This window comes from Ahaetulla prasina, chromosome 4 (genome assembly GCF_028640845.1).
Source record: "Ahaetulla prasina isolate Xishuangbanna chromosome 4, ASM2864084v1, whole genome shotgun sequence".
Taxonomy (NCBI): Eukaryota; Metazoa; Chordata; class Lepidosauria; order Squamata; family Colubridae; genus Ahaetulla; species Ahaetulla prasina.
This window is the reverse complement of record NC_080542.1, coordinates 45,722,888-45,867,066: the sequence shown is the minus strand read 5'-3', so window position 1 is coordinate 45,867,066 and position 144,179 is coordinate 45,722,888. Positions and strand designations below refer to the sequence as shown.

The 144,179-nt window shown below is 39.8% G+C and overlaps 2 protein-coding genes across 27 annotated transcripts; one reads left to right on the top strand and one right to left on the bottom strand.

Annotated features, from left to right (window-relative positions):
* The first annotated feature begins 40,840 nt into the window (after nucleotides 1-40,840).
* Nucleotides 40,841-63,699, top strand: LOC131197730 (transcription factor CP2-like protein 1). Its single transcript, XM_058182167.1, has 15 exons — nucleotides 40,841-40,923; nucleotides 43,636-43,787; nucleotides 45,651-45,724; nucleotides 46,269-46,374; nucleotides 48,708-48,814; nucleotides 50,033-50,185; nucleotides 50,751-50,861; nucleotides 51,525-51,622; nucleotides 51,718-51,772; nucleotides 53,753-53,846; nucleotides 54,335-54,425; nucleotides 56,827-56,909; nucleotides 57,737-57,882; nucleotides 61,844-61,895; nucleotides 63,174-63,699. The coding sequence occupies exons 1-15, from the start codon at nucleotides 40,841-40,843 to the stop codon at nucleotides 63,209-63,211; spliced, it is 1,443 nt and encodes a 480-aa protein (XP_058038150.1). The 3' UTR covers nucleotides 63,212-63,699.
* On the bottom strand, nucleotides 61,907-143,884 carry FBXL20 (F-box and leucine rich repeat protein 20). Of its 26 annotated transcripts, XM_058182145.1 has the most exons (19): nucleotides 143,461-143,485; nucleotides 141,118-141,232; nucleotides 138,541-138,602; nucleotides 134,486-134,675; nucleotides 131,571-131,697; nucleotides 119,116-119,177; nucleotides 106,962-107,016; nucleotides 104,237-104,311; nucleotides 102,838-102,932; nucleotides 101,045-101,113; nucleotides 100,166-100,261; nucleotides 99,391-99,517; nucleotides 96,482-96,556; nucleotides 94,336-94,466; nucleotides 80,561-80,621; nucleotides 78,434-78,478; nucleotides 77,003-77,059; nucleotides 75,957-76,169; nucleotides 73,716-74,864 (listed from the first exon to the last, which is right to left on the bottom strand). In XM_058182145.1, exons 6-19 carry the CDS (start codon nucleotides 119,175-119,177, stop codon nucleotides 74,757-74,759), a joined length of 1,269 nt encoding a protein of 422 aa, XP_058038128.1. In that variant the 5' UTR covers nucleotides 131,571-131,697; nucleotides 134,486-134,675; nucleotides 138,541-138,602; nucleotides 141,118-141,232; nucleotides 143,461-143,485; the 3' UTR covers nucleotides 73,716-74,756. The 26 variants fall into 26 exon arrangements, 25 of the variants coding, with proteins under 25 accessions (XP_058038122.1, XP_058038121.1, XP_058038128.1 ...); XR_009155018.1 differs by lacking the exons at nucleotides 131,571-131,697; nucleotides 134,486-134,675; nucleotides 138,541-138,602 and adding exons at nucleotides 61,907-61,960; nucleotides 73,484-73,548 and having other exon boundaries at nucleotides 74,756-74,864; nucleotides 143,461-143,884; XM_058182154.1 differs by lacking the exon at nucleotides 134,486-134,675 and having other exon boundaries at nucleotides 106,936-107,016.
* Nucleotides 143,885-144,179: the final 295 nt, after the last annotated feature.

Here is a 144,179-nt window from a genome sequence, read left to right as displayed (position 1 = left end):
AGCTCTTCCAGTTTACGGCAATGTCGCACGCAAAAAGGCCAGCTGATTGTCATGTGCGTATGCGTGCCAGAAATTGAGAAGAGGAATGGCGATGCCCCGTGTGCCAGGTGACGCGTGCTGTAGGTTCGCCATCACGGCCCTAGTTTATTGAGATACGAATGAAGAGAATCCCACACAGCACCACAGTGGATGTAGTAGGGTAATTTTCATGTGCAAATAACAAAATAACAGAGTTGGAAGGGACCTTGGAGGTCTTCTAGTCCAGGGGTGTCAAACTCATGTCATCCTGTGATGTATTGCGACTTTTTCCCCCTTCGCTAAAACGGGGGGGTGGGCGTGGCCAGTACGTGACCCATTTGGACTGCGGGCTACGAGTTTGATACCCCTGTCCTAGTCCAACCACCCACTCAAGCAGGAGACCTTATACCAGACAAGTGGCTGCCTAGTCTCTTCTTAAAAACCTCTAATCATCTTTGTTGCTCTGTTCTGCACTGTTTCCAGAGTCTAAACGTCTTTTTTATAATGTGGTGACTAAAACTGGATATAGTATTCCAGGTGTGGTCTTACTAAGACTTTATAAAGCGGGTACTAGTACTTCTCATAATCTTGATTCTGTCCCTCTGTTTATGCAGCCTAGGATTGTATTGGCTATTTTGGCAGCTGCCACACACTGCTGGCTGATATTTAAGTGAACGAATAGATGAAAAGCTAAACGATGTTTCCTTGTGTAGGTGGGTAAAAGCAAGCGAGCTTTTAAGAAATTAATGCTGCTTTGGCTCCCATTGTCCTCCCGTCCCCACTGCTTTTGGTCCCTTTGCTCACTCCCCCTGCTCAGTTCTGGAAGTGACTTTCATAGAGAAATGTAGGCTTAAAGGCCACAAAAGTTTTCGCCCCATGAGACCGGTCAGCTCTTCAGTACTATTCAGACTTCTGGATCTTTTTGCTACAAGTGGCTGAAACAATTATTCACTCAGAATGCAGAGCTAAGTGAAGCTGGCTGAGCATGAAAAATGGCTGTTTTGGCTTGGGGTATACCTTTTGTTATTTTCATAAGTACCTAACATTAAATCTCTTAATTGGGCAACTACCCAAGATCAGAGGCAACTTTGGCAGCGTTTTTCCCTCCTCTCAGACGGTATGGCCTTTACATTGAAGATTTCTACGCAAATGATTTATAGTGTCAATGAGCCACAGCAGTGGTAATAAATCATAAATGCAGACACTGTTTATATTGCCACAGCCATGGCAGGGTGAGGCTCTGAACTGCTAGTGCAGAAATTCTCACACCCCAGCAGTGGCTCTCTCAGGATTTAAACAAAAGACTTTCCTGTTTTATCTAGAGATGAGCCTTAGGGGAACTAAACTCTGGACGGATCCCACACTCCTCCCAGTATCCCAGACGACCTTATTCAGGGCCTAGGATGGCAGAAACATCACCAGAGCATTCCATGTATTTTTTTTTTCGTAAGGGCTGCCAATCCCCACACTTAGAAGCAAGAATATTCAGAGAGTTCCAAAAGTCAAGAGGGCACCTGCAACATGCAACCGAAACCCCAGTCCTTTTCTTATGGGATGCATGTAAAAAGAGAGTGGGGCCTCAACCATCTCTAAGTTTGAAGAGAAGCTGCTCCGCCCCTTCTAATTTCTTTTGTTCCAGCCAATTGCTCTCTCAGTTTGAATTTAATCCTATTTATTAGATCTAGTAGATTTATATCCTCCCAAATGTTCAGACAACGTGTATCTCCCCACTCCCATTCCAAAATGCTTTCATACACCCCACTAGTCCAAAAAGCTATTGAACTTATTTTGCAACAATGAAAAAAAAAAGATACTATTAGAACCTGCCTGACTTTAGATTAAGCAAAAAGCGCAATACCTTTTGAAATAGTTGAATGAATGAATGAATGAATGAAAAATAAATACAGAATTGTTATTTTAAAAAGTTTAAATTATTGCAACCTGATCCACTAAGGAATGTCTCTCTCTCTTTTTTATGGAGCATAGGAATGAAAGATGAAGATTTAACAGTTTTAAAATTTGATACACCTGGGGGACTGAGTTCAAATTTGAGTACATTTAGAGAAGATTTTGAAAATAATAGGACTGAAGTTATTCAAGACAAGCAGTGTTAATTGTTTCAGTGGGTGTAAGCTGTTACAAATTTTGAATTCATCCTAATATATTTAGGAACATAGTCTAAAAATAAAAAAAGCATTTCAGTATATACACATCTTTTTTCTATGTTATCATTAGCAGAGTAGCTTAATAAACAAAGCTTGACATATTTTGGTTTTTTAATAATAGCAACATTATAGATGCAGCAAATAAAAATATGAATGATGTCCTTGTTCTAAAAATAAATAGGGGAAGACTTGGTCATGGAATCATTATGCACTGAGGACATCAGATCTGTTAGGGTCAAACATTTTAAGTATTTCTCTCCAAATTGGCACCCTCCAGAATGGATTTCATGTAATATCCAGGCCATGTAACATAACAGTGACATTTGCCCTTGTTGATGAAGAAAAATGGATTTTAAAAGTCCGATGCTTCTTGGACCCAGGTGGAAAAAAATGGCTTCAATAAGATTTGTTGGTCTATGTGAACTGTGCCCCGCCCATTATCTGAAACAACCTGCGCTTATTTGCTTCGTGGTACGGCTGACTTCGGCTGCAATAAGGTACTTTCTATAATTCGCTTTTGCTAACAATCAAGCTACCAGCTTCCTAAGAATTAATTTCTAGTTTTGGATGGTCTTTAAAAAACTTTTCTGTTCCTACCCCCAGCAACATTTCTATCATAGCAGATCTAGCCATTTGCTATGAGCTTTAGCATGTTCACCCTCATCTGTTCTATCTTTGACCTGAGCAAAGAAAAGGAATATGCAGAGTACAGTAAACAGATAGCCAGTCTTGTCTACCTGCATTACTACAGACTGGAAGAAACTGGAATATATATCTTATTTTAGCCCTGGCAACCAACCAAGTAATTATTTACCTTTTTTGGAAAATAGAGTGCAAGGTAGCCCTTGACTTATAATTATTGGTTTAGTGACCATTCACAGTTACAAAAAACTTGATTAACAACCATTGCAGTATCCTGGTTGCTGCACGTGATCAAAATTTGGTCATTTGGTAATCGTATCCCAGGGTCAAGTGGTCATTATTTGCGACTTTCCCAGTCAGCTTCTGAAAAGCAAAGTCAGTGGAGGAAATGGTACTTGCTTAATGACTGAGTGATTCAGTTGGCAACTATAGTGATTTGCTTAACAAATGTGGCAAAAAATGTGGTAAAATCAGGACCAAGTCACTTAGCAATCACTTTGCTTAGCAACAGAAATCCTGATCCCAGCTATGGTTGTACGCTGAGGGCTACCTATAATACCACTTGCCTATCTCAAAGAGTTGTTGTAAAACTGACTGAATATCAGTCAGTTTTACAAAGTCAAATCATGTAAGTATAGGTTGCTATTGTTCCACAGTGCCACTCAGAAAATCATTCTTTTCTCCCATGTCTGTCAGAGTGAATTAACATTTCGGTTAAATAATCTCTCTCTGTGTGTGTTTTCAATTAGGAAGCTGAGGAAAAGGGGCTGTCATCAGATTTTGTTCCTCGGGCTGGTTTAAAAAGATCTCTGACCTCTTATCCCAGAAGGAAATCCAACTGGATTAGTCTTGTTTTGCTTTTCAAAGAATGCTGTTTCATTTAATATGAATGAGGTTGTTCTCTGCCTGTGTGTGGTAGTTTAACTGACAGATAGGCAAGGCTGAGACTCAAGAAGGATGGAGAGATAAAGGCGTGGAGGAGACAAGGGGGATGAAGTGTGACAGAAAGAGATAACACAACCACACAGGAAATAGATACATCTGGATTGACACCAAAAGAAAGGAACAGACAGGCAAAAAGAGAAAAAACGAGAAGAGATGAGGTAATCAGAGAAATACTGAGGGGAGCAAGGAACCTGAAGGTCATAAACTGAGACAGCTTACTCCCTATTTAGCTAAAGGGCCACTTTTTGACAATGGTCTTAAAATGAGGACAGCCTTCTCTGACCCTACACCATTCAATTATCTTAGATAACGATAGAATGACAGAAGATGATGGGAGAACATAGTCCGGGGTACCAGTTCAAGATATTTCACAAGAAGAGTCCTCCACTCCTCTTCTCACAATAAAATATCTTAAGCCACCAGACTCCAAATTTGGGGCTTAGACAACTTAGAACTATGCAGCCTTCAATCTGACCTAAGCATAGTACATAAAATTATCTGCCACAATGTACTACCTGTCAATGACTACTTCAGCTTCAACCACAACAGTTTAGAAGCAAATAATAGATACAAACTCAAGGTAAACCATTCCAGGCTTGATTGCAGAAAATATAACTTAAGTAACAGAGTGGCTCACGCCTGAAATGTACTACCTGACTCTGTAGTTTCTTCCCCAAACCTCCAAAACTTTAAACTTAAATGTCTACTGTTGACCTCACCCCATTCCTAAGAGGCATGTAAGGGGCGTGCATAAGTACACCAGAGTGCCTACCATCCTTGTCCTAATATTTCTTTTTTACTTACTCTTTTCATGTATCCAAATTATGTTTATACTTTTACCTGTTATCTTATATATGATTGATAAATAAATAAATAAAATAAAGGAAGGATAAACTATGTCAAATGACAATATCAGAAGACAATAGCTACAAAGGAACTACAACTGCTCATCCCTAGTGAATGGCTGTTCCTAACACTGAAGCATTTGGAGGGAAGGAGGATGTTTCTGGGTCCCAAAATTCAGTGGATAAGTTGGTTTCTGTTCTGGCCTACATCTTTTTATACATTCAGTAGTACAAAGAGCTTAAGAATGTACAAAATCAAAAGATGCTTAGATAAAAAAATGTATGTGAGCTATAGAAGAAAATTCATTGGGAATTCATTTTTTATCAGAGTATTTACAAGTGGGCTGCATGTTGCCCATTTTCTTGGCAATTTGCCCCCTTGAAGTCAGTAAGGCTTATTTTCATATAAGTATGAGAATAACTGACTGCCAGCCCATGTGGTGACAGAGAACTAAATTGCAGCTTTGGATGAAAACCAAGCATAGTCATTAATTCAAAATGCATCCATCAGTTTGCTTTTGAGCACATATCAGCCTGGCTGGTGATTATTTTATTTTTTTTGAGGAACACACAAAGAAATAATAGCAGTAGGAATAATAACAATAACTATTAGGACATGAAGTCCAAGTAATTGCTGAAGAAGCATCCCAAACATCTTTCAAATCTCCTAGCCCCTCCTCTTTTCTCAGCTAAGTCAGGTATGCTCGGTATAAAAAGCTTCCAGCATTGGCTATATTTAGCAGTTGATTACCATGCATGGATTTATTACCCACTGCTAAGAAGCTGCAATGCAGCTAGTTTCAGAATGGAGGGTTAGGAAAATATGTATGCAAAAATGCTGCTGAGATGGAAATGATGATGATGGAAGTTTAAGAGGGAGAAGGAATGAGGAGCCCCACCTTCCACCCTGCTGAGCCATCTGATACAGAAGGATTACGTATTACTTAAGACAAGTATAACCACGTTGCTTAAGACAGGTGTAAGCACAAGTGTAACCACCAAGGAGAGGTATCCCTCTCCTTGGTAGAGAACCATTTGAATAAGGGCCATATCTGCATAGCTGTGACATGGTGTGTGCCCCACGGAAGTGACTTTCCGCTTGGAAGACCAATGAGATTTCCAGGAATGGCAAAAATCTGGAGATAAAAGGAAAAGTGCAAAACTTTTCATCAGTTGATGGCTGATGAAATTACAACTCTTCTATTATCTTTAACCAGCAAGGCAAGTGCCTGATTGGGGAAAGGCTGGAACATATTAACAAAAATTGAAAATATGTCAGATTATGCTATAGACTTGGTGAAACCTTCAAAGCAGTGGTAGGTTTCACAAATTTTTACTACCAGTTCTGTGGGTGTGACTTAGTGGCCGTGGCATGGCTTGGTGGGCACGGCAGGGGAAGGATACTGTAAAATCTCCATTCCCTCCCCAATCCAGGGGAAGGTTACTGCAAAATCCCCATTTTCTCCCAATCAGCTGGGACTTGGGAGGCAAAGAATAGATGGGGGCGGGGCCCAGTCAGAATTTTTACTACCGGTTCTACAAACTACTCAAAATTTCCACTACCAGTTCTCCAGAACTGGTCAGAACCTGCTGAAACCCACCTCTGCTTCAAAGCCAAAATAATGGTGGACAACAGCAAAAACTAATTTAAAGTTTTGCTTAGATTAATCTCTTAGGCCAGGGCTGGATGGTTCGAGTCCTTTCAGATACAAAGTGCATTGTGGCTACCATTATTTCTCATCCATCATGCTGGCTGTAGCTGCTTAGAATTAGAAATAAAAACAAACAGAAGGGGAGGACCCTGTGTAGCCTATCCCTGACTGTGAAGAATGACCCATTTCTCTGAAACTCAAGGCTGCATCCATCCGAAATATCTAACCTAGTTACTGAATTAATCCATTTTCTCAATTTGCCTAATTCACTGTAACACAGGCTCACCAAATGATCTTTATTCATACCACATGTTAAGCCCCCCAAAAATGTCCAAAGTTAACATTAACTACACGTAGGATGTTGTATAAATGTAGTTGCTGATTTTTTTAAATGACCTAGTCAAACATGAATACAGCAATACTCACTAGTGCTGTAAATTTAATTTAATTTACATATTTAATTCATTCTATCTTTCTCCATAGTGATTTGAGACCTGGTTGTACTACACGGAGTGTTTCCCAATTTTTTTCTTTTACCAAAAAAATTATCCTCTACAAAATTTGCAGACCCATCATGCAGGTAAACATTTTAAAACACAATGGTGTTTTTAAAACACATCACAATGATGTTTTGAAAATGCTACATAAAAGCCACAGGTCTATTCTTGGATTTGCTGACTATGTATAGAAAGCATTAGTTCACACTGATATCATGCCAAATCAATTCAGAGAATGTCATCTTACCCAAGAATATTTTCAAATTATAACACTAAGAATATAATCTATGGTTGAATATGATACAGAGAGTTATAAATTATAATTCTTGGATCTTCTTTTGAATTCCCAGTCTAGCCTTCAACCCTGGAACTGCCTAGTTACTCTCCTGCTAAGAACTAACAAGGCCTTTGTTTAGTTTTTCAGAAGTAGCCAAATTTGGCTAAGAACAGCTACCTGCTATGGCTACATAAATGGTACATGGGATTATACTATTGCTACATTTTCTCCCTTATTACTACTCAGTGGCCTCCTGCAGCGGCCTTCTCTGCAGGCCAGATCAGAAGCAATGAAGTATTGGAATTAGGGTATCTATAGAGGAGATAAAACAAAAATCAATGTAGGGTTTTGGCCACCTGACTGAAGCTGCCAATTGACATCTTGCAGATACCTTTAATTGGCAGAGAATGTTTCCCAACCTCACCAACTTTAAGATGGGTGGACTTCGACTCCCATAATTCCTCATCCAGCATTTTCCCACAATCTGGGTCTGCAATAGGTCTCACTTTGGTATAGATTATAATATTACAGTAACATATACTTTCAGTTTGAAATAATTCAATGTCAGTCACATTAAAAGTAAGCCTATTTGTCACATACTTTATCATCTAATTTGCAGAATTTGGCTGCAGGATTATTTTGATACCTTTTGAACGAAGCAGGTTCTCTCACTGACTTCTTTCAGAATTCAGAGGATCACAAATCCAATCATTCCTGGCTAGAAAAACTAATGTTGAATATACTGGGACCTCACCCTAACAGGGCTTTTAAGAGTCACTAGCAAAGCAAGGAAGCATTGAGAAGCATTAATTTTTTGAGGTACCAAAACGCCAGCAGACACAAGCCAATCCCTCTGTATAACTTGCCTCATTATAGAAGATATAGGCAGCTCAGCTGGGCCCAGCCATTTCTTATTATCCACCTGTCTGTATTCTAAGCCTTCAATGCAAGGTGCTAATGGTGTGAAATAACAAACCTGTTTGTGGGTCTCTCTTGGCTGATTCTCTTCATTTCCTGATTGGAAGGATGGCAGAAAGAGCTTTCCAGAGCTTGTAATTGGGCGAGTTGGCAAAAAAGATAAAGCATGGTTTATGCCTTGAAATATTTGCTATTAAAAACAAAATGGGAACCTTATATTAAGGAATGCAGGGACATTAATTTAGTTCATGGTTGAAAGAAGTTTCATTTAATGTCATGTTTTTATTCCAAAATGCATGAACTAAAACACAAATACCTTTCAAAATTCATGCTTTCATGGATATGTAGAACAATTCAATAATTTAAAAAACTGAATTAAATCAATGTTAAATCATATAAAGATGCTCATGCTTACACATCACATACATTCATGAAAATGAAGTAAATATTCTTTATATTAGTAGGTATATGTGTGTAAGCATGTATGTATGTTTTTAAAAAATCTCAAACTGCTGAGTAAATGAGATGAGACATATGCGCAAATGGAAAAAGTAAGAGAAACTCAAGCTGTCAAATTTGCCCATCACTACCCAGAATCACGCCAAGGTATGTTATTACTTGACAAGAACAATGACAAGACGCCCTGCTCCTCATTTCACATAGCAAGATTGACAGCAAGACTCTTTAATGCTTTCATGGCCAGCCACCCTGCCAGCAAATGTGTGTGTGTGTGTGTGTGTGTGTGTGTGCTTATTCTTTTTATTTAAAAATGTTCAAATTATGCTTCATTTGGTGTGATAGTTGGATTCCGAAAGATCTCCTGTATGGAGAATTAGTGCAGGGAAAACGCCTCAGAGGGAGACCACAGCTGCGATATAAGGATATCTGCAAGAGGGATCTAAAGGCCCTGGGAATGGACATTAACAACTGGGAAACCTTGACCTCTGATCGTTCAGCTTGGAGGCTAAAGACGCAGCAATTTGAAGAGACACTTGTTTGGCAGGCTGAGGCAAAGAGGCAGTCCCGGAACCAGAGAAATCTGGGGGCTGGGCAGGGAACAGAACATATCTGCCCTCAGTTTGGAAGGGATTGCCACTCTCGAATTGGTCTTTTTAGCCACACTAGATGCTGTTTTAGGATCTCTTTCCAGAGCATGATACCATAGTCTTTTGAGACTGAAGGATGCCAATGTGGTGTATGTATCTTTATTATAGTGTTTCTCACTGTAGATGGGTGGACTTACAAAATTCCTCAGCCAGTGTATTGGCTAGAGAATTCTAGAAGTCCATTCAACTTCAGCCTTGCCAAGATTGAGATACACTGCTTTATTAGATTTCCACATATTGTCATTTTAATTGTTTATTAGCTACAATTTTTCAAAGCCAAATCCCTCTGGATGCCCATTACAATCCTAAATATCTGGACAATGGTTGTTTAAAGAAACTATTGCTGCTATATGACGATTTATCCCACACAATAGATGCTGAATACTTCAGCTTCCATAGTCGCCAGTCACCATGGCCAAGGCGAGAACTGTGCTTAGTTATAGATTTTGGGGGACAATGTTCTGGGCATGCATCAGGTAGGTACCTTTTGCTTTTTGTGAAAAAAATTGGGATTGTTGCCCGTAGTGACAGGCATGGAATGCTCTGGGAGCCAGAGGGCAGGTTGTTACAAGGAAGATGCCCATGATGTGTTGTAGTATTAGTGTTCCAGCTCCCTGAGATCCTTCTCAGTTTGTAAACAGGATACCTTCAAGTCCAGAGCTTCAGCTGCTGCTGTTGTTTGCCAGATTGGTCAATAATAAGGCCCCTCTTATTCAAGAACTTATTGAAGAGAAGTGAGCCAACCTGGTATACATCACTGAGATCTGGCTGACTCTGGAAGGGAGGGTTCCCCTCTCAAAGATGTGTCCAAATGGGTTTAGTGTTGGCACCAGCTGACACCTCTGGGCAGGGCAGACGGGGTGGCAGTGCTCATCAGAGAGTCTCTTTTGGCCTTCAGGGGCCTTGTTCCTCAAATCTCTGCCTATGGGACTCCATTTCTGAAGCTAAACTCCCAAGATCAATGGGGATTGTTGCTAGTGTACCGGCCCCCCTGTCTGTTGGTGGCCATCTCAGAGTTGGCAGTGGAGTTCCCCAGACTTGGGGGGACTTCAATCTGGCATCCCTGGGTTTAGCTTCATAGGCAGCCCAAGAATTTGTGAATTTTTGGGCTGCCTATGAAGCTAAATCCAGGGATGCAGCCATGGGTCTGACTCAGGACAGTGGTTACATACTAGATTTGATTTTCTTGTTGGAGCAATGGCAAAATGATCTAGTGGGAGATCTAACATTATTCCCTCTCTCATGGTTCTTTGAGACCCTCTTATGTTTCCTCTCTAAGTGAGGGGGGAATCATCCAAGCAGCCCGCTGATGAACCCAAATGGTTCCAGAGGGAATTGGGGGATAACTTGAGGGGTTTGCTGCATGGCTCAGCTGAAGCCTTGGTAATACCCTGGAATCAAAGGTCAGCCGAGAATCTGGTCAGAATTGTGCCTGGGCAGCCTATTCCAACCCCTCATGCCAGATTCTCCCCATGGTTCATGGAGGAACTCCTCTAGGCATCTCTTAAGGTGAAAAGGCCTACAGCACCATTGGAGGAAAATGAAGGATGACTCCAACTGCAAACAAAGTAGAGCTGCTATTAAGGCCTGCCTTGTGGTGGTAAGAATGATGAAACAATATTATTTCTCTACTCTTATTGTGTCCAAAGAGTGTTGCTCAGCAGCCCAGTTAGAACAGCAGAAAAAACAATTGCTACCAACCTACCTTCCATTGAGGACCTGTATATTCCACGAGTCAAAAAGAGGGCTGTGAAAATATTTACAAACCCCTCGCGTTCTGGACATAAACTGTTTCAACTCCTACCCTCAAAACGATGCTACAGAGCATTGCACACCAGAACAACTAGACACAAGAACAGTTTCTTCCTGAACGCCATCACTCTGCTAAACAAATAATTCCCTCAACACTGTCAAACTATTTACTAAATCTGCACTACTATTAATCTTCTCATTGTTCCCACCACCCATCTCCTTCCACTTATGACTGTATGAGTGTAACTTTGTTGCTTACATATTCTTACAATTTATATTGAGATTGTTTCCTGATTGCTTATTTGTACCCTATGATTATCATTAAGTGGTGTATCTTAGAATTCTTGATGATCTTTTCCCTTATGTTCACTGAGAGTGTATGCACCAAGACAAATTCCTTGTGTGTCCAATCACACTTGGCCAATAAAAAATTCTATTCCATTCTATTCTATTCTATTCTATTCTATTCTATTCTATTCTATTCTATTCTATTCTATTCTGGATTGCCTGGTACCACCTGGGACAGGAAGGCTCTGGTGATCATCCAAAAGTCAAAACAGTCCTAGACTGCATTAACAGAGGGATAGAATTAAGATCACGTGAAGTGTTAGTATCATTTTATAATGCCTTGGTTAAAACCATGTTTGGAATACTGCATCCAGTTTTGGTTGCCACGATGGAAAAAAGATGTTGGGACTCTAGAAAGAGTGCAGAAAAGAGGTAATAAAAATGATTAGGAGGCTAAAACACATGAAGAATGGTTGCAGGACCTGGGTATGTCTATTTTAATGAAAACAAGGACTTGAATGACACAATAGCAGTGTTCTAATATCTAAGAAGAAGAGGGGGAGTCATTTATTCTTTAAAGCACCTGAAGGTAGAACTAGGAGCAATGGATGGAAATTAATCAAGGAGAGGACCAATTAAAAATAATGAGAAATTTCCTGACAGTGAAAACAATTAATCAGTGGAACAACTTGCCTCCAGAAGTTGTGGGTGCTTCAACACTGGAGGTTTTAAAGAAGAGACTGGATAACCATGTCTCTGAAATGGTAAAGGATTTCCTGCTTGAACAGGGGGTTGGACTAGAAGACCTCCAATATCGCTTCCAACTTTGTTATTCTGTTATCTTCTGGGCCTCTCAGCAGAGTTTGTTCAAACCTGATGGACAAAGTCACTCAGATTTGTTCCCAGTTGGAACCCGTGAGTGGTACAAATCCATGTGAGATGCCTGGGGAAAGGTCTTGTTCTTATCCTGTTGGTCCTGAGAAAGTGGACAAAACCACTTATAAAATTAGATCCTTGCCCTTTCTGGTTGGATTCAGGCGATGATAAATTCTTCACTGAAGAATAGAATAGAATAGAATAGAATAGAATAGAATAGAATAGAATAGAATAGAATAGAATAGAATTTTTTATTGGCCAAGTGTGATTGGACACACAAGGAATTTGTCTTGGTGCATAGGCTCTCAGTGTACATAAAAGAAAAGATACTTTCATCAAGGTTCAACATTTACAACACTTAATGATAGTCATAGGATACAAATTTAACACTTAATGATACAACACTTAAAGATAATCATAGGGTACAAATAAGCAATCAGGAAACAATCAATATCAATATAAATCATAAGGATTACCAGCAACAAAGTTACAGTCATACAGTCATAATTGGAAGAAGATGGGTGATGGGAACGATGAGAAGATTAATAGTAGTGCAGATTTAGTAAATAGTTTGACAGTGTTGAGGGAATATTTGTTTAGCAGAGTGATGGCCTTCAGGAAAAAACTGTTCTTGTGTCTAGTTGTTCTGGTGTGCAGTGCTCTATAGCATCGTTTTGAGGGTAGGAGTTGAAACCATTTATGTCCAGGATGTGAGGGATGTGTAAATATTTTCATGGCCCTCTTCTTGATTCGTGCAGTACACAGGTCCTCAATGGAAGGCAGGTTGGTAACAATTATTTTTTCTGCAGTTCTAATGATACTCTGAAGTCTGTGTCTGTCTTGTTGGGTTGCAGAACCAAACCAGACAGTTATAGAGGTGCAAATGACAGACTCAATAATTCCTTTGTAGAACTGGATCAGCAGCTCCTTGGGCAGTTTGAGCTTTCTGAGTTGGCGCAGAAAGAACATTCTTGGTTGTCCTTTTTTGATGATATTTTTGATGTTAGCTGTCCATTTTAGATCTTGCAATATGGTAGAACCTAGAAATTTGAAGGTTTCTACTGTTGATACTGTGTTGTCAAGTATTGTGAGAGGTGGAAGTATGGAAGGGTTTCTCCTAAAATCTACCACCATTTCTATGGTTTTGAGAGTGTTCAGTTCCAGATTGTTTCGGTCGCACCACAAGGCTAGTCGTTCGATCTCCCGTCTATATGCGGATTCATCATTGTCTCGAATGAGACCAATCACTGTTGTGTCATCTGCGAACTTCAGTAGTTTAACAGATGGATCGTTGGAGATGCAGTCACTGGTATACAGAGAGAGGAGAAGTGGGGAGAGCACACAGCCTTGGGGGGCCCCTGTGCTAATTGTACAGGTATCTGATGTGATCCTGCTTAGTTTCACTTGCTGCTTCCTGTTTGTTAGGAAGCTTGTGATCCACTTACAAGTCTGTTCAGATACCCGTAGCTGGTTTAGCTTAGTTAGAAGAGTGTCTGGAATGATGGTATTGAATGCTGAACTAAAATTTACAAAGAGGACCCTTGCATAGGTCTTTGGAGATTCAAGATGTTGTAGGATGTAGTGCAGAGCCATATTAACAGCATCATCTGTTGATCTATTTGCTCGGTATGCAAATTTCAAGGGGTCTAACAGCGGATCCGTGATGGTTTTCAAGTGGGAAAGCACTAGCCTTTCAAAGGTTTTCATGACTACAGATGTTAAAGCAACTGGTCTGTAGTCATTCAGTTCCTTGATAGTGGGCTTCTTCGGCACTGGGCTGATGGTAGAGCGTTTGAAGCAAGAAGGAACCTAGCACATCTCTAGTGATTTATTGAAGATATGGGTGAAGATGGGGGCCAATTGGTCAGCACAGACTTTTAAGCAAGGAGTTATCTTGTCTGGGCCTGGAGCTTTTCCTGGCTTTTGTCTGTGAAATAGGTCCTGCACTTCCTTTTCTGTGATCACTAGGGGTTGTGAACCCAGTGGGATGGGATCAGTTGTAGGAGACTTGGCTGTTGTTGGTGTATCTGAGATGGGGGTTGTGGAAATAGGTGGCTGCAGTTTCCTTTCAAACCTGCAGTAAAACTCATTCAGGTCATCTGTAAGTTGTTGATTTCCTTCAGCCTGGGAAGGAGGCTTGCCATAGCCGGTGATATTTTTAAGAATTTTCCACATTTGCTGGTTCATTTGTTGAGAACTGATTCTTTAGCTTTTCAGAGTACCTTCTTTTTGCTGCTCTGATCTCCCTTGTTAGTACATTTCTGGCCTGATTGTACAGCATTTTATCACCTTTTCTGTAGGCTTCCTCTTTGGAATGACATAGCTGCTTAAGAATGGGATAGTCCCAGGGCCTTTTAAGGAGGAAAGAAAAAAGAAAAAAAAAAAGCACTTGATTCCGCCTGCCTGGACAATTTCCATCCAGTTTCCCATCTTCCTGTTTTAGGGAAGGTGATAGAAAAGGTGGCTGCTTGGCAGTTTCAGAGGGTCCTGAATTCAAAACGATTATCTGGGCCCCTTCCAGTCAGGATTCAGGCTCTGTTATGGGACAGAGATAGCATGATCTCTTATGCGATCTCTGGCAAGAGCAGGATGGTGCAGTCATCGTTGCTCTCCTTGACTTCTCAGCCACCTTCTTTTGGGCTGGTTACAAGATTTGGGGCTGGGCAGCACTGTCTTGCACTGGTTCAGTTCCTTTCTCCAAGGCTGGGCCCCATCGGTGTTAATAGGGACTGAGACGTCCAGCCTGTGGCTGCTCTTTTGTGCTGTGCCACAGGGCACTAATATTCTCTCCATTATTTTTAAATTAATTTTAAAATTAAATTAATTTTAAAATTAATTAAATGGATTAATTAATCCATTTAAATAATTGATTAATTTAAATTAAAATAATTAATTTAAATTAATTAAATGGACATTACCTTGTAGATGGCCCCCACTCGGTTAAAGACCCTGGAGTTTTCATATCAAATGATCTAAGTGCCAAAGCCCACTGCAACTAATTACAAAAAAGGCTTTTAAGAGTTGTAAACTTAATCTTGTATAGCTTCTTCTCCAGAAACACTACACTACTAACCAGAGCATATAAAACATTTGCTAGACCAATTCTTGAATACAGCTCGCCTGTCTGGAACCCACACCTCATTTTGGACATTAATTCAATTCAGCGTGTCCAGAAATATTTTACAAGAAGAGTTCTCCACTCCTCTGATTACAACAAAATACCTTATGCCACCAGACTTGAAATCCTGGGTTTAGATAATTTAGAACTCTGTTGCCTTCGACATGACCTGAGTTTAACTCATAGAATCATCTGTTACAATGTCTTCCTGTCAAAGTCTACTTCAGCTTCAATCACAACAATACAAGAGCACACAATAGATTTAAGCTTAATGGGAACCGCTCCAATCTTGATTGCAGAAAATATGACTTCAGTAACAGAGTTGTTAATGCCTGCAATGCACTACTAGACTCTGTGGTCTCTTCCCACAATCCCTAAAGCTTTAACCAAAGACTATCTACTATTGACTTCACCCCATTCCTAAGAGGTCTGTAAGGGGTGTGCATAAGAGCACAAACGTGCCTACCGTTCCTGTCCTAATGTTCCCTTTGATTGTGTCCAATTTCATATAGTTATTACATACTAATGCTTATATATATGCTTATATATCGTATAGTTATTTCATGCTTATGCTTCTATATACTGTTGTGACAAATAAAATAAATAAATAAAAATAAATAAATAAATAAAATCTATCTGAAGACGCTGGGTGAGATCATCTGTCATCATTGGTTGAAACGCCTTTAGTATGCTGATGATAGTCAACTTTATATCTCCATCCTTGGTGATCCAAGTGTACTGTTGCTGGCCTCTCATGGTGCCTGGAGAATGTGGGGGCCTGGATGGGGGAACCACAGGTTTTGGCTGAATCCTGGCAAGATTGAGTGATTTTGGGTGCATAGAGCTACAAGATTTGGGACATTTAATATCCTTAGATCTGGATGGGTTTGCACTAGCCTAGACAGATCTGGCCCGCAACTTGGGAGTTATCCTGGGCTCACAACTCCTGCTTGAAAAGCAGATGACAGTCATGGCTGGGAGAGTCTTTGCACAACTTTGCATTGAGCACTAATTGCTCCCTTTCCTGGATCAAGAGTTTTGCACTTAGTCATTCTGGGCATCTCATGCCTAGACTAGTTCTATGTGCTCTACACGGAGCTACCCTTGAACAGCAATCAGAAGCTATAACTGATGCGGTCTTTGAGGCACCTAGAGTATGGGCATCTAGAGTAGCCCATGTTATACTACTCTTCTGAGCTGCACTGATTGCTGGTTTGCCTCCGGGTTCAGTACATGATGTTGATGTACTGATCACCTTGAAAACCCTACACAACATGGGTCCAGGTTGCCTAAGGAACCGTCTCACCGTGCCCCACCTTGCTCTCACAGAAGGCACGCTGCAGACCCTGTTGGTCAACGAATTCCAGCCGGTGGAGACAGGAGTAGAGCCTACTCTCTGGTGATTCCTCCCCTTTGGAACATCTTGCTTCCTGAAGTGAGATCTGCTCCCAATCTCCTGGCTTTTCTCAAGAGATTGAACAATTGGCTCTGCCAATTGAGTTGGGGTACCTACACTGGAGGTGTTTTATTGACCAGTAGAAGATCTTATTCCCCCACACACATGTATCCTACTCCCTCCCCCATCTTTTAATTATAATTTTTATTTTTATTGTTATTATTAGACTTGTCTATTTTTATGGTTTTATTGCTTTTAAAGTTGTCAGTTGCCCAGAATCACATATGCTAAGATGAGCTGCAAACAGCAGTGATATGAACTTACCTTTGCTACTAGTTCGGGAGTGTGAGCGCACGCACCTCTTCTGCACATGTGCAGAGCAGGGGCGGGTTTCAAAACCTGCCGTTACCAGTTCTCTTGTGGGTGCATGCACGCAACACTTCTGCGCATGTGCAGAAACGACTGGGCAGGTGGGTGGAGCCTCCTACCGCCGCCAATAGTTCGCCCAATCTGGGGCGAACCAGTTGCAACTCACCACTGGCGCAGAGTCTTCTGCGCATGCGCAGAGGGTCAAAAACAGTAAAAAATGGGACATAATGACATTCTGGAGGGTGGGTTCATATGAGTCAGATAGATCCGGCCAGATTTCACAGCTGGCTGCAAATAATTTTAAGAAATAAAGAAATAAAATTTGAGAGATGTGATGTACTTGAAATAGTGCTGTTTTGTTTTCTTTTCTTTTTGGGCTGCAGGGGGCACTATAATTCTTTGAAGGTTCTTGCAACCTGGAACTTTTCTGAGAAACCCCTATCTTCCCAGTGACATAGGGCAAATAATGAATTTAAAATGCAGGTATCAAAATGAGAAGTCATATTCAGTTAATACAATAACTGATACAGGATTGGGGTAGCAGATGATACCAGCCACAACAAAAGATATGGCATTACATTGCAGATTGTGACCTATTGAGCTAACCCTGATAGTCTCTACTTGTTTCTTCTTACAGTTAAAAAAATATATGGGTTCCTTATATTATTTTTAATATTTAATGTTTTTATTTACGTTTTACCCTAGGCTCCATATGTTCATTTTTTCAACAAAATGGCCTTATTTCTAACCAAATGTACTTGGCATGAAGCTGACAAAAGAAGATGTTATGCTGTTTCTTATTTCTGCAGAAGCTGCCATTTACATGAGTGGTACATTCAGAATTAACTACTTCTACATCAGTTGGCCAGCACCCAGGATTTGTGCTTGGGAAAGTCAGCTTTAATTTAGATTATGACTAATTCTCCCCCCCACTTACAAATTGCTATTTTATAGGGTGTTTTTTTTAAAAAAAAGGAAGATGGAGTACTATGCATTCTGCCTTGAACTCTTAGAAGAAAGGCAAGATTTAAATTCCTCAAATAAATCACAGTGCAGAACTTGTTGTAAAGCTGGGGTAGCCATGGTGGTAGTAGGAAAAAAGAGAAAATAATCTGCTTCACAGTTGAAATAGTAACAGGGCAGGCAGCAACAGGCCATCACGATCTATCTGCAGAACAGAGGTGTGAAAAACCTTATTTGGTCTTGCATGTGAAAATGCCTAAGCATCATCCAAAGGAGGAAGCATTTCAGCTTCAGACCAAAATAAATGGCTGTAAAGGGTTACCTGTTAAAGCTAAAACAGCCTTTCTTTTGTTCCATAAAATTCTCCTCCTCCCTGACAGAAAGGCAGGACTTTGCAGTTTTACTAGCATTGTACGTGAAACACTATTTACTGAAAACAGGTAGGAAAACTTGGGCATGTGTATATAGAAAACATCCAAAGTACAGAATTACCTACCCCACACCCAAGGCCTGTAATTGTTGCCTCACCTTTCTTCTACTAACAGTGAGTTGATAGTTTTTCAGCATTTGGGAATCTGGAGAGAGGCAGGAGGTGGACTGGGTGAAGTCTGTACCTGGAGAATGCATGCTTGGCCCACTAGCAGAACTGGGTTCACACAATTCACGAAGCTAAAGTGTGATTGGTGTTATGTTGGCTAGTTTATCATTCAGCATCTGCCCAGCTTGTGTGGCTTCTTTACAATTTGTACTTGTGAACTGAGGCAATTAGATGAAAATCACTTAACCGTGGAGTTGGTATGTAGTGCAAATATAACCACATTTCAGTCTGCAAGAAAAACACAGATGGAGACTCAATAGCCTGCTGGAAGCCACAGAGTTACAACTCATTACTAGTGCACTTTAGCTTGTGGGAATTAATATATGGAGTTCCACAGGGTTCTGTTGAATATTTTTATCAGTGACTTGGATGGAAAAGGTTGAGGGAATACCTATTTTTTAATTCAAACTGAAAATTTCACTGCAAATTTGGTGAAGGAGTACCAAAGTTATGAAGGGTTTGGAAATCAAGACCGATGAGGAGCAAAGAAAGGATCTGGTTATGGTTAGCCAAGAGAAGAGATGATCAAATGAAAATTTGATAACAATATTCAGATAATTGGAAGGTTCTTACATAGAAGAAGCTGAAATGGCAAGACTTTCAGCAGAGGTTTAGAATTACAAGGAAGGAGATCAGAATAAATGTCAGGAGGAACGTCCTGCCTGTATGAGCTATCTGCTGGTGGAACTGACTGCCACATGAAACAACTTTTTCCTTCATTGGAGGCTCTGAAACATTTGTAAAGTCATTTGCCCAAGATCTAGGGTTGTGTTTCTCAATTCAAGTGTTTTCAAGATGTGTAGACTTTAATTCCCAGAATTCCAGGGGTGAAATTCAGCAGGTTCTGACAGGTTCTGAAGAACTGGTAGCGGAAATTTTGAGTAGTTCAGAGAACCAGCAAATACCACTTCTGGCTGGCCCCAGAGTGGGGTGGGAATGGAGATTTTGCAATATCCTTCCCCCAGGAGTGGGGAGGGAATGGGGATTTTGCAGTATCCTTCCCCTGCCATGCCCACCAAGCCACGCGCACCAAGCCACACCATGCCCACTAAGCCACGCCCACAGAACTGGTAGTAAAAAAATTTGAATTCCACCACTGCAGAATTACCCAGCCACCATTTCTAAGAATTCTAGGAATGCAAGTCCACACATAGTTGACCAGCTTGGGAAATGTTCTTGTAATGGATCCTAAATGGAAAAAGGGATTCGGCTAGATTTCCAAGATTCTATGAACTCTCAGCATTCCTTGCCACAGCTTCTGAAGGTTTTGGGGATTATAGTTTAGCAATATTAGGACGAACACAAATTCTTCAACTTCAGCTCAAAAGAAACCATATCTTACATGCAGCAGCGTGCAAAGTAATATTTGCACTTGCCTACACAACTGAATGCATACTGCTCAGAAACACTGAGGGTAAAAATGAAATTTTATTTTATTTATTTATTTTTTTGGAAGGAATTGTCTACTAGACTAGATTGCTATGTTGCAGTTTTTAGAAAGGTCAGGGGTAACAGCGACTGATTGCGTGTGTGTGTGTGTGTGTGTGTGTGTGTGTGTGTGTGTGTGTGTGTGAAAGAGAGAGAGAGAGAGAGAGGGAGAGGGAGAGGGAGAGAGGGGGAGGGAGAGAGGAGGTTGACAAAGTTGTCTTAAAAGAACTAGTACATATTACAAAACGATTACCAAGAAAGTATATCAAAACTAGCAACTTAGAATGGTGAATTCTTCAATTGCCTATAAAATTAAGTGCATTTATCATATTTATTTGAAATGTCACATTCTTGCAGAAGCAAAGAGTATCCATAACAGCATCTCTAAAGAAATATGAATGGGCTATAATGGTATCGTTAAAGAAATTTCCTTTAAAAAGGCTTGTGCAATGAGAATGATTTTCTCCTGTTTGTCTGAAGAAAGGCAGCAGCAAAATGTCAGTCCATTTCATTTATTTGGATAGGAAAAAGGGAAATCTTAGGTAGCAGGCAACTCATTGTGCCCTAATGTTGGAAGCAGAGGGGAAAAAAGCATGAAAAGTAAATGCAAACTTAGTTGGGAGGGGGGTGAGTCCAAAATAAACTTATCTCTGGGTGCACTTTTGGTCCGCATCTGCAGAAATACACATTAAAAGGACCTGTCTGCTTCTCCCAGAGATTGTCCATATAGACTTCTTTAATAGAATAGAATAGAATAGAATTTTTTATTGGCCAAGTGTGATTGGACACACAAGGAATTTGTCTTGGTGCATATGCTCTCAGTGTACATAAAAGAAAAGATACGTTCATCAAGGTACAACATTTACAACACAATTGATGGTCAATATATCAATATAAATGATAAGGATTACCAGCAACAAAGTTACAGTCATAAGTGGAAAGAGTGGTGATGGGAACTATGAAACGATTAATAGTAGTGCAGATTCAGTAAATAGTCTGACAGTGTTGAGGGAATTATTTGTTTAGCAGAGTGATGGCCTTCGGGAAAAAACTGTTCTTGTGTCTAGTTGTTCTGGTGTGCAGTGCTCTATAGCGTCGTTTTGAGGGTAGGAGTTGAAACAGTTTATGTCCAGGATGCGAGGGATCTGCAAATATTTTCACGGCCCTCTTCTTGATTCGTGCAGTATACAGGTCCTCAATGGAAGGCAAGTTGGTAGCAATTATTTTTTCTGCAGTTCTAATTATCCTCTGAAGTCTGTGTTTTTCTTGTTGGGTGAGAACCTTTGTGAAAACATTTCCACCACAAGTCCTGTTTAAAGATTTAAAAAAAAAAAAAACTTCAAAAGAGAGAGTAGTGGCATCAGCCAAGAAGTTGACCCTAATCTGTGAACACTTAGAATGCAGGCATATTTATTTATTTATTTATTTTAATTTAGTTAAAAGATTTGAATGGCTACCCATCCTAAAGCACCTTTCTGGGCAGCTTAGACTGAAGATTGAGCAGAAGTACAGATGATTATAGTGAGATTTTTTTTACTGAAATTAGTAACGATTCCTACCGTTGCATCCACCTCATACCAAACTGTTACTCCACTCTGTACCTGTTTATTTTCCTTTGACTGTGATATGTACTCTTCCTCTCTTTGCAACATACAAGCAACAATATTAATAGGGAGTTACAGCTGAAATCCAGGCATCTCGACTCTGGATGTGAATTCTTCTCTCTGCTGTTCTCCTTCAGGCCTTTGATCTTCATATGTTTTGACATCAAACACATGCCCAGTTTCTAGGACAGTGTGAGAGCCTCTGGGATGTATATTGTATAAACAAAGGAAATAGGGGCTGGGGGTTTAAAGGTAAGGGGAGAGATGCAACTTATGTCAGGCACCCTTTGTTTATTTGTTTACAAATAAACTTCAATATAGACAAATGAGAAAGTGCCACAAATTCCCTGGGGAGAAAAAGGCACAGATCTATACCTAGGCTATAGGGTGGGCTCTTTCACTCAAAGAGGCTAATTCCTAAAGCAGTAGAGGGTGGGGCGATCAGCTCTGGGTAAAATAGTTACAAGGCCCAAAAACATCTTTAAAAATACATTTTGTTCACATGTTCAAGCTGAACACTTCCATTATGTTATTTATTTAAATAAGATAATTTATGACACACCTTCCAGTATAAAATTTCCAAAGCAGATTTTTAACCTATAAATCAGCAACATTTCAGAACACAAGGTGCTGGACAAGCTAGAAGAAAAGTGCTGTTGGAAAAGACACATTTTAGATTTTAAATAAGTCGGAGATGTGTTGAATACAGGTAGTCCTTGACTTACAACATTTCATTTAGTGACCATTCGAAGTTACAATGTCACTGAAAAAAAAGAACTTGTGACCATTTTTCATGCTTATGAACCTTGCAGTATCCCCATGCTCATGTGATTTACGTTCGGATTCTTGACAACTGGTTCATATTTATGACGGTCGCCGTCACAGGATCATGTGATCACTTTTTGTGACTTTCTGACAAGCAAAGTCAATGGGGAAGCTAGATTCACTTAACAACCATGTTACTAATTTAACAACGGCAGGGATTCACTTAACAAATGTGGCAAGAAAAGTTGTAAAACGGGGCAAACTCACTTAACAAATTTCTCACTTAGCAATATAAACTCTGGGCTCAATTGTGGTCATAAATTGAGGACTACCTGTATATCTTCACAGGAGCTACTAATCTAGTTCTGGTCCCTGCATTCTAGCTGGGCCAAAGCTAAGACAGCCATCTTGCTTTCTCGTGAATCCTTATTTTCCTAGAATCATTGAATCAGAATAACAATAAGACTGGAAAGGTCCTTGGAGGTCTAGTCCAAACTCTTGTCATTATAGATAAGAATGGTTGAAACTTTATAGACCCATGTGCCCCTTGTGTCATTTGCCAAGGTGTGTATGCAGTGAGACCATATATATTGCAAGGGTTTGGTATCATGTTCAAGTGTTCACTGAGCCATATTGTTTCTCCTTATGAATTGACATTCAGCTCACGTGTGTATCTAGAACCTAATTTTTTTTCCTTATGGCTTTGCACTTTGTGGGTGGGAAGGAAGATATTTGTAGTGCTGACAAAGTTTTCTTTCTAGAATGGTCATTTGTCACCATTAAATTGATAAAAGATGCTTGATTTAAGGCCCAGGGCTACTTCCATTCTCTGAAAGTATTAGATGTAGCTTTCAAACTCTTCCAAAAGTTAATACTGAACAATAGTTTCTAATTTGATAGGGAAAAAAACATTATTAAATACAGAGGGAGAATCATGAATTAAATAAGAAGCTTTAATTACATTTCAGTTAGTTTTTTGGCTGGTTCTCCCCATTTTGTAACACTATCTCCCTACTTCTTGGAATGTGGTCCCCATAGACATCTACACAGAATCTACTTTATTGTACAGCAGTTATTGAAAGGAGAGAACACATAAAGTAGTCCTTGTCTTACAGCCATTTGTTTAGTGACCTTAAGTTACAGTACCCCTTAAAAAGGGTCTTACAACTGGTCCTTGAACTCAATGACCATCGTAGTATCCCCGTGATCAATTAAGTCAATGGGAAAGCCGGATTCACTTAATGTCTACATGATTCACTTAACAACTGCAATGTTACTTTGGTGCACTGAACAGACTTGCCTTTATCCCAAAGGCCCCTCTGGCCCCTCTTAAATTACTAGAGCTACCTGGGTACAGTAAAAACAATGGCATCTATGTGAAAATTAGCTATAACATCCTGTTTTGAATCATTCAAGCTATGGTATTTCCTGTGACATTCTATGGAAGCAAAAGTTGGACTATTTTAGTAGCACAGGAAGAATATTGATGCCTTTGAACTTTGGTATTGGAGAAGCAGAGATGCAATGGCTCAGTGGCTAAGACGCTGAATTTGTTGATCGAAAGGTCAGCAGTTCAGCGTTTGAATCCCTAGTGCCGCGTAATGGGGTGAGCTCCTGTTACTTGTCCCAGCTTCTGCCAATCTATCAGTTCGAAAGCACATAAAAAATGCAAGTAGAAAAATAGGGTCCATCTTTAGTGGGAAGATAACAGCATTCCATGCACCTTTGGCGTTTAGTCATGCCGGCCTCATAACCATGGAGACATCTTCAGACAGTGCTGGCTCTTCAGCTTTGAAACAGAGATGAGCACTGCCCCCTAGAGTCAGGAATGACTAGCACATATGTACGAGGGGAATCTTTACCTTTACCTTTATTGGTGAAGACTCCTGAGAATATAATGGATAGTCAAAAAAACAAACCAATGGTTCATGAAAAAAAACAAGAAGTTCTTTAGCCTCAAATGATCAGGCTTAAATTATTCTATCATGAACAAATTATGTGTCAGGATTCCAAGTAACACCCCTAATGAAAGAAAACTCCCAGGCTAGAAGTTCCTCAAAGTTCCATTTTATTAGAGATGTCATATTGGCACATCTGGGAAAACCTGAATCTGAAAGCTTCCAGGTTTTCCCCCACCTAAAAGAAAGTCCAAGTCCTTTCCCCTGCACCCACATGTCCATCATCTGGTCCAAACAATGCACCATCCCAACTGGAGATGCCTCCCAGTCACACCACTCTAGGTGCAGGCAGAATGTCCTTGACTCAGAGAAAAGAATGTTATTAAGGCTAGATTACTATACTATTCTATGCAAATTATTTCACTAATCTGTCTGCCTTTATATCCCAGCTTTTAACCCAAAAGACTAAATTCTGTAATTGACCTCTATACAATCTTGTCCAGCATTTTCTTAACTTCCTAATGGGTCTCCCCTTGCACCACTATAGGTTTGTGTGCCAGTCGGGTCTCTGGCCTCAATCTCGACCCGACTGCCGGCTTTAGCAAACTGTAGTGAAAGACAGGATGCATTTCCCCTAGAATGCATTGGAGGTTAAACTGAACTCTTACTAGGTTAATTACTTTCACTATTGGGAAAAGTCCTAAAAACTTGGATTCCAGCTTTTTACTGGACAACTTCAATTTGATGTATTTGGTCGATAGGTAAACATGATTTCCCACACAGAAGAGGGGCTGGAGAGATCAGTGTTTGTCCGCTTGTTTCTCATACACCTCAGTGGCTTCTGCCAGCACTTTTTTGGTGTCTTCCCATCCCTTCTTTAACAACTCCATCCATTCGGTCAGAGTCATGGAGGAAGGTGGTTCTCTGGGCAGCTCGGGCATGGGGACAAAGTCCATGCTGCTGGTGACCTGAAAAGGGGTCAATCCAGTGCTGCTGGGTATGGTGTTGTTGTAAGCCACTTCTGCAAATGGCAGCAGGTCTGCCCAGTTCTCTTGCTGGTAATCCATATAACATCTTGCTCCACCACTGCGTTTGCTCATTTCACAGCTCCATTCGTACTCAGATGGAAAGCTGAGCTGAGTCCCTCAGTAGACCCAACCAATTTCAGGAACTCCCACCAGAATTTCATGGTGAATTGGATGCCTTGGTCTGAGATTATCTAGTGGGGCATTCCGTGTAGCTGGTAAATCTGTCTGATGAACATTTTTGCCAGTTTCTTGGCTGAGGGTAATCCTGAGCAAGCAGTGAAGTGAGCTTGCTTGGAAAACAAGTTGATCACCATCCAAATAACTGTATTTCCCCCACTCTTTGGGAGCTCAACTATAAAGTCCATTGCGATTTCGTCCTAAGGCCGGCTGGGGTTGGAGGAACTCAGGAGGTTTCCCCGGTCTCATTTTCATAGTTGCGCAAGTGGTACACCTCTTTACATAATCCTCTACGTCGGCCTTCAGCTTTGGCCCCCAAAACTATCTTCTAGCCAGGTGCAGAGTTTTCAAGAAACCAAAATGGCCTGCCAGTCATGAGTCATTGCTGCATTGTAAGACTTCCAGCCTCAAGCTGATAGAGACATACAGTTTGGACCCCTTCCAAGCCAGCCCATTTTTCATGGTCCAGATGGTCTTTGTTATCTGGGAGCCATTGGTTGGCTAGGAGTGCTGCTTTCAGTGCGGCTGTCAGTTTGTCCCATACAAGGTCGGGTTGGCATCTGATTTGGCTTCTAGTGGTGACTTGTGCTGCTTGTTGTGAGGAGGGGATGATAACATGGACAACTTCTTCTCTCTGACTATCGAACTGCAGTTTTCTCGATAATGCATCGGCCAGCAGATTCTTCCCCTTCGGGATGTATTTTAACTCAAAGTTAAACCACCTGAAGTATTGTGCCCAGTGGACTTGTTTGGGAGAGAATTTCCTTGAGTTTTCTAGGGCTTCAAGGTTTAACCATGGTAAAGTCATCAGTGGTTCTCAGCCTGGAAAATTTTAAGATAGGTGGACATCAGCTCCCAGAATTCTCCAGCCACAATGGATATTATTCAAACCCTTTTAAAATTTGATATTGTTGTGTTAGTTCTCAACTCTAGCAAAAATCAGATAGTGGTATTAAGAGCAAGCTACAGTGAGGGCTACAGGAGAGGAATGAAAAGAAGTGATATAGGCTACACAATGCGCTTATATTCTAAAACTGCCTAGGCAGAAGAAAAGATGCCCAGTTTTGGGTTGCTCTCTCTTGTAATACCTGCAAGTACATTTAATACAATAGGCCAATTCAATAACAATAACAGTAACAGAGTTGGAAGGGACCTTGGAGGTCATCTAATCCAACACTGCTCATGCAGGAGACCTGTACTAGGGATTCGAACCGCTGAATTGCCGACCTTTCTGATTGACAAACTCAGTATCTTAGCCACTGAGCCACCTAGTCTGGCTAATTCCTTGAGGTTTAACCTCATTAAACTTAAAAGCTTAGTTCAGCAGGTTTATTTATGCACCATGATACTAGTTCTGGTTTCTTAAATTAAGATTATCACAATAATATTAAAAATTATTTCATATTTACGAGCACATCAGAGATTATTTAATAATGACTGTTAATGAACTCCCACCTGTGATTTGGGAGCGTACTGCAGTCAAACTTATAGTTTTTCAATGCTTCATTTGGTATTAAGAATTGTTAAGGAAAATTATTGCTGTTCATTTGTACATCAGATCTCTTAAAAGTGTTCCCTAAGGTAGAGAATCTATGTCACATTAAGGATTGTCAACCCCTAAGTGGGAGAACCAGCTAAACAAATTATTACATGGCATCTCAACAGAAGTTGATCTCTGACAGTGAATAGCTGATATGTAATCTTTCTTGATACAGGAATTGGCAACAGACGATGGTGAAGCAGCATGACTTTTAAGCAAATCTATAATTTTTGTGTACTGTAAGAAGAACAAATAGCAGGAGATAATTTTAAACATTCCCCATTGCTTTGTTAGGTACTCAATTTGAGGATGTTTTCTTTGATGTCGTTTTTCATTTACCGTTTGTAACTAACTGAAATTTGCATCTGCATGCACATTTTCTTTCCTTTTACAAGTGTAATAAAGAAAAATACGAGATGGATTCATGGTGTTCTCTGTGCTTAGCTCTGCAATGGAGATAAATAGGTCAGGAGTGCTGGAAGACTGCTGCTCCTGAGTTTCTCTCCTCTTTGTTTGGAAGGGAGGAAAACTGAAAGCTAAGGTTTCCTGAAGAAAAAGGCCTCTGGTCAGGATCCTATTCATGGGAGAGATGTGCATGGATAAGTGGTGAAATCCAGCCGGATCTATCTGGCTCGCATGATCTGGTAGAGCCGGTGGTGTGAGGCTCCGCCCACCCACCTGGACATCATCACGTCCCATTTTTGACCCTCTGTGCATGCGCGGAAGGCTCTGAGCATGTGTGGAGGAGGCGCGCGCGCTCACATTTGTGATCACATTTGATACCCCTGGCATGGATACTGGAGAACACAGTATGGGGGAGGTGCTGTATTGCCCCGAGAGGAAAATTAAAGCTGAATTTGAGAACACGGTGTTTGCATAAGAGTAGCAAAAATATGGATGGCCACCAGAACAGTATTTCTCAACCTCAGCAACATTAAGACATGTTGTTAATGAAGATTCCCAGTCACCCTGGTAGAGTGTCTTGACACTGAATCATGACAGTTGGACTTCTTTTTCTTCTGGTTTAAAACATTTTGTTTTTTACCCATATAGTTTCAATCAAGAAGGAAAAGAGTCCAGTTGCCATTAAGATGTGTTGAACTTCAGCTCCCAGAATTCCACGCTGGTTGGGTATGTGTGAATTCTTGGAGTTGTGGTGTGTGCCTCTTAACATTGGTGCAGTTGAGAAACACTGCGCTGCAAGGAAGCAGAAGGATACTTATTGTAATATGACGGCCATCCAGATATTTGCAGTTATACTCTGGTAGCACTAGTTCAGGCAGTTGTTACTGTTGGCCCAAATCTGATTTCAGGGACAATAGTCTAGAAAATGATCTCACTCGGTTTTTCCTGCCTAGAAAGCACAGTCAGTATCACTTTATCTCCTTTTCACTCACCCCACTTTTTTTGACTTGGTTTCCTTAACCATGATGTAATGAATATAGCCATACTCAGTTGGGTCTGTTCGTGGTAATAATTTACATCCCATAGTGACTGCCAAGCCAGCATGCTAAATGAAGCAATCGACACTGAAACAGCATATTGTGTGAACCCCAAGCTCATTCTCCCTCACACACCCCAAGCTCAGCATGAAATGTAAAGACAGATTGTAAGATTTCCTTCCCTCCACCCTTTCCTTCTCCTTTTCTTTTTGAAATTCAGCACTGCCTTTTTGCAACTTTATTGTTCGCAATTAAGAACACAATGTCCCTGTTGCATACACACACATACACACACACACACACACACACACACACACACACACCTCCCTCCTCTTCCTTTTTCCTCCACTCTCAAAAATATTAAATGGGGAAAAAATTCAAGATAGGTTTCTTGCAATTTGCAACTCTAAATTGCAAAGTGAAATAACTAAAAAAGGCTTTAGCCACTTTGGCAGAGAGCACTATGCCCTGCAATGAAGTATTTTGAGCAGAAGGAAGCTGCTTCTTCCACAGAACTGAAAACCAAAAGAAAAGCAGAATTCCCTAGTAGTTACCTTAGCCAAAGCCATTCTAACAACTCTAGTAGGACCTATTAACCAAAGAAGGATGCACCTGTACCAGCGCTTTTTCTGCAACCCTGATAACTGGTGACCAGTGGTTTCCATCATTGCTCCTTTTGATGCAGCCTTCTGTTTTCCATTGTTGTTCCTGTTGCTCTGTGTCTGCTTTGTGAGCTAAAAGTACCACTGTCCTTCTAGTTACTTTCCAAGGAAGGGAATAAAAAAAAAACAACAGTCTTTGGGCTGCAACTCTGTAAGGAAGGATTTGCCTCCTGAACTTCACACAGAGAAAGTCGAGAGGTTGAGGTTAAGGAGGGTCTGACCACTATGCCACACATAGATGTTATGAAGAAAGAGACCAAGAAGTGGGACATAGCTTAATTGTTCTCAGGATGAACTTTCCTGAAAGGGGCCAGGAGGTCTTAAAACAAAACAGCAGCTCTGCCTTTTGACCACCAAACTCTTTTGTGTGGCTGTAGATGATCGAAAACCTGAAGCTTTATTTTAAATTCTGCTGTATCTAGCTGTCACCAGAATAATATATGTCATATGCGCAGTCATAGGAAGTGAAATCATCTGTCCTCTTCATCTAGAGTCCAAGATCATCCTTTTTGTCCAAACAAAATAATAGGACAGTTGTAGGCTGCCAAAGCTACGTACGGCAGCATTTATGACTCACACATCTTAGAGCTCTCCTATCTTTGTGGCCTTTGCTAAACCTTCTTAGTCAGAAAGCTGCGTAGGAAGAAGTGCTACAAAACAACTTCTTAGCACTCTGTCCGCCTTGGCAAATTAGGAGGACCCTTGGTGTCCTGAATCCCTGCCCCAACACCTCTTCCTCTTCTCAAGGACCTTCATCCCCAACCAAAGTGTCACTCCTTGACTTACTTATTTCCTTCATTTTCTCCTGACTGCAGACAGCCTATTTCAGAAGAGGATAAATCTGCTGCAAGATACCGTCAGCAAAGAAAATAAATTCTTCTCGTGGCAGTTGCCAGCTAATAATCACTGCAGTCCATTGTGATTAAATAAAAAGAACTGGAATCTTTTTCCTGTGGGAACTGGATAGTTGTTGGTCAATTAATATTTAGGGAAAGGGAAACGAAGAACATTTAAATAAATTTATCTTAATCCAACTAAGAAGAAAAGCAATCCAATTTATTTTAATTTTACATTCCAATTACTAACGTAATTTAGCCATTGCTGAAGACAATGATATCAAATTATTAAAGCATTTATACCTAATATATACATCAAGGTTCTATTTTTATTTTAAAATAAAGATTAAAAGCAAAACTAAGATATCAAAACTATTACAATAAATATATTTTGAACTTGTCCCAAATATGTTCTTGATTAAAATAGATTACTAAGGTTATTCAGTAACTTAAAAGATTACTTAGGTTACTAAGCAAATGCACTGTTTGTCTTTAAATCACTGACAGCCATCCTAGCTTAGGAATCTGTATAGTTTTATTATGCAGCTGAGCTAATTCAATGAGACCCTGGAGTGAAAGTTTGTTTTGGACATAACTATAATAGGTGATGCTGAACAAGTCACATTTTCCCCAAATCTTTGCAGAATTAAATTATAATACCTGTTGGGAACTGGGAGTTGTTTAAAAGTATTGCCTTACTTTTCAGGTATGACTTCCCGCCCCCACTCTAACACCCACTTGTAGGGAATCTGAAAAGTTTGTCTTAGGAGCAAATATTTCTGTAATTAAAACAGCTAAGGAACTTCCTCATAGTATTCATACTATACATGCATGAACATTAAGACAAATTGTTTATGTGTATTTATTGTCTAAATACACATAAACACATGTACCCAAAATCTGAAACTTATCTAAAAATGTTCCACCAAGCTAGGGATTAATAAACCAGCAAAATTAAGAATACCTATCAGTCATGGCTTACTGACTTTTAATAGTAGATCATATGTTGTTATGCAGAAATTACAAAACTCCTTTACAGGTGAGAGACACCCACTTGCCTATCTAAGTCTAGAACAGACAGAAGGCAAAATATATATAAGATATAGAAGTGGATTTCTTCTTCCTCCTCCTCCTCCTCAAGGAAAAAAACAGTCCAGTTGTCTTTTGAAAAAGCGATTTTGAGATAACTATGACCTGGATGAGTAAAAATATCCACAAAGTGAATATACCAATCATCTGCTGACTGATCAGCAAAGATTTCTGACTCCTCATAGTTTGACAAGAGCAGGAACTTAATCCCCTCCTTCTTCTACAATATAGAAGCTTACCGATTTTTAACAGAATAACAAAATAACAGAGTTGGAAGGAACCTTGGAGGTCTTCTAGTCCAACCCCTGCTCAAGCAAGAAACCCAATACCATTTCAGACAAACGGTTGTCCAATCTCTTCTTAAAAACCTCCTGTGTTGAAGCATGCACCATTTCTGGAGGCAAGTCATTCTATTGAATAATTGTGCTGTCAGGAGATTTCTCCATAGTTCTAGGTTGTTTCTCTCGTTGATTAGTTTCCATCCATTGCTTCTTGCCTTCGCCTTCAGGTGCTTTGGAGAATAGGCTGACCCGCTCTTTTTTGTGACAGCTCCTTAGATATTACTGCTATGATGTCACTCCTAGTTCTTCTTTTCATTAAAGTAGACATTCCCAATTCCTGCACCATTCTTTACATGGGGCTCCCCTTTAAGAGCACCCGGAGGCTCCAACTGGTTCAGAATGCGGCCGCGCGGATAATAGTGGGAACAACCCAAGTCTCCTATGTAACACCTGTCCTGCACAAGCTGCACTGGCTTCCGGTAGTCTTCCGGGTGCAATTCAAGATGTTGGTTATCACCTTTAAAGCGCTCCATGGCATAGGACCGGGTTATTTACGAGACTGCCTGCTGCTACCAATAGCCTCCCATCGACCTGTGCGCTCCCATAGAGACGGTCTCCTCAGGGTGCCGTTGGTCAAACAATGTAGACTGGAGACCCCCAGGGGGCGAGCCTTCTCTGTGGGGGCTCCTGCCCTCTGGAATGAGCTGCCTCCGAGGATACATCAACTTCCTGACCTCCGGACCTTCCACCGCGAGCTAAAGACTTTTCTATTTCATCGTGCAGGCTTAATGAAGTTTTTATTGGGGTTTTATTATAGTCTTATATTCCTTCAGCCTTTAAGTGGTTTTAAAATGTTTTTTAACTTTTCTGAGTTGTGCTTTTACCCTGGCTGTAAACCGCCCTGAGTTCTTCGGGAGAAGGGCGGTATATAAATTAAATAAAATAAATAAATAAATTCTTCATCATATTTTGGCCTCCAGTCCGCTAATCATCTTTGTTGCTTTTCTCTGCACTCTTTCCAGAATCTCAGCATCTTTTTTATATCGTGGCAACCAGAATTGGATGAATATTTCAAGTGTAGTCTTACCAAGGCATTATAAAGTGGTATTAACACTTCATATGATCTTAATTATTGTTTTGATTTTTGTTTCAAATTTCTAAGAACTCTTCCAGATGGAGATGCAGATTGAGACAAGACTTCTACTGAACATGCAGCACTACGACTAGTTGGTTACCATCCTGAAATGTCCTGGCATATCTTTAGAGCGCTCATGATCTATTTTCCAAAGAAATCATGTGAGGGAGGGATGTTCCTGTAGAAATGGTAATATTTCACCATCTAGTGTTTAAAGAAATGGGATATTCTGACATTGGAAGGGATGGTCAATATGTTCTCTCTCTCTCACCCCCCACAGTTAGTTCTTGGCAAATCAATATGCCTACACCATGGGTACCATCAATGTAGGATAAGGAGCTTTGGAGCAACATGTTTCACTTTTTTAAGGAGGGAAGAAAGATGTTTTAGTGGAAAGTTGAATGGGCAGGAAAAGGCAACAACCACCATCTATAACTCATTGACAGTCACTTCTTTGTGAGCGTCGCAAGTTTACAAATAATCAAAATTGCAAGTGGTATCAGATGAGATCAATGAAAAAATAGTCACTGAAGTCTAGAAGTATACTAACTACGGTAAATGTTCTTTGCACGATTATTGGGGACTTGAGGTTCTGTGAAGAATGAATGTATTGCTTCAGGTCTGTCCACTATTAATCAGACTGGCAAAGATTTCCCAAGAGTTCAGGGAAAGGACTTTTCCAGGCCTATTACCCAAGTTCCTTTGAAGTCGGAGAGAATTGAAACTGGGACTTTATGCATGCAAAGAATGCGCTCTACCACCAAGCTATTTCCCCTCCCGATATTTCCCCTACCTCCTGCAGATCTGGGGTAGAAAATACAGGTGCAATTAGGCTTCCCTAAATATGACACCTGGACCATCATGCGCTGGAACTTAATTTTTATGATGCTGAAAGTGACGCTACTGAACTGTAGCACAATTGGAAATGATCTGGCAACAGGTAAGAAAGCAACAATTTCCCCCTCCCTCCCCGGGGTCTGATTTCATTCCAGTAGTGATTGTCAAACCATGTGGCTTTACATAATGAAACATTTATAACACTTCTCTGTAAAATGGAAAAGTTTCCAGCAGTGTTATGCAAGAACAGAAAGAATGCATCCTCTCTTATTGCGTCAGATCTCTTTCTTTTCTTCCTTGACCTCCTAGATACTCCAGGCAACTGTATGTTTTACTATGCAACAATAATTAATATCAGTGTTGCCTCTTAAGTTAACCCATTATTAGATCAGTTCTCATTAGAGCAGGGAGGTGGAATTTAAGCATGAAAACAAAAGCTATGGAATTGTAGTTTATTGAAATATGGAAGGCCATAGATTTCCCTCCCTCCTCTCCATATATGAACCATATTTCCTATTATCCCCCAGTCATCTGCCCTCCTCTGATATGGAAGGATAGATTTAATTGTGACAAGCACTTTTGGCAGCCATGATCAATCAGTTCTAGCTAGCTTTCCAATTCTCCATAATCTTGCAAGATGTTGTATCAGAATATGATCAGGAAATAAATGCATGTCTTGATCCAGCCGTACAGTAGTGCTTGACATGCTGGGATTTTAAAAGAAGTTGTAATGTAAACCCTTATACTATTAGCCTCAGATATGAAAACTGACAGGGTATAGCGGCTAAAGCCTTGAGCTAGGAACCAAGAGACCAGGATCTAGATCACGCACATCCATGGAAGTTACTGGGTGGTTCTAGAACAATCTCTTTCGGCCCTAAGTTTCTTACACAACCGTTGTTGTGGGGAGAAACAAAAGGAGGAAGCCAATGCATTGTGTACTAAAAAAGAAAGCCAGGAAATAAATCTAATAAATAAATATAATGTGCCATTTTAATGTGCTATTGTTCTAAAAACTATGTGTATGAAATGCTCAGTGTTTCTTTTACATCGCATGTTATTCATTACTGTTTACTAGAAACACATTTGTCATTGTGATATTTGCATGTTTATGTATCTCTGAGGAAGGGATCTTTTTACAGATCTACTGCCAGATTTGCAGGCTCTCTTGACAGTTGTTTCCAAAAGTTACACTTTCAGTTTTGGGAACAGAGAGGGCAAATTTTACCTTTACTTTTGAAGGCAAATTATGTGTAGCGTTTGCCAGGTTTTTGAAGATAAAGTTGCTCTCCTCCACCTATAATTGAAGGCTATGGTTTTTATTGGTTGGCAAAGTCAAAGATCACATCCAGGATACTCAGTGGTGGGATTCAGCCAGTTCGCACCACTTCAGGAGAACCGGTTGTTAATTTTCTGAGCAGTTTGGTGAACTGGTTATTGGAAGAAATAATTAGGGTAGAGAACTGGTTGTTAAATTATTTGAATCCCACTACTGAGGATACTGGTTGGGCCTGTGTTGGTGGTACCAGTTTAATTTTCTGGCAAAAGAAGAACTAGGGAGTCTGGTTTTCTGATGTCTATTATTTCATCTTAGCTTGAAGCCCTAAGCCCGTCCCTTCTCAATCTGGTGTTCTTCAAATCCATTGGGATCTCAGCTCCCACAGCAGCTGGTTGGCCATGGGATTTGAAAACATGAGGGAAGGCTGAGCTCCCATTCCTAGGAGAAATATATTTTTTACTAGGAGAACAGATGTTTTAGTTGCTATGAATTACACAACTGAGAAACCTTTTCTGAAGCTGTATCCTCTGAACCTCAAGGACTATCATTAAGCCTTAACCAGTTGAAATTGTTATTTCTTTTCTGGCAAAATTATTGAGTCGATGGTTATCATGGAAACACTGTGGACAGCAGCTAATTATCTGGCCCTACTTCAATTGAGTTTTAGGCTTAGTCTTGCTATAGAAATGGCTATGAATCACTCAGATTGATGACCAATGTGAGCAAACTGAAGAAATCTAATTCTGGAAATCTCCCATTGGCTTTAAGTATCATAGACCACACTATTTTAATGAATAGGTTCTCTAATTTGAAAATGGTCTGTGCAATATTTTGATATATTGATTGACATATCCACATACATTCTTCTAAGTATTATGACCATCTGAAATTACTCAGATCTTATCTATTCTTGTGTCCATTTTCTGGGTCTCTCACTATGCTTGATACTAGTCAAAGATTAAACAATTGAGGATGAGATCTTAGATGTTAAGGCCCCTTGATTCAATCAGCAAGATTACTAATAGGACAATACTGGAAGAAAAAAGAAGTACCTACAATAGAAGAATGGATATTGAAGGTTGCCAATTTGGCTGAGATGGCGAAGATATCAGCCTTTTTGAAAGACAATATGCAAGAAAGATACTTAAAGGAATGGAAAAAATGGATTGACTATATTCAACGTAGATATCAGACTAAGAGTTATCAGACTGTTTTTGAATGATTATGATGTATTATTTTTGATTGTTTTCGGGGGAAGTTAGTAATTGATGATTGTAGGGGTATAATTAAGTTGGGATGAAAATTTTTTAGCATATGTTTGTTTTATTTTTAACTATACCTTGTGTTCGTTCCAGGAAGTCGGGGGGGGGGAGGGGGGTTGTGAAGGGAGGGGGGGGGAAGGGGGAAAAATTTTGTAAAACTTTTTGAATTAAAAAAGATTAAACAATTGAGGATGAGATCTTAGATGTTAAGGCCCCTTGATTCAATCTTTGATTCTACTTACTAGAGAGAGAGATTTTATAGTTGAGGCAACTATTTCCAGAAAAATCAGCCTCTCATCCTTATAATAGTGGTTTGCCCAGTAGGCTTCTTATCCCATTCAATTATCTAATTGACATTGTGTGAAATGAATTTGATATGCACATTTTAAAGACTGAATAGAACAAAGAATCCCCCATTCTGTATGAATAATGTGCAGCAGTCTTAATGTCTGTTATCACAAATTTCAATAGAACTTACACTATGACTTATTCAGCAAAAAACAGCATATCAGACTTATTGGATCCAATTGCATTTGTACAGAAAAGGAATAAGAAATGGATAATTCATCATGTTCTGAAAATGCAATACTTTTGTGTTGTCTTGAAATTGTTACACACTGGTAAGTTGTTGCTATATATATATTAATTTAACAAACTACAAATGTATTAATGGCTAGGCCAGGGATCTGCAACCTGTGGTTCCAGAGCTGCATGTGGCTCTTTGGGCCCTCTGCTGTGATCCCACCATTGGCTGGTCCCACCCCTTCCTCGCCTGGCCTGAGAAGGTAAGAGTGACAGCAGGAGATGAAGAAGCACCAAGGCAGAGACAGAGAGATACAGAGAGAGAGAGCGGGGGAGAGAGAGGGAGACATAGAGAGATACAGAGGGGAGGAGGGAGGGACGGAGGGGAGAGAGAAATATGTCAAAAGGGTTTTGTGGTTCCTGGTGTTTTTAAACAACTGGTTCTCTGCCCTAATGACCAGCTGGGTAGGCGTGGTGGGTGGGTGGGTCATGTGACTGGTGGAAGTGAGTGACATCGAGTTGGCCATGCCCACCCTGGTTTTGTGGCTCCCGGTGTTTTCTTTTCTGTGGTAAACGGGTCCAAATGGCTCTTTGAGTATTTAAGGTTGCAGACTCCTGGGCTAGGCAGTGGAAATGGATTTTATTCGCTCTTCCTATTGCTAAAAAATGTGTTCTTCAACATTGGAAAGGTAACTGTAAGGCCCCAATAAACACCTGCTATTATTTGCAATTTATGAATGAATTGCTTAAAGATTATGCGGATGATTTACAATGAAATATGCTCATCCACTGTAACTTCTGTATAAATTTTTACATACTCATATACACATGTAAAAAGCCTTTATATACTCATACTCACACAAACACACATACAAAACACTTTTTGTTATTGCTGTTGCTTTTCCCCCCACTTTTTTTTCCCCTACTGTTTTGATTCTTTTTAAATAAGTAATGGGCAAAAGGACTTGACCCATTATGTGTGTGCCACAGTGGAGATCTTCCTCTTTAGCAATTGCTGGAGCATATACAATTCCTAAAGGCTAAAGCACAGCAGAATCCACAGCAAAGCATTTTGAAGCCAAAGTGACGACATGTGTCTGGTGATGTCATCAGACAAATGCCACTTGATACAAGTGGACTGAGTCATTCATAGCAGTAGTATGATGATGCATGCGTATCCTCTATTTTTCAAAGAAATGGACAATCAGTTTCCAAACCAGCTTTCCGTTTTCCTGAGCCACTTACATCATAATTGTGTGCCTGTTTTGTCTTGTTTGATGCATTAATTTAATAATACTTTTGCTATCTAACTGTCTAGTAAATCATATTGGAAAACATACTTCCCGAATCATCTCTTAAAATAGGAAAGAATGGCTAAGTCTTGTTCTACAGGTGCTCCTTGACTTATGACCACACTTAAGCCCAAAATTTATATTGCTAAGCAAAGCACTTCAGTGAGTTTTGCCCCATTGTAGGATTTTTTTTTGCCAAAGTTACTAAGTGAATCATGTGGTCATTAAATATGTCTGGCTTCCCCCACTGACTTTGCTTATCAGAACCCAGCTGGGAAGATTACAAATGGAGGTCACATGATCCCAGGACAGTGCAGCTGTCATAAACTGCAGTTTATGCAGTTTATAAATGCCAGTTGTCAAGTGACCATGAGGATACAGAACAGAACAACAGAGTTGGAAGGGACCTTGTAGGTCATCTAGTCCAACCCCCGGGCCAAGCAGGAGACCCAATACCATTTCTAATAGATGGCAGCCCAGTCTCTTCTTGAAAGCTTCCAGTGATGAAGCTCCACAACTTCTGGAGGCAAGCTGTTCCATTGGTTGATCTGTCAGAAAAATTCTCATTTCTAGGTTGAATCTCTCCTTCATCAGTTTCCATCCATTATTCCCTGCCTGGCCTTCAGGTGCTTGATCCCCTCCTCTCTTTGAGACCCCTCAAGTATTGGAACACTGTTATCATGTCTCCACGGGTGCTTCTCTTCATTTAAGACTATCCATGCCCAGTTCCTGTAACCATTCTTCGTATATTTTAGCTCTAGTCCCCTAATTGTCTTTGTTGTTCTTCTCTGCACTCTTTCTAGTGTCTCAACATCTTTTTTATAGTGTGGTGACCAAAACTGGATGCAGTATTCTACCTGTGGTCTTACTAAGGCTTTATAGAATGGTATTAGTACCTCATGTGATCTTGCAGCTTAGGATAATGTTAATGCAATTTAGGATTGCATTGGCTTTTTTGGCTGCCGCTGCACACTGTTGGCTCATATTTAATTGGTTGTCCACTAAGAGTCCAAGATCCCTCTTAGAGTTACTGCTATTAAGTCTGGTTCCTCTCAATCTATATGTATACTTTTGGTTTTTCTTATCCAAGTGTAAGACTTTACTTTTCTCTACATTGAATTTCATTTTGTGAAATGAAATTCAAGTGTTCAAGTGTGTTAAGATCCATCTGGATCTTGAGCCTATCATCTAGGGTGTTGGCTATTCCTGCCAAGTTAGTATCATCTGATAAGTTCCCCTTCTATTCCCTCATCTAAGATATTTATGAAGATATTGCAGAGTATTGGGCCTAGGACAGAACCTAGGACAGTAACCCCACTGCTTACTTCCCTCCATGTAGTACTGGAATGGTGTGTATAAAAGTATGAAAATCGATTATTTTGATACAGCTTTACACTGAGATGCAGTAGAAATAAATAAATAATGTGTCCTTGTATTTCACAGAATGGAATAATTAATTTACTGTACTGTTTGAATAATTTTAGAGTCTTTTCATCTTTCTCCACTGTTTTCAATTGTGTATAATACATAACAAACAAGTGACCTATGATTATAAATACATTTTCGTACTTATTATTGGGTTTTTCTTCCAAGGAAGGCTCACCTGCTTTCTAACATAGTATATTTGCCAACGCAAATTCCTTTTAAAATTGGCAACGCTTTCAATATACAGTATGTATTCTTCATGCCACAATCCTCTCCCTTGTTTTACAATGTTGTCATTTTGTTTTGTATTTTCACTGTGTTTTGTTTTGTCAACTGATCAGGTAATTGTTTATTGGAGGCAGATTTTTTTTAACTATCTTATAAATAAATGTTCAAAAAGTGTTGCATCATTTACATACAGGGAAGAAATAGTGGGTCTACTTAGGGACATCTTTGAAGTGAGGCTTACAGTTATTTCCTATCCCAGGAGATAGCAGCCCTTGCAAATGACCCTGCCTTACTGCCTAGCCTCATTGTTGGTACCATTAAAGTTGACACAACATTGGAAAGAACATAATTTGGAAAACTTTTTGAAGTTTCCACCGAACAACCCCTCCTGCCCCATAGCAAGAAGTTCAAGAGTCCAAGTTAGCCAGAAAGACCAGTTACCTGCCCTGGAAATGCACTCAGGTGCAGATGAGCTGATTGATAATTCAATACTCAAGGAAAAGCATTCTGCACATCCTCAAAATGATTCACTCTTTTTTTTTTTGCTTTTTTTTTTTAAGAGAGAAAGATAAGAGATCATGGAGCCACTTCAGAGAAGAAGAGAAATTAGATTATATCTCCAGTGTGGTTGATAGATAGTTGCCCTGGCTTTTCTCCACTGCGGTACTAACAACCAGATACTACTCTTCCCTCTGCAGTTCCTTTCCCCTTGCAAGCTGGGCAGGCTGGGCCCTGTCTTAATAGTGATACATTGGAAGTTCTCCTGAAAGCCTTTCCTGCTAAACTGAAAGGTAAAAAACATTTGAAACAAACATAAAGTTTTGGAATGCATGTGTGAACTGGAAGATACAAGGATTCCAGAACCATTCTATCAAGACAACACACCTGAACAATGGCTTGCTTTTTATGTTCGGCTGTCACCTTGGCTTTTTTAACTGACCTGCACCTGAAAAAATAAAACACTTAATAGGCAAACAAATTCCAATTCATGTTTCCTCTGTCATTCAGTTTGCTATAGCACCTTGATAATGATGATGTAGTGTAATGCTTCTCAACTTTAAGATATGTAGACTTCAACTCCTAGAATACTTTAGCCAGATGGCTGTTCTTAAAGTTGCTAAGGTAGAGAAATATTGATCTAGTGTTTAAAAAAGCTATTTTGCATATCTTCTTTATTTACAAGAGGGTTTTTAAAAATCCCACACCTTTATATTTCATTTAACAGGGAATTTTTCAGAATATATAGACAAAAATTAAGATTTACTCAACAATTTGGTGAATCTTTATCTGCTGTTGGAAGCACTTACTATCCTTACCTGCCTGTCATTTCTTTGCTTTTCCTTCCTCCTTCCTCCCTCCCCATAAATCCCATACCTTCCTTATGCAGAGGCAAGAAGATATATTTTAGCTCTTGGCAATGACTAAAAGACATTTGATGGTAAAAATTATCTAAACACAGGTCTGGTCTACCTGAGACGAAATGGTGTAAAAAAAAAAAGAGTTGCACCTCAGCCAATCAGACAACACTTTTCTCTGACCACACCTACCTGGCCGGCAGGTGCATAAAAAGAAAAAAGAAGCAACACTCCAGAGCACTAAGTAACTGCTGAAGAGCTGGGACTTCACTTCTCCCCTTCCCTGAACTCTTGCCACTTCTCCAATCTACCTTTGGAAATCCATCAGTCATGCTTTTTTGGCATACCCAACCTGATCATTACTGGCCAAGTCCGGGAGAAATGTATCCTTGCCCTGGAAACAATCTCATAAGGTGAGCAGCTTCTTTTTTTACCCCTCCCTTTCAGCTATGCCAACAGCCGAGATCTGGAAGAAGAAGAAGAAGAAGAAGAAGAAGAAGAAGAAGAAGAAGAAGAAGAAGAAGAAGAAGAAGAAGAAGAAGAAGAAGAAGAAGAAGAAGAAGAAGAAGAAGAAGCATGCAAGTAAATATACCTGTTCGTGCTGGGATTCATGAAATAGTTGTAGTGATTCAGCTTCCAGAATTTTGCTTATTTCAAGAGAATGGAAAGCTCACAGTCAGACTATCAGAAAGGATGAAGACTTTGCTATATTTTGCTCCCTCTCTCTTCCCAGTACTTTGCATGCCGAGCTGTCATTCTACTCACATAGGATTTGCATGGTGCTATCCTGGATAGTCGCTATAAAAAGATTTCTCATCCATAAGTTGGTCTCTTCCAAATTTAAAGCCACTTAAACCTGAGTATCACTGTTTTTCCCATTCTGTGGTTAAATGAGGGGAATGAAGTGTTGGCATCAGAGATCAAAAAAAAAGAATAATAGCACACCTTGTCCATTTCTTTGGTATAAACTGACATGAGTGACAGATCTCGTTTAGACCATATTTGCATTTAACTTCTGGAGACAGGTAGGACCTTAAGAATGGCACAGCAGGGAGTGTGGGGTCCATCTTTGCTCTGCTACTGCTTGAGAAGATCATATTCAACATCCAGCAGGATCTGGATCTTGCTCAGAGGCTAACAGGAACACTTTTCTTAATTCCATTAGAATTCCTTCACTGCCATCCTGATTAGTATGCAGAGGGGGGGATAGCATCCCCCCCCTCTGCATACTAATGAAGAGGGGGGGAATTGCTATCCTCCACCTCCACCCTTTCTTTCTTCCCTCATCTGCTTTGGATTGCATTTAAGGGCTGTTTAATTGGGAAAAATAGGGGCTAAATGTTAAAGTATCCTCTTCTACACAAATATTAATGATGCACAAGCCCTTGCAGCCTTTTTAATTTTGGCACTCTTACTGTTCATCACAGTACTACTCTTCTCTCTTATTAGACCTCCAGCTTCTTTAGCCAAACCTTCTTTCACTAGCTCATTTTAATGGCATCTCAAGAGGAAGAGGTGATAGTTGAAGTCCAGAATTGCAGCCATACACCAAAACATTTGTATATATATATATTAAAAAAAAACATTTCACTTTTGAGAGCTCAAGGTCAGAAATCCAATTCCAGAAAGCATGAAATGTTTCTGTGAAGTACATTAGGTAGATAGTCAGCCATTGGCCCAAGGCCACCCTATTATTAGTAATTTGGCTAGAGACATTTACAAAAGCCTTTTTGTGATGCAGCCTTTTTATATGTCATGGAAAACTGGGCTTCTTGTATAACTTATCTGTGGGAACAGACAGAGAATGTTCTCTTTTTACTCCCCCCCCTTCAAAAATTTTGCTTGCTACTAATGACTAATACTGGCATATATTGTGATAAAGACTAATTACATATTTTACAGTCAAACAACGTGCAGTTGTAAAATTGACATTAACAATGTCAATGCAGAACAGAATGTGAAAGAACTAATTTTAAAGTAAACAAGCCAATGTAGACTTAGCATTCAAATTATGGTTAGTTTAAGACATTATCATTGCACAGTATTACAGGTAGACTTAAAAAATTTCTCTGGGGTTTTAGTAAAAGTGCTGATCCAAAGTGGATACCAAATAAAGACCGCACGGGCATTTGTGATGTGCTAAAAATTAAGTGCCTCTGAGCATGTCCTCAACTGAGGAATTTACAACCAGTGCAGGATTCAGAAGGGAAGATTGCTAACGTGAACCAACCAAGGATTAAAAAGCTGCAGTGATCTACTACCTCCTGCTTATTTGCAAAAGAAAAAAGAAAAAAAGATGCAAAAATAACAAGTAATCTTAGAGAAAATGCACTTTGTAACTCTTCCTTTCATCCTGCCGTTTAGTTACTACACAGATATTTAGACCAAGTGGCTAAGATGCTGAGCTTGTTGATCAGAAAAGTCGGTAGTTCAGCGGTTCAAATCCCTAGTATAGGTCTCCTGCATAAGCAGGGGGTTGGACTAGATAACCTCCAAGGTCCCTTCCAACTCTGTTACTGTTACCTTACCTTTTGTCACAAAAATGACTTTTAAAAGATTCTGAAGACATGGTGTTGGGAATCCAGCGGTGATGTGAAGTCTGTAAGATGGTTGTGTTGATTGACACATGACCTGTAACTTCCTGCTGATTATCTTTTTTTGTTTTAATGGTGTTATTTATTGTGTTTTGTAATTTGTTTATTATTTTATAGTCATTTTAATTACGTGAACTATCCAGAATCACAAATCGAGATGGGTGGCTACATAAATTGAACAAGTACAGTACACTTTTGCAGTAATTTCTTGGCTTCTGAATGTATTATCATGTAGAACTTTCCTTGAAAAAATCTCTCTCTCTCTCTCTCTCTCTCTCTCTCACACACACACACACACATACACCTTCCTTTTGGCAAATCCTACTTCCTGAAGTTTTTGTTGGCAAAATTTTGGAATTCTTTGCCATTGCTTGCTTCCTAGAGCTGAGAGAGAGTGACCGGCCCCCAGCTGGCTTTGTGCCTAAGTCAGGATTATAACTCACAATTTCACAGGTTGTAGTCTGATGCATTAACCACTACACCAAAGTGATATTCTTATGTCTCTTATCCATACTTTTTTCGCTATTGCAGAGAGCCACTGGCGCTGCCGTTCCTAAAGCAGGAAGAACCAAACATCTCAACATCAGTTGAGCAGCACTGCCCATCTTTCCAGTATATTCTGTGTGCCGTTACCTCTCCAGCTGTCAAACAGCATGAGGAAACTCTTACCTATCTCAACCAAGGTAAGATTTTATAAATGAAGGGAGGTGGTGCAGGAGAGAGAGGGGAAATGACCAAGTTCTACTTAAAAGCTGCCTCCTAGTGGTAAACATAACGCATTACAGGCAGGTTCCACTGCCTAAATAACATTGTGACACAAAAATGACTGAATTCACACACACACACACAAACCCCACCCAAAGCCTCTACTGTTGGAAGAGAAAGGTAAATTACAGACCTTCCGTGAACTGACAGCTGAACCAGGTAACAATAAGGCTTTCAACCATTTAAATCCTAACACACTGCAAGATTGATTGCCTTTCTAATTAAAAGCTAAAGGTTGCATTTTATCCAGCAGAAGATCTTTTGTTAGAACTATATACTGTGTTTACACAATATGCTTAATCTGATTATTGAATTAACTCATTGTCAAGGCTTGCACAATATATTTTACCAAAAACTAGCCACATGGGTTGGGTCTGCACAATGTGTTATTTCTTTTTGGCTGCCTTAACACTAACATAGCATAACATTGGTGTAAGAATGCATGGTGCGGTTTAGCAACTGAATTTAGACTTACAGAAGTAGATTCTACTGAAACATATTTTCACAAATGGTTTTTTTTTAAATTTTGTTGCTTTGTTGTGAATATCTTCATATAAATCAGTGATTCTCAACCTGACCAACTTTAAGATGTGTGAATTTCAACACCCAGAATTCCTTGCTGACTTTGAAGTCCACATCCTAAAGTTGCTTAGCTTGAGAAACATTGATATGGGGGTGGAGAGGGCAAGATCATTTTAAAAGCAAAATTATAGATGATCTGTGGAGGTGCAGTTATGGATTGTTATTGGTTGGATTAAGACTATGATCAATTTACATTTAAAATTAACAGTAAAATAACTGGAATATTTTTGCTTATATGTGATGTGAACTATGCCATCATGCTTGGTGAATGTATGCCTTAGCACAATCATGGGTTATTGGAGTATGATTAAGCAAATCATAGTTTAGCACCATTTTACAGGCCTGTCAAATTGGCGGCCTGCGGCCTGGATGCGTCACGCGAGGCCACACCCATCCCAGCTCCACTAAGGCAAAAAATTTCATGATATGTCATGATATGTCATGTGATGTGATTGAGTTTGATATCTGTAGTCTAAGAACTCAACCCTTAAGAGCTCCTCTACTTCAAAACATACACAACAGTTTTAAATTTATAGACATTCAAATGTCTTGGTACATCGGTCATAATAAAATGAAGAGAAAATTATAAACTAATAATGTTTTTAATAGTTCTTTTTGTATTTTTAAAGGAGTGGAAATTTGGGAATTATTAAAATAATTTCATATACTTTGCATGTTACTTTTAATTTCTTAATGATATACTGACCGGTGGTGGGTTTCGAATTTTTTTACTACTGGTTCTATGGGTGTGGCTTGGTGGGCATGGCATGCCTTGGTGGGCGTGCCTTAGTGGGCATGGCAGGGGAAGATTACTATAAAATCTCCATTCCCACCCCACTCCAGGGAAAGGTTATTGCAAAATCCCAATTTCCTCCTGATCAGCTGGGACTTGGGAGGCAGAGAATAGATGGGGGCGGGGCCAGTCAGAATTTTTACTACCAGTTCTCCAAACTACTCTAAATTTCCACTACCGGTTCTCCAGAACTGGTCAGAACCTGCTGAAACCCACCTCTGATATTGAGCAGTAATTTAGATTCTCAGTACTCCTTCATTGACTTACTTACGTATTTCTCTTCTTCATTTGAAAATGTATTAGAAAACAAACATGGAACATTAAAGGATGATATTTTGGATTTTGAGGCAATGTTTGGCATATTTGGCCAATTTCACATTCCACATGCTGTATTATTATTTTCCAGGGCAATCATATGAAATCCGGATGCTGTGTAATCCCAAAATAGGTGAATTTGCTGAGGGACGGAAGCTGCTGAAGGTAAAGCATAGGATAGGAGAACAGATTGGCATTTTTGAAAATCGAGTCCTCCTGAAGCTTTATCTTATAACAAACCATGGAACTCACTCACGCAACATATTACAATTTTTCTAAAATTCACTGCCTATGGAATAGTAGAACCCATAATTAATCATTAATTCCCAGAGAAACGATTTTCTTCAGAAACTCTCAAATCCTGGATATTCCCATCATGGTTTGCTTGCAGAGTTTGTCTGAAGAAAATCTTATTCAACAGAAAGTGGGCTGAAAATTAATTAGAACAGAACTTTATACAGTTCAACCAATTCAGTGTCTTTGAGACAAAAATCACAGAGTCCAAAAATTCATTCCCACCAACATCTCTTTGGTCTGATGAGTGGTGCAACCATTAAATCTCAACAGTATTTCTCCTATGAGCAGCCAAAAGAACAACCAGTTGTCTATGACTCAATGCAGCACTCTGATGGTAAAACTGGATTAAAAAAATATTGGCTCTCTCCCTACCCCCCCTACCCCCTTCCCTCTCTCTCTCTCTCTTGATTAGAGTGTAATCAGGGTGGTCTTCCATGACCGAAGACTGCAATACACAGAACACCAACAATTAGAGGGATGGAGATGGAACAGGCCAGGTGACCGCATCCTGGATATTGGTAAGGTGTATTTTCAAAGGGGGAGGAGCGGTATTATTTACCGAAGCCCAGTGGTGGGTTTCAAAATTTTTTACTACCAGTTCTGTGGGTGTGGCTTGTTGGGCGTGGCATGACTTGGTGGGCATGGCAGGTGAAGGATACTGTAAAATCTCCATTCCCTCCCCACTCCAGGGGAAGGTTATTGGAAAATCCCCATTTCCTCCCGATCAGCTGTGACTTGCAAGGCAGAGAATAGATGGGGGCGGGGCCAGTCAGAATTTTTACTACCGGTTCTTGTTCTCCAAACTATATAAAATTTTTCACTACCAGTTCTCCAGAACTGGTCAGAACCTGCTGAAACCCACCTCTGCCTACGCCCCTAACTTGGAATGTGCTTTCATAATAATCTTCCAAAGAGATTGTAATTGTGAGAATGCCTGCTATGAACACAGAGAAATGGATCGATCATTTCAGGTCTGCTGTACAGGTAGCACTTGACTTATGATTACAGTTGGTACCAGAATTTCCACTGCTAAGTGAGGTGGATGTTAAATGAATCATGCTCAATTTTACATCTTTTTTTTAAACCAATGTTTTGTGAATCACAGCAGTTGTTAAGTGAATCATGGAGTTATTAAGCAAATCCAGTTTCTCCTATTTTCTTTTCTGGTTGGAAAATACCCATACGATATTTCAGACATTCAGAACCCATACCACATTTCAGATATCAATACAACTGAACGTGTCCAGAAATATTTTACAAGAAGAGTTCTCCACTCCTCTGAATACAACAAAATACCTTATGCCACCAGACTTGAAATCTTGGGTTTAGAAAACTTAGAACTCCACCGCCTTCGACAGGACCTGTGTTTAACTCATAGAATCCTCTATTGCAATGTCCTTCCTGTTGAAGACTACTTCAGCTTCAATCACAACAATAAAAGAGCAAACAATAGATTTAAACTTAATGTTAACCTCTTCAATCTTGATTGCAGAAAATATGACTTCTGTAACAGAGTTATTAATACTTGGAACACACTACCTGACTCTGTGGTCTCTTCCCAAAATCCCCAAAGCTTTAACCAAAGACTATCTACTATTGACCTCACCCCATTCCTAAGAGGTCTGTAAGGGGCGTGCATAAGAGCACAAACGTGCCTACCGTTCCTGTCCTTTCGTTATATCCAATTAATATCGTTATTACATACTTATGCTTATATATATGCTTATATATTATATAGTTATTTTCATGCTTATGCTTATATATACTGTTGTGACAAAATAAATAAATAAATAAAAATAAATAAAATGGCTGGCAGGGTTGCAAATGTTGATCATAGGACCCCAAATATTTACTGTAAATACATGCTGGTTGCCAAGTACCAAATTTTGATCCCAAGACTGTGGGGCACCCTGCAAAGGTCATCCGTGAAAGGATTTCATCCTAAGTCATTTTTTCCAGTGCCTTTATAACTTCAAAAGGCCATTAAGTGATCATTTATGTCAAGGGCTATGGGTAAAGAAATTGCGGATGTTCACTTAGCAGTATATCGTCTCCATTTAGAAGGGCTGCTCCATGGTCCTTTTTTGTTCCTGAAGCCTTAGTTTCTACCGCAATACCATTACAAGCTTTTGTGACACAATTCTTGGCTTATCTGCTGTTTCACCAGCATCTAATGTTTTGTCTTTCCCTGTTTCCATACCTGGGCTGGAAGAACCTTTCTATTTTAATCTATACTTGCCATCCTCTGCATCCATCACACAGTACAATAAGAGCATTCTAATTAAAGCGCACGCTTGCTGCCCTTACAAACACTTAGGTACCCTAAGTGTACCTAAGTCAAAAAAGCAAGTCAAAAAAGTCAAGATGCAGAAATCTGTCCTTTAGTTTTATTTATTGTCTTGGTTTTACCCTTGAAGCTTTATTTGTAAAACAAGATTTATAAACGTATTTTTTTAAATGAACCTCTTTCAGATTTGCTCTTTTTTCAGGTTTGTCCTTTATTTTTTTTCAAGAAAATATGGTCCCTGTTGCATTTTTTTTTTTTTTTGAAACAAGAGGCAAAATCTTCAGGGCAAAGTTGTGGCTGCCCCGGTGGACTTTATCGACCCTGCAGATGCCCTCCCCCACCCTTCCTTGGAAAGAGGACTGCAGGATTGTCAAGCCAGCCATCCCCATGAAAAAATTGAGAATACATTTGGGGGGGTGGGGGGAAGGGAAGGGAAAGAGTAAAGGAAACATTCTTGATCAAATTGGGATTTCCGTGGGTGATTCCATGCAGCTTCTTCTCCCCGCCCTGCTCCCTTTTCACGAAAGGGTTCTGATAGGTTTTTCCTTTTCTGGCCTGTTGTAGATATCCCCATGTCTGTGGGCATTCTGGAACCCCACATGCCCTCCACTTTGCTCAACACTGTGGAATTCCTGTGGGACCCAACTAAGCGCACTTCAGTCTTTGTGCAGGTGGGTAGCAACCTGCTGGTCAGTAGGCTGGTCTTCGTCCCCTTGCCCTTTCATTTCCTTTTATGAAAACAGTAGTGCAAATTTTACAACAGGCTTAAAAGCAATGAAAGCTCCCTTTCTGCCCCCCTCCCATCCAATAATCAGGAAAAAAGAAAGAGCCAGTTTGGTGTAGTGGTTAAGGTGCTGGCCCAGAAACCAGGGGACTGAGTTCTAGTCCTGCCATAAGCACAGAAGCTGGCTGGGTGAGGAATGGGACAGCCGAACTCACCTCACAGGCAGGTTTCCCACAGGACCACACCAATATTGTGATTCGGCTCATCCTAGTTTTGCTTCCTGCATAATTTTGAAATGGTCACCGTTTTACACAACAAATAAGCCCAAATCCTGTGCCTAGAGCAAGTATCTACTAGGTGGATATTGGTACGACGATAGAAAATTTCAGAATATATATGAAAAAGATATGGAGGGGAATCTGCAACAATATAGGTCAGCATGGATTCTTCCTCATTCAGGATTTCAGCCATCAATTCTTCTTTGTTCTTCCTCACTAAGTTAGCGAACATTTCACGGTCAATGGGCACACAGTAGATTATATTAGGGGATCCTCCACCAATTATCCCCCTCCCAATTTTTATTATATTTTGATAACCCTGTGACTACCCTGCAAATTTCACTCCCTTGTGTTCAAATGACGTTCTTGCTTCTTAAACAATGACCTTCAAATTGCAAGAATTGATTTGTATAACCCCAGCTTTTATGTACAGGGGAAGCAAAATTGGCTTCGAAAAGAAAGGCTGTAGATCAATACCAAAGTACCTGCTTTCCACACAAAAGGAATCAGGGCGATACATTAAAAAAATGTTCTGCCCCAAAACTGTGTAGAACCAGTCCAGGTCAACAATACCAGCTACAACAAAGCATCAATACTCTCATTCTAGCTGATCAGAGGAAATTTCCCAAGATGAGAGAGTAGTTATGAATTTCAAGGCTGCAGAAAATCGATTAGTTATGGTGATTGTATGTTACTTCCAGAAAGTTAATTGCCCCTCCACACTAATTATGGGGAACCAATGGTGTGTGAAGGAAAGCATGGTACTCAGGTCCTTCAGTGGCCACTTGGGGATCATCTGCTGGCTAGATATGCTTGTGGTCTGATCCAGCAGCATTTCTTCCAACTGAGAGAGGCATGTCAGCTTCCTCTTTCTTTCTTTGAAACAGGTCCACTGCATTAGCACTGAGTTCACACTTCGTAAGAATGGTGGGGAAAAAGGGGTCCCCTTTCGCATCCAGGTTGACACCTTCAAGCCCAATGAGAAGGGTGAGCACATGGAACACTTGCATTCCGCCAGCTGTCTCATCAAAGTCTTCAAGGTAATGTTGCCTGACTCAGTAGGGGCAAACAGAGTTGTTGAAAAAAAGGATTCCTACTACAAGGATACTACAATTCCTATCCCCTGCCCTGGGTACAGTATAATGAAAGCAGGACGGAGTAAAAGAATCATTGCCAAGTTAAGGTGGAGGGTGTCAAAGCTTAGGAGATGCCAATGTCATCCCTCCTTCCAAATCATTCTAAAAATGGAAACCTTCACATTGGCCTAAGGGGACCACGTATTCTTCAGCAAGCACTGCTGCCGAGCAGGCTTTTCTTTTTGGAAATGGAATGAGAGCTGAGTTAAAGGCTGATTCATATGCAGTTTTGTTGGGTGGTGACAGTCTTGGGCAATGCCATTCTTGTGTGAACATTAAGGATCTAAGTAGCAGAAAGAATGTTCAGAAGACAGAATAATCAGCAGAGGTTGGTCATAGGTTCCACTGCCCAGTTATTCAACATACATTACTATATGCAGAGAAGTTTCATGAGATGCATGATTAGTTGACATGAATCAAATATTGTTGAATATCTGCTATATTTTAAGTGAGGCTGTTTTTCCCCCAGCCCAAAGGAGCAGACAGGAAACAGAAAACAGATAGGGAGAAGATTGAAAAACAGTCCCTCCAGGAGCGGGAGAAGTACCAGCCTTCATATGACACCACAGTATTGACAGAGGTACTTGTGCTTCTTCTTGCATCCTTTTTTTGCTGCCTAAGAGCTCCGTCTGATTTAAAATTTTACTTTCATTAGCAACATAAGAAGTCAGTCCAAGAAGGATAACTTCTAGAATTTATGGGGTTGAAACAAAAGACAAAAGTAACATTTCACAACATTATCTATGTTTATTTCTTAAAACAAAATGGATCAACGACATCAGCAAGTATTGTGGGACCAATTGGCAAAAGAAAATTTAGGACAGTATAGGTTGGAAACATGCGGAAGAGGCCTTCATCCTGCAAGGGATACATAATGGCTAAAATGATGACACACACACAGACACACACACACACACATCGTAGTTTATTTTTAACAATGATTTGAATAAGATACAATGGCCAAATTCACACATTTCAGTAAACCATTCATTTACACGCTAGCCAGACTATAATAGCTGGGATTATATGAAACGAATCTGATGCACCTTTGCTAATGAAACATGCAGTAAAATGTCACATGGGATAGTCAATTCCAACACACCAACCACCCATGATCTCTCCCACAATATCCTGCTTCATTTCAGAATGATAAACTTGCTTTAAATTCAGAAATTGCAGAGTGCAAATTCCAGGATATAACATTTATCTCCTCCCATCTATTTCTTCCTATGCTTTTCCTTAGTGCGCCCCTTGGCCTGAAGTTTCCAGCAATCTCAATAGTCCTTCACCAACTCCTGGTCTTGTCTCTCCACATCCCTTCAAGCTTCAGACGCCTGAAAGGTACACTAGGCTGAGACATCTATAACAGCATTCCTTCTCTATTTCGGTCTTCGGATATCTGTAAGATAAACTGCCTTTGTTGCTCTTTTTGGCAGGGTCTGCTCCTCACCCAGTTATGCCTTGGACAGCTCATCAGAGAGCATGGCAGAGGTAACAAATAGCATCTGTAGGCGGGTGGAACTATTTATGAAGGCCATATTATTAAAATAAAATAAATGAAGCTTAAATAAAATCTAGATGGCTCTTTTGATATTTTGAATTTGTCCAGATCCTGTTCTCCATTAAACTAAAGCAAACGCTTTCAGGAAAAGTCCATTTTGTGAACCATTCTACTAGTTAACTATGAGGTGACTATCCTGTCTTCCCTGCTTTAGCGTAGAATATAGTAAGCTACCAGCAGTAGACTAATATGACCAGCAGAAATGGCTATCTTTACAGAGGCACTAGATCAGGGGTCTCCAACCTTGGTCCCTTTAAGACTTGTGGACTTCAACTCCCAGAGTTCCTCAGCCAGCTCTGCTGGCTGAGGGACTCTGGGAGTTGAAGTCCACAAGTCTTAAAGGGACCAAGGTTGGAGACCCCTGCACTAGACTGATGAAGCCACACAATCTACCAACAGGTGATGTCAGCTGGGATTGACAAATTTTATTCAGTCTGTGCTTAAGTTTGCAGTAAATACAATGTAAGGGTGCCCCCTGGTGGTAAAGTTTAATTTCCAGTTAATTTTTTAAAAACAAATGAAATTCAGTTTATGAAAGAACACCTAATATACCCAAAGTTGGCAGCTAACTGATGTTTGGCTCATCACCATTTAATTAAAATGTTAAGCTAAATGGTGCTGCTGTTTCTAACATTCATTTATTGGGGAGAGAAACAAACTCATAGGATATCTCATCCACTATCTACAATATATCGTCTTAAATTGGTGCTCCAGATGGCTTATTGCTCCAGGCTTATTGCTCCAGATGTGGCTGAACCACAACTTCCAGCATCATTAAGAAGCCTAGCCTAATTGTAAGTTATACCCAGAATTTCATGTCAGCACACCAGGCAGACCACAGGTTCACTATTTCTGCTTTACATGATACACCACTGTCTTAGCCAGCTTTTCCTACTGCAATAGCCTCCACATGTGTAAGGGTAACCAGGGAATGTCAGAAGCTGTAATCCAATGCATCTGCAGGTTGGTGGTGGCTGCCCACTATTTTGCCTACAGCACTGAATTTATTGTAGATGAAGCTGCTAAAGCACAGATTTTGAGAATTCCTTTTCATTATTTCTGACTTTTCCAATTGTTGCAATGAATGCAGAAAAGTTCTGAATATTTACCCATGTAATCTGGAGCCATAATAGTGGAGCAAGATATTAGCAAAATATCTAGCGGGCAAAATATTTCAAATATGAACTATTCTATATTTGGAAATGCCTATTTTGAGCTTGAAACAGCTGCCGACTGCAAATGAAAGTATTTTTACTGCTTTGGAGGTGTTTTAAGCTAGAAAAAACAACATGGTTTCTTTGGCACTCAAAATAACTGTTTCACATTTGAAAGGAATTGAAACATTTGGCAAATCCCTCAAAATGTGAATTACTTATCTGCCTAGCGGATGTTGAAGTGAAATACTTTCTACAATTCATGTGACAGAAACATTTACTCTTAATACATGAAACATAATAAAAATGCATGTTTCCAGCATGCGTTGAAGAATTTCCTAATCCCTGTAAATCAGTAACCAACTACAGTCATCTGGATTAAGGAGAGGTTTTTAATCAGAGAATACGACTTCTTGGCTAATTTGGGGGACAAAAATTAAAGATGCATTAGAGTTCTGACATATATATTTATGTAGAAAGCATTTATTTAAAATTATTGCATTTGTCAGAGGTTTTTAGAATGAGTTGGTTTCTAATCCATTATATGAACATCATGAAATATGGCTACAGGATTCATAAGGACTAATTCAGTTCCAGAATAAATTTTCTGTGATCCAGTCTGGCCCTGAAAAGAAAGCAATAGTCTAAAGAAGAGCTTCTAGCCTTCCAAAGGATCTGTTATCAGAGAGAGTTTCTTCTAACCTGTTTTGGTGGACTTGATTAAAGATGCCTGTTAAATTTTCTGCCTCTTTTCAGACCCTGAACCCAAGTGCTTCCATTTTGGAAACTCAACAGTGGTTACTCAAAAACAGGTTTTCCAATTATTCCAGGGTTTTTGCCAGCTACACAGGTGAGACTTCTTTTCTCATCCAAGACTGTGTAACCTTGCAAATTTGCATTTTTTTCCAGGCCACTGCCTTTTATGGCCTCCTAAATCAAACCATTAAAATAAACCCCACACACATCTTAAATGCGGGAGAATGGCCCAGTTTTCTCCAGCATTCCTTAAATTAGAATATACCTACTATTCTGAATAGAGGATAAAGGAAACACCAAAGCTGAATTTAAATTACAACTTTCTTATGATAGATGTTTTTGCTTCTTTTTTCTTAAGTTACTGTGCAAGACACCATATATATTGATTATGCAATAAAAAAATAATGAAAAATGGGCTCTGCCAATCTCTGATATTGCGAATATGAAAAAAAGAATTCTAACTACATTATGGATTGTGATGGGTCAGAATAAATATAGTAAAATAAACCTTTATCCAATTCTGCCTTGCTCTCTGAAAATGATCTATTATCAGCAAATTCTAAATTCTTTTCTTCCCTCCAGGAACCGATTTGCTCAAACTGTCTCGCAATGATCTTGTACAGATCTGTGGAATGGCAGATGGCATTAGACTTTCAAATGCTCTAAAAGCGAGGTATGGAGTTATGAACAAAGGTAGCGACTTTATGGATTTTTTTTAAAAAAAACCTCTATTAAACATTATTAAAAAGAGAAATAAACATTGGGAAAGAATGAAACTATTGTCTCAGGAGACCAAAGAAAGTTCACAGACCAGTCCATGAAGTCACCAAAGATCAAGCTTGAATTTTTAATATAAATATATGCTGAAATGTAAAATCAAGTCTAACCCACTCTCAAAATTTTTTTTTTAATTTACATTTATATCCCGCCCTTCTCCAAAGACTCAGGGCGGCTTACAGTGTATAAGGCAATAGTCTCATTCTATTTGTATATTTACAAAGTCAACTTATTCCCCCCCCCAGCAATCTGGGTCCTCATTTTACCTACCTTATAAAGGATGGAAGGCTGAGTCAACCTTGGGCCGGGCTTGAACCTGCAGTAATTGCAGGCTGCTGTGTTCTAATAACAGGCTTCTTACAGCCTGAGCTATTACGGCCCTTTTTTAAGTAAGTAAAAGTATTGTGATTCAATGATTACATGAGAACCAGAGCCAGGAGATTAACTATTAGGAAGGACTTCAGATTAGATACACAAGAAGCTTCCTGACTGTTTGAGCTGCCAGCTAGTGGGAGAGGCTACTGTATTTTTCAGTGTATAAGACGTACTCCCCCCCCCAAAGTGAGTGGAAATGTCTGTACATCTTATAGAGCAAATGTTGCCAAAGCCCCACCCACCCACCACCACCCTTTCGCTTCTGCCTCCCAGCAATTTGCCTCATTGCAGCAAACAGCCGGTTCAACTTCAGCACAGCCTGATTTAGCATGAGCAGCTGATTAGCGGTTGGATCTGCCTCCTGGAATACCACCTATTAGCTGTTCCAGGCTGTGGGGTTGCTACTGCCCATAGCCGCCCATTGCCACTGCTGCCTATCGCCGTCTCCGCACATCCCATTTTCAACCTTTGTGCATCCCATTTTTGGCCCATTCCAGGCGGTGGGAATAGGTAGCTGCGGCAGCAATCCCTGCCACTTGGAACAGGCCAAAAATGGGGTGCACGGAGGCCAAAAATGGGGCACACTGAGGCAGCAACAGGCAGCAGCAGCGGTGATCCTCACAGCCTGGAAAATCTGATAAGCAGTATCCCGGGAGGCAGATCCAATTGCCAATCAGCTGCTCATGCTAACTCAGGCTGTGCTGATGCTGACCAGGCTCTTTGCTGCAAGGAGGCAAATTGCTGGGAGGCAGATTTTTTCCCCTCCCCAAAAGCTAGGTGCGTCTTATAGTCCAGTGAGTCTTATAGTCTGAATAATACGGTATATATTTTGGTGAGTTTTTATGCACTAACGGTCTTCAATGGCAGGATGGCCTCTAGGAGACATGTGCTAGTCTGGGCATCCTGCACTGAGCAATTGGTCTAGATAACCTCCAAGATATTTTCCTATTCTGACTTTCTTAATTATTGTTGTTTTAAATATCTCTTCCCATACTGTTTTACATCCTATTAGCAGTATTGAGTGCTTGTCAGAGTCTAACAATTGAATTTGAATTAAATTAATTCCATTCCCCCTTCTCCCCAAAGTAATACTTTTAACATAATTTTCTTTTTGGAATTTTTAAAAAACAGCTTAGGGAGAATAGCTAAATACAAAAGAGGATGGGCTCCTTAATCTGAGAACTGAAAAGAGGTTCAAAATTCCTTTTTCTATCAGGCTGTTAAACTTCCTTTTTTGTATCTGGGCATCCCAAGCTTGCAGTGAAAATATGTGATAGTTGTGGACTTGAAAGTCTAGCTCACCCATACCATTCAGCAACCATGTCACTGATATGTGTGTGTGTGTGTGTGTGTGTGTGTGTGTGTGTGTGTGTGTGTGTGTGTGTGTCTGTGGGATCTAAAAAAGTCAAGAAAATAGCCACAACTATGCAACTGAAGCCCCACCCCTTTTATGATTTAGGTGAAAGGGGCAGGACCTCAGGCACAAATAACACTTACTGTGTTCTACATCAGGGGTCTCCAATCTTGGTCCCTTTAAGACTTGTGGACTTCAACTCCCAGAGTACCTGGCTGAGGGACTCTGGGAGTTGAAGTCCACAAGTCCCTCCCAGCTTTGCTGGCTGAGGGACTCTGGGAGTTGAAGTCCACAAGTCTTAAAGGGACCAAGGTTGGAGACCCCTGTTCTGCATGATTGAGGCCCTTCCCGTTTTACCTGAATCATAAAAAGGAACAGGGCTTCAGTTGCACAGTTGTGGCTGTTTTCTTGATTTTATTTAGGCCACTCCTCCCACAAGGCCCCTATCATCACTACCACTATCAAGTGAATTTATAGCTGGTGAGAACTTTGTAGCTAATTCTTGAAATCATTTCATCCTGCCAGATCTTGGTACATCAGAGAAAGTGACTGACTTCTCTTTTTCTAGGACTGTGCGCCCTCGTCTCATTCTTTATGTGTCCAAGGAACTGGAAGCAAGTGGAAACAATGCTCCTCCAAACCCAGCATCTGGTAAGTCAGAATTATTCCATAAACATGATTTCAGGGCCCCTGTGTGCACCTCCCAGCAAGCAATCCAAACACATCTCCATTGATTGAGGAGGCCTTTTAGCCGCACAGTCAGTTGTGGTGCTGCTTTGCATTTTTTAAAAGATGCAATATTCCATACTATGTTTATGTTCTGCTTAATATCAGCAACTTTAAATAGTGGGACCTCTGTAAATTTAAGCACAACAACAAACCGATCTGGCAAAGCACTGAAACAAGAGGCCCTGGAATTTTCTAGCAAGTTACAGCTGTCTTGGAAGACATTTTCCCTGGTCACAAAATGGTTCCCAGGCAGGTGTAGCTGGTTGCAAAAACATTAATTTACCCAAAGCAAAACTGATCAAAGTCAGTACTCATTGTCCCTTCTAAGTTCTCAGCTTTTCTTGCCAGATGGGGATAGCTCTAAACAAAGCACCAAACCATTTTCTAAGAATGCCCAAGGGAGTCATTTAAGGCTTTGAGGCATTCTCGGAAGTAATGAAGATGATGGAGGCTGGTGTTTACATTGCAGCATGCCAGGTGGTTGGGTTTCTTTTTTCTAGTTTTGATGAAAGAGTCTAAAAAATAAATTAAGATGAGGTAGAGTGTGGCAAGCAGCAGGGGAGGAATTTGCAGGCACAATGATGCCCCAGGGAGCTACATTGCTCATTTGGGAGATTACAGTCTCTCCTTCACAACTTTTAAGCACCGATAGCATAATTTTGTTGTATAAATTGTTGTAAATCTTTTTTTTTAATTGTATTTCTTAAAACTGCACAATATTTCACATATTGATGTTCCTTCCCCAAAAGTTATATACCAGGAGTTATATCTGGAGGAACTGACTGCCACGGAGCTGACTAATAAATTGGCAGAACTGCTTAGCGTCCCAGCCAATCAGGTCCAGCAGGTTTCAAAACAGGGGCCAACAGGAATTCACATCCTTGTCAATGATCAGGTATGGTGCAGACTTATTTTAAGAATGAGCCTTGCTCAGCCTTACCTCTCAGAAACACAGAAGATTGAATCCTTGTCTCCAAAGATTAAAGAATAGAAATTGGAAGATCACAATTATTATTCTTGCAGCATTCTGACCATGCACTTTCAAGGAAGCGAATCTTTGCCTAATGCTATGGGATTCTGGCTGTAACAATGACACCAAAGGTCCTAATGCCCTCATTCATTTCTGCTGATCTTTGTACTGGGAAAGCCTTGGCAGTTCCATAGCATCCCTGTCTCTTTCCTTACCTGTAGCATTGTGGTTGGACCTTGCAACCAATCACTATATATCTATTTCCTTGTTTGCTTGTTCAATTTGTGTGGCTACCCACCTCACCAAACAACAAATTCTATCAGGAAAGTGTCTTTAATGCAATTTAGTGGTAAGTTTAGAAGTGGATAAACTGTTTTCAGCTATCTGTATCTCCAGCTTTTTTTCTTGAAAAATTAAGTAGGATGTGTTTTGCTATTTAAATAAACATGGTAAATGGGGAGAATAGTTTAACCCCAAATAACTCCAAAGATGATTTGGATAAAACCAGCCATCTCTTGTCCTCTTCTGACTTTAATTGTTCAGTCCATACACTAGCATCTTTTGTGAGTTCTGCCAGCATTTAACTTTGGCTGAATTGGACTCTTTTTCTTCCATAAAGTCATTTCAGCAGTTGAGAATGGATTGATTATATATGCTTGAAAGGACATATTATAAATAGGCATTGCTTGACTGGGAAATCCAGATCAAACCACAGTTTCAGTTACTGCGTTTTCTTAGATGGTAGAATTTCAGATTGTGAAAATTTAGAGCGATATCTACATGGCATGCCCTCCTGATGCTCTGGAATAAACCCCCCATAAACTATGGTCAACATATTTGAAAAAAAACAAACAGGTTCAATGACATTCACATAGAAATTTCTTTTATGTACACTGAGATCATATGCACTAAGACAAATTCCTTGTGTGTCCAATCACACTTGGCCAATAAAAAGTTCTGTTCTGTTCTGTTCTGTTCTGCTCTGCTCTGTTCTGTTCTGGTTGTTCTGTTCTATTCTATTCTATTCTATTCTATTCTATTCTATTCTATTCTATTCTATTCTATTCTATTCCTATTCCTATTCCTATTCCTATTCTATTAACACACACAATCCAACTAAAAATTGCTTCAAATGACTTAAGCAAGTGAATTAGCTGGGGACAGTGGGGTGGGGGAGGGTGTTGGAGAGAAGTGAATTGTGATCTTTCTCAGCCGAACAGCCTTAGATAATGAAGTAGATCATGAATTTCTGAAAGAGGTTATTGGTCTAATCCTGCCCTCTCCAATTTGGCTTCATGATGGCTTGAAATTCTGGGAACTACAAACACAACATATATACCTCCTTGCATTAATTCCATCTGGTCTGCATCTTAAAATAATTAAAAACTGTAGACTGAAGCTTTATCATCTTGCATACAGATGTAGATGGAAGAACTCTGGGTAACTCAAAATCCATGTGTATTGATTAATGAGTCATTTAAAAAAACACCTCAACTTTATTTTGGGGGGAAAAAATCTTATGAACCAAAACAGCTATCAGTGATTTTTATAGATTATTTTCAGATAAAAGAATGCCAACCATCCAGAAAGGCAAACCAGCAAAATATCTCTTTTTTGCTGTAGATTTCTGGAGCTGAAAAAAAGTATTTCCTTGCCTAAAGACAGAAATGAGATCTGAGTTGAAAGTTTTCTAATTCGCAACCACCATGGATTATTTTTTATTTAACTACAATTGGCAGGGGTCACACAACATGCTAAATCAGCCATATTATGACCTAGTGAAACAATCACTTTGCTACTCCCCTTCTTTTTCCTGAACTCTGGAAATCCCAGTTTCGGGGTTGGTGGTGTTGATGAAAACACTTGAGAAGGATCTAGGACTTTTCGCCTCAAACTCTTGGCGCTGCCTGTTTCTCCACCAGGGTTTCGCCTCTGTATTATTACACCCTGGCACTTTGGGCCACAGCCCCTCTATCCCAGTCCTTTTGCCACGGCCCATTCATCGCAGTGCAGTTCACATTGGGCTTTTGGGCACACAGGACAGTTTGAAGCGCCAAACTGACAAGAGCCTCCCTCTGAACTGCAGCCCTCACTCTACTCCCAAAGCCCCTGAGCCCCTGCACCAATTGGCTGGCTTCTAACTGTCCTGTGCGCCAAAAAGCCCGACGCGAACTGTACTGTGACAAATGGGCCACGGCGAAGGGACTGGGACAGAGGAGCCATGGCCCAAAGTGCCGAGGCATAATAACGCGGAGGCGAAACCATGTTGGAGAAACAGGCAGGGCCAAGAGTTCGAGGTGAAAAATCCCATTCCGAGAACATATTGGATTCTCTCTAAACTGACAGCCATGGAGATGGCTCTCTGGAAGCAGACAGAGACGCAGAGTGCTCCTTCATTATAACTGGGGACCCTGCCATTGACGAAGAATATTATCTCTTTCCACTTTACTCCCATTATTTCTTTTTTTTTCCCTATGGAAGTAATGCATTTCCAAAGAAAGCACTTAGATTGCAATTAATCATTATTTTTATTTGTAAAGAAAATCTATGGGACAAGTTACTTACTTTGGAAAATAGGTTCAAGATTCTGAAGGATATTGACAGACTTGAGCATTGGGCTCTATCCAACAAGATGCAGCTCAGTGGTAAGAAAAGTAAGGCCCTGTGCTTAGGCAGGAAAAACGAGGTGCATAGGTAGAGGATAGGCAGTACCTGGCTTAACAGGAGTAACTGGGAGAGGGATTTAAGTGTTCTGGTGGACCAGCATTTAAGTATACGTAAGGAGCTGCCAAAAAGCCAATGCATCAAGAGCCCAGGAAATGGTGGTACCACTATTGGGGCCACACATGGAACACTGCCATCTAGTCATCATGATCCAACAAAGATGCTGAGGCCCTAGAAAAAGTGCAGTTGAGAGCAACAAAGATAAGTTAAATCACATGATGAATGCCTAAGAAACTAGATATATTAGCCTAACAAACAAAAGGCATATAGGAGACCTGATAGCAGTTTTCCAATACTTGAAGGGCTGTCACAGGAAAGAGGGGGTTAATTTATGCTCAATAGCACCTGAGGCAGGACAAGAAGCAATGGGTGGAAGCTTGTCAGAGGAAGATCTAACCTGGAAATGAGGAGGAATTTCTTGATAATGAGAACAATTAATCAGAGTTGCGAGTGCTCCATCACTGGAGGTTTCAAGAAAAGATTGAACAACCATTTTTTCTGGAATGATAAAAGGATTTCTGCCTTGAGCAGGGGGTTGGTCTAGACACCTCTAATATTCTAGCCCTATGTGTACTCTAAAGTATTTGTGGACAAAATAATGAGGCTGGAATAAATTGCTCTGCAATAAACCAGTCTCCTGTATTATTTTATAATTAAAATATTACAAAAGATTAAAAAGGCAAAAAGGCAAGGTCAATCCCCTCTTAGATTCTGAGGTAATTATAGCATATGCACAGTACTGTAGTAGCCACAGATGCCACGATGGAGACCTTCAAACCAAACTTGGTATCTTGACTCCAAATAAAAAATCCAAGTTCTGGTCATTCAGCTGTTCAAAACCACACTTTGCTTAAGCTTAGAAGCAGTTACACTTTACACAATCCATTTGGGGGATTCTTATATTAAGAGTTTCAGACAAACTAACAGAGCAAACTCGGAGCCTTTTGCAGTCCATCTTTTTCTCTGTACACATGCACACACACCTTCTCATGTCGACACTGACACTGGCTTTTGTGTCTTGACAATCTCACTTTACCATATTGCCATCTGTTGCTGATCTCTCCCTTTCCGGCAACTCACAGTTAATTTTTTTTTTTTAAAGCAGACATTTAGGAATCTAGCCAAGAACTAACCTTGCATTGTTCTCTCCTGGTTATCACAGATGGTCAGAAATCTTCCAGATGAATCCTGCTTCATAGCAGCTGTAACAAAAGGTAGGTTGTGCCTGTGAAAGGATCAGAGTTCTGGCTTCTTCAGGACTGATAAGGTTTATTGAAGCCTGAGTGTGTGTAAACAAAAAACCCATTATTCAATTTTTGATATACTCTCAGTTGTCAAAATGTCCATGACACAGTGGACTCAAATTTCTACTCCAGGAGTTTGGGTTTTTTTGTTTACAAGAAGATTGAGATAGTGTAGAAGAGGTTCCTTCTTCAATTCACAGATCCCACTCCCTTCAACTCTGTTTTAGGAGGTTCATGTTGACATAAGGAGGAGGAATTAGTGAAAATTATTACAGGAAGCCCTCGACTTACAACAGTTCCTTTAGTGATCATTCGAAATTAGAACAGCACTGAAAAAAAGTGACTTGTGATTGTTTTTCACATACGAATATTGCAGCATCCCTACAGGCATGTGATTAAAATTTAGACCCTTGGCAGCTGACTCATATTTATGACAGTTGCAGTGTCCTGGGGCCATGTGATCCCCTTTTGTGATCTTTTGACCAGCAAAGTCAGTGGGTAAGCTAGATTCACTTAAAAACCATGTTACTAACCTAACTGCAGTGATTTTTAATATATGTGTCAAGAAAGATCATACAATGGGGCAAACCTCAGTTAAAGCCTCATTTAGCAACAGAAATTTTGGGCTCAATTGTGATCATACATTGAGGACTATCTGTATTTCCCTCAATACACACTGTAATACATCCAGCCAGAGGAGCCTGAAACCAGGAGGTACTATTTTTTTTTTCTGTCAGTGTCACCTGGCACTTCACATTCTTGGGGCTCTGTAATTTTCCCCACTTCCCTCTCCCACCCCTAACTAACCCTAACCCTAACCCCAGGATTCAAACAGTGACCAGACTCAAACCTGGTTGGGATTCCTAGGATTTACTGCTGAATTTTCTGTCCTTACTGCTTTGCAATATGTCACTACATAAAACAAGGCATTTCTTTAAGTCAGCAGGAGAATATTGCACATAAAATGGTAGGTAGCAGAGTCTTGAAAAAAATAGTATACCTATCCAATTAAGTATACAAGGCACAGCAAATTCATTTAATATTGCAGCGTAAATATTCCTTTAGAGGTTTTTGAAGACTACATCACCCTTTGGAGCAAACACCTTGATTTTTCCCTCTAAGTTATAAAAGCAGACCCTATGCTTACCCAATACTGGCCCATCTTAAGAAAGGATGAAAACTCCCTGTTTTTAGGAACAACTACTTTAAAAGTGACTTGGTTTTGTCTTGTCTTGTCTGTCACTACAGTACAGAATGCAGAAGGCTACCATTTAGTTCTAAAATAGACTAGGACCATCTTGACCGTGTGCTGCTGGCCTGCAAGAAGATGGCGAGCTGACAGGTGCGAAAGCAGGCGCAATAAGAATATTAATAGCAATAGCCCACAAGTTGACTCTACACCAAAGAACTCAAGGCTGACATCAACTGATATGGATTTTAGCAACAGGAATCTGTAGTGCAATAAACCACTGGGATTTTTCTGTATTTTTTTGCAAAAAGAAAGTGGCAACCATGTCACCTCACTTACATAGACTCCAAAGAATGATGTATATTATCAACTGATAATCTAATACCTTGCAAGCAAAATAACTATTTGCATAATTATCCGTTTCTAATGATATTTGCGCAAGTCCACATTTTCTGTTACGAGGAAGATGGTCTCAGACTTACATTTGTTGTAGAGATGAAACCTGATAAAGTGCTTTTAAGAAAACGAACATATTGGTAGTTGATCCTTTACAAAGGCAATAATTCTCCCTTGCAAAAGGGATGGGGGCTATCACAGACTTATTTTGCTGTAAGGGAAAGCAAGCTTCAGTCAAGAGTATTTCTGTGTGGGAAATGCTCATCCTCTAGTCAATTTATTTGCAAGGCCAACAGAAAACTAACCCCCCCCCCATGTTTCTACAACTAACAGGTTGCAGCATCTGTGATGAAGGTGAACAGCCATACTCACTGAACAGATGGTGCATCAGTCAATTACCTGGAATTGTGGAGAATGCTGCAGGGCAATCTACTTTTGCCAATTTCTTTTTCTATAAGAATGCCCAAGCAATGCAGAGCTTTGCTTTTTCAGTGCTCATTAATGGTTAGCTCAGTGTGACAATGCCAGAAAATGTTAGGTTGTAAAGGAAACCTCTTTAGTTTTTGCTCCTCATCTGTCCCCCAACCAAAAGGCAGATTTGTCTGTGCACTCCTTTATGTTGCAATGTTATCAGTACAGCTTTCTTTGATTTTGACATTGGATAGTTTCACTGGGAGAAGTGCCAATCATTTTTGTTGGCTTCTATTGGAAAATACAATTAGATACTGATGATTCTTGGTAGAGAAATCCAAAGAGTTAAGCTAAAGTCATACAAGAGACTATGTAACAATCTTCCATAAATATCAAATTATTATATATTCTAACCACCTGGGCAGGCACTTCTTCAAACATTTGATGAGTTGTTTTTACATTTATAGAATACAGATTATGGGACATTGGTTGCCAGCTTTTGTTAGCATTTTAATTTAAAAAGCCAAATATTGAAACGGATGATCCTCAAATAGTTTAGATTGCACTCATTCATTTGCTTATCTACAAATAATCACTAGTGACCTAAACAGGCCTGAGTTTTGAGTAAGTATGCACAGAATCTTGCTATTAAATAATCTATCAAAAAAGGTGCCTTTTTTAGCTTTTAAGTCTTTTCATAAGAAACATTTCTGGATTCATATGGCTTAAACCATGACTTCACTTAGTATTAACTGCAATCTTTTTTTTTAAATCTTATTTTTATTTGGATATTGCTGTTATTTGTCTAAGCCTTTTTAAACATGACTGTATCTTACTGCCATCTGTTACCAGCTGGGTGGGGGTTTTTTGTAATGATTTCTAAATCCTGCACAGTAGGAAAGCAGCAGCATAATTATAAAGTAATCAAGAGTGCCTATTTTTATACCAGATAAACATAATGTATTAATACAAACACATATGAAGTGCTAAGTCAATAGCACAAAGCATACCTACCCCTTTGAATAGTGATCCACTTTGTGATGTACAACTTATGTGATGTTTAAAAAACTCTTGCCTTTCCTATGTAAAGGAAATCCCATTTAAACTTGAACATTCAGAAACTCGACCTTAATTTTTTAATCAATTCCCAAATATTGATGAAAGCTTTAACCTACATTACAATTTACCAACTCAAAGCTTTCTTCATATACCATACTCCTAAAGTCTCTCTTTTGTTGTACAGGATATGAGGAAAACACTTGTTTCAGGTAGGTATTGATTGGTAAATTTACTGTTGCTGACAAATCTTGCTAGCAATATTGTACAATACAGTAAATCTAGGTTTGCCCTTTGTAAAGTGGGGAAAAATCTAAAATTACTCCAGGGGAATTAATCTGATTACCTGTTAATTAAGGTATGTCGATTTTCCATCTTCATACACTGACTATTTTTGGTCTGTTCATTTTATGTTGTAATAAAATGGATTTGTTATGGAAATTTGATGTGCCACAGACCTAGTATTAATTTCCAGAAAGTGTTAATATTACAATAAAGTATACCATTGATTTTAGAATTCGTTAAATAGATTATGCTCCTGTTTGGAGCACAAGAATTCCTTGTCCATTAACTGTGCACCCAAATCTAAATTAATTCTGGAAGACAATTTGAAGAACAAATTACTCAATCTGTTCCTCTAAATCTCTTCTTGGAAAGCTTTTTTCTCATGGTGACAGAATGCCAAATATTCGGAACTAGATTTTTTTTTTGCAACACGTTTCCTACACTATTACCTTGATCAAGGTTATATTATTATAAAATAAAAAAAACCTCATTGATCCATGTACATATTTTGGTTATAGTAAATTGGCATTATTACATGTGTAAGTTTTCAGGAGCAGTGAATACAGATTCCATGTTTTTGAAATATACAGATTTCTCTACAATCTATACTTGGGGACTAAATAGCAAGATTTCAACGTGTATGTCCAATATATTTGTTAAAGAGGAGAATTATGCTCCATATATTCAAAGTAGCTTTTTCACACTAAGCAAAATATCAATAGTTGTATAAATTCAATCTTAAAATTTAAAAACAGATACTCTATAATTCCAGAGTGAAATGTTTAATAAAACTTTTATTTAATTAAAAAGTGCTTATGTGAGTGCTTTGACACTGGTTTCCTAAAGGAATTCACTGAATTATATTATATTGTTACGTTTCTAAATATATTTTGTATATAAACTTCAAATACCCAACCCTTGGACAGCCCCCCAGGGATTTATGCATGGGTCCTTTTTGCAGATTTCAATACCATTATTCCAGTAATTCTTCATTCTAAACTGATTCAGCTAATTGTGCCTGTCCATACTTGTAGGTAGATTATAAGCTTTCTGACAGTTAAAAAGCAATAGGTGAAGATTGGGAAAATCACATCAAATACCCAATTAGCATAGGTGCCGCCTCCACCCACCCCCAGTCCAGGGCCATGTGCTCTCTGCATTTATTACTCTTTTCTCTATATACCAATGACTGCACCTCTAAATAGCCTTCTGTTAAAATATGCAAGTTTACAGATGTTACAACAGTCATTAGTCTCATTCGAGATGATAAGTCTCTTCAATGGGAGGTTGAACAATTGATCGTATGTTGCAGCTGGAACAATCTGGAGCTGAAAATGTTTACAACTAGAGATAAGAGGGGATTTCAGGAGGAGCACTCCTACTCTACCCCTCTTACTATATCAGATAACACAGTATCAACAGTAGAGTCCTTTAAGTTTTTGGGTTTTATAATTTCCCAGGATTTGAAATAGATATGAACACTAGAACCATCATTAAAAAGGCAAAACAAAGAATGTTCTTCCTGTGTCAACTCAGAAAGTTCAGACTGTCCAAGGAGCTGCTGATACCGTTCTACCGAGGATTTACTTAATGTGTCATTTGTACCTCTGTAACTGTCCGGTTTGGCACAGCAACCAGACAGGACAGATACAGACTTCAATGGATAATGAGGTTTGTAGAAAAAATAATTGCAACCAGCCTGCCTTCCGTTAAGGATCTGTATATTGTTTTCCACAGTTCTGTCTTATGTCTAAATATATTACCCATGTAGTATGACTTACAGTATTACATTTATCCTTCTCATCTGTTGCATTACCTTCTGATTGCTTGTTTGTACCCTGACTATCATTAAGTTGTACCTTAGAATTCCTGATGAATGTATCTTTTTTTATATATACACTGAGACCATATGCACGAAGACAAATTCCTTGTGTGTCAAATCACACTTAGCCCATAAAAAAATCTATTCTATTCTATTCTATTCTATTCTGTTCTATTCTATTCTATTCTATTCTTATCATGATTATCTTTTGTTATTATGATTATTACTTTCTTCTTTTGCATATACACTAGGAGCTTGTATACTGGAGACAAATTCCTTGCATTTCTAATCACACTTGGTCAATATTCTATTTTGTTCTGTTCTATTTTATTAGCAGCCACCATTGCCACCTGACACATAGAGAAGTCATAAATTGCAGTTTACCAAATGTGCTCCAATTGGAGAAAACAGTCATTTGTCTTCTAATTTGGTACTAGTAGGTTAAATCGAAAAATTTAAAGGATCTCTTCCAAATCTATAGTTTTATTTCTGCCTTCCAGGGACAAATATAAGCCAAGTGAACAGGATTATACTTAAAGGTAGTAAAACTTGATCTATGGACCTTTCTCTTGAAAACACAGCATTTTAAGATGCCACACCTACCACTTTCAAATGAAACTAAATAACTTTTTTTAAAAAAAGTTATTTTTTTCTATCTTCAGGAATAACTGCTTTAGAATTGTGAAATATCACTGTTAGCATACCTTGAGCATTAGATTTAGTGACTCAGCAGAGCTGGAGGTTCTTCAGATCATTCATTGAAGATATATTGTCATTCCCAGCACATTCACTATGTTTATAGGGCAAATGGATTTATGTGTAATTCAGCTGATATGTAAGAATTATTGTTTTCCACAATATGTAATACAGCATGTCTTGAGTTGCGTGCAATTTTTGCTGAGGCATTTGTTATTACTGTTTAGGTACAGGCATATCCAATGGCAATATTATTTTGACATCTCAGGTTATTGTGATTTCTAATTAAATAAAAAAATTAATGAACATTAATAATAATAATAATAATAATAATAACAACAACAACAACCGCCTTTCAATTAGTTTTCAATATAGTCAGCATTCTATAGTGGAAAATCTCCCCCACCATTGCTCATGTCTGAGGCAGGACAAAAGATTCAGATGGCATTTCTTCTGGTGGGGGGGGGGGAAGAGATGCTACTCCCCTTTCAAAATTTATTGTGAGAGAGCTCAGTTGATATGTTCAATTGATTAAACCTGATTGGGAACTCTTTTTGTGATTTTGGTTTCTGGTTAGTAACTGGGTGGGCTTGACTCTAATGTAAGTGCAACATATATAATGTTTTTCAATTTCAAGGTGGGATGGCTTTGTGGGTAGGATCTTATAGCTGAATGCCCCAGATCCATATGCTAAAAGAGACTTTGATTGAGGCATGTAAATTAAGCTTATTTTACAAAATTGGACGCCAGAAAATTATGCACCACACATGTATCTTTAGAGGCATTTGTGTCAATTTTTAAGACTGTAAGTAGCCCAGAGTCACCTCATAGCAAGATAGCAGCAAACAACTTTAATAAATAAAATATGGGTAAGGTGGCTATACTTCTAACTGAGTGTGCTCACTTGGGGTCTTCTAGGCTACTTCGGTATAGGAAACAACCAATGAAGCTCTGCAACCCAAATGGGGTCTGTTGAAGGAGATGAGAAGGTTCTGAATTCCTCTGTTCTGGTCAAATAAAACTTAACAGACATCTGACATTCAAGTTTTTGCCAAATACCCTCTAATTATGCATTCAGATTGAGATAGGAGGGGAGAATCAGTTCCTGAATCTGGGGGAATACTGAATTCATCTCGGTTACAAAGGTTGGATAAAGTATAGTAATGGGATATAGCTGCATTATATAGAATGCATTAAGAGATTAGTGGGAATGTAAAGGCATAAATAACAGGTTTTTGATTGAATTCATACATTTGCTGCCTATATTCCTTGGTTTGGGACGTCTGTGATTAATTTCTCTGTTTTGTAGATCATACGTTTTTAGATCAGTTGTCAACCTCCTGAAGGTTAACAGGATTTGTTCAAGCATTCCAGAATTAAGCTATATTTTCAGGATACATCTTTCAATTGAGCTAATCTATCATTGTGTTCTAGCTGGGCATGTTCATTTTTAGCAATTGTCAGTTTGTGGGTAGGGATTGGTTTACTCCCTTTGGAGTTGAAGGGAGTGCTGTGAACCTGATGCTAGCGGGTTCTTTTTAAATTTTATTTTTCTAAAGACCAGATCTTTCAAAGTCTAGTGAATATTTTCCTGTTCAATCTAGGGTGGCTGAAGCAGTATATCCTATAGGCAGGAGCACTTGGGGATATGAGATTGACTATGCTGATTACCATCAATACCTCAAGAGCTGTTGAATGGAAGACAGTGAGTGTCTGGGAATGTCTAAATAAAAGTCTTGTCTTTCTTGAGACATTCTATATTGGATGTTTCCATCCCAAACCTTTAATATTTGATATGGCAATTTATGCATTACACATCCAAGATTAATGTATAATTCTTTTTTTCAAGAATAATGAAGAATGTGAAATACAGTATCTTCAATGATCTTGATTTTCTGTATTGAGACAAGAACCTGGACGAGATGTTTGACATTTTGTCTTATGATACTTATGGGGTAGCATATAGTAACTTAAGTGTATATGCACTGATGAACTCTACCATGACATTTGTGACAATCTTAAGATTATACGTAGTTATGTGGGTTCATTGTGTAGGTAAATTCCATTAGCCTTCCACCAGGGGTGTCAAACTCAAGGCCAGGGGAGGGGGGGCAGATCCGGCCCACTGGGTGCTTAGATCTGGCCTGTCGGGCCGCCCTAGAAATAGCAAAGGACTGGCCCGTAGTGCCTCTGCCAGCGAAAATGGAGCACCATTTTTGGTTCTGACGGCCTCCTGCCGCCCTCTGCCAGTGAAAACGGAGCTTGGGAGGGCCACATGTGACACACGCATACCCCGGGCTCCATTTTCACTGGCAGAGGGCAGCAGGAGGCCATCACAGATGAAAATGGAGCTCTGGAGCCTGTTTTCACTGGCAGAGTACTTGGGCCACCACAGATGCCCCCGACATGAGTGACATCAAGATGGCCATGCCCACCATGCCCCACCACAACCCTGATGCGGCCCTCAATGAAATAGTGTTTGATACCCCTGACCTAGAGTTTTTGCCACTCCTCACAATGGTTTCCCTATTCAATCCTAAATGATTTTGTTACATGCTTCAGGCAAGGGGAGGCACAAAGCAGGCATGTGAGTTATAAAGAAAATATCCACTATTTGTACGTGCATAGGAATTGTTTAATTAGAAGATCCTGATTCCTTGTGTTGGGGTTTTACAGAATTTATTAACCTGGGGTAAATTTGCATGTGTAAATTCTGAGACTGACTATTGGTGACCCACAGACTGTTTCTGCGGGAGCTTTCCTCTATGTTCTTTAATGGAATTATCTAATCGCTTCCATTCAACTCTTTCCCATATGATGGCAGTCTGGACATTGGCATCTGCAGTAGGAAACACCTATGAGGAATGGAATATGGGGATTGCTGTAGAACCTCTCCTCGCACCTTGAGTTGATTCAATTGGAAAGACTTTAGGACATTTCCCATCCTTTTCATCTCTTATAATACAGGCCAGATTTCGAGATCATGGCCTTCACTGGTAATCTCTGGGAATAAATGCCGCGAGAGATTGGAATGGGTGGTTCCTCTAAAATGGATGAGGATAAACAATACCTAGCATTATTATTTTTTTTGTCCTCCACTGCCCAGGCTACCTGACTACCCAGAGATGGCAACAGGTTATGTATCAGTTATGCTGTTCACATGGCTTGTGACTTGTGGCTAGTAATTCAGCACTTATGCTGTTGACTAATATCTCTTGAAGAGACTATGGAAATGAAGTGAAGGGAGTGCATTAGCATGCAAATATAAACTGGTTTTATAGCCCAGACCCAGCTTTGAAGGAATTCTGACATACCTTCAAACATTAAGAGTTCTTGCTGATATGCTTTGTGAGCATATCTGGAAGAGGAGAAAAATTAGAGGAAGGAGCTCTCTGGGGAAGAAGCTGTCTGAAAACCAAGAGTGTCTTGGACAGAGCTGATGGGCATAAATGCTCTTTGGAAAATAGCAGAGCCAGAACTAGGGGAGGTGCTTTTAGAAACATTATTAGTATTTGCTCATCCTGCCTTGGAGAAAGAGAGATATCGTATTGTAAAATGCCTTGACTCTACTCCACAAAAAAATATTTTAACACATCAATTTAGAATCATGAAACTGTTGAAGTCTATATTTTCACTCTGATCTTTTTTTGTGCAGCAGTTTAGTCATACATCTTCATCTAACCCAGCTCCTAATAACCTACATTGTCATAGCTAGCAAACACAAACTGTGTTTGGACAATCCATAGAGTTTTAGAGAATGGGAAATTTTCATCACATAATATACTCAGATCAAACCTGACATCTGTCAAAGCCAAGATTTTTTTCTAACATTAAGAATTAGTACTAAGACTCATCTGCTCTTTGAAGCTACATCCGGGTAAATAACATCCTTGCTTATCTTCTGGGTTTTAACTCCAGAAAATGCAGCCCATTAATGGCAATCACGGCAAATCTTTATTGTCATGAATGCAAGTATAATGCATGTTATGATGCTGGATCTTACACAGATCTACAGAAAAAAAACCTAGAAATTAACCTATCAATTTGCCCAAAGCTTTTCCTTCAACCCCAGATGTGACATAAGTAGAGCTATTTCTATCTTACCCTGAACAAGTAGCCCTATATTACTGTTTGATAGAATGGAACATTTAAGAGAACCATTTAAACTGAAAATACATGATATGTAATGCAGCAAATATTTTCATTCATCTCAAGGGAGCTTTGCACATGAATAACACCTGACATTTGTCCCCACATGTTCATTCATAAACAAAAAATCCAAAACACTCTGGGGTTATCTTCAAAGCTTTGCTAACCATTGACAAGATGAGAGCACACGTAAGTTTCTAATTTGTTCTGGATAATGATCACTACCATGGTGTTTGGGATTCAAAAAGAGAGAATTTACACTTTAACAGTGGATCAATAGTATACATTGCAGTTGATAATCACTTATAGTATTTCTCCACTGGAGCCAGATGATCATTTCTTAAAACTATAAATTAGAAGAGATTGTAGGGAAGAGAGAAATGACATTTCAAAAAATATATTTTTAAAAATATTTTGGAACAGCCCTTTAAAAACTATATATTGGTGAGTTGAGAAAATTCATTGTAAATGTTTGTGTAAGAAAGCAAATATCTGTGCAAAAGAAATCGAATATTGAGATCACAGCACAAATTTAAATATTTCATATGGAGCAAAGGGAAAACATATTTTCTGATCTCAAAATAAATGTCCTGCCGATTAAGAAAAATGAAATAACATGTCACAAAACAATTTAATAAAACAGTGGAATTCTACCCCATCTTAGTCTTTCTAGTATAATTAAGATATAATTAAGAAAGTTTATTTTAACATCTATAAGCTTGGCAAGAGAAAAATAAATTAATGTAAACTGTGGGAAGTTGTCTGGATAGGACTCTGCAATCTGTGCTGTGCTTTTGCTTCCAGAAGTGGGTGAAGATCCCTTTAAAATCTGTAACTTTCATGATGTAGAGAATACTTAATGTCTCTTGCCTTGTTTGTCTTTCTGCCTGCCTGATCTTGCTTTCAACTGAACATTCTGAAATATTGCCATTTTTATGGTAGGTTTCAATTCCCTATATCAATGGAATGTATTGAGATGGTACTATAATCACCATGATTGTTTAAAAGAACAATCTTCAAATCTGAAGGCTGAGATGAGTGTAATTATAATGGAAGTTTGCAATCCAAACAACCAAAGAGCCTCATTGGGAAAGGTCTAAATTCCAGGTTAAATTTTGCACCTAACTGTCCCGTGAGAGGAAAAAAACACCTGTAATGTAAACCATACTGTGTCAAGTACTGGCACAGAAGGAAAAAAAGCAACACATCTAGTAGTTTGAATGGCAAAAGCAAATGATAAACATTCACTAACAAGAAGTATTCATAAAAGCAGGATATTGGATATCGGGGAAAGTTTTTGGTGACCTTTGGCATGTGTTTTGGGGCTCCATTTGCCTTATTTGTGAAGGGAATGTTGGAATGTTGCTGTATCATCCCCATAGCCCTTTTAAACCATGTCTGATACCAAAAATGGCTTCCGAAAAAGCACCATAAGATGATTCCAGTGGTTTTTTGAAACAGTAGCTTTGAGCAAATCAAACCAAGTTCAATAAATATGATCCTTCAGTGTTGAACTGGATGGACCTGAATTTTCCCATCATGAGTTCTACTTACTTCTAAATAAAATGAAAACATCTGATGTAGTTTCCATAAATTTCCAGGTATCTGAAAAGGTTCATCTAATAATGGAAAAGGGCATTTGTCACTGAAATTAGAATAATCTATGTTTGTATACCATTTTTGATTTATGAGGCACCCATTTCTTTGAAAATAATACATTATAATAGACAGAACTTCTCTCTTCTCCCCAGATTGCATTACTTGTTTAAAAAAATGTAGAATAATCTTTACGAAAGAGTTTTGCTTTTATAACTTCAATCCATTTCACAGCTGTGTTTTCAAAGCTTTATCTCCTAGTGATATAAAGATGCCTTTATATCTTGGCATGTGTATTATATGTTCAGTCATTTCATACAGTTTCAGAATTAGACATCTAGTTTATATAAAAAAAGATACTGAGGAGATTGGGGGGGGAAAGATATCAGGCCTGACATTACAGATTTCTAGCTTTATCATCACAACAATCTAGGAAGCCTCTGAGCCAAATATTATAAAAGAAGAGAAACTGCTGAACCTCCAAGATGAGCATGCTCAGTGTATGTGCCGGCACAGAAAACAAGGAAGTACAGAAGCGCAGGAATCTACATCTCACAATGGCTGCTGTTTTAACATTCCTTAACACACATATGATTTTCTTTTTAAATAAAAAATATACCCAAGGGCATTGTGTTTTCTTTTTGCTTTGTACATTTTCCTCCCACCTGAACAGTATCTTCAAGGTTCAGTGCTCATGTTTGTTCCTCCTCAGTTATAAACCTCTCCTTCAATCCCAACATCATTTTTTTTTTGCTGCTTTCAGTGTCAAAAGAACAACTTTTCCTTCTCTTGGAAGCAACAGCAGTTCTTCTGATGTGTGATTCAACCAACCACTCTTTTCTCCCACCCGTCACCCCATGATTTCTTCTGAGCAGGCTCTTTAGGAATGGTTTACAATTATAGCAATCCACCCACAGGGTGCTGGGGTGGGGGGAGAGGAGAAAGTTCCCATAGATTTAGGTCCCCAGTGGCAGAGACCTTCAGTCTATTGGAATAAGTATGTATATACTAGAGTGTGTGTTTGTGTGTGTGTGTGTGTGTGTGTATTTTTACATAGGGTAAAAAAGGGGAACAATGTTTTGCACCAGCTTCCCCTGCTTTGTTTTCCAAAGGCCCTGGTGAAGGAGCACTGGCATCATTTTGTTGGCAGAGATACTGGTGTCCACTGTAACTTCTAGAAGGGTAATTTAAATACTCAGTTTGTTTTTCACAAGGTAGACTGGCTCTCACGTCATAGGATGATGCAACATCTGCAGAAACGCTGTCTGCTGCCCCCCACAGATGGTGGTGGAGTTACAGGTGCAAAGTAGGCGTGGACTTTTATATTGGGTAAGTGGGTCTGAAAAGACAAACACATTTTTCCCATTTAGAAAAAAAATAAATACCAATAACATGAACAAAGATTTTAAACTTAAAAAGTTGAAAGTGAAGTAATATTGGACCCTTTTTATGCAGAAAAAAATATTCTGCATAAAAGATATTTTAAAGAAAACCAATGGGTTCTTTTTTCAATCTTCCCTACTTTAGTTTTGTGCATATGTAATTTTTTTAACTTCACTATTTTCTTTATTATCTGGTTGCTTCTGTAAAGAGAACTTCCCTTAATCCCACTTTCTATAGATTTGTAAAAGACACTGCTTCACAAATGAAAAAGAAATCGAAGTGCAGGTAAACAAACATGCATGACTGAAGGGCTACTTCATCATCAGGCCAAGAAGTAACATTTGGGACAGGCAATTAAATTCTTAAGATGTTTGAACTGTGTAAATGATTATCTTATTTTGAGCTCTTTTAAATAATGAACTGTGCAAGTGCTTTTCTGCACTGAAAAGGATCTTACTAGTATGCATGAATATCAACATTCTCTCAAGAAAGCAGAATAGACCCACAAATAGATCAAAGTACCTCAGAAGGATGGAGTTAATGGGATTAATTCAATTTTAACTACCTGTTTGAAGGATATTTTTTATAGAAAGTTACCAATAGTCACGGGTCCTATGAATACTTTGTAAAGTTGGAAACTAATTTCCATCTCATTCTTAACCTACCCAGGCAACAAGTCTTTAATTTTGATTTACTGTTTATTTGTCACATTTAAGTCCTGTCTTTATCTCAGCAGTTTACATGGAAGTCTGCTGTAATTTTATCCCATAATGACAGCCCTGCGAGAAAGGCTGGACTGAGAGAATGATTGACTCCCAATTTCCACTGCATTCTGTGGCTGAATAGAGGCGTGAATCTATAACTTCCCAGTTCAAACTGAATACTAAGTCTAATACGCTGATGTTATGTCATATACCCCTTACTTTCAGTTTGAAGAATATGTTCTAAGTAATTGCAGCTATTGTTAGGATGAGAAAAGAATTAAACAAGTACAGGAGCTAGAACTATCTGCACATCTATCTATTAAACAATGTAAATGTATTCTTACCCTGAGTCTCTTAATTCCAGCTCGGGTAATCTGTTGGCAGTCATACAGTTCTATCCTTTCCAGGCTGTGGCAACTCTTGAGGTGTTCCAAGGAGGCATCTGTGATCAAGGGGCAGTTATCCAGCTCAATCACCTCCAAGCGATCATGGGCACAGGCACCATTGCCTAAATGGCGAATACCATCATCGGTGATCAGCTCACAGTGTGATAAACTCTGCCATTAAAAGGGAAAACAAAGCAACAGGTGATAATTATGCAGATTTATGCAGGTTATGCAGATTTTTTTCACTCTAATTTACCAGGTCCATGCCTCAATTATCCTCTACAATCTGTTCTGCTGAAATCCTGCACAATCCTTCAGGTGAAAATACACAGGCCCCATGGATCCTCTTTTCTTCAATAAAAACCCAATTCCATATATATTTTGAATAGCATGCCAATTCCTCTCTCTGCAACTTTTTATTTGAATCATTGGTAAGCAATCTTAATAATCTCCAAAGTGATTGTGGAAAGCTTACAAAAGTTAAAACCATCGCCACTAGAGTTTAATAAAACCGAACGCTTGATGTCATACACAATCTAATTCATAAATATATTGTATCTATATTGACCAGCAGCACAAGACTCAGACACCTCGGGGAACAGCTAGGTCTGTAACACCTTAATAATCTCCAGAAGGCTATTTTGTAGGGTGTATTTTCTCCTCTTCAGATTTCTGCAGTGCCTAGTTATTGTTTTTTTCAAGTCATTGCATGTCACTTGGCAATGATTTGAAATTTTTATTTTATAATATATAAAAGCTTCTTAAGTTGACATTTAACGGGGCTGCAGTCCTGTTCAGAGCATTTAGGGAATATCAAATTGTATCTGATAGTATGTAAGGGATATATGATCAGTTATATAACTCAGCATCTTAAAGGTACACTTCACTTAAGATATATAATAAAATATTCTCTTGGTCCTTCTGATTCATATTCTAAAATTCTATAGTGCAGATGAAAAAATGGGTTGAGTAAAATTTTAACCTGCAAGAAAAATGTAACTCACCAAAACTTGGAGCAGTGGACAGTGTATGGAAAGCTGGATTAATGTGCTGTCTGTTATCTGGAAGAAAACAAAGACATATATGAAACTAAAGTTGTATATTGTACTGGTAAGAAGTTTCACATGCATCATTTCACTTATTTTGTGTTAGCGTTCTTTCAGGAACAACATAAAGCTTGAAGAGGAAAGTTGCTAGGAGGGGTACTGATTCTTCTCTGGTCATTTCCACAATGAAAATTTTGGATGGGGCCAAAAGCCAAATTGTAGAATTTCTTAATATAGAAAAGTACTGTATTTCTAAGCCAGTAATAATGCTAAAGTATCCATAAATTAGTAAAATTTGTCTTTCTAATTCAGATTGCATTCAATAGGATTTAAAATTTGGGTCTCTTTACAATTAATAACTAAGAACATGAATCTGAAGACCACCTGTAAACTCACTTAATCACAAATTAATTATTGCTGACAATTATGGAGGGATCTGATTAAAAATAAAAAAGAAGCACCAGACAATGCAGAATTGAAATCAATCCTCTATACTTTAAAAACCTTTTCCTCTACTTTGTTCTTCTTTTCCCAGGCTGATACTAAGGATACTGGTAGATAACATATCAGTTGTTTGTTTCCCATCATGTAATCTAATGCTTTTCCTATTTATTATGTGTGTGAATCTTCATAATATAATTGTATGGAACTAAATAGATTAATCTCTGTGATATATTCTCAACTCTCTGCTAATGTGTAATAAAGAAGAAACACATGATGTCAGAAAACTGCATAGACATTCTTCCTTTTCTGCTTAAAGCAGCCAATAAAGTAGAGTGAAGGCGCTTTCTGTCTAATGTATTGCACACTTTGAAAGATGTTTATTGGGCCAAAAAGAGAAAGTGGATCAGCTGCTTCTCACTAGAGTAAGCATGTCCAACCAGCAGCCCAAGGGCTGAATGGGGCCCTGGACAGCTAATAATGCAGTCCTGCAGGACTGTAAACTTTTAACATTATGTGCATTTTTATACACCAACTATATTATATAATGTATATGCAGCTCAAGACAATTTTTCTTCACTCAATGCAGCCCAGGCAAGCCAAAATATTGGATAGGATATGCCTGCACTTGTTCCAATTCTGAATTTCATTATAAAGTCAATAAATGTGACTCAGAGACTTATTTCAATCTTGTGGCATTATAACCATAAATATCTTTTCTTAGATATAATAAAGGCCTATGAAAATAACTCAGTATAGTAATACCCTATCTTCATCATTAGTGGACTCACTGCCAAATTATCACTCAAAAATATTTCTTGCTTCAGTGCTTGCTGTGATGCTTAAAAGCAAAATCAAGCAGATTCTTGATGAATTGTAATTTATTTTTCATTAGATAACTTTTTTAACTAAATAATCTAGAAAATAAGTTGAAAATAATACAATTACCTGAACACATTCCTCCAAGTCCATTTTTTCAAGTTCGTGACAATTCTGGAGAAAATACATAAAATTAAAGATTAATTTGTTTTTAGAAACATATCCTGGTATTGCAGAATAGTTTTATTTGTTACTAGGAAATAATTGCAGTGGTAAGCAGTTGGACAACCTTTACTTAAGGATAAAAAAACCAAATTTGCTAGAGAACTCAATTGCATGTAATGTATTAAAATTATTTTAGGGCAAGCTAATTTTGTTCAGGAATAAATATGGACATACACAGCCCCCTCTTTCTGAATTAGCTCTAAAAACATATCAAGGTTTGCAATCACAACAGATTATATAATTTTATGGAAATGTCTAATTATCGAAGCAATTTGTTCTTATTCCATGAAATGGTTTTATTTTGAGCACTAGGTAATATCAAACTAATCAAATGTACTTCAAATAGATTACATTAATAAGGCACAGTTATCTATGCATTATGGGCTTAGACTAGTCACTGCTCTCCACATTATTACATTTCAATTCCTATCATATTGAACCACTGTGACCAATGGGGCCCAAGACTGCAGAAAGCTACCTGTAAAATGCAAAGAGTAAAAATAAAAAAAGAGGAAAAGGTTTTTGAATGTGTGCACCAAACCTAGACTGGTGGATAATGCACAACCAATAAAAATATTAACTTGCTGCATCTTCTGTTCAACATCAAGCACCTGTGACACTATCAAACTACAATAATCTTAAAAATGCTTGGAATCGCATATTCTGTTAAGCTCAGAATTCTGGATCTTTTCAGATCTTTCATGTTTGTACAAAAAAGCAGGCATCAAGATATATCATTTGAAAAGATAAGGACTGGAAATGATCACTGAGCTCTCACACCTTGGCATAAGCTAGTTTTTTTTCCTGAACCCTGGACTCACTTCTAGATTCAACTACTGCTCATGGCAGGAGGCTGTGTGGTTCGTCGTGCCAGTGCCGCTGCTTATGGCGGGATGTCACACGCTGCTGCTGCTGCTTGTGTGTGTGCGTGCCACGAGCCAAGTGGTGTCCTGCCGCAGGTAGCAGGCGCTGGCACGATGTGCCACAAGGCATCCTGCTGTGAGTGGTGGCACTGGCACGATGTGCCACGTGGCATCTGGCCGCAAGCGGCCATAGAAGAAGTCAGGCAGTAGCACAGGTGTTCGGGAGTGGGAAACCTGGCTGCAGTGATCCCAATGTAAGCAGGTAAGATGTCCCCTAGAAATAAGACCTGGTGCTTCTTTTGGAGGGAAAAAAATATAACACCGAGTCTTATTTTGGGAAAACACAGTAATTTTTGGTGATAAAGCATGAATGGGAAAATCTCTTTGTTCATTCATTCTCATGTTTTTTTATTCTGAGACTTCATATCCTGTTTTTCATATATTTCAGGAAAGGCAACAGAATGCCATTCTTTTTATATCAAGTGGGATCCTTAATTTCCTTTCCTTTCTTCTTTGTTACTAGGACTAATCCTACCCATTTTGGCTCAAGACCTACTAGCATTACCAATTTCGATATGTGAGACTCTGTATCTGCTTTTTTTCTTCCATCCTTAAAGCTCCTAAGCAGCATTAAAGGAGAGCATAATGGCTGCCAAGGAAATACTGAAACAGAAGATGTTCACTTATAAAGTACAGGCATAAACAGCGAAGAACAGCATTTACATGTAGTCCTCAACTTATGACCACAATTGAGCCCAAAATTTGTGTTGCTAAGTGAAACATTTATCAAATAAGTTTTGCTCCATTTTCTTGCTATCATTAAGTGAATTACTGCAGTTATTACGTTAGTAACACAGCTGTTAAGTGAATCTATCTTCCCTATTGACTTTGCTTATCAGGTTACAAAAGGTGATCATGTGACCCCTGGACACTGCAACTGTCATTTAAAATTTATTATAAATTTTACAATTTATTGTCGTGAGTCAGTTGCCAAACATCTCAATTTTGATCATGTGATCATGGAGGTGTTGCGATGGTTATATGTGTGAAAAACGAATGTAAGTCACTATTTTCAGTCCTATTGTAACTTTGAATTATCACTAAATGAATTGTTGTAAATCAAGGACTAGCTGTAATGGAAAAGGCAACCTCGACATCAAATGCTTACCCGAGCCAGAGTTGTAAAGCCCACATCTGTAAGCTGGGAACAACGAGCTACCTCCAATATTCTGCACGGAAAATAAATAGATGTACCAACAAACAGTTTTAGCATTTAAAACCCACTTCTGAAATCTCAGAAAGTCAGTATGAACTAAGGAGTACTTTTTAAAACCCTTATTCCAAAATAGGGGAGATGTTGAATTCTTCCTACTTCCATTTCATGGGATTTTAGAGATCAACAATTCTATCAAGAAAATAGAACACTAATAGAGGAAAGAAATATGACAGTATAAATTTCAGAAACAAGAAGTTTGTTTTTTATGACTAATTCCTAAATTTTAATATTTTTATTATGTTTCTCAGTCCTGGTACTAAAGATTTTTCACAAACAAAAATCTCCATTCCTGCTTGCTTGCCTTTCTTAGCTAAAGAAACACCTTTGTCTATACCCTCATTTCTCCAATATCTGTCCTGTCACTGTCCTGTTTTCATTTTATTCTCAACAATGCTTCATAAACCTGCTTTAGGGCAAATTAATTTTGTTCAGGTTCTCAAACTGATCTAATCAAAATTATCTTAATTTATGGAAGAATCATACTTGTTTCTGACTGATAAACTAGCTTCAGAAAGGGAGGGGGAACAGTTCATAATAGTATAGTGAAACTCTATTCTATGTAGTGATATTTTATGCTTTCCCCTCAAAGATATGGGATATATTCTAAACATATAACATGCTTACATGCTCCTATATTGTCCTGTGGATGAAGAACTGGTTACTTACCTGCAACTGTTGTTCTTCAAATACTCTGTGATTTGACACACATAGTTTGTGTGCCTCCACCTAGCCCCATTCAGCGCCTTCCAGAGCTTACAAATTTGAAAGGAGCCCCATCCTCACATGTACTATATGACTATGCACTGTTCTCACTGAACCCTCTCAGTTCCTAAGACTGATACAAAAGACTTGAAGAAACATTAAGGTCATTTGAGATGAAGCAAGGTAACATGGTGCATTGTGTAAATTTGCAGATGACTACTGTACAAATTACCTGTACCTGAAATTACAGGTAAGTAAGCAATGCTTTATTATTATGATTTCTCTCATTCACATTTAGGCATATAAAAACCTCTTATATGGAAGAGCCTGAACGACATAAGGTTACCAAAGCAAGAAAAGCCCTTCCAAGGACTGCATTTTACTGTAAGCTCAAATCCATTTTTATGCTGAGTAAAGGTGGAAGCCTTCAGTAAGGTAGTGCTCTAGTCGAGGGAAATGTTGCTAGTTCTGCTGTCACTCTTGATAAGACTACAGACTGCAAGAGGCAAAGCTGGTAACTCATAACAAGCCTACATGGTTGCTGCTATCTATTAGAAGAATACTGTGAGGAAAGCTCTTCCTTTTAGAAGGCCAGGAATGAACTTTTTTACATAGTAAAACATGCATTCAGTTCAGGTAAAAGATTAGATTACAAGATTAGAATTCTTTACTGGCCAAGTGTGATTGGACACATAAGGAATTCGTCTTTGGTGCATATGCTCTCAGTGTACATAAAAAGAAAAGATACACTCGTCAAGAATCACAAGGCACAACACTTAATGATAGTCACAGGGTACAAATAAGAAATCAAATCATACTAGGAAATAATCAACATAAATTGTAAGAATACAAGCAACAATGTTACAGTCATAAGTGGGAGGAGATGGGTGATAGGAATGATGAGAAGATTAATAGTATGCCAGTGTTGAGGGAATTATTTCATGGCATTCAGGAAAAAACTGTTCTTGTATCTAGTTATTCTGGTGTGCAGTATTCTATAGCATCGTTTTGAGGGTAGGAGTTGAATTAGGAACCCTAAAAAGTACAAGTGTCATGGAAAGAATAAAGCAGTGTTTCTAGTGGTATTTAGAGTTAGGGGGAAAAAAGATAGCAATAAAAATTCCAGTGTTAAGTGAAATACTGAGGCTGATTTTGAAAGAAAAGAAAAATAACGGAAAAAGAAATATACAATTCCATTCTTGATAATGCTTTTAACTTTTGTATTGTTTGTATTGTTTTATTTGGCTGTAAACCGCCCTGAGTCCTTTGGGAGAAGGGTGGTATATAAATTGGAATAATAAATAAATAAATAAATAAATAAATAAATAAATAAATAAATAAATAAATAAATAATCCAATGCCTCAGCAATAAAAAAATCTATTTTCAAGGAGATGAGATTTACTGAAAGAGTAAATCATGGGTTCAAAAAATATAATATAGAGAGAAGAAAGCAGAAAAATGACAGACTGTATTAGGCTTTCCATGAAATGCTTTGTAAGTAAGCTAAAAAATAAGTACTGTATTTTTTGATGTATAAGACGCATTCCCCCCACAAAAGTGGGTGGATGGAAATGTCTCTGCGTCTTATACAGCAAAGTTGCTGAAGCCCCGCCCACCCGCCAGCCCCCACCCTACGCCCTCTGCCCTCCAGCAATTTACCTCCTTGCAGCAAACAGTCCTGATTTAGCACAAGCAGCTGATTGCTGGTTGGATTGGCTCCTGTAATACTGCCTATCAGCTGTTCCAGCTTGCAGGGATTGCAACTGCCCATTGCTGCCGCCTATCGCCACCTCAGTGCGCCCCATTTTCAGCCCCCATATGCCCCATTTTCTGCCTCAGCGTGTCACATTTTTGGCCTGTTTCAGGCAGTATGGATAGGTAGTGGTAGCAATTCCTGCCACCTGGAACGGGCCAAAAACAGGATGTGTGGAGGTAACGATAGGCGGCAGCAGTGAGAGGCGGCAGTGGCGATCCCAGCAACCTGGAACAGTTGATAGGACGTATTCCGGGAGGCCGCTGGAATCAGCTGCTTGTGCTAAATCAGGCTGTGCTGAAGCTGACCAGGCTGTTTGCTGCAAGGAGGTAAATTGCTGGGAGGCAGAGGCAGATTCCCCCCCACCCTTGTTTTCCTCCCCAAAAGGTAGGTGCATCTTATACTTCGGAGTATCTTATAGTCTGCAAAATACGGTATTTTCCAATAAAGAAAAAAAAGGAGGAGACAGCCACAAGATACACTGTCACTGAACAGAGAAGCAAGCCTCATTGCTTTAAATGAAGGGAAAAGATTAAAACATTATGGATCTGATATTGCCAGAGACTGAATTGCTGCTTCTCAGCAGAGGATTTCCATTTAGCTGTAAAGAAAGCCTATTTGTGTGGGCCGTTTGGTGTTGGTGTCTGAGAAAGCTACAGGAAGGGGGTAGGGGTGAAGGGAGACTGTAAAACTTTCTCCCTTTACTATTTAATCTGTACCTCAAATCTTCCAATTGCCTATCAATTAACACAAAATGTTGGAACAATTCTTCCCAATTCTCTGGTCTGCCCTGTCTCATGAACAATTTTCTCAGTTCATCCTTTTCAAACTAGTTTTTTAAAATTAAATTAAAATTTATTTTTTATTATTATTATAAAATAATATAATTAAAGCAAGGTAATTCTATCCTGTAACTCTAGTATATAACTGAAAATCTTGTATGCACTCAAAAAAGCCTGCTCTGTTATTCTTGAAATCTCTTTATGAATTCATAGTTTGTTACTTGAGAAGGTCCCACACATATCTTGGACCATGTCATGAAAGTGATTACCAACAACCTGAATTACACCCGGAAGCACACTGGCAATCAGAGCCACCCACAGAGCAGTAGTGTTACATGGGCCGCTCTTGGGCCGATGGTAATGCTACACTCTGTACCAGCTGTAGCTCTTCAACTTATAGTTGCATGCTCTTCAACTATAGCCCCTTGTACAGCATATTGGAGTAGTCCAATTGCAAGATGATTAGGGCTTGAGCTCAGGGACTCCTGAGCCAGGAGAGGCTGTAGCTGATGTACAACCTGAAGTTGTGCAAAGCTCTCCTAGCCGCAATTGCCGCAATTGCAACCTGCTCTTCAAGGAGTTGAGAGTTTAGGAAAATACCCAAACTGTGGACTAGATCTGTCTGGATCACTGCCACACTATCCAGAACTAAAGATGTCAAAATCCTGGATTTTGGAGCTCCATACACCCAAAGCCATCCAATCTTTCCAGGGTTCAGTTAAAGTCCCCCATCCAGGCCCTCACAACCCCCAAGACCCAAATCCCCAAAATACAGAATTGAATATCCTCAGCATGCAGAAAATATTTCAACTCATGGTAATGGATGATCTCACCCAGTGACTTCATGTAGATGTTAAAAAGGAGTGGAGGGAATACTGAGCCCTGTGGCAAGATGGCCGTGGGCTGTATCTTTCACTTCCTATTAATACCAATTTCGATCAGCCTTGAATAAAGAAGCACAACCAGTACAATACTGTGCTGCCCAGCTCCAATCCCATAGCTGGCCCAAAAGGATACCTATGCAGATAGTATTGGACGCTACTGAGAGATCAAAGAGAGAAAAGACAGTTGCATTATCCCATCCGCTATCGCGGAAGACGTCCCGTGGCGGCAACGGTCGCTGCTCTTTTTCTCCTCTTTATGGAACCTTCGTGAGAACCTGGGTGGTGGACCATCTTAGTTCCACCCAGGGTTATGCTGCCTATACCATGCACTTTTTGAGATCTCTTCGTTTCCCAGCTGGTGGCTCTGCCCAACGACTGTCGTTTAAGATCTCGACAAACCAGGATACCACCATTTCTTCAGACTCTAATGACTTTTTCATATAACCAGCTTCTTGCACTACGAGATGCCCCCCTCTTGCGGATGTGGCCCTCTTCTCTATCGAGGGCCTACCTCGATGATGGATTTTGGAATCCCGAGAGGTGGCATGCTTCTAAGAGAGGGTTAAGGAGGTTTTTAAATTCAGCTTTTTGTAAATTTTTATCTAAATCAACTAATGGGTTATGGGATGGGGTGGGTGAGGGGGCACGCCCACAGGGGGTTAGGCTAGTCCCTTCTAAAGCTCACGATCTGGAGGTTCGTAAATTGGAGGTCTTGGAGGAGGTTAAGGCTCAACCACGTATGGGCATTTCCATCTGCACGGTACGGGGGAGGGGCAGGTATGGCGGAAGCAGGGGCTCGTATCATGTTCGGGGAGTGCGTTCTCGCTGTTTGAAAGCGATACCGCACTCCGGGCCCCTTGGCTTTACTCGTGTCCCGAGTGGTGATATACCCCGGAACCTGGACCTTCGATTGATGTTGTGCAATGCCAGTCCGTTTATGAATAAGGCCCCCCTCATATTCGATCTTATTCAAGAGGGGGGAGCGGACCTAATGGGCATTACGGAGACCTGGTTGGGCACAGAAGGGGGGGTTCCGCTCACCAAGATGTGCACACCAGGCTTCCGTGCATTCCATCAGCCGAGGGCCCAGGGTAGGGGTGGGGGGGTGGCGGTTGTTATTAATGAGAGTCTGGATCCGAGGGAGGTCGCTGTCCCGCAGATAGCTGGTTGTGAATCCCTCTTAGTGAGGTGGGGCCGGGGAGTACAGGTGGGCTTGCTGATTACGTACCTGGCTCCTTGCTACGTGACGGCAGCCCTGCCCGAGCTGTTGGAGATGATAGCCGGGACGGCGGTTGAGACCCCCAGACTTATGGTCATAGGGGATTTCAACTTGCCGTCGGCAGGCGAATCGTCAATGGCAGCTCGGGAGTTCATGGCTTCCATGACGGCCTTGGTCCTGACCCAGGTAGTTGATGTCCCCACCCACGTCGGGGGTAACACACTGGACTTGATTTTTGTCTCGGGACAGTGGCTTAATGATCTGGAGTTAGGGGAATTAATATCTCAACCCCTGTCATGGTCAGATCATTTACTCCTTCAGCTAGACTTTCGGACCGCTATTATTATTATTATTATTATTTAAATTTTTATACCGCCCTTCTCCCGAAGGACTCAGGGCGGTTCACAGCCAATTAAAATACACAATGATACAATAAATACAATTAAAATACAGTTAAAAAACTTATTAAATTGGCCAAGATTAAAATTTAGAATAAAAACCCATTAAAAAACCCATAAATTTAAAACTAACCCAGTCCAGCGCAGATGAATAAGTGAGTTTTAAGCTCGCGACGAAAGGTTCGGAGGTCCGGAAGTTGACGGAGTCCTGGGGGGAGTTCGTTCCAGAGGGCGGGAGCCCCCACAGAGAAGGCCCTTCCCCTGGGCGTCGCCAGACGACACTGTCGCGCCGACGGCACCCTGAGGAGTCCCTCTCTGTGAGAGCGCACGGGTCGGTGAGAGGTATCCGGTAGCAGCAGGCGGTCCCGTAAATAGCCCGGCCCTATGCCATGGAGCGCTTTGAAGACGTTCACCAACACCTTGAAGCGCACCGGAAGGCCACAGGTAGCCAGTGCAGCCTGCGCAGGATAGGTGTCACACGGGAGCCACGAGGGCTCCTCTATCACCCGCAGCTGCATTCTGGACTAACTGAAGCCTCGGATGCCCCTCAAGGGGAGCCCCATGTAGAGAGCATTGCAGTAATCCAGGCGAGGCGTCACAAGGCGTGAGTGACTGTGCACAAAGCATCCCGGTCTAGAAAGGCGCAACTGGCGCACCAGGCGAACCTGGTGGAAAGCTCTCCTGGAGGCGGCCGTCAGGTGGTCCTCAAAGACAGCCGTACATCCAGGAGAACGCCCAAGTTCGCACCCTCTCCATCGGGGCCAATGACTCGCTCCCAACAGTCAGCCGTGGACTCAGCTGACTGTACCGGGATGCCGGCATCCACAGCCACTCCGTCTTGGAGGGATTGAGCTTGAGCCTGTTTCTCCCCATCCAGACCCGTACGGCTTCCAAGCACCGGGACAGCACTTCGATAGCTTCATTGGGGTGGCCCGGTGTGGAAAAGTACAGCTGGGTGTCATCAGCGTACAGCTGGTACCTCACACCGAAGCCACTGATGATCTCACCCAGCGGCTTCATATAGATGTTGAACAGAAGGGGCGAGAGAATCGGCCCTGCGGCACCCACAAGTGAGGCGCCGGGTCGACCTCTGCCCGCCAACACCGTCTGCGACGGTCGGAGAGATAGAGGAGAACCACCGATAAACGGTGCCTCCCACACCCAATCCCTCCAACCGGCGCAGGAGGATACCATGGTCGATGGTATCGAAAGCCGCTGAGAGGTCTAATAGGACCAGGGCAGAGGAACAACCCCTATCCCTGGCCCACCAGAGATCATCCACCAACGCGACCAAAGCCGTCTCAGTGCTGTAACCGGGCCAGAAGCCGGACTGGAGCAGGTCTAGATAGACAGTTTCCTCCAGGTGCAGGAAACTGATATGCCACCATACTCTCTACAACCTTCGCGCGGCGGGTTGGAGACAGACGATAATTACCTAAAACAGCGGGTCCAGGAAGGCTTCTTGAGGAGGGCCTCACCACCGCCTCTTTCAAGGCGGCGGAAAGACTCCTCCAGCAAGGCGCTCGTAATCCCCTGGAGCCAGCCTCGTGTCACCTCCTGAGTGGCCAGCACCAGCCAGGAGGGGCACGGGTCCAGTAAACACGTGGTGGCATTCAATCTACCCAGCAACCTGTCCATGTCCTCGGGAGCCACAGGGTCAAATTCATCCCAGACAATATCACCAAGACCGCCCTCAGCCGTCCCGTCCGAATCGCCACAATTCTGGTCCAGACCGTCTCGAAGCTGAACGATTTTATCGTATAGATAACCGTTAAACTCCTCAGCACGTCCCTGCAACGGGTCATCCCGCTCCCCCTGGTGAAGGAGGGAGCGGGTCACCCGAAACAGGGCAGCTGGGCGGTTATCTGCCGACGCAATGAGGGAGGAGGCGTAGCAACGCCTCGCTTCCCTCAGTGCCACTAGGTAGGTCCTAGTATAGGATCTAACTAGTGTCCGATCAGCCTCTGAACGGCTGGACCTCCAAGAACTCTCTAGGCGTCTTCTCCGGCGTTTCATCCCCCTCAGCTCCTCGGAGAACCAAGGAGCCGGTTGGGATCTGCGCCGGGTCAGAGGTCAGAGGCACGACACGGTCTAAAGCCCCAGCCGCAGCCCGCTCCCAGGCTGCGGCAAGTTCCTCTGCCGTGCCGTGAGCCAGACCCTCAGGGAATGGCCCAAGCCCCGTCCGAAACCTCTCTGGGTCCATCAGGCGCCTGGGACGGTACCAACGTAGTGGTTCCGTCTCCCTGCGGTGTTGGGTAGCGGTCAGAAAGTCCAGGCGAAGGAGGGAGTGATCTGACCATGACAAAGGTTCTGTGACTATATCTCTCAAGTCCAGATCCTTCAACCACTGACCAGAGATGAAAATCAGGTCCAGTGTGCCTCCCGATGTGAGTAGGGCCATCAACTACTTGAGTCAGGTCCAGGGCTGTCATGGAGGCCATGAACTCCCGAGCTACTGTCGATGACGAGCCAGCAGATGGCAAGTTAAAGTCCCCCATGACTAAAAGTCTGGGGGTCTCCACTGCCACCCCGGCAAGCACCTCCAGAAGCTCGGGCAGGGCGGCTGTCACGCAGCAAGGAGCCAGGTACGCGACCAGCAAGCCCATCTGACATCTATGACCCCACCTCACAAAGAGGGATTCACACCCGGCAATCTGAGGTACAGTGGCCTCCTTCGGCTCTAGACTCTCTTTAATAACAACCGCCACCCCCCCACCCCTACCCTGGGCCCTCGGCTGATGGAATGCACGGGAAACCCGTGGGGACATCTCAACCAGGGGACACCCCCTTCAGTGCCCAACCAGGTCTCCGTAACGCCTATAATATCCGTGGCACCCCCCTGAATCAGGTCATGTATTAGGGGGGCCTTATTGGCCACGGACCGTGCGTTGCATAACATTAGACGAAGGCCCAGGCTCTGAGGATCTTGACCATCCGGGAACGGGAGAAGTCAGGGGATCGGGCACGCGATCGCCTGTATACATCGAACGCGTGACCCCTAAACCGATGCGATCCCCTTCCGCCATATCTGCCCCTCCCACTTACCGTGCAAATGGACTCACCTCACAAAGGAACACACTCCCCCTTAACCTCCGAACCCATTTGATAGTCGCCACGAGCATGCGCTGGAACTGGTTTCCCCGACGGGCTGCCCCATCACCCGCCCTATCCCTCCCCTTAAAATTCCCTTAAAATCCCTCCCCTTAAAATTCCCTTAAAATCCCCCAATAAAAACGACTAAAAGAGTTCATTAAAATCCCTAAGCCTCCTGGATTTCGTGATGCCATCTCTCGGGTTCCAAAACCCGTCCTCAAGATGTGCCTCGATAATGTGGAGGGCCAGACCTGCGAGAGAGGGGAGTCTCGCAGGGCAAGAAGGTCCGCGGTTGAAAATCTTCGCATGAATAAATAAAGTACAAAACGGTCAGTAGTCCATCCAGGCCGGTCAAAATGTCAAGGTGTTATTGTAGCGCAGTTATTATAGCAAGGTTAGGCTCTCTGGCTGGCGAGATGAACCGTGGACTTCCAGGGCTCCATGGGGCCGTTATTCTGCCCTCTAACCTGAACGGTCCCACTTGCCCCAGGTACAGATGACTAGCCATTCTCCATCAAGTCAGTCAGTTGGTGTTAAAGTCAGTCAATATGGGCCTTGATGTCAGGGACTCCATACCCAGTTGCTCCAGGCCTGCTCCAGGCCAGATCTTGAACAGTCCTAGGCCGACCGGCCGAGGATCTAAAAGAGGCTCAGCCACACCTCCGAGTCCTCCTCCGAGGGGCGAAACCCTCCAGATGGCAACATCTGACCCTCCGCCACTATCACTCAGCGGTCGGTCTTCTCGCCTCCTCCTCTCTGGTATTGATGGAAAAGCCATTCTCAGGCATTGATCGAAAACCCTCGGTCCCTGGGAATGGGGGGGCCATCCGCCGCCGCCGCCATCGCCGCCGGTACCCGGAAGCCAAGCGCGGCCGCCTTGGCCATCACCCCCGCCAGGGGCCCAGCCAGGCCCCAACACAAGTCCAAGGATGAGCCGAGGAAAACGCCAGGCTCCAAGGGAGAGAAGTCCGCCAAGTCCCATCCAGCGCTGGAAAAAAGGCCCCTAACCCCTGGGGGAGGGGGCCGCCGCCGCCGCCACCGCCGCCACCGCCGCCAGACCCAAAGGCCCGCAGCGCCGGCCACGGCCACGGCCACCGCCCCAAGGAAGGTGGGGAGACGCTGAGGGAACTGCCGGGCCGCCGAGGAGGCCACCGAAGCTACCGAAAGGCCGCCACAGGACCGCAAAGCCGCCATTGGGCCGTCACTGGGCCGCCGATCTTCCCGCAGGCCCAGGCAGGCCGCAGCGAAAAACGCCGGGGCTGAACCGACACACAAGACGCCAGGGCAGGGTCGCCAGAGCAGAGCCGCCGAGTCCGGGCAGAGCCGCCACCGAATAGCGTCAAAGGAGCCACCAGGAGCCGCCAGGCCGCGGGCCCCCCGCCAAACAACCACCGCCCCAGGAGACGCTGAGGGAAAAAACCCGCCGAGCCTACCGCCGAGCCTGTCAGCTGTTCCGAGGCTCGCGGCTCGGCGGGCCTCAGTCCAAACGCCTCCTCTGATGTTCCGCCGGAAGGGTCTGGGACCGGAGGGCTAAAAAAGACCCCCCTCTCGGTCCCAGACCCCCTGGAAAGGCCGCGGACCGCACCGCGAAGATCGTCACCGCGCCATCTTGACGCATCCGCAGGGAGACGGAACCAGTTCAATGGTTCCATCCCAGGCGCCTGATGGACCCGGAGAGGTTTCTGACGGAGCTTGGGCCATTTCCGAGGGACTTAGCCCACGGCTCGGCCGAGGAACTGGTGGCCGCCTGGGAGGAGGAGGCAGCTGGCGCCTTGGACCGCATCGTGCCTTTGCGGCTTCTGACCTGGCGACGAACTCGACCAGCTCCTTGGTATAATAAGGAGCTGAGAGAGATGAAGCGCCGGAAAAGAAGCCTAGAGAGCGCCTAGAGGTCCAGCCGCTCCGAACCTGACCGAACACTAGCGAGGTCATATATTCAGACCTATCTAGTGGCGATCAGAGCGGCGAAACATAACTATTTCTCCGCACTCATCACATTGGCAGATAATCGGCCCAGCCGCCCTGTTTAGGGTGACCCGCTCCCTGCTCACGCAGGAGGCTCGGGAGGACCCCTTACAGGGACGAGCTGAGGATTTTATTCAGTATCTGTCTGATAAAATCGCTCAGATTCGGGATGGCTTGGACACTGATTGGATAGATCCGGGTGGGATGGCGGAGACGAGTCTTGAGAATGTTATCTGGGCTGAGTTTGATCCTGTGACTCCTGATGACATGGACAGGTTGTTGGGTAGGTTGAATCCCACCACATGTTTATTGGACCCGTGTCCCTCCTGGATGGTACTGGCCACACGGGAGATGACACAAGGCTGGCTCCTGGGAGTTACCAACGCTTCTTTGTTGGAGGGTGTTTTCCCCGCCGCCTTGAAAGAGGCGGTGGTGAGGCCCCTCCTTAAGAAGCCCTCCCTGGACCCGGCTGTATTAGCGAACTATCGTCCAGTCTCCAACCTTCGCTTTCTGGCAAAGGTTGTTGAGAGTGTGGTGGCATATCAGCTTCCTCAATACCTGGAGGAAACTGTCTATCTAGACCCGTTCCAGTCCGGTTTCAGACCCGGATACAGCGCCGAGACAGCTTTGGTCGCGTTGGTGGATGACCTCTGGAGGGCCTGGGACAGGGGTTGCTCCTCTGTCCTGGTGCTATTAGATCTCTCGGCGGCTTTTGATACCATCGACCATGGTATCCTGCTGCGGCGGTTGGGGGGATTGGGGGTGGGAGGCACCGTTTATCGGTGGTTCTCCTCCTATCTCTCTGACCGTTCACAGACGGTGTTGGCAGGAGGGCAGAGATCGACCCCAAGGCGCCTCACTTGTGGGGTGCCTCAGGGGTCTGTTCTCTCGTCTCTCCTGTTCAACATCTATATGAAGCCGCTGGGTGAGGTTATCCGTGGTTTCGGGGTGGATTATCATCTGTACGCTGATGATACTCAGCTGTACATTTCACTCAACCACCCCAACGGCTGCTGAGGTGATGGGCCGGTGTCTTGAGGCCGTGCGGGTCTGGATGGGGAGGAACAGGCTCCGACTCAACCCTTCCAAGACAGAGTGGCTGTGGATTCCGGCGTCCCGGTACAGTCAGCTTACACCATCGCTGACTGTGGGGGGGGGGAGTACTGACCCCCAGGGGAGGAGTGCGGAACTTAGGCGTTCTCCTGGGCGATTGGCTGTCCTTAGAGGAACATTTGACAGCCGTCACCAGGGGAGCATTTTATCAGGTTCACCTGATTCGCCAGTTGCGCCCCTTTCTTGACCGGGATGCCTTACGCACGGTCACTCATGCCCTCGTCACTTCCCGCCTGGACTATTGCAATGCTCTCTACATGGGGCTCCCCTTGAAGAGCACCAGGAGACTCCAGTTAGTCCAGAATGCGGCTGCGCAGGTGATAGAGGGAGCACCGCGTTGCTCCCACATAACACCCATCCTGCGCGGCCTACACTGGCTGCTGGTAGCCTTCCGAGTGCAATTCAAGGTTCTGGTTACCATCTTTAAAGCGCTCCATGGCTTAGGACCGGGATATCTATGAGATTGCCTTCTGCCGCCGATAGCCTCCCAACGACCGGTGCGTTCCCACAGAGCGGGCCTCCTCTGAGTGCCGTCGACCAAGCAATGTAGGTTGACGACCCCCAGGGGGAGGGCCTTCTCTGTGGCAGCACCGGCCCTGTGGAACGAGCTTCCTCCAGGGTTACGGCAACTCCCTGACCTCCGGACCTTCAGGGGTGAACTGAAGACTTTATTATTTCAGCGAGCTGGACTAGTCTAAGAATAAAATATTTTTAGTTAATTTTAATGGGTTTTAACCGGTTTTCACCGTTTTAGTGATTTGGCTATTATAATATTTTGTTTTAATTGGGTTTTAAATTGCTTATTTATTATTGTTGTATTTTTAATATGCCTGTGAACCACCCTGAGTCCTACGGGAGATGGTGCGGTATAAAAGTATAAAAATAAATAAATAAATCCTACTCTTGCCAGAGATTATCAACAAGAACAACCAAAGCCATTTTTGTACCATAACCAGACCTAAATCTTAACTGAAAGGGGTCCAGATAATCTGTTTCATCCAGAACCCTCTGAAGTTACCAGGCAACCACCTTTTTCATTAATTTCTCTAAAAAGGGAAGATTGGAAACAGGATGAAAATTGTTCAAGAAGATGGGATCAAATGATGTCTTTCCTAATGATTTATTATATACAAGGACTGCAAGTGATTCAAAATGACTGACCTATTCTGACAGTTGTGGTAATTATTCACATATTACACCATTTGAAGTTTAAACATGGTAATTTCCATAGCTTATTGGAAAAAACAATTTACCTTTCTCATGATTTGTGTTAGGTGGACAACTGGTAGTTGTGTATTTAATATGCCTGTCCTGGGAAACTCTAGCTTGTTTTGAGCTCAAATGTTCCCAAAATAATTGAAATAGTTAGCTACACACTTGAAATCAATGTTTTGCACTCAAAACTAAGGGGAGTGTTCAGAGCTGAAATGGTTAAATTTAAAAACATTTTGTACACTCTTAATCCTGATATTTCTAACTGATGAATCCTAAGGAGTTTTGAAGATTTGAGATTAAAGAAAATGTAAATAAAAAGTAAAGTATTTCAATAAGTGTGAAATACGATTGGCTCAAAGAACATGCAATACAGTGATAGTCAAAGTTGAAGAGATTCAGCAGAAGCTGTGCCTAGTTACAAAGTTAGACATGAGGACAGAGTATCCATCAAAACAGTTCTGTAAATTTTAAAAGGTTCCAAACAAGCACATAGTCCATATGTGTGAATCTTAAGAGATCAGAAAGAAAAAAAATCTACTTACCTAAGTTTTGGACAATTTTGCCCTAACGCATTCAAGATGGCATCAGTGATGTTGGAACAGCCAGAAGCACATAGCGATTGCAACTTGTGGCATCCTCTACATATTGTAATGAGTCCGTCATCTGTTATTTGCTAGAAAAGGAAAGAAAGTCAATCATTTATAAGGAGAAGCACGATTGGGGTGATGCTGTGCTCAATTTTCTCTGCAAATTCTAAAATTAAATGTTAAAAACTATTTGCTGGTAAAACAGTTGGATAAGTGATTTGGCAACTATCTTATGAAAAACCAAAATGCCAACTACATACTATCACCCCAAATCAGTTCTTTTTTTGGATAAATATTCCATTTTTGGCATCACCACAAACTGGTTCATGATAATTTCTTGGAAGAAAAAATGCACTTCCTCTTTCAGCTCTTTTTATACACACATAAAAACAGACTATATTTTTAACACATGTTGAAAACAAAAAGGAGACAAAACCAATAAAGCATGATAGTTCAAAATAAAGATTTTTTCCCAGCCTGTTCTACAAGCAAACTTTGAAAAAAGTTCATATATAAGGCAAATGAAAGCCTGATAAATTTACCAGATTAAATGCTAATATCACAATGGTTTTGGAAGATTTTTCAAGGTATTAAAGTGATGGTCATTATATAGAAATGTGAAGAAATAGTTGAGAGTTTAGAAACATTTAGTCATTGAATGGAATCAAACAAAGACTTCAGAGTCTGGGCATGGAAAAAATGACTTTTGCTTTGTCATTATAGTGACATAGTGAATATAGTGGTTTTTGGATTGATTGGTCAGAGATCAGAAACTAAGTCATAAAAGCATTTGTGCCAAGAGTATTTTAAAAATCCCCCAATTCAAAATTCAAACTATACTAGGAAAAATGACAGCTGATAGAAGGTATTAGGCATGGAATACCCATTTATTATTTTAAAACAAAAAGTGCCAGAAAACAAGTCTTACAACTACAACTATAAGAGAAGGCTTATTATTATTATAAAAAAAAGTTTTCCATTTCAAAATTCCACAAGCCTACATGTGTGTGGACACATTCACATACACACTTATTAATCAGTAAATTGCTGTGGAAGCCTTGCTACCCAGTAATTCTACTTAGATGTTGTTTCCACACTTGTTTTCTTGTGTAAATGAGAAAAGCAGGTAAAGCACCAAGGGATTCAGAAAGTGCAGCAAATTTGATTGGCTTGTTTGAAATTTGGGGAACACATAGGAATTGTGAAAAATGGCTTCTAGGAGAACTTGTCCATTCTCAAAGTAGCTGCCCTAGAGAATTTAATCAATTAAAAAAGATTTATCAATCAGATACCTGGTACCTCCTTTTTATTTCACAATCTATTCTTTATCCTTTTTCTGGTCAATAGATACATTTGGAAGCAAACTAGTAGACTGTTACCACTGTTATATTTATGGGGGCCACTGATGGCTCAAAGGTATTCTTGGAAACAATATAATGTTTTTATCTGCCACTCTCCCTTACCTCCTATACATACATATGTACACACACACACACACACACACACACACACACACACACACAAAAGTATATATAAAATGGTCATATGGGACAGAAAACTATAAGGTGTCATAGGAAAAACAGAAATTGAGAGATGGTACCAGTGTTAACTAGGCTTTCTAACCATGCAGAAGATTGGCCAATTAAGTAATCCTATATTTTGTTTCTAAATCTACTGTTTAAGGCTTGATCCATTTTTTCCTTAGTGATCCTCATAATTCAGAATATGAAGGCACAAAGTCCAAAAAAAAAAAAAAGTGGCCAAAAAAAAATATCTGTCTAATTATAGTAAGAAAATCAACTGCCTGATTCATGAAAATACTAGTTGAACTAGGATAATATAATGTACAGATTTTGACCAACCTATTCCCTCTGGCTCATGTTATTGCTCACATTTTAAACATTTTCTTATACTCCATATTTTTCTACTATAAAATTATTTATTTTATAGTAGAAAAATATGGGGTATAAGAAAAGTGACTCTCTGCTGAGCCAATACTGATAACATAAAACATTGAATATGATATAGAATAGGTAATTTACAAAGCTGCCATTGTATAAGAAAGGAGAAAAGACTGGGTTTATAAAGGCCAACCTCTTACCAAGCATGTTTGCAAATTCAGAGTCACTAATTCGGGACAGTTTGCACCAATGTATTTAAGAGCTTCATCTTCCAGCTAAGAGAAAGACAGAAATAGAGAAAATAGACAATTTCCTAGGTCTCTTCATTGTACTTTTTACTTATAGCATGAGTGGGCAATATTCAGTCAATCATGCTTTTCTTACTCTTGCTGCCTCACAAAGATAATGATGTTGCAAATCCAAAACAAAACCCAGACATTTGGTGATATATTTCAACACAACACAAAGTAATCAAAGTAATTTTTCTTTCACCACCCTCCTTTTAAAAACAACAACTGATCCCATAAGAAACTGCATATGTTGTTATATGATTAACTAATTGCTATGCCTCCTGCAGCTTTTGAATTTTGAGTATATGTTGCTGTAAATAAATATGGGTAAATTTCACTCACTTGTGCATCAACTTGTCAAAAATTACAGCAGTGCTGAAAAAATAACTTTGTGACGATACAACTTTTACAGCGTCTCTCTATAACATGTTCACTATTTTGGGGAATACACATTGAAAGGAATGTCTAGTACTGGCAATCCTGAGTCTGTTTGACAGGTAACTGATGCTACCATATATAGAATAGAAATCTTTATTGGCCAAGTGTGATTGTATACACAAGGAATTTGTCTTTGATGCATATGCTCTCACTGTACATTAAAAATTTCCATTATGTGCCCATTTCATTTCCCATTGTGTGCCTGCTTACGCTCTTGTACAGATAGTCCTCTACTTATAACCACAGTTGAGCGCAAAATTACCATTGCCAAGCAAGAGAATAGTTAAATGAGTTTTGCTCCATTTTATGATTTTTCTTGCTACAGTAGTTAAGTGAACCACAGCAGCTGTTAAGTTTAGTAACATAGTTGTTAAATGAATTTGGCTTCCCCATTGACTCTGATTGTCAGAAGGTTGCAAGATGATCATATGTTCCTGAGCTACTGCAGCTATCATAAATATATGCCAGTTGTGAATTTTGATCATGTGACCAAGGGGATACTGCAATGGTTGTAAGTGTGAAAAATGATCAAAAGTCAAAGTATCCAGTGTTGTTTCAACTTTGAACTGCCATTAAACAAATGGTTTTACGACTATCTGTAAACTCTTCCTCTTCAATGATTATAAATACAAATATTAATTTCCTTTTTACAGATTATCCGAGTGCCAGAGTATTTCAAAAGGCAGGGAATGCATAAAAATGAAACCTATAGTAAAATAGTAAGAACCAAACACAATCATATGATTTTCCACTTACTAACAACATTATCTAGTGATTGAGTTGCCAGTCCTAATTGTGATCGCTGAATAAAAATAATCAATATTACATAAACATCAAATATGTATGATCTCTGGCTGCAATCAAATTTCCTATCTCTGCCATGTGTATTTTCCACAAAGCAAAAAATACACACATTATTTTTGCAATAAAGTATTTTCTTGAGTTACAGCTTTATTCAGCAGCCATTCAAAAATATGATGGCACTGAACAAAGAGGGATGGGGGAACTTACAACTGATCTGCAAAGTTGCAGCAGTAAGTGTCTCTGCAGTCACACGATCAAGATTCAGAGGTTTGGCAACTGGATTGTAATTACAATAGTTCCAATGTCCTGCACTCTCTATTTATGCCCTTCCCTTCTGCTTCTCACAAGGCAAAATGAACGGGGAAGCCATTAGTAGGGAATGTTGCAAGCTGCTCCTGCCACTTTTTGTTTGAGAGCCTGTTATAGAATATGAGATCCTGGGGCTCACCTACTGCATAACACATGCATGCAGCACCAGCTCTCCTTGCACTCCTTTGCACCAGTTTGTAATGGGCTCAGCATCTGCCCTCCCACCCCCATGCTGCAGTAGCCAGAATGTGATAACTTGTCATGGCCACCTCACCATGAAACTTGGTGTGGGACAATTCAAAAATTCAATGTATCTATTTAAAATAATTAAAATAACTTTATTTTTTGTCATTTATATTTCATTTTGTCCCTCCTTTGGCATCCTTTCTGTAATGATTCTATTCCATTATTTATTCGATATTAGTGTAACTCTTATGCTGTGGTGAGTTGTCCTGCAGAGTTGGGCATGGTCAGTTGTCCCCTGGCAAGTTGGCCATGGCAAGTTGGCTGCAGCGAGTTAGCCATGACAAGTTGGCTGTGGTGAGTTGGTGGCATCGAGTTGTCATAGAACCTGCAATACCTGCCTTTGCACCTGGTCGCAGTCTGCAGTACCCCCCACCTGCCCTAACTCATATCCCATCACAGCACTTCCCCACCCAACTACACTTGGGCCACAAAACCCATCTCTAAGTGGCCACATTCCATAATATTTATCTGCCCTCTGCCCTTTCTGGACTGCCTGAGGAAAGACTTGTCGTGACTGGGACTGTAAGTTCCTGTTGACTTCCCTGATTTTGCATGTTCGAAGCTGGTAGGAAATTGCAAGTTGCAATCATATAAGGTCCCTGCTTAATGATGTGCAGTCCTTGCTTAAAGATGGCAACAGGGAATGCTGGGATTGCTGTTACTAAACAAATGCAGTCACATGATGTTGCGCTTTAGATCCATATCACTTGGTCCCAATTAAGTGTTGCAACCCAAGGACTATCTCTAATGTTCTGATTTAAAGAACAGATTGTGCAAACAATATTGTAACATTTTTCGATAGTCTGAGATGACAGAACAAAAAAAATAAATAGATGAATAATCTTTTGTTTTAGAATTATTCTTTATCCAATTTTCAATGTCTCATATGTGAGTCATGAGACACTGCATGAAACAAATCAGCCAATCCAGCTTTCCAGACTATTGAACTTTCTGAACAAATCCAGCCAATCCAAATTCAGCTTTCTAGACTACTGAACTTTCCGTGGAGACTTGTACAGTACCTGTGTACAGCCTTTAAGAAACAGAGCTTTGAGTCCACCACAGCCTCTCACCAAATTTTGGATGCCATCTTTTGTCACTTGGTCACACCACGAGATATTGAGTTGCTCTAGTAGAGGGCACCCCTCACTGAAGGGGAAAAGGGATGAACACAGAAAGAAAATGCAGGTATATATATATTAACTCTAAAGATAAACATCTTGCTTATGTTTGTTCCTTATGTTTATTGTTCTAAACTGTTAACAGTTTTCTTCTCTGATGCAGCCTTAATAGACAATCCAATTGAAATCTATAGCGGGAAGAAACAGAATAGCTATAGAAATAGAGCTGGAGAAAAGGGATTGGTCTGTTTTTGCATCCTTATTAGGGATTTGAGATAAGAGAGCATCTCTGATTTGATTCATAGTTCTCTGTTTGCATATTTCTTGTAACATTTCCAGTATAAATCTTGTTGATCATGGCTGCTGAAAGATTTATCAAAAATCCAAAACTTACAGACTGTTCTGGGATAAGAAAGCCATTTACTGGCATACAAGAAGTCATCCTGTGTCCTGCTTATCTGAGTTTCACGAGCTAGATTAACTACAAAAGAACCACATATTTATTCCTTCAAGTTATAAACTGGGCCAACTGCACTACTATTAGTATTTTCGACAGGGAAGAGAATAAATACATTGCAAAGGCATCTGACATATTTAAATCAGAGACAATCACTATGGGTCTACTTTTATTAAGCTGGTTTAGGTGGTTACTTTTATGAACAATCTGAACACTCACCTCAGTGCTTTCAGTGACAGGTTGGTTATTGATGTGCAGGAAGCTAGATCAAGATGCCGTAACTTTGAGCAAAATTTACTAAGGCTAGTACATGTACTGGAAGAAAATAGAATACCCACAGGTTTATTTTGTTTTTATTTTAAAAAGTAGGAAAAAAGCATTGGAGACGTTTTCAGATGGATGACAACAGCTAATTCTAGCAATTAAGATATTGTGCCGCTATTCCATCTTACCTTTTTCAATGACTTTCTTGTGATAAGAAATAAAAATAGAAATGGTTGAAAACACTAAACTGAGTTAAGGTGTAAAGATATAAAGATGGCAGTAGTGTCTATGCAAATTTGTTGATGACGCACTGGAGGAGTTTGGTAGAAGGAATTTTTTGGATGTTGAGAGTGGTTTGTGGAAGTGGAGAACTGTATCAAGAGGAAGGCAGGCATGATAGGCTTGATGAGAGACTTGAGAATTGGTGGAGAAGTAGAAATGTGGAGAGATAGGAAAAGAATGAATGAATGAATGAATGAATGAATGAATGAATGAATGAATGAATGAATGAACAGAATGGATGAATGATGTTACCGGTAAAGAGATTAACATGAGCCCCACCACTAATCTATTCCAATCCCATTCCAACATACTTTCTTAATCATGACAATTTGAAAATGCCATATTTAAGCAAACTAACAAAACAAAAAAAAGGACCAGGGAGAGGGAGACAGGGAAGACCACTGGGGAGAGGAATCATAGTGCAATCTTATATATGTATCCTCAGAAGATCAAACTAATTACCAATGAAGTTTACTCTCATTTAAGTGCTACAAGATTGACATTTAAAAGAGCTAATGCAATATTTCAGAACTCCAAAAAAAGATCACTTACGCATCTGTAATCTTGGTGCAGCCATTTAGATTCAACACTTCAATATTTCTGCAGTTTTGTGCAAAGGTCCTTCATGCAAAGAAATATACATTCTTTCAGACTTTTAATGAAAGGTTTTATCACAATGATTTGACTTTTTAAAAATCTCATATGCACTGAAAAGCAACATAAACTTTAAGTAGTATTTTGGCAATATCTAGGGAGAAAACCCAGTTTTTTAAGAAGCAAAAAAAAAACAACAACCCATGAAACACAATTTTATTCAAAAATTCTATCAGTGTTGAGCCCCTATTTTTATATGTCACAAATGTAGGAATTCAAAGGTTATGTATCATATAACCTCTGAATAATATGTCTGCCAACGTTTAAGGCAGGGGTGGGGAATGATGGCTCCTTTATGACTTGTGATCTTCAACTCCCAGAATACCTGGGCCAGCATAGGCCATCATTTCCCACCCCTGCTCTACTGTAATAAGCATCACTGGATTGATAGGTATTTATTTTAGTTACTTATGCAATGTAATAGATATTGTATATATTACCAGGAGTGACTTGAGGACGCATCAGACAGAAACTGTACAGATAGTCCTCAATTTACAACAGTTCCTTAGTGACTGTTCAAAGTTACAACAGCACTGAAAAAAGATGACCATTTTCACTTATGACCATTACAGCATCCTCTTGATCACATGATTTACATTTGGATGCTTGACAACTGACTCACATTTATGACAGCTACAATATCCTGGAATCATGTGATCCCCTTTTGTGACCTTCTGACAAGCAAAATCAATGGGGAAACCAGATTCACCTAACAACCTTATTACTAATTTAACAACTGTAGTGATTCACTTAACAAACGTGGCAAGAAAAGTCGTAAAATGGGGCAAAACTCATTTAACTAATTTCTCACTTAGTAACATAAATGTTGAGCTCAATTGTGGTTGTAAGTTGAGGACTACCTGTAATACCTGACAGCCTATGACTTAATCTGAATTTAACGTTTCTCAATCTAAGATGAGAATTTTATATTCATTCAATCATAAGCATATCTATAGGCAGGCCATGAAAACAAGTATTTCAGTATGGTCCAAATTCATTTTTCTAGATAGCCAGTCTGTATTTTTGTGCCGAATGTAGTTCATTCTCCCATAATTTTGGTTTTAGATTTATATCTAATTGTTCTCAATATTTCTTTAGATTTGTTTTTAACTGTTTTGCTGTGCATTATTCAGACTTCTACAAGTTTCCTCATTACATTACTGCGTAGTAGTGCGTGGAAGTAAATCTTCTGCTTAGAGTTGTGTGGAGATAGGAAACATCTAGAGCAGGCTTACATAAAGCCCACAAACAGCTTTGTGTAGCCTACCAATATTTCTTTAAAAGTGCTGCCCCTCAAAAACATGTTACCAACTACCTCCAAGGTTTACTGGTATTGCTGCTGCTGCTAGTACCAGCCTTTCTGCTAATCCACTAATCATGGAACAATTGTTTGGCACTCTTAGTATTTCTTTGGGGCCCATGAGGAGTTTTAATTTATCAATCCAAGCCTTTCCCTTCAATAAATTGGGCAGGACTGATCTGGAAATAGGAGCGAGAAAGAATGCTTCCCTCCTATAAATTACATCGAAGTTATACTTTAGTTTGATGTTATAGAAAATTATGGTAACGCAGAAATCAAATATTTGAGGATTCTGCAGCCTCAATTTTGGTACCCAAAATTAGCTACCTGCCCTATCATCTCATGCCTAGTTCTCAGATAGGTGTTAAATAATTTGTGTTGACCTCTCTACCTCAATGCGTTGTCTCCCACACCTAGGCATCCACGTAGACTCAGCTTTCGAAGGAATCCTCCACATCTTTTAGAAATATTCTCTACTACACGCCCCTGTAAGAAGAAGACGAAGAAGAGAATCTTCTAAATTAATTCTCTTGCTTAATTTTACATGCAGCAAACAACTTTTTTTCTTTAAACCATCTCTTCCTATTTGATATATTTTTATCACATCTTGTTATCCTCCTTCACCCTCTGGGCATTTATTCTATACTTAAATTATATTTGGAATGATATGATTTCTGGAATGCCTGCATTTATTTGGTTCATAAATAGGGGTCTTTAGGATCGATTCACAGAAGCTGAAGCTTATACTGTAGTGCTACGTTTGTGGCACTAAGATGCTTTTCTATGGCAAACTGATTAGCTGAATATTTTCAAGCATAAATACAAAGCATAATTTAGTATGTTGTCATCCAACTCATATGTTGTTTATAGTGCTATATTCTTTCTCAGTTTGTGCCTACAAAAGACCATGCAGCTAACTTAGCCACATAATTATACATTCCATGGTCATATGATTATATAGAGGGGTGTGTGTACGCATGTGTGTGTGTGTGTGTGTGTAAGGCTAGTTCTCTTTGAGAAAGCTCACTTTGGCTATCTTGTTATAGTTTGTGATGGAAACAACAGAGGGATTTTGTTGAGTAGCATACACTTGGGTTAAACAGGCCGAAATTAGTTAATTTGGCTACAGAAGCCTATAAAAATGGTGATATATAAAGATATAAAGGGCAAAGCATCACAACTGCTTTTCAAGTCCACGCAGCCTCTGTATTTTTTTTCTATCAAGGTTTATCCTTACAGCACCGGCTGTCACATAAAGAACGGCATAAGGAGAAATGCCTGGTGACCATTTAAAACAAACAAACAAACCCTCAAGTGGCCTCCTTACTACTTTTCATTACTTTTCTAAAAATCTAAACTCAACATTTTTTAATATGGTGACTTTTAATGATTCTCTAAACCTCTATAGTTGATGCGTAACCTCATGCTGTTCAATACTAGTTATATCTCAAAGATATATTCATATAATTATAAGGCACAATGTTCAAATTGAGATGATTATTACATCCTTCAGATAATTGATTCTTTAATATTTTCAGGTTAGGGACATAAATCTTTGTGTACAGATAATACTGAATAAATTCATACAGAGATAAGCTTTCACAGTATAAATCAATGTTGTTTTCTATTAAAAACATATTATAGCTTTAAACGCTCTTTGGAATGAGGAGTAAAAATTTACAATTTATCTCTGAAGATCTGAAAAGATGACATGGCTTGTTACTAATCTGAGGAAGTACAGTAGTTACAGTTTATCTAGAGACAATCTTTTGCATGTCACTTAATTATACCTCAATGTCCCTTTGGAAATCAAACAGGTCAATGCGTTGCCAATTGCTACCATCCAAAGCTAGGACATTCCATGCCTGTAATGAAATTGGCAGAAAGTTGAAAAAAGATTGTCAGATATATACCTCTAAATATAGAAAAATTGAAAGCAGATATAGCCTCTCTATTCATTTGAGCCAGTCCAAAGCTTCTGTCCTCTAGTAATACTATCAAGTTACTTCTTCATGAGAACCAATACATTCAAGCACAAACACTCTAAACGTGCATCAGTTTAAACATTGCAGATTTGAGTTAAATCTTTCTGTAGCTAACCGTTTTAAATCTTACATTCAGAAATTACAGAGAATGCATACATGCATGAACAACTCACAAGTGACTCCTGCACACTTCCGTTTCCCAAATAATAATGCCTCATTATGTTTTAGGAGTGAAGGCTCTGTATAATGAATATAATAATACAATATACAACAGTTGCCTAGACTACCTTAATTCAGATGATATCATGTAAAGCCCAGATGTTAATATCATTTAAAGCCCAGATGTTTAAAGCAGCAGAAAGGCTTCCTTATGAAATATGAGGAGCTGCAACAAATCTTTAATTTAATCATTGAGCAGATTATATATCTGCTTCCCCCCTTTTTAAAAAGATGTCTATGTTGATTGATCACACCGATCCTATATTTGATACTTTGAGAAATCCTTTAAATGCTTTTATTGTGTTTGCAATAATGCTTCTAAGCAACTTATTTTTCACAATTATGTCTCCCAGTGCAGATTTTATTGATTCCAACAAGGTTATGCAAATCCTTCAGAAGAATTATGATGTATTAAAGCAGTTGGGCCTTTTCTCAAGCTTGTGCAGCTGTTTTAGAAACTGTTCCAACTGTCCTCTGCATCCATGCATGCACCAGGTACTGTAGACTACCAGTTTTAAAGGATATGCACAGCCCTAGACTGTAATATTTCAATCTTTTGACTATTTGACTTATTTTTTGGCATTTTTTTTTAAAAATGGGGCAATCAGTCCCTAAAAGTTCAGATAACTTCTCAACACAGTACTGTATCCACATTCAGCATTTTGTAATCTCATTGGGAATTATGGAAAATAAAGTCTAATACATCTGGAGGGTAGCAAATTTGGAAAACTTGTAATAGACATGTAATAAGAATGTGCTACGGAATAAACCAGGATTATTAAACTACATTATCCAATTAACACTGTGAATTGTAATAACTGTGCTATTCTGCTCCTGGTCTAGTTCAGTGATGGCTAACCTTTTTGTTATCATGTGCCAAAAGCAGGGGGAGTGCAGGCAGGTCGCACGCGTGCGTGCCCACACCCGTAATTCTATATGCCACCAGTAATATAAACATTTCAGTCCCATCGGAAGTTGGCAAACGGGCCATTTCCGGCCTCTGGAGCACCTCCAGGGGGGTGGGGAAGGCCATTTTCGCTCTCCCCAGACTTCTAGAAAGGCTTTGGAGCCTGGGAAGAGCAAAAAACAGGCCTTCTGGTCCCACTGGAAGTTTGCAAACAGTCCAGCCTCTGGAGGGCCTCCAGGGAGGTAGGGAAGACCATTTTCGCCCTCCCCAGCTCCTAGAGAGGCTCTGTAGCCTGGGGAGATCAAAAAACCAGCCTTCCCTCACCCCACCCAGGCCCTCAGGAGACAGGAAACAGACTGTTTCCCTACTTCTGGGCGGCCCAGAAGGCCCGAAAATCAGCTGGCCGGCGCAGGCATGCACACCAGAGTTGAGCTTGCGTGCTCACCGATATGGCTTTGCGTGCCACCTGTGGCACGCGTGCCATAGGTTCGCCATCATGGGTCTAGACTATTCACCATTAAAAAAGATTTCCTCTGAGGTATACCATGTGCATTTACATGAAACAAATGAACCATACAGGAATATAGGAAAATGTTCTCAGTAATGATCTTCAGTTTCATAATTCTATTCCTGATGAATAGCAAAATATGAGTCTGAGCATCTTTTTTCCCCCAGACAAGCATTTAATTATTGAGCCAATTATAGCTCACATAGTTTTCTCTGTATTCTCTATGAATAGTTGACTTACAATTGTTCATTTAATGATCAAAATTATGATGTGCTAAAAAAAGTCCTCACATTCACACATCACATGATCAGAATCTGGGCCCTTGGCAACTGGCCTGCATTTACAATGACTGCAGAATCCATGGGTCACTTGATCAAGCAAAACCAATGGAGAAGCTGGGTTCACTTAATAGTCATTGTAATTCACTTAAGGACAATCAGAAAACATATTATAAAACTGGGCTTGACTCATTTAATGACTACATCACTTAGAGATGGAAATTCTGGCCCCAATTTTGGTTTTAAGTTGAGGACCGCCTATATAAAATCCATTTTGTTAGCCCTCTCCCACCCATGTCCTCAAAAACTGTTGCTACCAAGAACCTACGTACGTGAAAAGAATGCATTAGCTGCAGTCCCACCATTTTCCAGCAACATAAGATTCTGCATGTTAGATTAACAAAATGAGTGGATATTTTTGATACAAAAACTGTGGAGAGGGTGGGAGAAAATGGGCTCACGCTGAATATTACTTAAGGCTGACACATTCCTGGGTTTCATATGCTGATTATAATCATATTAAAGATTTGATTTGATCTGATTTCTGGGTTTCACGAGATAACTTGGAGATACCCAATAGAGAAAGCCTTACCAGTACTAGTATGCAAATATTCTTACCCTGGAGACCTGCGCACAGCGGCATAGAGTGACCACATCCAGAAAGGAGAATATTCTGTTAAAACACACACACAAACAAATAACTAAATGTATATGTATAAATGTACTGCAAAATGACTTAAGCAAGAGCTACCAAGAGTTTTGTTTAGAAACCTGATTTCAATATCCAGACTTCAATTCTGAAAAATTAAAAGTAGAATGTGACATTTAATCAGTAAAAAAAATTAGTCAAGTGAGTGATCACTTATGTAAAATTACAACTGAGCAGTATTATTGTTTTTTATTACAATAATTTATAGTTTATTCTGTATATTATCTCAGGGCATAATATTATTAATTTATTTATAATTGAATAATTGAGGTATAGTGGAGAAAAAAGGTACAATTATGTATTTCATTGCTTAAGGTAATGCAACTGGATTGTGTGTCTAACTTTTGGTTAGCTAGAGAATTACATCTTCTGCTTCTGCATTCTTTGCAATTTAAATCCACAAACCAAAATTAGTAATTATTAAAATTAGTTAAATTAGTTACCGTATATACTCGAGTATAAGCCGAGTTTTTCAGCACGTTTTTTGTGCTGAAAACGTCCCTAAACTTATACCGGGTCTCTGACTTATACTCGAGTTTTTTTTAAGCCCTCGACATACTCGAGTATATCGGCTTATACTCGAGTTTTGTTTTTTCCTTTTTCACATTTTGCGGACGGCGGGAAGCCCTGCCGGTGCAGTGAGGCGGGCGGGGAGCCGCCAGCCTTCTCAGCTGAGGAGGAGGTTTCCCCAACCGGTAGGTGCCTCATTTCCCACCCTCGGCTTATACTCGAGTCCCCAGTTTACCCCAGTTTTTGGGGTAAAATTGGGGACCTCGGCTTATACTCGGATCGGCTTATATTCGAGTATATACGGTAAATGAAGTGGTGGAGACAAAGATTAAAATAACTGATAGAAGCAATCTAAATTACAATGTCTGCACTATAAATGTGACATCTATCAGTTCAAAAAGTTGTATTATTTGGAATCCCAAAACAAAAAGTACCATATTACTAAAAACAAAATTTAATTAACTAAAGATTAAATCACAAAACTCATAATACATTACAAAATATTGTTTTAAACAATGGTGGCAAGTAAAAATTATAATTCTATCCTCACTCTTGATATCGTTTCATTATGATTTCATTATGATGCAATTAAAAGATAGCTTTTCACAAAGATCTTGATTTTGAGGAATATTTGATTAGTAAGGTATTCTTTAGGACACTGAGGTCCATTCTCAGCCATTGAGAATCTTAATTCAACTTAGTTCTAACATCTGAGATTTTCAATTGACATTTCCTATTGAATAGAAGATAGAATGTGCTAGACCAAATATATAGATATAGATCTATATAGTATATATAAATCTGGATATAGATCTGTGTTTTATACTGGTAGTTAAAGAAGGGTTAGTTTAGGTTTTTGTTGAAACTCTGGTATGAGCATTGTCTGGAAGTAAAAGTAAAACCCAGAATCAGATTTTATTTGATGAATGTTATAAATTAAAGACCACACTCTCCCTTTTGCTCCTCTATAATTGTTTAAATTGAGAGCACAGTATTAAAATAGTTATACTGGTAAGTTCAGACAGAGTAACACAGGACTAATTTAAACCATTTCTCCCGCACAATAGAAGGGGTTGTAGGACAACTCGCCATGGCCAACTGGCCGCAGGACAAGAATTACACTAATAGCAAAAACAATAGCACTTAGACTTATATAATGCTTCATAGTGTTGAAGAAATGCTAGAATAGAATAATTAAAGAAAGGATTTCAAAGGAGGAACAAAATAAAATGTGAATGACAAAAATTAAAATGTTTTATTTTAAATAATTAAATTGAATTATTGAATTGTTCCGCAGCAATTTATTCCGCGGTAAATTGGCTCTAACAAGTTGGTCATGATGAGTTGGCCATGGGCTGTGGCAAGTTGGCTGCAGTGGGTGGTCCCATTCTACAACAGAAGCTTCCTCTCCATTACCAAGCCATAGGTTCACACTTCACACAAAGCCACAGCTTAACTTGATTTACTGAAGTTTAGTTTGCTTAACATAACAAAATGATCGCCTATAAAACACAAAGTTTTATGAATCCACAGTAAACCACAGTGAAAAAAACCACATTAAGGGTTAAAACAATGTGAATTCAACCACCAAATAATTCTGGACAAAATGTTCAGGTGTGGAACCCAAATCATATTCTTCGCAAAAGGTTGACAGCTATTGTCATGGAACCAAAGAATATCTTGCTTTCCTTAAGGGCAGGCTGATCATTGGAACTAAGAAACGTCAGTAACGTTATCTTAAAACCAATCTGAACAACAAAATTGCTTAATAGTGAAATGGGCTACATATAAATTTAATAAATATATAAACTATTTGGACATCTTCATAGCCTCCTGGTATTTAGCCAATGTATCTATGCCACCATATCTTTGCATCAGACCCACTGGTGGAATATACATTGCCAGAAATTTGAGGGCAAATAGAAAACCCAAAGAAGGAGGAGGTATCACAAACAACTTAGTGAATTTGGATAATAACTTTCTGAACAAAATTTTATTCCCTGGCAGGAAGAATTGCCCACTCAATACCAACAAGATATATTACAAATATCTACTGATATTAATACAGAAGGAGAATATTTTTGAAGATGAGTAAGGGGAAAATCTTAATGTATAAGGGAAAAAAGTTTTTAAATCTTATAGCATATTTCTTTCCAAGTCTAATGCTCCTTTCAGAAATAATCATTAGTTAGATTCACACGTTGTTTTAAGCTTTAATGTGGTTTGTTTCACTTTGACTTACTGTGGATTCATAAATCATTGTGGTTTATATCCATCATTCATGATTCCACACAAGGCATTCATTTTCATCAGTGAAATAGAAAATTTCAATAGAAAACTTTCAAGAACATATCTCATTTAGGCTGCCACATCTCATCCTACAATTCATTTTGGACTCCTTATTACATCTCTAGAATTATTAAAATGCCAGTTCCCATCTTTATGCTTCAGTACTTGGCTTAAGACTCTGGGACCACATAGTTATAGAATGCCTTGGAATGCAGATGCTAGTCAGGAAATTCTGTGTCTAAATTAACTATTGATCATGGTGATAGAAGTAGTTATGTACAGTAAATATAAAATACAACTATGTCTACAGAGAAAATAAAGTTTCATAAGAACTATAATAATTTCCACCAAGTTCAGTGCATTTTAAATTTTAATTTTTTTTTCTTCTTTTCAGGAGAAAATAGGAGGAGGATGTCCTGGGAAAGAATAAAAAATATTTATTTCTAGTTAATGTTTGGCATGTCATATTGTAAAAAGCTTAGCTTTTAGTAAAAGTACATTAGTCTTCTGGGAGAACTGGAGAAGCAAAGAATAGCAGCTAATTTTCTAGAGTCATTAATTGGTCAGCAAATTGGTAGTTCTTAAAATATCCCTTGAAAGAAATGTTTTATCAAGATTCTAATGTTAAGCAACAAATCCTATTGTCATACAGCAGTATCTATACTGCTCAGATTGTAAAAGACAAGATTATCTGCAGATAATAAAATGGTGATTTGAACATAAAGTTCTATTAACTCTATGTTGGTTCCTTTAAATCTTCTATTCTAGTAGCAGCTATGAAACTAGTTTCTGCTTTTAGAAGAAAGGCATCTGGACAGGTTGCTAGGTTGCTTGCATTGCAGCAGGAGGCTTAGTTCAAGAAAAGCGCCAAGAAAGCTAAAATCTTTAGAGCACTTTCAGGTTTTAACTACTTTTGCCTCCTATTTTCTAGTGGAGCATATCAGAACCAAATCAGAATTATCTAAAATATTGTTTTTTGATATATGGAACTATAAACATTAGTTAGCTTTTAACTAACTGTAGTTTGTTCCTGGAAAATCAACTACAGTATCTTTACAAAATGGATTTAGATATCATGAACCAACTAAAGTTTGATAAGTCACAATCTGACTTAATGTTATATAATGCATATGACACTACAGCATATCAGTAAGATTTTAGTTATACTCTAGAATAGTACCAATTCACTGCTAGTACTATTATTCATACTTTCTCATTTCTATCAGAAGTGTGTATTTGCCACTAATGTGTAAAAGAAAAAAGATGCTAAACAGATGCTGATATTTCTACTTCATTCATCTGTCTTCTTGGCTTTCTAGTGGATGTCAAACTGGTAATGAGAAGAGGCAACAAGCTTTCAGGCCCAGGGAAACATTCCTAATTATTAAAACCAAAATCATCAAAAGATTCCTAAGTCATCGAAGTTGGAAATTACTCACTGAACACCTATTGTAAATGAATAGAGAAAAATGTAATGCTTTTTGCTTGAACACCCCCATATATGAAATGCCAAGACATTCTTTGCTATTAAAAAAATCCAGAAACAACTACTTATGCAATAATTCTGTATGAAAACACACCAGTCTTTGTCTTGTAGAAACTGAAGCTTACTTATAAGGCAATCAATCCTCTGGATAAAGCTCTCTTTCAAAATCTCATGTGCTAATTTGCATTAATAAATTTTCACAGCTTGCATGCAAGAAGCTTCCAATACTCAAAGCTATTTCTTATGTTTCATATAAATTCTCAAAAACACAGAATCCAGAAGGCACACCGTTAACATTTATCAAGAAGTATTCCCAGTTAAAGTTGATTTGATCTGCAGAAAGGTTTTGCAGTACTGTACTTTCCATACTAACTAATTTGTTGTGGAATATGCTTTCATGAGTTATAGTCTGCTTCATAATTTTAAAATGAAGAGGTTTGAGAGCCAGTCTTCATTTTATTTCCATAAGAGATGCATTTCTGAAAATATTCTCTATTGTAGCATCAAATGTATAGATTGTATATATTTCTACAAAATGTATGTATTTCTAAAACAACAACAACAACAAAAAAACCCACTCCAAAAGGCAAAGGTTCTAGAGTAGGTTGCTACATACTATACTATTGAGGTCCAGGTTCTAAATCCTTTTCCCAATCCTCTACCTATTGTAGAAATGTGGTGATAAAATGGGCTGACATCAGGGAGAATAGATTTAAGGGTAACTGGATTAATTATAAAAAAAAATTAACTAATTTTTGGACAGAAAAAAAATGAAGACTTCCATGAGAATTTGATTATAAAATCAAATACTCAACATCTAGGTAGCATAGCACTATCTAGGCTGCTTTTTTAAAAAACCTACAGGCCAATAGTTTGTTAGTGTTAAAACTCAGAAATGCTTGCATAAGGAACAGGCCTATATTCAGATGCAAAATGTGCAAAACTCAAAGTATATACTAAATCAGAAGAATACACTAATTACCTTTTAGAGACTGAGTGCCCAAACTGCAACCCAAAACCCACTTACTTATCGCAAAATGCCACGGCAATTTAACCTGAATACTAAGGTTTTACTACCTAAAGTAATGATAAACAAGGCAGAGTTTGGCTAACTGTTCTAAGAAAAATGTAATAAATGCACTTTTATGCCTCTTTATTTTTTTTCCTGCTTTTAAAATATACGTTTAGCTACAATAAAAAAGGAAAACTTTCTCCTCATGTATATACCTGTAATCCTCTATCTATCTATCTATCTATCTATCTATCTATCTATCTATCTATCTATCTATCTATCTTCTATCTACCTGTAATCCTTCTATATCAATCAATATATTATCTATCTATCTCTGTCATCGATCTACCTGTAATCCTTCTCTCTCTCTCTCCGTCTGTCTGTCTGTCTATCTATCTATCTATCCTCTATCTATCTATCTATCTATCTATCTATCTATCTATCTATCTATCTATCTATCTATTTCTATCATGTATATACCTGTAATCCTCTATCTATCTATCTATCTATCTTCTATCTACCTGTAATCCTTCTCTATCTATCTATCTATCTATCTATCTATCTATCTATCTATCTATCTATCTATCTATCTATCTATCTATCTAGTAATATCATTTCTTGGTTTTTCTTTTCATTTTCTTATCCCAATTTTCTCTGTATATTTTTACTTCTTTTTTTGTTAAAATAAAATAGTTTTAATTTCTATTATTGAAAGAAACATCGCCTTTCTCATAACTAAATACCCATCAATTATTTATCTGGAAGAAAACTGTATCACCATAAAATGTCCTGTCCGGGACGGAAGTAGGGACAGTCTGAGCCTAGATACCTTTGGTTACAAGCCAAAAAATCCTATTATCTTGGACAGGAAATTCAAAACAAGAAAGGGGGGAGGGCAAAGCTATTGGCACATGGCCTGCATCTTGCAGGAAAAGACAAGGTTAGGGATGCTTTGAATCCACTGTATGGAGACTGGATAGCTTTTTTTCTTCTGCTTGTCTGATGAGTGGTTCCAATAAAGAAATATGCTTATAACACCCCATCCCCATACGTTCCTCCCATGGATTCTGCAAATACTATGATTGTCTAGGACTGAAAAATATAACATGGGTAGTTACCAATTTATACTCTTCGCTTCTTTGCCCTACGTTCTGCTGCCATCGCCACCATGGGGTTGGCCTTAACTATAGCAGGCGATTTTGTTGTTTTTTTGTCTGCTTGTGGGGTTGGCCTTAACTATAGCAGGCGATTTTGTTGTTTTTTTGTCTACTGCGATCCACGAAGGAAAGGTGAAGGGAAGGCCATACACGGCTAACTGTGCTTGGTAGCAGGAGGAGGAGTTTTGTTCGCCATCAACGGAGCCACTGACTGACCTAATCAAAGCTGAGCCCAATGAAGGAGAGACTGCGAAGTTAGTTTGACCAGACAAATTATTCCACCAGCCCCCTGCTATCAAAGTGGATCCTGGGCACTGCGCTGCAATGTAGAAACGGGAAATGAAGCAGCCAGCACAAGGGAAGGAAGAGAAGCAGGGCGAAGAGAGGGAAAGAGGACTCCTTACCCCATAGCGACTGCTCCGTTGCCCGTTTTGCCTTTGCAGCGCCACGCCACGGAGCTTTCCCCACCCATCACCATCACCCAGATGCCCTCACTTCTCCCAAGCAGGAGGAGCAGCAGGTAGAAGAAAGGGCTGTTCTGTTGCTTGTTTCACCATTGCAGTGCTGCGCAGCTTGCCCCACCCACCCACCACCGCCCAGGCCCTTGCTTCTCCCAATAATTTCTTTGCCTACCTGATTTCCAGCTTCGATGCGTTTCTGTTGCATTTCTCGCCATCGTGTACAGATAAACAAAAGTTTGAGTTCACTCAATCAATTCCAACTTCGCAAGATCTTTTTCTTTAACGAGAAGTTGGAATTGATTGAGTGAACTTTTTTTTTTTAGTCCCACAAACTTGTTTCCCTTCAAACAACACAGAGAAACACGATGGAGATAGGGTGAGGCAACGGTGCATGTGTCCACAGAGAGAGCTCTATGTGCCACCTCTGGCATGTGTGCCATAGGTTCGCCACCACTGCACTAAATGCTTAGTTATTTTCAAAACTGACAGCAAGATACAATATCCTCCTTCCAAATCCTATGTCATACAGAAAAAAATGCTAAACATAAAAAATCACTAAGGCTACTATAATAATAATTATTTTAAAGGACATTTCTTTATTGCTTCACAGAAACATCTGGTTGTCTGTTGGGGAAGCATAGTATTAGACTAGATCAGTGATTCCCAAACTGTGAGCCGCGGCTCCCCAGGGAGCCGCGCTATCGTCATGGGGGCGCCGCGGAATATCTGCGCCCGCTGGGTCCGGCGCTGATGCGCCATTTCTGGGGCGTCTGGTGCGCATGCGCAGTTGCAGGTCGGATTTCCGGGGAGCCGCGGGCGCGTCTGGTGCGCATGCGCAGTTGCAGGTCGGATTTCCGGGGGAGCCGCGGGCGAAAAAGATTGGGAACCTCTGGACTAGATGGATTTTGTGTGAAGTGCAACGTTAGAGTTCATGTGTAAAAGTCATAGATATGTATAGGACAATTGCCTTTCATATGGAAAGACAAAGGACAATGCAATAATAAATTCATCAGCTGCCACAGCCAACCAGTTTATTAAGACCATAACTTATGTAATAATTTTAAAAATGTAACAGAAAGCTGATCAAGGTTAAACACAAAGATCCAAAATATATTAAGATTCATAGGTAAATAGATGGTTTTGGGTGATCTGCAAGACCGAATCCATTGTGATTAAATTTCTAAATTAAATAAAGAGTAATAACAGATTTTCAGGTGAGTTACAATATATATGTAATCATAAAAGCACCTCTATAGACCACGGATGTAAAACTTGCGATGTCACGTTGCCATCATGTGACGTTTTCCCCCTTCACAGAGCTGGGGCAGGTGTGGCCTGTGTGTGACGCATGCAGCTCATGGGCCGGCAGTTTGACACCCCTGCTCTAGAGGATTAAGCTCTAAATGTTTGGTTTGCATTATGGCTATATTATTTTCCACATCTCAAACAAATGAACTCTATCCACTTAACAATATGTTCTAGAAAGCAGAATTCTATTAATACATGTTTTTAATATTCATGCTATAATACTAAGAAAATGGAACATTTCAAAACACTAAGAAAAGCACATTTCAAAAGCCAGAAACAATGACATATAATAAATCTTACGATAGTCAATAAGCAAGCTAGTTTTAAATACTGAATATTCTGCTCTATAGCAAGTAAAGTAAATCTAAGTGCTGCTCTTTAAGTAGCCATGGCACAATGACAAAGCAGTTTAAATTAGTTCCTTAATTCCATAATGTGAAATAGACTTTTGCTGACTACCTTATCAAGAGCCAGAGCTAATGGATTTGTAGCTTTTTGCTAATCAGCTCCTAGATCTCACATTAGGATCTACTGCTCACATTTAAAAAAATGAAAACTGCTACTCTCTGTTATGCACCCTAAAGACACTGCCTATGCTGAGTAATTAATGAGAATGTAAAACTGGTATAACCAGAAAGTCTGCAGTAACATTACTAGACTGGAATCACAAAAAATTATAGACTGATCAGTAGAATGTATGCTATCTAATTTGCTATTCTGCTTTTGTGTTAAACTAGATATGGTACACATTTGTGAGAATCTTATCTGAGGTTGAAAAAATGGATTTTAAAGGGATAGTCTTAAAGAGACATGTGATCCTGACTATTTCAAGTCTGGATGAATGAAAACAAATTTACTAAAACTATTATTATCTTTACATTAATAAATCAGTATCTTACAGACTAATATTTTTCTGTCATATTTTGTATGTCTTTTAAAAATAATAATAATATGGAAGCTAATCAGAATGGACATGAGTAAATATGTGATAATTATTAGAAACAGACTGTGGATCCCTAGTTCTAATGAACAGATCTGGTCTTACAACAGCACTGTAAACTTAACAATAGAAATGAGTGTGATTCAAACTATGGGATACATAGACGTCTCTGCTAATCAGGTCTGACCATGTTCAACTTTTCTGAGAGCAGCAAGGTTCGCTAGGTGCTGCCATCTGCTGAGGATGAGCTATCGTTAGTCTAGCTAAATCTCTGTTGATCTTCTTATCCAGTCCAGAAAAGGGGATTGTTCTTCTGGAGATTCTACGGGATTTAAAGTGTTGGAAATTGCTTAGAATTACCCTCAACCTGGCCTAACCCCTTGGGTTATCATATCTCACTATTCCACTGGCAGATCTTGGCATCAGACAGCAAAAAAAAAATTATGTGACAGAACTGATTTGGATGATTTCCTATTGCTGTACAGTGCAATTTTTAGTATGGTCCATTAGACTGAGATTTTTTCAAACTGTATTCTAAGATTATAAGCAAACGGCCAATTTTCTAGCATTACAGCTTTGGCTCTGGATCAGGATTTCCAGGAATTTATTTTTAACCAACAGATTCTGTAGCTTGAAATTTTTTTGAAAATCCCTTCTTTTGTTCTGACTACACAAAATTCTTTGTCAGGTAGTGTATGGGAGATGAAAATGATTACACATTGTAAGTGCCTTGAAGATTCATAAGATTTCTAAAAATTATGATTTTCTCTCCTAAAGGCAAATATCTTTGGACATGAAGTTATAACAAAAATAATCAACTTTATATGAATAAATGAAGTCAAGAGGCTGTTCCAGTGCCTGAAATCTGTTTGGGTTTGGATGAGGAAGCAGGTCTGGCTTTGGAAGCCATCCAATTACAGGAAAATCCCACTTCTAATTCTGGATGGATACATGGCCTCATCCCAAATTGATTCATAATGTGTGGGCCCTTTTGACTCATATCTCTTGCTCAGTACTGATGTGACTAGAAGAGCCTTTGCAAATTCAATTCCACTCTGTGTGCCAGTTATGATCCTACTCATACATTTAAGTCTTGGTCACCGTTTGGACTACTACATAGATGGGGTTGCGATTCAGAAGCTCATCCAGAACAAAGCACTTTGAGTAGTTGAGTATATGGGTAAAATATCCTTTTACCCATATAACAGCATTACGTTTAATTGTGCTGACCAGTTACCAGCTGATTTCTGAGTGCAATTTAATGTTCTGATTTTCATCTTCAAAATTCTACACAGCTCAATACCCAGGTATCAACTACCTACTCCCATCTGTAACTGCTATCTAATAAGATCAGGAAGAGTTACTTTCAACTGATGCATACAATTCTTTGGACAACACTTTGCCTATATTCCATATAGCTCCACCCCACTGAGATTTAGAAAAACACATAAAATTGGTTCTTTTAGGAAGTCCTGGGAAGTTAATGAAAGAAAGGGATAAGATATCAGAATAGTGACTTTTAACAAGAAACAAGAATTTGATTGAAAGTATTGTTAGGATAAGGAGCAATAAAATAAATGAGTATCTAAAGGCAGCAAAGGTAATGATTTAAATACAAACTAATATGGAGAACAAGTAAGGTACCAGAGAGGTAACAGAGAAAAATTATGGGAATGGGAACAAAGTAAATCACAAAAAAGCAGAAGCTGGGTTCATGGTGAAATAGAAAAAGGTTCATCTTAAGAAGCAAGAAAAAGTACTAGATGTAGAAGCAAGAAGTAGAAAAAATATATATTAATGCAAAAACCAAAAGGACCTGGTCTAATTTCCTGATATGAATGCAGTGAAATAGCTCCTTAGCTTATTTTTTAATCAAGAGGGGAAATCCAGAGACAGGTGACAAAAGTCTTCTCTTGAAAGGGAATCGTTGCCTGAAATATCTTAAAACCTAGATATACTTCTTGTATTCTTCCGCTCAAAGCTTAGTAATTACAATACCCAAATTTTACTTGAAGATTTTTACTGGGTACTGATTTAAAGTGCCATTCAGAAACAAAATAAGAAAAAAAAAATCCTACTTCTTTCTTGCTGACTTAAATGATGAACATTATATTTTTAAGGCAAATTTTACCTTCCCTTTCCTTATTTAGATTACCATAATGCTGGAGTTTGAAAGCACGAGAATGGATAAACAGTTAACAGGCTAACAAAAACAAAAACTAGGATCAGACATTTTCTTCCACAAAGCTTAAACTGGAATGCTAAAACCAACTTAAAAGTTGTGGGCTTTCCTCTAGGATGAGATCTATAATGCTGCAATTGTGAACAGAGAGAAGTATCAAGATTATATCCTCAATAGTAGCTTTCTACACCCTTTCCAAATATAGAACACATTCTCTTTTCTCTAAACAGTAGAAAAGGCTAATATAGTCTATTGGGAGCAAATTTGAATCTGGACATAGATAGCTGAGCATGTTAAAGAATAGCTTGAAGATGATTGCTTGTCTATATGGCTTTTTTTGGAATCTGAAACAAACCTAGCAATTTCCAATCTTGTTTTAGAAATACTTTAATTTCAATACACTGCTTTGATATTTGTAAATAGGTTTAAAAGGTATCATAACGTTGCTCCTTAAGTTATGACTCAATTACGAAGGAGCTGGGACACCAAGTTTTAACTGTGCCAAACCACATTGAAAACAGCCCTTTTCTAAATCTGTTGAAAGGCTGCACTGCATATAGCAGAACTAATTTGATACAGCAAATGATTCAAGAGGTTTGGGAATGTAGCTTTCCAGATTGCAGCATCTAGGCTTTGGAGTTGTTTGCAGTCAACTAGTATCTTGCTTTACTCTCATGTTACTGTACTCAATCTTTGAACAAAACAGAACACATCTTACCGAAGAAGCAACTCTTTGGGAAGCTTTTTGTTGATCACAGCCTCATCATTGTTTGAGAACATCTACAAAATAAAAGCAAAACACACATTAAGTCTTCTGCATTTTCATCATAAATCATATCCTTATAACAAAACCAATATGGCACTTTTGCACAAAAAAGTTATTTTTAAATCAGATTGGATTGACAACTTTTATATATTATGTTTGTACATTTATTTTGAAAAGTAATTTGGAAATATGCTGCAATCACCATTGAACTGCTGGGACTATGTATAATTTTAAATTATACTATAGTTATTTTTTAATCCCTGTAATAGCACTAGAATCAAGAACACTATATCCCCTCATCTCAGGGTTTTCATTTTTTTTCTGCCAGACCATATGGATATGTGCATGTTAGACACAAGTTACTGAGTCTAAGTAACATTTCTTTTGTATTATACCAGCTGAATAGGCTCTGTTTTCTTTAAAGATAAAGCTATTCTTTTTTGGGCAGACAGATTATGATCATGAAGCAATGGTGCATTGCCAGAAGCTGGAGATCAAACATCTGTCCAAATAATCTTGAAAATACTTGGTCACGTGAAATTTGTTAAATCTAACATTGTATTCAAAATTGATCTCTTTGAATGTTTCAACATATATCTTGCCTTGCCAAATTATGTCCCCAAACTTTGTATGTATGAATGCATACAATTCAGCAAACAACCTCAGTTTAACTAGAGATGAGTTTGGCTACTAGCCAGAATCCCCACACAACATGTCGATGTCAGCAGGTAAGTAAGATTTCCAGTGGATATGCAGTAGAACTAGATATGGTTCTGGTGGCTGATATTACAGAAAGCAAATTTAAAATGTCCGTAAGTCTAAAAATGGAAACAAATTTCTGGGAAATAAAATAACAAGAAATTAAAAAATCACTGTAAAAAAAAAGATGACTCGGGAAGGTTGAAATGCTCTCTTCAGAACATTTCTTTCTTCAAGATCTTCCTATATGCACTCAGTGATGGTGCCAGTATGATCTCCATGGTAAGACTGTTCTAGAGGACCTGCACTGCTACTAAATCCTTCTTTATTTTCTAAGTATTAAGAAAACCAAAATAAATGTTAAGCCATATAAGCAAATCCATGTATAATTTATAACAAAACTTGAGAATTTTTTTTATTATTTTTAAAGCATACATAAGATAAAGACCAGCATGTTCAATATTGATGTTTTAGTTTTGCAAGCTAAAGTTCCAATAAATTAGAAATTTGATGGTTCTGGAGGAGGAGTAACTGGGTTCCAGTCAGACTACAGCAAACATGATATACATACATTAGTAGGGCAAACAAAGATTTCAACGTACTAGCTTTTCTATATTAAAAACATAACTTTTATTTCACTGGATTCCATCTAACAATCATGTTACTTCTTCAATGATAATTATTTATTAAACTATTATATATGCCAAAAGTAAATAATGACAAACCACCTCCACATTGTTGCCAAGGAAACTATGTGGACATGTTAATGAAATCACCAGGAAATGACTACAGGGCAGATTGAAGAGTATTGATCTTGCATATGTGTTTTTAATTTGCACAGCAAGAAATGTTCAAGTATTTTAAAATTAACAACAAAAAATTAAAGCAACTATTTTTTACACAACCATAATGGTTATTCTTCATCAGATTTAAAGAGGAGGATATAAAAGATTTTAACCTTTGGATTACAGCATGACATTCCCTTAAAAGCATTAGAATCTTCAGATGAATCACACTGCTACAACAATTTTCTGACTGAGACCAATTTTATGCAGCATATGATTTTTATCTTATGACTGACTCTTGGGTTACTGGTCTTTCCAAATTCCAATTATATTCCAATTATATTCCATTTTTTAAAAAACCAAGATTTAGTGAGAAAAATTAAATGTAAACATATGTAGACTGGCAATATATGGAAATTAAAATTACTTAATAATACAATTGTCCTTATACAATTGTTAGTAATAAAGCAGATTTGTTAACAATAGAGTCATAATGTTAGCTACATACAAAATAGGTGTATTACAAATATATTATGCCTGAACTTAATAGGTTTTCCTCAGTATTAGTCTGAACAATAGAAAACCTTTGATCCACATATTTTGTTATAGGTTATACGAAATACTGAATAACTGATGTTCAGTAGAGTACAGATAGTCCTCAATTTACAACCATTCATTTAGGGACTGTTTGAAATGATTTATGGCTGGTTTTCACACTTACAAACATTATAGCATTGTCAGGGTCAATTGGTGCACTAAATAACTGACATGTATTTATTTCAGGGTCAGGTGACACCATTTGTACCCTTTCCAACCGGCTTCTGGCAAGCAGAGTCAGTGGAGGAACTCAGATTTGCTTAATGATCACATGATTCAATTAACTGCAGTGATTTGTTTAACAACTGTGTCAAAAAGGTTGTAAAATGGGGCAAAACTCACTTAACTGCCTTGCTTAGCAATAGAAATTTTGGGTTCAATTCTACTCATGTTAAGGATTATATATAAATTATTACTTTTAATTCTTTAGCTCTTTTGATTTGTCTATATCTTACATTTTATAATTTATATCAAAATTATAATTGATGAAGGCTTTATAAAGGGCCCTGACATTTATTGTAGGTAAAGCTATGGTAGATACAGAACTCTACAGAACAAAACATTGTTACATTGGCTGCGAATTACTTTAAGGACATTCTTTTTTCATTTCCTTATGAAATTCCTATTATGTTCTCCTGATGAATATATACAATTCTGATTCATTGTTTGTAAATGCATTACAGGGTATGATATTGAAAAACAAAGTTTGATAAACATAAATTAGCTAAAATGGTCATTTTTAAATTTTAATCTCATTAATAAAAAGTTTTCCCAAAACGCTTACAAATTCTACTACTTTAGTAAAGTCTACTTTAAAGGTAAAGGTAAAGGTTCCCCTCGCACATACGTGCTAGTCGTTGCTGACTCTAGGGGGCGGTGCTCATCTCCGTTTCAAAGCCGAAGAGCCAGGGCTGTCCAAAGACGTCTCCGTGGTCATGTGGCCGGCATGACTAGACACCAAAGGCGCACGGAACGCTGTTACCTTCCCACCAAAGATGGTCCCTATTTTTTCTACTTGCATTTTTACATGCTTTCGAAACTGCTAGGTTGGCAGAAGCTGGGACAAGTAACAGGAGCTCACCCCATTACACAGCAGCACTAGGGATTCAAACCACTGAGCTGCCGACCTTTTGATCAACAAGCTCAACGTCCTAGCCCCTGAGCCACTGTGTCCCTTTTAAAGTCTACTTTACTATCTGTAATTTTTTTAGATAGAATGCATCAGCAGCTGAAATGCTATTTGCATAATGCTACCAGATAAATATGTTTAGATATTTAAGTATTTTCAGCAGTAGTGCATTTTGGTCCTTTGGATGTTGCTGGGTTATAACTCCCATAATCTCTGACCAATGGTCAGGTTGATTGGGGCTGATAGGAACTGAAATGTCCCCTGGAAAATCAAAGCCCTGGTTTACATACAAAATGCATGTGAACTTTCTATTAATTGCTTATGGATTTTTTTAAAGCTGGGATAATGCTTTATACATCAAACAAATATGAATAGGTAACTTAGAAATAAAATATTACACATTATATTAAGCCATGTTTATTTGGCCAATTTACTTAATAAGCTGAAGCTTGCTTTTTTTATAATATTATAAAGCCATACTTTGCATGCGCAAGATGGCGGCGCTCTGAGGATCGGCGTCGGCGGTGCTCTTGGCCTTGACGAGATGGTAGCGCCCCTGGCTGTCTGCTTAGCCGCCCATGCCCCGATCGGAAGAACTGAAGTCTCCGGCAGCCGTGGGAGAGGTTTTCGGACCTCTTAAGCCCCACGGTTGCCAGGAACGGACTCGGAAGGTAAGCGGCAGATGGCGGCGGCCATGTTTGTGGTGCCGGTAGGGTGGTGAGCCGGCCTGTTTTTTAACTCGGTCGTGTGTCGTTGGGCCCTTTTCCCTCGGCTGTGAATACGAACTGCAGCGGAGGGGGAAGTGGTGAACTGGAACAGCAGCGGTTTTCTGGCGTTTGAACAGCTTTTGCCATTTTTCATCTTCCGCTTTCTGGCGTTTCCACTGTGTGGCTGTGGCCATGAAGGCTTTCTGGACTTATTCTCTTGCGGCCTTTCTTCATTCTGGCGGCCTTTTGCGGCCTATTGCGGCCTGCGATGGCTTGTTGCGGCCTCTATTTTCAGCAGGGCGTCCTGTTTCCTCCCGTCCTTCGGCCCCTCGGGGGAGGCCTTGCCTTTTCATGAGGCCTCTTGGAGGGTTTCTGGAGAGACTTGGAGAGACCTGGTCTCTGGAGCGAGCCGGACCCGGACATTCCAGGGGTTTTGGTGGCGGAGATGGAGTGACCCCTGGTGAGTGTGGGCTGGACGAATCTGGAGCCGGTTATTGGAGGACTGCCTGAGGCCGGCAGAGAGTAAGACAATGGAGGTACCTTGCTCTGTTTCCTGGCCTGTTCTTTTCCCCTGATACTGTGATATCATCAACAGTTTCCTGGCCTTTTGCGATCTTTATGGCCATTTATTATGACCTTGTGGGTCATCTGGAACCAAGAGGGGACTTGTCTGGGAACAGCGAATTCCATCGAGAGTGGACACAAAACACCAACCCCACCCTTTTTCTCATGTTTAGGACTTGGCTTTGGACTATTTATCCTGGACTTAAGACCTCATATTTATTGGACCAAACTAAGATCTGGGTCCGGATATTGAACAGGAGATACCATCATGATTGTCCATTGACCGGATTATTATACGTCCGTCCTTAACTGAGGACTAACCTTATATTATCATCTCAGCCAATTTCGAGATGGAGCCAACTTTTTCGCCGATTTTATTATGCGATATTCCTCAATTGAACTCTTGCGCCTGCGAGGTGCCCCCGCCTCGCAGGAATGGCCCCCTACATTACCGAGGGCCGGCCTCAATGACGGGTCTTGGGATCCACAGAGGTGGCATGCGCGTAGAAAGAACCTGTGGGGATTTTTAGATAGGGAATTTTTAAGGGGGGGAGGGTAAGGGCGGGTATTGGGGGTAGCTCGCCGAGGGAGGGGCCAGTCACTGCATGTGTTTGCGGCGGGGTTTTAAAAGGTCCGAAGGTTTTGGGGGAGAGTGATGTTCCTGAAGATGAGTGTGGTTCCATCTGTGTGGTTAGTGGGAGAGGCAGATATGGCGGAGGGGGGGGGCGTATCGAGAGCTGGGAGCACGTGTTCGATGCCTGAAAGTGATCACGTGCTCCGGCCCCCCAGTTCCTACCCGTTCCTCGGGCGGCCATGATCCTCAGAGCTTGGATCTTCGGTTGATGTTATGCAATGCCCGGTCCGTGGCTAACAAAGCTCCCCTGATTTGCGATCTTATTCAGGGGGAGTCCGCGGACCTTATAGGCATTACGGAAACCTGGTTGGGTCCAGAGGGGGGGGTTCCCCTTGTTGAGCTGTGCCCTCCAGGTTTCCGAGCATTTCATCAGCCGAGGGCCCAAGGTAGGGGTGGAGGGGTGGCGGTTGTCATTAAGGAAGATCTAGAGCCGAGGGAGGCCACTGTTCCTCAGATTGCCGGCTGTGAATCCCTCTATGTGAGGTGGGGCCATAGGAATCAGTTGGGCTTGTTGATCGCGTACCTGGCTCCTTGCTGCGTGACCACAGCCCTGCCCGAGCTGTTGGAGGTACTCGCTGCTGTGGCGGTTGAGACCCCCAGACTTATAGTCATGGGGGATTTCAACCTGCCATCAGCTGGCCTGTTATCGACTGCAGCTCGGGAGTTCCAGGCCTCCATGATGGCCTTGGACCTGATTCGAGTAAATGATGGCCCTACGCACATGGGTGGAGGCACGCTGGATTTGATTTATATCTCTGGACAGTGGTTAAATGATCTGGTATTAGATGATATAGTAACAGAACCAATGTCATGGACCGATCATTTCCTCCTTCGTCTAGACTTCCGAACCGCCACCCACCATCGCAGGGAGACGGAACCTATTCATTGGTTCCGTCCCAGGCGCCTGATGGACCCCGAGAGGTTCCTGACGGAGCTTGGGCCATTTCCTGAGGATCTGGCCCACGGCACGACTGAGGAACTAGTCGTGCCTTTGCGGCCTCTGACCCGGCGCAGATCTCGTCCGGCCCCTTGGTTCTCCGAGGAGCTGAGGGAGATGAAACGCCGGAGAAGACACCTAGAGAGCACCTGGAGGTCCAGCCGTTCCGAAGCTGATCGGACACTAGTTAGGACCTATTCTAGGACCTACCTAGTGGCAATGAGGGAGGCGAGGCATTCTTACGCCTCCACCCTCATTGCGTCGGCAGATAACCGCCCGGCCGCCCTGTTTCGGGTGACCCGCTCCCTCCTTCATCAGGAGGTGCGGGATGACCCGTTGCAGGGACGTGCCGAGGAGTTTAGTGGTTATCTATACGATAAAATCGCTCAGCTCCGGGATGGTCTGGACCGAAATTGGGATGATCCAAGCGAGGGAGAGGAGGCACGTCTTGTTGAGTCTGTTTGGGATGAGTTTGACCCTGTGGCTCCCGAGGACGTGGACAGGTTGTTGGGGAGGCTTCACGCCACTACATGTTTACTGGACCCGTGTCCTTCCTGGCTGGTACTGGCCACTCAGGAGGTGACACGAGGCTGGCTCCAGAGGATTATCAATGCCTCCTTGTTGGAAGGGGTTTTCCCTGCCGCCTTGAAAGAGGCGGTGGTGAGACCCCTCCTCAAGAAGCCCTCTTTGGACCCAGCTATTTTGGGTAATTATCGTCCAGTCTCCAACCTTCGCTTTGTTGCGAAGGATGTAGAGAGTGCTGTGGCGCGACAGCTACCCCAATACCTGGATGAATCCGTCGATCTAGACCCGTTCCAGTCCGGCTTCCGACCCGGATACAGCACGGAGACAGCTTTGGTCGCATTGGTGGATGATCTCTGGAGGGCCAGGGACAGGGGTTATTCCTCTGCCCTGGTCCTATTAGACCTCTCAGCGGCTTTTGATACCATCGACCATGGTATCTTGCTGCGCCGGTTGGGGGGATTGGGAGTGGGAGGCACCGTGTATCGGTGGTTCTCCTCCTATCTCTCTGACCGGTCGCAGACGGTGTTGACAGGGGGGCAGAGGTCGACCGCGAGGTGCCTCACTTGTGGGGTGCCGCAGGGGTCGATTCTCTCGCCCCTTCTGTTCAACATCTATATGAAGCCGTTGGGTGAGATCATCAGTGGCTTCGGGGTGAGATACCAGCAGTACGCTGATGACACCCAGCTGTACTTTTCCACCCCGGGCCACCCCAATGAAGTTGTTGAAGTGCTGTCCCGGTGTTTGGAAGCAGTACGGGTCTGGATGGGGAGAAACAGGCTCAAGCTTAATCCCTCCAAGACGGAGTGGCTGTGGATGCCGGCATCCCGATTCAGTCAGCTGCAGCCGCGGCTGACTGTTGGAGGCGAGTTACTGGCCCCAAAGGATGGGTGCGCAACTTAGGTGTCCTCCTGGATGAACGGCTGTCGTTTGAAGATCATTTGACGGCCGTCTCCAGGAGGGCCTTCCACCAGGTTCGCCTGGTTCGGCAGTTGCGCCCCTTCCTTGATCGGGATGCCTTGTGCAGTCACTCACGCGCTCGTTACCTCTCGCTTGGATTATTGTAATGCTCTCTACATGGGGCTCCCCTTGAGGTGCACTCGGAGGCTTCAGTTAGTCCAGAATGCAGCTGCGCGGGTGATAGAGGGAGCTACACGTAGCTCCCACGTAACACCGCTCCTGCGCAGACTGCACTGGCTACCTGTGGCCTTTCGAGTGCACTTTAAGGTTTTGGTTACGACCTTTAAAGCGCTCCATGGCTTAGGGCCTGGGTACTTACGGGACCGCCTGCTGTTACCTCATGCCTCCCACCGACCCGTACGCTGTCATAGAGAGGGCCTTCTCAGGGTGCCGTCCGCCAAGCAATGCCGGCTGGCGGCCCCCAGGGAAAGGTCCTTCTCTGTGGGGGCTCCCACACTCTGGAACGAGCTTCCCCCGGGTTTACGCCAAATACCTGACCTTCGGACCTTCCGCCGCGAACTGAAGACACATCTTTTCATTCGCGCGGGGCTGGCTTAAATTTTATCGGTCTTTTAAATTTCTTAAATTTTTAATATCAATTTTAAATGGGATTTTAGTTTTTTATATATTTTAAAGTTTCGGGCTAATTATAATTAAGTTTTTTAATTTACATTTTAAATTGTACATTGTATTGTCTTTTTTACTTCTGCCTGTACACCGCCCTGAGTCCTTCGGGAGAAGGGCGGTATAAAAATCAAATAAAATAAATAATAAATAAAATAAATAAATAAATAAATACTTTCTCTGTGGGCTTTAAGTCCCAGAGTTTCCCAGACACCATTCAAATCTTAAAATCTGCCAAGGTTGAGAAACATTGCTCTAAGTCCCTAATTGTGTTTAAATACCGTAAATGTTTTGTTCATAGAATACAACATCACAACGAAGCAATCACGGCTTAATGCAACAAGGTACTATCCTGAATCTATTGAGCAAGTATATATAACAGTAAGCTATTGTTGACATATTTACAAATCACAATTAGCTATAACATGGCTTGTTTTGGGAATGTAATGTATGAGTCTATAACTACAGCTTACTACAACAACAATATATTCAATAAACTACAATTGTGTTAATGCAGCTAAGGTATATAAAATCAGACAAGAGAAAATATGTTGCTTTTTTTTAAAATAGTCATAATCATTTTGATTAACAAATATGTATCATGTCTTTCAGATTTCTGTTAAATCTTTTTTCATTAACTTTAAGAGATAGATATAATGAAGAATATTAAAAGTGTTGAAGATACACAAAAGTGAGTGGAACTTTCCTAAAATTAAGTACAGATTTTTTGTATGTTCACAGCTTGGCAAGTCACTGCAATTTCTTTTGAAGTAAAGCTTTTTTTCTTACTTAGTTTGTTCAACAGACATGGTTTATACCAAAGAATAATAAATTTAGTGATTCCGGCCATTTCTTTTTCATTGATCAGCATGGATTCCAAAAGTGCTAATCATAATCACTTTTCCTTGTGCTCCCTGCAGCAGGGACAAAGGATAAACATGGAATGAACTGCATAATGCTGTGTTACTATATTGTAAAAATAAACAGTTCCATGTCTTGGAAATTAAATAAATAAAATATAATTTTGTGGCAGCTGCTAATGACGGATACGGCCCAAATGTATTTGTAAAATACTAAGGTAGAGAAGGCTGATTTATATCAAACAATATGGATTAGCTCTTAAGCTTCATTAAAACCAAAGGGACCCTACTAATAATTATTTTACAGTTCATTAATTTCATATGGTTTACTCACATCCATTCCATAACATATTTTACACAACAACCTATATCAGAAAATGGCTTAACAGAAAACTGACAAAAAATAACTTTGGATATTATTATGTGACCATATCTCAATATTCAATCAGAACAGAATGGATTGTAATCCATTTGGGACTTGGAAACATCTGAAACTATATTTCTTTAGTATTTACCATATTTACAGACTGCTGAATCTCATAAGGACTCTCAGCAGTTTACAAGATAAAATATACAAAAATCAATATATATTAAATAATAGGTATAAAAGATACAGTAGTTCTATAAAATAATGGAAACATAAAATAGGATTAATTAAACTAAACAATATTCAAATAAAATAATGTATATTGATGACATCAAGTCTCAAATCTTCAAATGGCCATTCTCAACTAGTTGAACTCTTAACTAGGAAAGGAGCAGAACCACAATATAGTGCCCCAATCCCAACAATTCCTACTCACGACAGAGTAGTCCTGAAAACAAGAACATACTTGAGTGAATCAGATACAATTTACTTTCTTCACCGATATTCTAGATATCACTTGTCAAATTGATACGCTATCTAGAACTCTGTGTATAATGAAACTAGCATTCTATAAAGCTAGTTCAAAACAATGAACATAAATAAAAAAAGATCATGAGATGATATTATATATGACATAACACCATATATATGCAGGATCCCTTTTACCAGGAGATTCCCAGACTTGCTGAAAAAGGCACATTTTAAGGGCTTTCTGGAAAGTCACAATAATTGAAGCTAATCTCATGTAGGGAGGAAGGATATTACTTCATCTCCTGCAGGCTCTTGTTAAACTAAGGAACCATCCAAGATTAGCCGGCAAAAAGCCTATTCAAAGGTCATTTTGTCAACAGCTTGGTCACCTCATGAGCATATGAAGAGGGGAGTAAACCTATTTTCCAAAACATTTAAAGGCCGAACCAGAAGCAATGGATGGGAATTAATCAAGGAGAGAATCAATCTAGAACTAAAGAGAAAATTCCTGGTAGTTAGAACAATTAATCAGTGGAATGACTTGCCTTCAGAAGTTGTGAATGTTTACAACACTGGAGGTTTGTAAGAAGAGATTGGACAACAATTTGTCTGAAATGGTATAGGACCGTGATGGTGAACCTATGGCACGCCGTATCAGTGGGCATGCAAGCTCAGCTCTTCTGGGCGCACCAGAAGTAGAGAAACGGGCTGTTTCCTGCCTCCGAAGGGCCTGGGGGATGGTGGGGAAGGCCCGTTTTTCTCTCTCACCTGGATCCAGAGCCTCTCTCTGAGTCTGGGGAGAGCAAAAATGGCCTTCCCCACCACCCCCCGGAGGCCAGAAACAGCCTGTTTGCCAACTTCCGGTTGGACAGAAAGTGACATTTTTTGCTGTCCCCAACCTCCCCAGGAGTCTCTGGAGGCTGGGGACAGCAAAAAATGTCACTTCCAGTCCAACTGGAAGTTGGCAAATAGGCAGTTTCTGGCCTCCGGGGGGTGGGGGGAGGCCATTTTCGTCCTCCCCAGACTCATAGAGCTCTGGAGCCAAATGAGAGAAAAATGGGCCTACCAGGCCATCGCATGCCAGGAGCGGGGGGGGGGTTGTGCATGCATGCACGGAGCGCATAGAATTATGGGTCTGGGCACTGGTATAGGATCTCCTGCATGGGCAGTGAGTTGGACTAGAAAATCTCCAAGGTCCCTTCCAAGTTTGTTATTCTGTTTTGTTAAACCAGGTCCTCAATAGATTAATCTGTTAAAATTGTCAGGAAATCCCCCAAATACTCATAAGAAAACATGAGGAGCCTGAGGCAGACTTGCTCTATGGAATTCTAGTATAATAGTCAAACACGCTCAAACTGGGAAATGATCTGATTGTTGTGTCTTGCCCACTCTCACAGCAGCCGGGGCCTTCTTATCTGCTCCCGAACACGGAGGAATGTATGCCTCCCGGCCCAGTCCTGGCTCCATGCCCAGACAAGCTGAAGAGGAGGGGGCACCTCCCGGTCCCAGCCCTGGCTCCATGCCCAAGCAGGCTGCAGAGGAGGGAGCACCCCCCCGGCCCCAGCCCTGGCTCCATGCCCAGGCAAACGGAGCAGCTAGACCCCTCCCCCTCCTCCACAGCATGTGAGCCTGAGGAAAGTTTATTTCCAACAGCTGCTGATTGGAGTGACCCTCGCATCAGAAGACTGGATAGGCGGAGGCAACAGAAGGGAGGGGCAGGCCTTAATGAGTGCTGAGTCATGGAGCCACACCCCATGGCCTATATAAAGGATCTGCTTTCTGGCAGTCTCTGAGTCAGGCAAAGTCGAACTTATCTTGCTGAAGTCACTTTCTGGTCTCCTGCCTGCTCTGAGGACTTTGCTAGGACTTTGGGCAGAGCTGCAGAGGCAAGCCTGATTCGGATTTCCCTGACCCGGCCGTCAGCAGAGGAGTGGGACACGACATCGATCATCGCAAATGTTTGATGGTAATTTTAATTACATAGCAACTAATCTAACACAAAAGCAAGGTTCAAAGTCTATCCATATATGTTTGTTATGCCTCAGATCACCTGAGAAAGCTGAGTTACTATAGGGACCATGAACCTCTGGGCCTTTCAATGTGATGCTCATAATATGGAAATTGAATTGTCCTGACGCCAAATGATAGGAGGCTTCTATCACCAGAGGAACAATCAAATTTACAGGTTTAGAGAGAGAACCTGCTGGTAATAGAATGGCTGGTGATCCATTAGTATTCTCAGTTTGTCTTTATAGCCCAAATTCAGGGCAGATATTCATTTTTATTAATTGTTGCAGGAATTTTAATTTTGATTAAGTTCAACTCTCTTTGAAAAGATCAAAGCTAAAACATCGGGAATTCGATGTAAATATGAGTAAATTGTTAGCATATCATTTGAAATCAATGAAATAATATAATTTCTGAAATGAGGGGTCTTTGGTGCTCTCAGCTTGCTTGTTTTCTTGCAGACATTTCATTACCCTAACTAGGTAACATCATCAGTCCTAACAAGGAGTGCTGTTTGTTGTCAGTTTATATTCTGGTGTCTTGCCTATCTCTCTGAGTGGGGGCAGTCATAGAGATTCTTTGGTTGGGCTGTTTACTGATGGCTCTTCGGCAGTTTCTTGATTGGGGTATTGCTTACTTGATAGTTGGTCTGAAGTTAACCTTCTGAATTTCTGAAATATTAACAAATTAAGGATTGAGACTTGTAAGATACAAAATCCATTTATTATTATAATTTGGATAATGTTAGACGAATTGCATGCAATTGATAGGTTTTTTTAATCAGTATGGCATTAAATCATTACTGCAAAAATGTCTTAAAAGAACCACTGAAATCAGAAAAGATATTGAAGACCAATTGATGAAAAATGGGAAAGCCTCTAAGTCAAATCGTATACGTTTCTTATAGATTTATTGGCTCCAGTGTTTTTAGAGATAATTAATTATTTAAATGTGGCAAGTTGCCTTTATCTTTTTACATTTATACAATATTATTTTAAAACCAGATAAAAGTTCCTAAATATTAATAAATATAGATACCTAGGTATTTTGATTAAGGGATTCTAAGACTCTTGGTGAAGAATCTAAGTTACCCATTTCAAAAACAGACACTGGAAATTTATGTTCCTTAATAGACATTTCAGATATGTTTCGATATAGATTGAATTCTATTAAATTACTTACCTGTGGATGTTCAAAAAAACTTTTTGCAAAGTTGAGATTAACTTTCTAAAGCAAATTTTGTCTAGGTATGGCCTCCCATTTTATTAAATGTATTCAAATTTACTTCTTGCAACCAATACAACGAAGTAACCATTTATTTTGGATCAAATGAATTTTAATCATGACATCTGCCAGTATTGTCCATTTTCTCCACTGCTTTTTGACTTTATTTTTGAACTGTGTGCATGATCACTGGTGTTACAATGGTGGATTAAGAGTATAGGGTTCAGGTTAATGATGGTAATTGGGATCAGAAGGTATTTTATTCAAATTGATAAGCCTCCTAAGGAATTGTATATGACAAGCCAGTCATTGATTAAGCTAGATTTTCTGCTGAAGGAGATTTTAATTTACTATATTTTTAAAAATATAAATAAAACAAATGACCAATGATATCTACAGTAGTGGCCAAAATTGTGGAAACCTTTTGGGAAAAGTGTATTTTTGAGGTTTGATGGCTAATAAACACCACTTTTTTTTGGAGTAGTACCATAAAATTATGTATCAATGGAAAGATAATTTAATCAAGAATGTAATGCTTGTTTGTTTGAGATATAAAAGTAGCTTTTTTTGTGGAATTCTAGATTTTAGTCCAAATTCCTGCTGTCTACGCTGTATAGTCCTTGCACTTAACTTCACATTGCATTGCGCCATTTCATCTTGTATATACCCAGATGATTTTCTTCTGTCATGTAGGCATTCTCTTAATTCTTCTATCATCACTTCTTGTTGTGCACCTTTTCTTCCCTTTATTAGTGTGGTTTTGTACTGACTGAGTCTCCTTATACCTCTTCAAAAACTTAGAAATGCCACCTCTGATTACGTTTCCATTGATTTTTCTTTTAATTTCTTTATAACTGTAGCATTGTTCACCTAGTAATACTATTTTACATTATTTTCTGGGCTATCAGTCAACTCTTTGTACCATTTTTTAAATTTTATTACGTTTTACAAGCTCACTAAATGAAAGAACACAAAAAACCCCAACCAACTTGATAGCGATCATGTAACACAGTGACAAATGTCCTCCTCTCAGCTTCAATACATGACATCAATAACTGAATACTACTGTGATCTGATTGGCATATTGTCAAAACAAGATGACACCTAATTGGCTCTCTAAACAGTCATGCTCAACCTAAGCAAGTTGTGCTTTCTTTTTCTGGCTATAACTTTTCATGGAAGATAATTGAATGAACTTTGTTGCGTTACATTCTTGATTAAATTATGTTTCCATGATATATTCCATGGTACCATTATTATAATGGTATAATTTTGTGGTACTAGTCCAAAAAAAGGGGTGTTATTTCCCATCAAACCTCAAAAATACTTTTCTTGAAAGGTTTCCACAATTTTGGCCATTACTGTACATGAAATGGTAATTTAATTGAATATCAGCCCTTATGGGCTTTATTGGAAATTTATCTTCATTAAGATCTTAACAATTAGGCACATCAACATATAGCAAAATGATTCATTCTTTAGCAGCACATGCTAAATACTGAAGACTGCTACCTCTTTCATAGTTGATTGCTGGCTTCTTTGGTTGGTTGGAAAAAAGCCAAGACAATCCTCTTAGTTTAAAAAAAAAAAGTCCATCTGCTGCAAACAAAAAACTAGATCCTAGCTGTGATCAATGCTACCAGGCATTTGGTCTGGTTTAGGAGGTACATAGTTCACAATGTTGTTGACTTTGTTTTAAGATGAGGTCCCTTATAGCAAAAAACACAAAACAAAACAAAAACCAAAAACCTTTCTTATAACCTTTTCTCTCTTAATTCTAGATTTAACAGACACTATAAAAAAAATATCAGACATTTTGCTACAGCATAACTGCTTTTTGCTTTATGAAACCAATTATATATCATAATTTATATTTACAAAGTTAACTTTCACTGTCAAAATAAATTCCTTCAAATGTTTTCTGCACAATCTTTAACATAGCTACACACAAGTTATTTATATTAGAAACTAAATAACTTGTACCCTGTTGGGTCATTATTTCAGAAATATTTCAATACCTAAACACAGAAACAGAATGACTAAGGGAGCAGGGTTGACTTCCTGTTGGCTTTCCCATTGAATTTGTCTGTGGGAATCTTGCAGGGGCTATCAGAAATCTCAGTTCCCTTCCCAGCAGGCAGGTAAATGGCTGGAGGGGAGGGGAGGGAGGGAGTGATTGGAAGATTGGCTTGGAAATTGTTAAAGAACATTGGAAATAAAGATAATGTGACTTACAGCAGCAACATAACAGCAGCCAATAGTACTGAAGCAGCAACAACTTTCCCAAATTTCATTCCCTTGGGAGTCATGGGTCCTGGATTTTAGACACATTCTGTAAGTTAACCCACTTGAAGTATCTTGGTTCAAAAACTGTTGCTGTACAATGCACCATTTTGCCAGCACATTACTTTACTAAATGATGCTACTGAAAAATAAAAATGTAAGATAAAACCCTCAATTTATTTAATTATTTATTAAATGTATATGCTGCCCACAATTTCTGGGGTATAAGCATTATGTAGGATACTATTATTGTTCACTGCAACTTATAAATTATTTTTCTGTTCAGTTTCTACTTATTTCTTACTTTTCTCTTCTACATTTCACTTAATACTGATAATAATGATTATAAATCACTTCTGGAAATACCATCCCTAGACTAACAGTGTCTGGTCTGTTGAATTCTATCAATACTACACTCATTAGGATTATTCTATCAATACTACACTCAAATTTTTTTTAGCATATGCTTGTTTTATTTTTAACTATACCTTGTGTTTGTTCTGGGAAGTTGGGGGGGAGGGGGGGTTTTGAAGGGAGGGGGTAGGGGGTTAGGGGGGAAAGAGGGGGTTAAAGCTTTTTTTTTGTAAAAACTTTTTCAATAAAAAAAATACTACTCTCATTCTTTTGTGGCTTATGTTATATCAAAAACCTAAGAAACAGGAACTGATAAATCTGATATAAACTGATCATTATGTATGTAAGCACATGGTCCTCATTTCCATAACCTTCTTGGAATTACGGAGTCTGCTGGATGAGAAACTCAGCTAAGTTTAGAAAAATTCAGAGGGAAGCATAAAATAAGCTCATCGCTATTTATATTTTTTATAAGATTTATATCCTGTTTATTTTGGGCAACTCAAGGTGCTGTATATAATGCTCCCTTCTATTTTCCCCACACATCAACTCTGGAGGGTGGGTTGGATTGACAATTGCTCAATTCTACAATTTATTAATTTCCTAAGATCACCAACCTATTAAAACATATTAATAAACTTGATGGAATGAATGTACTTTAACTAGAGAGAACAAGATCCAATTCTTTGGTTTATTACAATTTAGGCTTCAGACAGGAAGACTGTGTGAAAGAGACGATCTACAATATTTGGAGCTTCTTAGAACAGGACAGAACTGTAATCAGTAACTCAAAGAAATAAAATTAATAAGAGTGTTTTGTAAAGGGAAACCAGTAAGTACTGTGTACTTTGCTTCTAAATTGCCTGAATAGAAAAGAAATACTCCGGAGGCAAGTTGTATTTTGGAGCTCAACTAATGTCTTGAAATGCTCTGCTACTAATTAAAAAAAAAACTTATTCTTTAATTAACTAGCAATCATCCCTAAATATTTGAAACAGTAAGCAGAGAATTATGTAGCAGATATATGCATATTTCACACACTGGGCACAGTCTTTTACTTGACTATTCAAAACATTTCCAAGAACTAGCAGGCTCAACTTGACCATGGCATTGTGTTTGATAAGGGATTCCAAAAGGCGACGCCTGAAGGACGACGCCAGACCAAGTCTGCTTCACACTCTTAAACTTATTTTTCAAGCAGAATATATTAAAGATAAACTTTAATGGAGACCAAACAAATATATTCATAGAAAGAGGACAAAGGAGAATCTAACTGCAAAACAAATTTAAGGAGGGGGGAAATGGGTAGACCAAGAATGTCATGATTAAATGAAGCTGATGAGATCCCCAAAAAAGGAAAAATAAGAAATTTAAACAAAGAATATAAATGTGTGAAACAGTATAGATACTTGATAGAAACCGGGATGGTTTGCAAGAAGAAAAAAGTAAGGGGTGTTGATGTAAACTAAATTTAGCTACCTTTCCTTTGCTTTTTAAATCTCATGCTCCAATTACTTTGGCTTACTATTCGACTCCTTTTGTCCACCTTGTTTAATGTTTTAGGGAAGAGCATGATGGGAATTTATATGTGTGAGGATTTAGTTACTGAGTTACACTCTGTCCTACTTGTTTTGCTGTAGCCAAAGTCACTTTTCCCACTGAAACTACACCATCTGGACAGACAGCATTCAGGTAAAGAAACCAACTACACCATTGCTCATTTCTGCACAAAAAGAGAAAGGTTTATCTTTACTGTAATGAATTTACTACCCCAAACAAAGTCATTAAGATACTATCAACAAAGTGATTATTAACAATGTTAATATAAAAATATTCTAGAGCTCAACAATAACTGACTTAACCACTATTTAAATTCCAAGTGATTAGGAACATGGAAAGATTTGTGTCAATTATAAGGGGCTAGCATAGCTAATTTCATAGCTTTAAAAACAAAGAAGGCATCAGGTGGGGAAAAATCACAGTACCCAAATATCAAAAAGGATATTTAAAAAGAGATCTATGATTCTATTATCTCCCTTTGCAGAATTACCAAGTTATAGACACATCAAACTACACTAAACCTTAACAGGAAAGAATATAGCAGAAACAGGCAATTCGTTGCAATTGCTTTTGACAGTATGGAAACAAGTTATAAAAAAAGAGCCCCAAACTAAAATGAATGGGTGTAGTGACAAGCACTGCAAATTGTGGCACTACGATAGTGAGAACATCTTTAAAACATATAACCAAAAGAATTATCTAAACCAACTGAAATATATTAAATAATACCAAACAATTTTGTAATCGATGTAACAGTATTGCTATTACAGAAATAGCAGATACCATTACTCTGGTCTGATGATGGTAGTGTATTTTTTTAAGGGAGCTGATAATTACAGTAGGACTTTCTAATCATTTTGCTCATTTTAAAGAAAAACTTTTTACGTATATTATATTTAGAAAAAAGTTATAAACTGTAATATTTTAATTTGCAGTAACATGCTAAATCTAAACCAAACAAAACACACTAATACTTCAAGTTATACTGAATACACAATAGTTTTTTTTGTTGTCACTGAAAATTGATGAGAATTAATCTGATTATTATTTGGCAGTTTGCCAGCAATTTTTGTTGGTATGACTTAATAAGTAACCTTCAAGCCAAAATGTGGCTTGAAAGTTACACAACACCCCCTCCCCCTTAGTTTTAAGTATTTCTAATTTTAAGTGTTTTGGTCTGAATCTTGTATATTTCAGTTAAAGATGAGTCAAGACAATGTAAGATACTACGACCATTTTTCAAAAGCCAAATGACTTTTTCCATGAGATCTTGACAGAATATGTATTGACAAAAAGAAAAACTAAGAAACATGAAAAAATGGGTACAAGGACGTAAAAATTAAACTTCAAGAGAAAATACCTAGGCTATTTAGCCCTTTAAAACAATATTTCTACCACTGAGTTTCTCTATATATAATTTCAGGAAGCTAAAGTACTTATGCGAACATTATAAATCTTCAAAACAGAGAATAATTTGAAGCAACAAATTCAGAATCCAAGGCAAGATCCAATGTTCTGTTTTAGTTCTTCAGAAATTGACTGTTAGCTGCTCAATCCCTGTAATTCTCTGTTTTTTTTTCAATCAAGAGAAGAGGAAAAATTATAAACAATATCTTTCATAGTTTATTATTGAAAAAGTTCTTTCCTGCCAAAATGTTTTTTTGAATATTCAGAAACAACTCAGCCCGTCAGGTTTTGCAGGCAAATTTAAATACTATAAAGTAACTATGAGAACTTATATATAAACACTATCATATTTTAGTTTTATACTACATTCTTTTATACAGTAGCTCAATACCCCAACTTATTCATACTATAACAGTTTTAAATAAATATGTTAATATGTATGAAGTATAGTGGGATATGAAATATAATGGGATATTGCACATTTGGCCCATTTAGTTTTTTATATACAATTTATGAGATGCTGATCATGAAAAAAATTTTCGGCGTACATATTTTTCATAATAACTATATAAAATAGTCTTTGCCATCTTTGTCTCTTTCAAGGGCCAAAGAATAAAATTCCTCAAAAATAACTATTACTACTATATCTTGCAAAACACTTAATTTCAGGGAATATATATAAATACCTTTTTCCTTGATGAAAGTCTAGTTGTTACAGGCCAAAGTCTTCTGAAGTTCAGTCAAGAATCTGGAAATATATCAAGTTTCTACTAGCACTATGAAATGTTTCAATTTAGCACCTATGCCTGAAAATCTGTATAACTCTGAAGTTATTAGATGCAAGCAACAAGAGTCACTTGTGAATAAGTAAAGTCGGAAACTATATTATCTACCACTTCTGCTAGAAGAATCTCACCAGACTGCTTACCTTGCTCTGGGAACAACAAGATAAGGCTTCATGGATCTTGGGGGAGGTCACACTTGTGACGTTTATTACTGCGCAGACTCCAAGCTAGACCCCTCCTTGCAGCCTGGCTGGCAGTTTCCCAAGAAAAGTTCACACAGAATCACTTAAGTTAGTTCTGCTCCCCCCCCTTCAAATAGTATTTTGTTTGCTCATCAATAATTTTCAAACTTGTTTCTATGATACATCTACCAGTATGTTACACTCAAATTTCTTTCTATTTAGCCATAATGTGGTATTCTATATGTTTATTATTATAAATAATTAATAATTCTCCTAAAGACTAGTTGTTTTTTTGAAGAATTATCCTTACATTGTTTTATTATTATTTATTTTAGGTTGCCTTTTACTGGAATTGAGAATTTTGGTCATTGTAATAGTATGCAACACTTTTTTAGACAGATTGGACATGTATGATCACATTTGGATCAGACTGCCAATAGTCTCCCTATTTTATAGAAAATTCCAAAATATTTTTTGCAATTCTAAATTGATGGAGACCATTTCATATGCAGTGTATGTATAGTATCTTATGTATTTCCCTCCAACATTTAAATTGCTTAAATGTAATTTTGATCTGAGAAGGCAATTAGAATCAGTGCATTAAGTATGGCTTAATGTGAAAATCATACATATTCAAAGATTTATTTCGAAATTATATACAATGAAATACTTGCAAAAATTGAATGGTATAGATTTAATATAGACAGAATTTAAAAAAAAAGAAATGGCAGCACAACCTGTTGTCATATTGATGTTAGCATCATATTGATGTTAGCATGCTTAAAGAATTAGATGCACAACTGCTTTCTCCAGAAATACAATCGCTTAAATTATTTCCAACTTTTCTTCCCATTTCTAGTTTCTACTCATCGAAAGTAAATTATTTTAGCTCCAATTAGTATTGTGCATATTTTTAAAATGTATCTTCCCTTCTATTTCTAACAATCTTTATCTAAGGAAGTACTGTATTCTATTTTGTAATACTTCAATGGCCCTAATGAACAGCTGTCTCAAGATGGATTCTAGAAGAAAGCATGTTACAACTCTGATTTGATTAGTACAGATAGTCCTTGACTTATGACCAAAATGGAACCAAAAATTTCTGTTGCTAAGTGAGACAATTGTTAAGGGAGTTTTGTCCCATTTTATGATTTTTCTTGCCACAGTTGTTAAGTAAATTACTGCAGTTGTTAAGTTAGCAACCTGGTTAAGTGAATCTGGGTTCTCCACTGTCAGATCACCCAGGGGATCACATGGCTCTGGGACAAAATGAGTCAGTTGTCAACCATCTGAATTTTGACGTGACTAGGGGAATGCTGCAATGCTCGTAAGTGTGAAAAATGGTCATAAGTCACTATTTTAGTGCTATTGTAACTTCAAATGGTCACTAAACAAACTGTTGTAAGTCGAGGATTATCTGTATTATATCCATTCCAGTTTCCCATTTTAGCCTACGCAGTGTTTATTTATATTATTACTAGGTAATTTAATGATAAAAGATATTTCTGAGAATTAAAAACTTTCTATGGAAAAACACAGTAATAGAAATGTTTTCAAGATAATTTTCTATTTTTTCAATTTAATTATTCAACTCAAATACTTTCTGCATAAAAGCTTATTTTTATACAGAGACAAATTTTCATTGTATCCTACTTTACTTTAAATAAATATATTGTATTTTTAATAACATATTTTTCCCTTAGAAAGTTTTTTTGACTTATGGTAATGTCTCCAGTTCCCTTTTGTAATAATATGAATTCATTTTGCAAACTATACTGTACATATCCCTTTTTAAATAAGAGTACTGTATTACATGCAAAGCAAAATTAAGACCAACAGATTTGAATATATTTGATTTGCAAAACACTTAGGACAGAGATAGGGAACTATAGCCCTTTTATGACTTGTGGACTTCAACTCCCAGAATTCCTGAGCCAGCATGGCCCTCTTCTCTAATTCATTTCAAATTTAAAAATGCTCAAGTGGTACAGGTTTAAACAACTAAATTCTGTTTCAAAAATTGTTAGTCCTGCACACTTTCTTCTTTCAGGGAAGGTGACTGAAACTGAACAAAATATGAAATGGGTGGGGGACGGGTCAGGGTGGAACCTTATTCTATGCTAACCACAAGGCTCTATCTTATGAGTTGGAATTTGAATCTAGTGACATCATACTATGCAATTTGTGACATTTAATTCAATGAATACACCATCTCTTCTTTTTATCTGTTCCTTGCATCAACATGCAGTTTAATGTTTGTATAAAGTAGAACAATAAAAGCAAAACACAGTATTACCTGTCTTAATCCAACCGCCAATTTCTGGACGAAGATATTCTTTTTCATGTTTGGATGTTTATCATCTGGTGCTAAATACTTTTTGTAACACTTGGTTTTATTTTTCCTTTCTAAACTACAAAATGAAGAAGCAATAATGTTCAGAGTTGTAGTTTCTAAGCAAGACTACTATTATTGCACTTAAAATATTCCTGCTTTATATTCGAGAGAATGCATAAATAAGAAAAATAAGGAAGAAATAAAACCTGCGACTCCCATGTTGTTTTCCTGACACCATCATAAATTCAGAAAGGAGCCAAATTGGAGGAAAGACATTTGTCACAATAATGCACTGGCAGTAACTCTGGTTAAAATAAGGTGCTTTTGTGTAGTGTCAGATTATTCTGATTACATGCCATATTTTCCTGAATAGTTTGTTGTTTATTCTTGAATTGCTCCCCTTCCAAAATCTCTATCCTTCAGCTTTCAAGTATTCAACTCCTTCCGTTTTCACGACCTCATGATATGAAAAGCAGCAATAATACTAGATTGTTCTGCTTTTGACACAATAAGGGTTATTTGCTCTTATTGTAAAATAGCTGTTCGGCATTTGCTTTGCACAATTTCAAACTGACATGAACAACTATACATCCTGAAAACAGCTGTACTTTCTGTTAAGAGTTGTGAGAACCACAATCTCCTTAAAATCATAATCACATATCTGTATATCAAGATGCAAATACATTTATTAATACTTGTAATGGATACATCCATGTCCTCTAGGATATCATTCAAAATACTAGCTGCTCTCATTTCATTAACCTATACAGTAATTACATAAGCTTCATACACTATACTTGTTCATCTACATAATCCCAACATTAACATTAGACGTAACTTCAATCTCCGGTTGTTTTCCAAATGCGGAATAGTTTTTACCCCTTCCCCGCCCCTAAAAAACAACAACACCCGTACATCATACATTATATGGTTCCTCAATACGTCTTTGCTCTATCACAGCACCTCCCCTCCCTTTACCCGATTGGAAAAAAATATATATGTGGTAGACGAGGATATGGCGGAGGCAGAAGCAGCAGTTTTATAATATATATATTATATATATATATATATATCATTTGACAGGGCTTCCTATGTACGCGCATTTCCACCGCATCCCCTCCTGTACTGCTCTTCGCTCTTTATTTCTGCCATCGGGCAGGCCCCTGCTTAAGTATCCGACTACCACTAGCTATCTATCATTAAACACAGGAGAAACAACCTGCAGGCTCCGTGCTATCCTCCCCTTCTGTTCTTGTGACGTATTCACAACCTATTTCTTCTGCACTCATCTCCCCCGCAAACCCTCCATCCACCACACCCTCCGCAACAATATTATTATTATATATATCTATATATATATCTATATATATTTCTTTCTACCAAAAGGGGAATCCCGCAATCGAACGCGACGGCCCTACCCTGGGACTTCCACTTCACACAAACCTATCGCTCAGACTCCGCCCCGCCCACCGCCTCTCCTTCCTCCGCTGGCTCCTCCCATCTGCCCGGAGTTGCGGGGAAGAGGGCGGGCGAATGGGAAGGAAAAACTCGGTGCGAAGTAGTACCCTTCCTCCCCCTCCTCCCCGCCCCCCTCAACTCCAGGCGCTCCCTAGCAGTTCCTGCGGCCCCGATACGCACGGACGAACCCCGCCGCCGCCGCCGCCGCCAGCAGCGGCAGCAGCAGCAGCAGGAGCAGCCTCTTCGTTCCAGCCAGGGCCGGCGGTCAAATAAATAAATAAATAAATAAATAAAAAAGCAGCCGCACCGGCACCTCCCTCTGGGTAATCGAGCTACCTGGACCCACAATCGGAGGCGTTTACTTGACAATCGTTTGGTTCGGTGGTTGTGTCTGCACAGAGAAGGAGAGGCAGGCAGGCAAGGCCATAAGGGTCTCTTCCGAAGGAATGCCTCCTTCTCTGCCCAAGAGGGGAAAGACTCTCCTACCTCAGTGTCTACTTAGGAAAGGGAAGAAAAACAAGCAAACCTCGCACTCCCTTCCTGGGGCCGGACAGGCAGGGAGGAAGAGGGCAGCCTTCGACCCAGGGACATCTCCTCCACCCCGCGTGTATGCTCTCTCCACCCCACCCCCCACATCCTCGCCACAACTCGCTCAAGGAAACGCACGGCCCTCGCGCCGCCGCCGCCCTTCATCGGGAAGGGAGACAGAAAAGGCAACATCTCCAGGATGGAGATCCCTTCCCTTCCCTGTCAACCGCAACCCTAAACGAAGCCTCCCCACTCCCCACCTCCAAGCCCAAGAAAACTTCCAAGAAGGCCAAGGAGCCAACCGGTCATCTTACTCACCTCAAACCGGCCCTTAGTGACCCCGTTCATTTCCCTCCTCATGGCTGAGGCCCGGCGGGGGTCAGCTCGGGCGAGACCAAGCCAAGCCGGGCCAGGCCGAGCCAGACCTGGCCCCCCACCTCCTTGGCGCGGCGGCTTCGGTCGCTTGCTTGGCCGTCGTCCTCCCTCTTCACCGCGGGAGGGGGATGGCGAGAGAGGAGGAGCCGTAGTCCTTTCCACCACCACCACCACCCCTCCTCCTCCTCCCAAGGCAAGCGGCGGAGACAAGCTCCCGGTGAGCGTGAGGCTGCTGGCCAGCGGGAGATCCTTCCCGGCACGCGCGGCTCCGAAAAGGCGAAAATAAGGAATCTTGGCCTTTCTCAACTACAACTAATTCTTCTACCCAAAACAAAAACACGCCGCACCTGCCAGCAACAGTGCCGCTCATTGGCCGAGGACGGCGCAGACGAAGGAGGGAATATCGGCGGCGCGCGCTCCCGAGGCCTGGCGCGAGCTGCCGTGGGCGCGCGCCTGCCACGGGGAGGAGGGCGTAGGTGTCTGTTTTTTGGTGTGTCTCCCCCTTTCCTTTCCCTTCTGATCTTTGCATCTGATGCAGCAGAAGCTACTGCCCCATCCGAGGTAGATGCAGGTTTCCTCCCCACCCGCTACAGAGTTCAGATATTGGGGATGCTCACCGACTCTACGTGCTCACTAAGTTATGTACGTGTTTCCTTCGGTGC

Bases quoted from the DNA above. Each gene is read 5' to 3' on its own strand.
- LOC131197730 (XM_058182167.1), top strand. From the start codon at position 40,841: ATGCTTTTTTGGCATACCCAACCTGATCATTACTGGCCAAGTCCGGGA. The intron at 50,862-51,524 runs GTACTTGTGCTT...GCTTTTCCTTAG, and splicing joins ACACCACAGTATTGACAGAG to TGCGCCCCTTGGCCTGAAGT. The intron at 56,910-57,736 runs GTAAGTCAGAAT...CTTCCCCAAAAG, and splicing joins TCCTCCAAACCCAGCATCTG to TTATATACCAGGAGTTATAT.
- FBXL20 (XM_058182139.1), bottom strand. From the start codon at position 141,165: ATGAAAAAGAATATCTTCGTCCAGAAATTGGCGGTTGGATTAAGACAG. The intron at 101,114-102,837 runs GTAGAGAGGTCA...CTTTGCATGAAG, and splicing joins GTGGGAGACAACGCATTGAG to GACCTTTGCACAAAACTGCA. The intron at 96,557-99,390 runs GTACTGTACAAG...TCTTTCTCTTAG, and splicing joins TTCTTAAAGGCTGTACACAG to CTGGAAGATGAAGCTCTTAA.